Consider the following 130762-nt stretch of genomic DNA (forward strand, 5'->3'; position numbering starts at 1 on the left):
TGGGAAGTGGAGCTGCCAGAATTAGAACCGGCACCCATATGGGATCCTGGCACTTAAGGCGAGGACTTAAGCTGCTAGGCCACGCCGCCGGGCCCGGGAGGATCTAGTTTCTTACGTCTGTGATAATGTCCATGAGGATAGCAATGGTGCTTAGTACTAAAGAACGTTTTGCTAGGTTGCTCCGTAATGGGTTCCCGCTCAAGGTGTTCCTTCTTCCAGTCTGGTTTTCAGCACTTGATCAAGTGTTTCTTCATTATTAAGCACAGGATCTGGTTGAGAGATAGGTTTTGTATGTTCACATGGAATATCCACGGAAGGGTGCTTAACATGCTATTGTCCTGCCATCCGATGTCAAAGCAAGTTCTACTTTGCAATTATAGTCCCCCGGAAGAGGAGAATATGTAGATTTATGGCAAACACAATACCAAGCTCCATTTTGGGTTGGAGATATGTGCTCCCAAACAGCTGTTTTTGATATCACCCTTTTCACTGTTGCCATGGCATATCAAGATGCTACATATCAACTGGGATGAAAGATGGTTGGAAGAAAGCCACTCTCAACATCTCCTTCCAGGCCTATCAATTTTTGTCCCGCGAGCATGCCATCTTGTCTCATCTGGGTCCTAGAGACTCCCAAGATTTGTTTATTTTTAAAGGCAGAGTTACAGAGACAAAGGTCTTCCTCTTGCTGGTTCACTCCCCAAATGGGCAGAGCTGAACTGATTTGAATCCAGGAACCAGGAGCTTCTTCGGGGTCTCCCACGTGGGTGCATGGTCACAAGCACTTGAGCCGTTCTCTGCTGTTTTCCCAGGCTCTAAGAAAGGAACTGGATGGGAAATGGAGCAGCCGGGACATGAAGCAGTGCCTATATGGTATGCCAATGCTAACAGCAGAAAGATTACCATGCTATGCCACCATGTTGGCCCCCACCTGCCTCTTAGGCTCTCCGAGATTCCAACTGGGCCCATTGCTCCCACCTCTCTCCCCTCCCTCTCCTTGGGTGACTGACAATATGAAGCACCATGCACGTGCAGAGGCCCCGAAGTCTCTCTCTCAGTTGCCTCCCCTGAGCTTACATAAATCGCATCCCACTAGTCCCAAAACACCTGCAAGTCAACAGGGGGAAAGGAACCTTCTGCCACCCTTCTGCCACCTTCTGCCAGAAGCCACAAGGAATCCCAGCTGGCCTCCTCCATACACCAGAGACCCAGGTGTCCATGTTCCTTCTCCCACGGACCAGATCCTGTTTGCTCCACCTGTGGGGGTGTCTAACAACTGGGTGTACTGTGGGACTAAGATTCCACAGGCAAGATTGAAGGAATGAGCTTCACATCATGGTTACGGCCCAGAGGAGGGCAGCCTGGGTGTGAGGGCAGACAGAGGAGCAGCAGGTGAGCAAGGCCCCACACACAGTGTGGGCAGACTGTCCCAGGCCAAGGGCAGTCTGCTCTTGATGCCCTGGAGATGCCAGAAGTTCATCCTACCCCTGCCCCTCCAGGCTTGAACTGGCCAGGCTCCTCCTCAGCCACAGCCCGCAGCTCGCCTTACACCTAGCATCTCCTCTCTCCATCGGGTCTCCTTGACTATGAAGTTATTCTAAAGACAAAGCTCACTCTTCCAACAAGCTGCCTGAATCATTTGGCTTTTCTGGGCTGAGCACTGGGCACAGCAGTGAAGACACTGCTTTGGATGCCCACATCCCACATCAAATGCCTGGCTCAAGGCCCCACCCTGCCCTGATTCCAGCTTTCCTGCTTACATGGACCCTCAGAGGTGGCAGGTACCAGGTACCTGGCTCCTTATCACCCCACATAGAAGATCCAGATTGAGGGGCCTGGCATGGTAGCCTAGTGGCTGAAGTCCTTACCTTGCACGCGCCAGGATTCCAGATGGGTGCTGGCTCATGTCATAGCTGCTCCACTTTCCATCCAGCTCCCTGCTTGTGGCCTGGGAAAGCAGTAGAGGATGGCTCAAAGCCTTGGGAAACCCAAAGGAAGCTCCTGGCTTCAGATCAGCTCAGGTCCAGCCGCTGTGACCACTTGGGGAGTGAATCAATGGGTAGAAGATCCTTCTCCCTGTCTCTCCTTTTCTCTGTAAATCTCATTTTCTAATAAAAATAAAGAAATCTTCACCAAAAAGGAGGAGGAGGAAAAGAAGAAGAGGAGGAGGAGGAGAAAGAAGACGCAGATTGAACACCTGCCTCCTGCCTTCAGCTGGCCAGGAAATCACGGGTATTTGAAGAAATGAAATCAGTAAATTGCAGAGCTCCTTCTACTCTGTCTCTCTGCCTTTAAATAAATAAAATACTTTTTAAAAAAAGTCATTTGGTTGGGGGATGACATCACATGGTGGTGGGTAAACCCTGCACCTGCAACGCTAGCGTCTCATATGGGCACTGGTTCAATTCTTGTCTGTTCTACTTCAGTTTGGATCCAGCTCCCTACTGACGGGCTCGAGAAAGCAGAAGACAGCCCAAGTGCAAGAAGCTCCTGAGCCCTGGCTCCAGCTCAGCCCAGAGCTGGGCTATTGCAGCCATCTGGGGAGTGAACCAGCGGATGGAAGACCTCTGTCTGTCTGTGTGTGTGTGACTCCCTCTCTCTGTGCAACTCTTCAAAACACAGAACTAAATCTTTTTAATAAAAGATTCTTTTTAAAGACTTCTTTTTATTAGGAAGGCAGAGAGTTCCAGAGAGAGAAGAGATGTCTTCCATCTACCTGTTCACTCCCCGGATGGCTGCGACAGCTGGAGCTGGGCTTGTCTCAAGCCAGGAGCTGATTTTGGATCTCCCTCACAGGGACAGGAGCCCAAGGACTTGAACTATCTTCAGCTGCTTTCCCAGATACATTAGCATGGACTTAGATTGGAAATGGAATAGCCAGAACTCAAACCAGCACCCATATGGGATGTTGAAAGCAGAGGTTTAACTTGCTATGCCATGATGCTGGTCCCTAGAACTTTTTTTTTTCCCATGATGTAGCTCCACAGGCTCAGGGTCTAGAACTAAACCTTAAGAACAATCACCTGGGGCCCGGCGCGGTGGCGCAGTGGTTAAGGTCCTCGCCTTGCACTCCCGGGATCCCATATGGGCGCCGGTTCTAATCCCAGCAGCCCCGCTTCCCTTCCAGCTCCCTGCCTGTGGCCCGGGGAAGCAGTCGAGGACAGCCCAAAGCTTTGGGACCCTGCACCCACGTGGGAGACCCGGAAGAGGCTCCTGGCTTCGGATCGGCATAGCATCGGCCATTGCGCTCACTTGGGGAGTGAATCATCAGACGGAAGATCTTCCTCTGTCTCTCCTCTCTGTATATCCGCCTTTCCAATAAAAAAATAATAAAAATAAATCTTTAAAAAAAAAACAATCACCTGGCTTGCTCACCTGATCTTCTAGACGTATGTCCTGTTTCCCAGCAGGACTCCTCCAGGCTAAGCTCCTTCCAGCTGCTTTCCCACAACCCTGTCAGCACCTCCACCCCTGCCCCACCCTCCACAGGCCGGTCAGCTTCCTGTAAGCTCGAGTTGAATCCCTGCCTCCTTCTGGGCCCCTCAGAGGAGCACTGTCCACAGTGGCTGGTAGACTTGACCAGTGCACCCCTAAAATGGGGCTCCTAGCCCTGGTGCTACCCACACCCTGGCCTGGCCTGACAACTCCTCGCCGCCCCAGCCTCACTGCCAATGCCCAGAGAACTCAAACTGCAGCATGTCCTTGTACAACATTACCCCTTTGCCTTTGGCTGGGGTGAAAGCGCACACCCACGTGAGCAGTCACCTGACTGAGCCCCACTCCCCTCCAGCCCCCAGGTGCTGGCTGTCTCAGCAAGCCACAGCTGCATCATCCACACCCCCACAGGAGAACTCACCTATGCCTGGCTCCGCAGCCCTACCAGGAGCTTCTCCAGGGCTGCAAAAACCCATGGTGATCCCCCAGATGCACACAGAGGAACCCCAAAGGTGTGAGTCCAGGCCAGGAGTGTGGAGAGCTGTTGAGGGACAGGCAGCTGAGGGGCATGGCTGGTCCTGCAGAGAGGCAACGAATACCCCAAATCCCTCTCTCCTCCTCGGGTGTCTGTAAGGTCCCTCAGGTGCTTCCCACTGGTCAAACCCATGAGAAGTGAAGAGCAGCCACAGAAGCCCCCGAGGCAGACCCCACAGCTCAGATTCAAGGGCCCCTGGACATCAGGTGAGAAAGACTTGGCTGAGATGTCCCAGCAGGGCCAAGGGACAGCTGACCACCTCTGGGGTTGGGGAGAGGAATGGGGGGGATGAGGATGTTTCTGGTCTAAGATTCAGAAAAATGCCCCCAGGCCTAGATGCAGCTGCGGGGCCTGGAGGCAGCAGGTGCATGGACAGGCCAGGATGAGGCCTAAATGAGTAGCATCAGAGGGACAAAGCCCCGTCTGGGAAAAAAGGCCAAATAGATAGCCCTCTGAGGGATTTACCAGGAGGGTGAGGATGTGGGGTGGGGTGAGTGATAGGGAAAGCCCCAACCTCTTCTTGTGGCCACTGCTTCCACAGATACCGCAAAGCCACTCCTTGTGAGTGGGATGGCGCAGGGGGGAGCAGGCAGAGGCCAAGGTCCCAGGTCCTTGACCTGAGGCGGTGGCCAAGCTATTGAGTGACAGGCAACAGTGCTGTTACATAAGCCAGTGAGCTGGCCTTGGCAGGAAGCGGTGCCCTTGGCTTGGTTGGGCTGGGAGGAGCTGACCTGAGGGTCGACTGGAAGCAAGTGCAAAGCATCCGCAGTGGCCACCCGACGTGTGCTTCCGGAAAACAGCTTTAATAGCTGGGAGAGGGCAGGCTACCAAGAAATATTTCTGCCACCAGTGAGTGCAGCAGAGTGCCTGGGAGCTCCGAGGTTGGATGATCCCAAGGCTCCGTGGCCTGGGTTACCCTTGCTCAGGAGTTCAGACACACAGAGGACTGTGTGGCACCACCATGAGGACCAGTAGAAAAGAACAGGAAGTGTCCAGCAGGTGCACATCAAGCCCTCACAGGACAGTGGTCTCTCTCCCAGCTGCTCCTACCACGTGCTCCAGACCCACATACTGTCCCCTCCTCCCCAAGGGGAGCAGATTGTTGCAGGGACCATGTGGGGTCCTGAGGTGCTGGTGGAAATGGGGTGTCTGTGAAGTTTAAATGGAAAAAAGAGCCCTTTTCTATGTAGGGGAACAGGCAGTAATTCAGAAAACCCAAACTGGGAGGAGAAGAGCAAGACAAACCCACTAGTGACTTCAACAGGGAACCCTGGGCTTTTGGCTACCCAGACTCCTGGCTTCAGCCTGACTCAGCCCAGCCCCTGCAGCCTTATGGGACATGAACCAGCAGAGAAGATGGAAACTCTCTCTTTCTCTCTCTTCTTTCTTCTCTGTCACTCTGCCTTTCCCATAAATACAACACATATTTTTATTTAAAAAAAATAATTGTGGGGTTAGCACTGTGGCACAGCAAGTTAAGCCACCACCTACAACAATACATCCCATAGGAACACTAATTAGAATCCCAGCTGCTCTTGCTTTTTTTTTTTTTTAAGATTTACTTATTTATTTTTATTGACAGGCAGATTTACAGAGAGGAGAAACAGAGAGAAAAATCTTCTGCCCAATGGTTCACTTCACAAATAGCAGCAACACTACAGCTAAGCCAATCCAAAGCCAGGAACCAGGAGCTTCTTTCAGGCCTCCCACATGGGTACAGGGTCCCAAGGCTTTGGCCCATCCCCTACTGCTTTCCCAGGCCACAAGCCGAGTGGATGGAAAGTGAAACAGCCGAGACATGAATTGGCGCCCATTTGGGATCCCAGGGTTTGCAAGGTGAGGATTTAGTCATTGAGCTATATCATTCCAGGCCCTGCTCTTGCTTCTGATCCTGCTCCCTGCTAATGCATCTGGAAAGGCAGTGGACTTGGGCCCCTGCCACCCACATGGGAACCTCAGAGTCCCTAGGTCCTGGCTTCAGCGTGGCTCAGCTCCGACCACTGTGGCCACTTGGGGAGTGAACCAGTGGCTGGAAGATCTCAATCTATCTGTCTCTTTTTTTTGTATATGTAACTCTGCCTTTCAAATAAGTATTTTTTAAAAAGGAGAACTGTAAGATAGGATACTTGCTGCTGATGCTGCTAAAACAATCATAGAGGAAGGCTGAGCTCAGGACACAAAGAAAGTTTTGAGAAGATGCAACACAGACTGACACATGAGGAGGTAGTGGAGTTCAAGAAAGTGCTCCTCCTGGACATAAAAAGTAGAAAACTCAACTTCGGTCCACCAGTAAATGGGCTTATTCCACACCGTTCCAGGTGGAGAAGCTGTACCAAGTAAGAAGACACCAATAAGGGTCAGTGTTGCATATCCCTTATGGGTATAAGTTCGAGTCCTGGCTGTTCCACTTTCCAGCCAGCTCCCTGCTAATGTGCCTAAGAGAGCAACAGAAGATGGCTCAAATCCCCAGGATTCTTTGCCCATGAAGCAGACCTGCAATGAGATTCTAGTTCCTAGCTTCAGCCTAGCTCAACCCTGGCTATTGCAGATATTTGGGGAGTGAACCAGTGGATGAAAGATTTGTCTCTTTCTCTCTGTAATTCTAACTAAAAAAAAAAAAAATAGCTAAAAAAATAAAGCAGCAGTAGCCAACAGCTAAGGTACTGATGTACACAGGAGCCAACTTGTGGTGTCGTTGCCACTCACCCACATACGCCTCTCAGTCCTTTGTCGTGTTCCGCACACTCCCTTCAGTCCTGCCCCCTGCCTAGGCCTGAGGACTGCCATTTGCTTTCAGAGATCCCATCTCCAACCTAGGAGAGGCGAGCATGGAACTGTTGCCTCTTACTGCTTCCTTCCTTCCATCCATCCAACAGCGTGGGCCCTGTCTGCAGGGATGGCTCCTAGGGGAATCCGTGAGTGCATGCCCAGGCCTTGTCCTGGACTGGTGTCTTGTCCAGTTGGCGAAATATCTGAACAGTTGAGTGCTGTGTGACTGAAGGCAAGCTTAGCAGAGCCCATATTCTTGAATTTGGCAGAGATTTGCCAAGGCTGCAATCAAGGGCTCTTTCTTCCTGTCCAACCGGTCCTGGGATGACAGCAAAGGTGAGGCCAAACGGTTACACTGTACCAACAATGCACACAGTGGCTCTTTAAACGTGAACATGAACTCCAGCCAAGATTGAGTAGGGGAAGATGACTGATGAGTAGGTGATATGAGGCCTGGGCTTGTGTGGATGAAGCCTGGTGGAGTCAGGGCCCTGTATGCACTTGGTACATAGACCTGAATTTACATCCTCGGTTTTGAATACTTCCTGTGCATCTATTGGTAGAGCTGAGAACCAACCAGAGCTCAGTTCCCAGGTCAGGGTCTTCGGGATTCAAGCTGGAGAGGTGTCACCTCTGTGCCCAGAGTTGTCACAGGGGCCTGGAGTCACGAACATCCAGGAGTGAAGACGGGCAGTAAAGTTGAAGATGCTTCCAGTGAGCAGCACCTGTGCATCAGGGAAGGCTGTTACACAGCAAGGCAGGCTCTGGAGCCATCAGGTGGATGCAGCAGGGAAGAAAGGGCTGGGACAGAGAATTCAGACAGCAACATAACTATCAACTCACACCCATCCCACCCTCACTGCACACCTGAGCAGGTACCCTGCCTTGGAAGCCAGGATGGCTAGGTAGCTGAGACCCTGCCAGGTCCTCATGAGCTGTGCTGGTTCCTGCCCACGAGGGAAGTACGGTCCCCTTCAAAAGCATGTTTCAGGAAGCTCACCAGATCTTTTTAAAATATTTACTTTTATTTAAAAGATTTACAGAGAGGAGAGACAGATCTTCCACTTGCTGGTTCACTCCCCAAATGATCACAACCGCCAGAGTTGAGATGATCTGAAGCCAGGAGCGAGGGGCTTCTTCACAGGTGTTGGGTGTCCAACACAGGTGCAGGGTCCCTAGGCTTTGGGCCATCCTTGACTGCTTTTCCAGGCCATTAGCAGGGAGCTTAATACTAAGTGGAGAAGCCAGGACACAAACCAGTAACCATATGGGATGCCAACAACACAGGGTTGAAGGAATTAGCCTGCTGCACCACTGTACCAGCCCAGTTCATCACATTGTTAAGCAGAGCGATGCTGAGAGACACAGTGGTAAGAGCCAGTGTGGGACCCAACAAACATGAGATCTTGCCTGCACCTGTATCTGTATACAGGAGATGTGGGGAACTGCGTGATTGTGTGCACGGTGCAAACGGTTGTGGTGAGCAAACACTGCTCCAGAAGTTCCATGATTAACTCAGACAGAACCCCACCCTTTGTGGTAGGCACCCCAGGCTTTCCCCACACTAATCTCCAGGGGAAGACTCAAGGGCTGCAGTAGCCTGCCAGGAGCTACTAAGGAAGAACCAACATCCTTTCTTCAGAACCACGGCAGACCAGAGCAGAATTTGCTAGTCTGATATTTACTGCACACATACTGTGTGACAGTCACTAGCTTACACTTGAGCCCAGACCCCGAGGATGGGGATACAGGCAAGGCAGCACTGTAGCAGACACACAGCCAATGGGAAGACGGGCAAGGTGGTGTTGGAGCGGGTATGCAGTCAGTGTGAGGGGAAGCAGGTGGCTCTGGCTCCTACACTTTGAACAGTGCAATCCATCAGGGAATGGACAGCTGGCTGGGACACACTTCTAACACTGATTTTTTAAAAAATATATTTATTTAATTGCAAATTCAGATATATATAGAAAGGAAGAGAGACAGAGAGAAACATCTTCCATCCAATGATTCAATCCCCAAATGACTACAATGGCCGGTGCTGCGCCAATCCAAAGCCAGGAACCCAGATCCTCTTCCGGGACTCCCAAGCGGGTGCAGGGTCCCAAGGTTTTGGGCCGTCCTTGACTGCCTTCCAGGTCACAAGCTGGATGGAAAGCAGGGCTGCTGGGATTGGAACTGGCGCCCATATGGGATCCTGGCGCGTTCAAGGCGAGGACTTTAGCTGCTAGGCCCTGGCATCAGGCCCCTAACACTGATTTTGTTGTTCTTGTTAAAGCTTTATTGGAATGACAGAGATACAGAGGGAAGAACAGACAGACTTCCCATCCACTGGTTCACTCCCCAAATGGCTGCAGTGGCTAGGGTTGAATTGATCCGACGCCAGGAACGTCTGCCTGGTCTCCCATGTGGGTGCAGGGTTCCAAGGTTTTGGGCCATCCTCTACTGCTTCCCTAGGCCATAAACAGGGAGCCAGATGGGAAGTGGAGCAGCTAGGACACAAACCAGTGCTCTTACGGGATCCTGGTGCTTGAAGGCAGAGGATTAGCCAATTGAGCCATTACACCAGCCCACACTTCAAAATCAATTTGGTTTTTAACATCAGGATTTCTCTTAAGATTTATCTATTTTTATTGGAAATTTAGATATAGAGAGGAGAGACAGAAATGAAGATCTTCCATCCATTGATTCACTCTCCAACTGGCTGTAATGGCTGGAGCTGAGCCGATCCAAAGCCAGGAGCCAGGAGCCTCCTCCAGGTCTCCCATGCGGGTACAGAGTCCCAATACTTTGGACCATCCTCAACTGCTTTCCCAGGCCACAACAGGGAGCTGGATGGGAAGTGGGGCTGCCAGGACATGAACTGGCATCCATATGGAATCCTGGGATGTGCAGGCAAGGACTTCAGTCACTAGGCTACCGTGCCAGGCCCTAACATCAGAATTTTTAAAAAATAGCTTTTTAAAGGCAGCAATTCTTTATTTCTTTTCATTCCTAGCATTATTTTGATTTTTTTTTTAATTGCAAAAGCAGATTTACAGAGAGAAGGAAAGATCTTCTGTGTGCTGATTCACTCCTCAAGTAGCCCCAATGGCCAGAGTTCAGCCAATCTGAAGCCAGGAGCTTCTTCTGGGTCTCCAATACAAGTGCAGGATCCCAAGCCTTTCAGCCATCCTCCAGTGCTTTCCCAGGCCACAGGCAGGGAGCTGGATGGAAGGTAGAGCAGCTGGGACATGAACCGACGGCCATCTGGGATCCCAGTGCATGAGAGGCAAGGACTTTAGCCACTAGTTACTGTGCCAAGCCCGAAAATTATTTTTTAAATTGTTTTGTTTAAAGATGTACTTATGGGCCCAGCAGCGTGGCCTAGCGGTTAAAGTCCTTGCCTTGAATGCCCCGGGATCCCATATGGTCACGGGTTCTAATCCTGGCAGCTCCACCTCCCATCCAGCTCCCTTCTTGTGGCCTGGGTAAGCAGTTGAGGATGGCCCAATACTTTGGGACCCTGCACCCGCGTGGGAGACGTGGAGGAGGTTCCTGGCTCCTGGCTCCGGATCAGCACAGTGCTGGCCATTGCCCTCACTTGGGGAGTGAATCATCGGATGGAGGATCTTCCTCTCTATCTCTCCTCCTCTCTCTATATATCTGACTTTGTAATAAAAATAAATAAATCTTAAAAAAAAATAAAGATGTACTTACTTGAAAGATAGAAAATCTTCGAACCACCAATTCACTCCCCAAATGGCTACAAGAGCTGGGTCTAGGCCAGGATTCTTTCCAGTTTCCCCTATTGGTGCAGGGAGCTGGATGGGAAGTGAAGCTACGGGGATATGAACCAGTGCTTACACATGATACCAGTGTTTCAGGAATACTTTACGCACTACACCACAGCATCAGCCCTTAAAGATTATTTTTAAATTATTTTGAAAGTTGTAAGAATAAAATCATCCCCCTCCTTTAGAGACATAACTTGGCATTTTAGACACCATGACAGTACACCCATAAATACTTCAGCACTAAACTTTGTGTGTGTGGCTTTTTTTTTTTTAAAGATTTACTTTGTTATTTCAAAGTCAGATATACAGAGAAGAAGATCTGCTGTCCAATGATTCACTCCCCAAGTGACCACAACAGCTGGAGCCAAGCCAATCCAAAGCCAGGAGCCAGGAACTTCCTCCAGGTCTCCCACATGGGTGCAGGATTACAAGGTTTTGAGCCGTGCTCGACTGCTTTCCCAGGTGACAAGCAGGAAGTTGGATGGGAAGCAGAGCTGCTGGGATTAGAACCAGCGCCCATATGGGATCCCAGCACTTTCAAGGTGAGAACTTTAGCAGCTAGGCCACCTCACCAGGTACAACTTTGTGTTTATTTATCCTTATTTATTTGAAAGGCAACAAGGTGAGTGGGCATAGGAAAGGCTGGAAGAAGACAGAGCCAAAGATTGACAGATTTCTCACCCACTCATTGCCCCCCTAAATGCCAGGATGAGGCCAGGCCCCCTGAAGCTGGGAACTGGGAATTCAACCCAAGTCTCTCACATTGGTAATAGGGACTCAAGTACCTAAGCAATCACTTGCTGGGTGTGGAAGCAGCTAGCATTAGTGGGAAACTAGAGTCAGTAGAGCCTACACTTGAACCTGAGCAGAAACCAGGAGTGGTGTCTTAACCACTATGCCAAACACCTGCCCTGGCACCATATTCACTAAACACCCAAATACAGGAGCCGGCAGCACGGCATAGCAGATTAAACCTCCACCTGTAGTGCAGTATCCCATAGGGGTGCCAGTTCAAGTCCTGGCTGTACATTTCTGATCCAACTCCCTGCTTATGGCCTGGGAAGGCAATGGAGGATGGCCCAAGCACTTGGACCCCTGAACACACATAGGAGATCTGGGAAAAGTTCCTGGCTCCTAGTTGGACTGGCACTGCCCCAGTCTTTGCAGCCATTTGCGGAGTGAAGTAATAAATGGACGCTCTCTCCCTCTGATCTGCTTTTCAAATATTTTTTCACAAAAGTTTTTAAAAATGACAAATGCACAGTCTTATACAAGGAATGAATAGGACTACATATGTCACAAAATCCACACACACATACATACACGCACATACAGATTAGTTCAGCATGCGGTTCCTTACCAAAACTAAGTATGAAGGCACTCTTAGGGGGACAGCAATGAACATCGCTCCCATAAGCAGAAAACAACACAATCATTCTTAATGAGGGGGCAGGCCACAGAAAAGACCCAGAGACCCCAAAACCCTTACTTGAAGGAACAGTCCATTCTTCACCAACTGACCTTTGATCACAGCTGGCAGCAAACTGAGAATTTCAAGTTAGTTAAGCACACAGTGCAGTTGGCATTAAGGTCAAGTGAGAACTTGGATCCTTGGCCCATGTGTGCCCACTCCTGGTGGGCATCAGCCATGGCCAACCAGGAACCACAGGGCAACCAGGGACAGCACAGCCTCCTCCCAGCCAAGAAACAAGGGTTGGCTATGGCATCCTGGGAAAAGGCCAGCACCTGGGAGGCAAGACCCTGCTCTCATTCCTGTGTCAGGCAGCCCTTTGGAAGTTGGTACAAACAAGGACCCCAGAGTGGAGGACAGGGCAGGGGGCTGTGACCACATTCCAAGTTCTGTGCCTCAACTCACTTAGAACTGCCTCTAATTGTCATGAATCTCAATTGCACAACATCAAAGGGCATTCTGCTTATTCAGGAACTCCTGTGAGCCTCTCAAAAGGAAATGTTCAACTTTCATTTTGAAAATGCCCAGGAGGAGCCATGCTGCTGTGGATCAAACCGCTGCAATGATTCCAACATCCCACGTGAGCACCAGCTGCTCCACTTCTGATTCAGCTCCTTGCTAATGTGCCCAGGAGAGCAGCAGAGGATGGTCAGGTGCTTGGGCCCCAGCCATTCAAGGAGTCAGTAAATGAAAGAAATCTTGTTAACCTTAATAAAAAATAGATCATCTTTTTAACATGTCTGAGAATGGCCCCCTACCTTAGCTTTTGAGTTTGATATCTGGCTCCAGTCCATTGCTCATGCAGACACTGGGAGGCAGCAGTAACTAGGTTCCTGCCACCCACTTGGGAGATCTGGATTGAGTTCCTACCTCCTGGCTTTGGCCTCTAGCCTTGTCCCGGACATTTTAGACATTTGGAGAGTGTGTGAATGTGTGTGTCTCTTGCTTTCTGCACGTCTCTTTGCCTCTCAAGCTTCTGTAATTCCCCAAGGTGCATTTGATGCGATGCTGCAGCCAGTCCCATTATAAAGCAGACAGTACAGGTTATCGCTGTTCGCCAATCTGGGAACCACTAGCTTCAGGAAGGAAGTAGCAAACAAAATTCACCGCCATTTGCAGCCCAGGGAACCCAAAGATGTGGAAAATGACTAGTAATTGGCGAAAGCCATTCAACAAGAAAAGCGCCCAGAATGCCAGACCAGGATTCACAAGCTTCCTCCAGGAAGGCGAGAACGAAGCCAAGCCCACAACCCAGAGAGAGAGAATGACAGCATCAGAGTGAGCTCAGGAACGCAGATACAGGACAAAACACAGATTTCAGCCAAGCCCTTGGTTCCAAGAGCAGTCAATTTTCATGGAAAACAAGTGCTCTCGGCTTCTGGTGAAGATGGGAAGAGGCTGATTAACAGCCACAAGAGGACTGGGCAGGATGGCAGGCAAGGTCACACAGGGGTGAGGTGGGAGAGAGGAACCACCATATGGGTCTGCTGGCCCCTGTGGGACCTGGTCCAGGCTGTCCTCTTCACTCTCAGAAAGAAGCAGGCCACCAGCCAATGTCCTCCATGGTGCCCTCTCTCCTCCCTGCAGGGATGCTTGGGGACTCCAGGTGAGTGATGCCACCACCCAGGGAGTGGCTGGGTCCTGCTGGAGGCAGTGGCTTCAGAAGCATTTACGGTGGCAGGGTGCCCTCCACCTGCAGCATGGGACATGCCCTTCACAGAGGCTGCCTGAGGGCATATCTGGCTCAGGAGTCCCACCAGAGCCCGGCTTCCCACAGCAGCCTCACATCTAAGCTTGCAGCCTGCTGTCCCCAGAGCTGGATAGCTGTAGGGCCCAGTTGGCACCTAGGTCTCCTAGCCATAGCCACTGCACTGAGAGCTCTTTCCATCCTGCATTTCTGGTAGTGGCTTAGCAAGAGATGGAGCTGAACACGTGAGCAAAGACACTGCAGGCAAAGGCCACAAACCCAGAGAGATGGGGCCCCTTGACCTGCCAAAGGCAGCTTCTTAAGGATACAGAAGCGGGAAAACAAAACAAAAGCAAGTGTATCCTCTTGGGGAAACTAAATCCGTGAGTCTAAATATTTCATGGGCAAAGCAAGCTGCCCCTGGCTGAGAGCATGGGGCAGGGAGGGTGGCCAGCAAATTGGATTCCAGGCGGCAGAGTGATAGGGCAGCTGCGAGAGTGGCCAAGCCGAGGCTATTTTGGGCTGCATGCTGCGGGGGCCTGTCTGCGTCACAGGCCTTGCCACCCGGCTGTGTCGAAACCACAGCTTTCTAGCGGTCAGCACAAAACACCTTGGGAGGAATATCTGGGCCCACGCAAGAGCAGAGGGGACACTGGGGACAGAGAGGTGAGCAATACAGCACTTCCTGCACGACAAAAGGCAGAGCCATGAGCGAGGTGAGCCCAGGAGCAAGTGAGCTAGGGCCAAGCAATGCCAGGCAGGCACCACCGGTTCTTGTCCCTGAGGTGCAGCAGCTCCTCCTCTGAAAGCCCCTGGACGCATCGGGCAGAGCGGCCACATTCAGAGATGTAGAGAAATCCTCGCAGATCTGAGGTTCCTCCTCCTTGGCCATGCCCACTTGCCTCACCCAACCATGTCAAGCACAGATGCTGCTTCATCTGCCACACAGCAGGATGCTGGCTCCCCAGCTACCATAGCACTTGATTCCAGCTTAGGAGAGCCAGAGGTAACACACAGAGCCCCTGCCTTCTTGCAGTGTAGGCTGAGCCAGCCTCAGCTCTGAGGGGTGTCCATGGCAGTGGGCGGGGGTGAGGGGGAATGAGAACACCAGTCCTCAGGGTTATAGTCAGCAGGAATTATGTCAGGACTGGGAGGACTCATCACCCACCAGGAGGAGCTCACCCCAGGAGCTATGGGAAGACCCTGACATGGTGGGAAGGGAGAGGTCCAGGCTACAGTACTGTACTGAGGTTTCCTTGTACATGCATATATTTTAAAAAGTTACTTAGGGGGGTCCAATATGGTAGCCTAGCGGCTAAAGTCCTTGCCTTGCAGGTGCTAGGATCCCATGTTGGCACCGGTTCCTATCCCAGCTGCCCCACTTCCCATTCAGCTCCCTGCTTGTGGCCTGGGAAAGCAGTGGAGGATGGCCCAAGACCTTGGGACCCTGTACCCGCATGGGAGACTGGGAAGAAAGTCCTAGCTCCTGGTTTTGGATTGGCTCAGCTCTGGCCATTACAGCCACTTGGGGAATGAACCAGTGGATAGAAAATCTTTCTTTCCTTCTCTCTGGATATCTACCTTTCCAATAAAATAAATAACTAAATAAATGTTTTTTTAAAATGCTGTTTAAAAAAAAAAAAACCCAAAACTGTTACTTCAGTCTAAAATATTACTTAGACCCAGCTACTACGGAACACCTCTGCGTCCCCCCATGTGATCTACCCACTGCCTGTCCCCAGCCTCTCCCGACAGCACCCCTGCTAGTGGTCCATGTATAAACTGTGAGTTACCTCTACGGGTCCAAATTATGTCATCTGCAACATGTAAGGATGTGCCCACTTCCATGGCTGCCCAGGAGGGAGCTCCCTGCTCCTGGCACAGAGGTACACTCTGGCACTGACCCTGCAGTGTTTAGTTAGGAAGGCACTGTCGCAGGCCACCACAGACAAAAGGGAATGATTCACTGCTCTTATCCTGTGCTGGACCACTGATCTTCATAATCATGGTTTCAGCCCCTAATACACAAAGAATATCCCAGATTTGGGGCAGGGGATGAGGGGAACCCATGACCTTTAACAGAGGCAGGATTTTTGGCAACGATTAAGTTGCCACTTGGTGTACCTGCCACCTACAGGGATTGCAGAGAGCCTGGGTTGAAGACTCACCTCCACTCCGAAGGTCACCTGCCTCCGATGACACTACAGGAGGCAGCAGGTGATGGCCCAAGTCCTGGAGTCCCTGTCACATACTTGGGAAGCGCAGACAGAGCTCCCAGCTTCTGACCTCAGCCTGACTCAGTCACAGCTGCTGAGGCTGTTTGGGAAACGAATCAGCAGATGAGAAAATTTCTCTTCCTTTCAAATAAATACAATTAAGACTTTTAAAAAATCCTTTTGGTCAGAATGTGCTAGACCCCATGGTACTCATAAATTGGCCCTTGTGGGGCAGTCACTAGATGATGCAGCAGTCAAGACACTGCCTAAAGCACCTGCAGCCCCTTTGAAAGCAGGTGGTTGGGTCTGGACTTACCCATTTCCTATCCACTTCCTGCTAATGCACAGCCTGGGAGTCAGCAAGGGATGGCTTAAGCACTTGGACCCTTACCACTCATGTGGGAGACCTGGCTAGAGTTCCAGGCTCCTGGCTTTGTCCTGAACCACGCCAGCCTTAACTGCTGGGGCCCTCTGAGGGATGAACTAGTGGACAAAGTAAAAAAGGCTCTGAAAACAAACACAGAAATGTTTATTTTGTCACACGGCTGCTACCTGGCCCAAGGGGAACAGCCATGTAGCCCCAGACACCCTCTTGGCATGGCCCAGGCTCCAGTAACACCCACTGGTAAGTCCCCCTGCAGCCACAGACCCAGGCTCCAGTCACACGAAGCTCTGGGCAATGGCCAGGACCTTGGAGTACTCGCCCTCCCGCTGACGCAGGCTGGAGGGAATGGGTACTTTGATCCGGGTCCCCACAGGGTTCCCGTTGTCTTCAATGAGGACCACGTTGTTGGAGTCAAACCTGGGGGTCATCTGAGGGCCAGGCATGCGATGGCCCACAATGAGCGCCTTCTTCTTCTGTCCCTTGATGGCTAACAGTATCTGGTCACCCACCTTGCCCACCCCACTCTTGTTGTAGATATGGATGCAGCGAGGAGGGCGATGGTACGGTGTGTTCCCCAGGGCACTGTTGTCCACCACACGGACCCGCGTCATCTTCTGGATTGCACTGAGGCTGCCTGTGGTGCTGGGAGGGAGAGAAGAGCCTGTGATGGGTGCAGGACTTCCCAGAGGGCAAGGCTATTGCACAAGCAGGAGCCCAGATAGAAGGCAGAGCCGCAAATGCCACAGCCATACCCAGCAGTCCGCGTGTACCAACAGCTCCTACCAGTGTGTCAAGGTCTCCATTGGAAAGCGTTTTAATGAGGACACAGCCTTTACATTGTGACAGACCCCTCAGAAGCTTGGTCTGAAAGCTGCTACTTCCCAAATGAATCCCCTAGGGTCACACCTAGTCCCAACCTGGCCTGCAAAAGCTACTTCCCCACACATCCTCATTTACACATGTGCTGGTGAGACACAGAGACATGAATTTGCTAGAAGTCTCTCGATACAATGTGGCAGAAACTAGAAACACAGCATGGTCCTGATCTTCCTTTTAGGTAGTTCTCCCTATTATCTGGAAGGGCATCCATGGAGAACAGACGAGGTATGAATAAGCAAACCAGTAACCAACACTCCAGCGATCCTAGGAACCTATTCTCACTCTCTCTGGGCAATTTCACTTACTCGTGTTGCTACCAACTAATAAATTCCAGCTCAATTCTAGCCCTGCTTTTCTACTCTCCAAGCTCCTTACAACACAGACAACTGCAAGCTGAGGAGGTCCCAGGTGACCTTGCTGCCTCGTCTGCCAGCTTCTCTGGAACCTCCAGCATCTTATCCATGACCTCTGGCCCCTCAGCTCCCTGCAGCCACTGCATCCTATCCATGGAGCTGCCTATGCTCTGGCCCTTTCCCTCGGCACCCCCAAACACCCTCCTCCATTCCGTCTCCCTCTTCTACATCCACACCATGGTTTCAGCGTCCGAACTGGGTCTCATCACACCTCCCTCTGCTGACAAAGCACACACTACAATTGACACTACTACCGTGCTCACACTTGTTCCATATTTCCCCACCATCTACACTGCTAACCGATTTACCTACCTTTGGAAGTCCCCCACCTCAGCACTCACACAGGCACCCCCTGTGTGCCCCAGTAGCTAGCAGGTACCACTGGAGTTCTCCAAGTACTTCTTGGCTCCCTTTGGGGGCTGGGCAGGAGCTACTTCCCTGTCTGCCTGGAGAGGCATGCTTTCTCTCCTGCAGCAAGCAGCTCTGGCCCCAGCCTCACCAGCACCTGTAGGCCTCCAGCTAGAATTATTTGTTTCCAGGTTAGTACCTCTGGCCAAATGTTAGAACCTTTCAGTGCTGGAAGCAATGCTCCTCTCTGTGCAATCAGCCCAGGTATGGATGGGGCTCTGGAGACAGGAGGGATAGGGGCACAGATATGTGGCAGGGGGAAGGTGGAAGCCATGTCTGCCAAGGAGTATGCCCCCCACAATGGGGGTTCATATATGTCTACCAAGCTTAAATTTCTGGTAATATGCAGGTATATGAATTTTGTTTTGCAACTAAAAACTTTTTTTTTTTCCTGTTCTTAAGTGTATGTTCAGCACATGGAGGGGATGACTAGGTTGAGAGATCAGACTGCATCTTACAAGGAATGCAGAGCAGTAGCTTCCACCCTAGGCCATTTCCCTGGCCCGCCCCAACAGCAACACCACCTCCTCACCTCTCCCCCCCTGCCCTCCTCCTTCAGCATCCCCGCCCCTGTGCTCATCTCTGTGGGATGCCACTCCCAGCCCTGGTTGAGGCTGACTCAAAGACCCAGTTCTGGGGAGTCAGTGGGACAAGTTACCTGAAACAGCGCTGGCTCAGGGCTCGGTTGACACAGCCAAAGGGCCACAGCCCAAGGGAGAAAGCCATGGATCCCAAGGTGGCAAATCCTGCAGGAAAAAGGGAGGGACGGAATTGACTCCCAAGCCAGAGCCCTTACTCAGAGCTGGCTTTCCCCAGGGACTTGTGTGGGAGGTGGCACTTCCAGCACAAGATCATTAGTCACTCAATACAAATCTCAGCAGTTAAGTGACACAGAGGATGAGACGGAATTCAGTTCCGATTCTGCTGATTCATGTTCTGAGGCTGGGGTCAGGCAGCCAGAGTTGGCCCATGACAGTTCTTGCTGTTGGTGACACAACAGCACACAGAATGTCTTCCACAGAGTGTGACCCCTCAGCAGGCACACACCCAGCCAGCAACTCCTTCCCAAGTCCTCCTGGAGGTCCCACCAGTGTGCCTCCTGCAACCCCTAAAAGACAGCTGGTTACTAAAGCAGCCACCCAGGCTATCTTACTACATCCCCTCACCCCTAGGAGTGAAGGCTAGCAAAACAGAGCTGAAGGCTGCCCCTGCCTGGTCAGTGCCATAAGTTGTCCCAGGCCAGTCTCCCAAACAGCACTGCACCATAGAAAACTTCCTCCTTCACATTCCAGCTGCAGGTGGGCTTTGGGAAGCGAGATGGAGTTGGCAGGGCCGACAGCCCAACACTGGCTGCTCCAGCTGGCAGCAGCTCAACCCTGTCCTCCTGGGCACCGACAAATACAGAAGGTGCCAGGGCCCTGCCACTTGAGCCCCACTGCAAGGCATGGCTAGGAACTGCCCACAGCCATGGTTCCAGCCACCAAGCACCCTGTCCCGCCACCAGGAAGGCAGACTCCAAGAGCCCTGTCAAGAGAGGCCTCTACACTGTAGTATTGACACATGACTTTGCTTCATGCAAGTTCAAAGCACCGCAGGTACAATTTAACAGGGGTGAGGAGAAAGTCCACTATTTACTTGTACAGAAAGACCTAACACACCACTCCATAAATGCTTAATTAACTACAAGTTAGCTTCAAATCCCAAACTTACTCGCAAGTGTTTTCCATGAAGCACTGGCTAAAATATAGCTATGATCTGAAATATTAAACATAAAACAAGACGGCCACTTCTCAACTCCTCAGGTGAGGAAGCCAGCTTCACTTTCTTTGGCTAAGTGACCCTGGACCAAGGACAAAGCTGCTGAATTTGCAATAGTGTCTCTACAACCCGGGGATACTGAGGGCGCCTGCTGGCTGGGGCCGAGGCCAGCTACACAAAGCAATGAGCACAGTGCCTGGCTCTCCACACCTAGCTGTGATCCTTCCTCGTCTTCATGCCACGTCTCCTTTCACAGAGCAGGACACCGAGAGACAGACTGACCAGGTAACTCATGCAGCGCCCAGCAGGCAGTCAGGGACACAATCAGAGCTAGAAGAGGACCCAGCCTCAGTCCGAGCAGCCGTCACTTCATGCTGCAGCCTCACTCCGCTCCGTCAGGCTCACTGCACACAAAGGACTCCCTGGGGCGGGGTGGAGAGGGGGCAGCCAGCTTTCAGAATTATCTGGGCTCCTAATTTTTCTGGATCATTTGTCAAATGAATAACTACAGTATTTTCCACAACCATTGCATTAAAAGCTCACAAAAACCCTGAGGTGGATACTGTTGCTAGTGTCCCTGCTATACACAGGGCAACAAAACCCAGAGAGGTAACTGCCTTGGCTAAGTTCACACAGCCACGCTGAACTCTGAACCTCAACAGTTAGCTTCCGGAACCCATACTCTTATGCAACTGAGTACACACAGCCACCTGCCTTTCACTGTTAGCATATTCCAACTGTCATATTACTCTTGCTCTGTTGAGAATAGGGATACCTCACGTGCATTTTCCAAGACAAAACAGGACAAAACAGCACTGTAGCTCTGAACAAGTGCCAAGGATCACTTCCATGTAGCTCCTTCACAGCTCTGACTCTGCCCGCCAGCCCCAAATCCAAAGGACTCAGACATCAAATGGGTAATAGTGAGTCGTTCCATGAACTCAGAAGCACAGAACAGTCACTTCTCAGGTACAGCTGTCCCCGAGTTTCCACACAAGGTCCAGGTGACCTCTCAGATAGCTACACCTCAGATGTACACATCCCCCATAAAAAACAGCACATGATCTGCACCTTACCTAGATTCAAACCACATCGAGATCGCTTTGAACACCTAATGCAGCGTAAATGCTCTGTGGAATGGTTATTACACAGAATTCTTTAAGGAATGATGACAAGAGGGAAAAGGCTGTTCAGCACAGATCTTTAAAAAATATTTTCAGGGCCTGGCATGGTAGCCTAGCAGCTAAAGTCCTAGCCTTGCACACACCAGGATCCCATATGGGCACCAGTTCTAATCCCACCAGCTCCACTTCCCACTCAGCTCCCTGCCTGTGGCCTGGGAAAGCAGACGAGGACAGCCCAAGGCCTTGAGACACTGCACTCATGTGGAAGACCCCAAAGAAGCTCCTGGATTTGAATCAGCTCAGCTCAGGCTACTGCAGCCACTTGGGGAGTGAATCAGCAAGTGGAAGAACTTTCTGTCTCTCCTCCTCTCTGTATATCTAACTTTACAATAAAAAATAAATACAGGGCCCGGCGCGGTGGCGCAGTGGTTAAGGTCCTCGCCTTGCACACCCGGGATCCCATATGGGCACCGATTCTAATCCCGGCAGCCCCGCTTCCCTTCCAGCTCCCTGCCTGTGGCCTGGGAAAGCAGTCGAGGACAGCCCAAAGCTTTGGACCCTGCACCCGCGTGGGAGACCCTGAAGAGTCTCCTGGCTTCGGATCGGCATAGCATCGACCATTGCGCTCACTTGGGGAGTGAATCATCGGACGGAAGCTCTTCCTCTCTGTCTCTCCTCTCTGTATATCCGCCTTTCCAATGAAAAAAATAATAAAAATAAATCTTTAAATAAATAAATACAATAAAAAGTTCAAACTTTCCATGGGTTTCAGACCTGTGGGTTCAAGCAACGGTGGACTGAAACTATTTGAGAAGAGGGGCCAGCACTGTGGTACAGCAAGTTAAGTTACTGCCTGCGACACCAGCATCCCATTAAGATCACCAGTTGGAATCCTGGTTGCTCTGCTTCAGATCCAGTCCCCTGCTAATGCACCTCACAGGCAGAAAACAGGCCAAGTCTTTGGGCCGCTGACAGCCAAGTGGGAGACCCAGATGTGGTCCCTGGTTCCTGGCTTCAGCCTGGCCCAGCATTTCCCTCTCTAACTCTGCTCCTCAGATAAATACTTGGGAGCTGAGGGGAAATGCTCCCTCCATTTCCATCCCAGCAGGTCCTGGTAAAGAGGAGTGCAAATCAACATCTGTCAGATGAAATAAATGAGGGAAATACAAAATCCTGACCCTTACCCATGGTTCCACACAAGGGCTGCAGCCTGCAGGGTTGTCAGCACAGCGCAGGATGTGGGACACAGCCCAGTTAGGCCCAAGGTCACAGAAGAGCCCAGGCCTCCCTAACAGGCCCCTGGAATCTCAGCTCACCCTGAGAAAACAGCCATCCCAACACCAGGTAACTGCTTTGAGTCAGCAAAAGAGCCAGCGATTTCCTTCACAGCAATCGTGATGGACCCCACGGTCGGTCTGAGTAACACAGCCCCGCAGACCCAGGCCATGCCCCCCAGACCTACGATGCTTTGCCTTGGACACAGTCTCCTCTACAACCCCAGCCTTCAGACATGGCCAGGAAGCGCTACAGGCCCACGGTGGCTTTCAGTTTGTTCCCAATTGTTACCGAGTACCAACCTCCAATTTTATTTTACTTATTTTTAAAGATTTATTTATTTGAAAAAAGCAGAATTGTGGCCTAGTGGCTAAAGTTCTCACCTTGAACACGCCTCGGGATCCCATATGGGCGCCAGTTCTAATCCCGGCAACTCCACTTCCCATCCAGCTCCCTGCTTGTGGCCTGGGAAAGCAGTCAAGGACGGCCCAAAGCTTTGGGACCCTGCACCTGTGTGGGAGACCTGGAAGGAAGTTCCTGGATCCTGGCTTTGGACTAGCACAGCACCGGCTGTTGCGGTCACTTGGGGAGTGAATCAGCAGACAGAAGATCTTTCTCTCTGTCTCTCCTCCTCTCTGTATATCTGACTTTCCAATAAAAATAAAATACACCTTTTTTAAAAAATAAAAAATGAAAAAGCAGAATTAAGAGTTACAAGGAGAGCAAAAACAAGACAGAGCTACCATCTGCTTATTCACTACTCAAAGGCGACATAGCCAAAGTTGGGCCAGTCTAAAGTCAAGAGTCTGGGCCCGGCAGCGTGGCCTAGTGGCTAAAGTTCTCGCGTTGAATGCCCAGGGATCCCATATGGGTGCTGGTCCTAATCCCAGCAGCTCCACTTCCCTTCCAGCTCCCTGCCTGTGGCCTGGGAAAGCAGTCGAGGACAGCCCAAAGCTTTGGGACCCTGCACCCGCTTGGGAAACCCAGAAGAGGCTCCTGGCTTCAGATCGGCATAGCATCGACCGTTACGCTCACTTGGGGAGTGAATCATCGGACGGAAGCTCTTCCTCTCTGTCTCTCCTCTTCGTTGCATATCTGACTTTGTAATAATAAATAAATAAATCCTAAATAAATAAATAAACAAATACAGTCAAGAGTCTGAAGCTTTTTCTGGGTCTCCAATGTGGGTGCAGGGGTCCAAGGACTTGGGACATCTTTTGCTGCTTTCCCAAGCACATTAGCAGGGAACTGGATTGAAAATAGAGCAGCTGGGCCTGGTGCAGTAGCCTTGCAGCTAAAGTCCTCGCCTTGCATACACCCAGGATCCCATATGGCCACCAATTCTAATACTAGAGGCCCCACTTCCCATCCAGCTCCCTGCTTGTGGCCTGGGAAAGCAGTCAAGGATGGCTCAAAGCCTTGGGACCCTGCACCCATGTGGGAGACCCACAAGAGGCTCATGTCTCCTGATCAGCTCAGCTTTGGCTGTTGGGGACACTTGGGAAGTGAATCATCAGATGGAAGAACTTCCTCTCTGTCTCTCCTTTCTGTGCATCTGACTTTGTAATAAAAATAAATAAATCTGGGCCCGGCGCCATCACCTAGCAGCTAACGTCCTCACTTTGAACGTGCCAGGATCCCATATGGGCGCCGGTTCTAATCCATTTCCCATCCAGCTCCCTGCTTGTGACCTGGGAAAGCAGTCGAGGACAACCCAAAGGCTTGGAACTCTGCACCTGTGTGGGAGACCTGGAAGAAGTTCCTGGATCCTGGCTTTGGATTGGCACAGCACCAGCTGTTGTACTCACTTGGGGAGTGAATCAGCAGACAGAAGATCTTTCTCTCTGTCTCTCCTCCTCTCTGTATATCTGAGTTTCCAATAAAAATAAAATAAATATTTAATAAATAAATCTTGGGAGAAAGAGAAAAGAGAAGAAAAGAAAAGAAAAGAAAAGAAAAGAAAAGAAAAGAAAAGAAAAGAAAAGAAAAGAAAAGAAAAGAAAAGAAAAGAAAAGAGCGAGCAACTGGGACTCAAACCTGCACCCATATGGGATGACAACACTGCATGCAGTCCTCACCTGGAATGCCACGAAGCCTGTGCTCTCTGCTTCCTAAATCAGAGACTGAATCACAATGACAGGTGAGAGGAAGAGTAGGAGAGAGGAAAGGGAAGAGAATTAATTCCTGCAATCTACGAGCCTGCTCATTTTGCCGTCCTGATTTATTTAACTTTCCAGCCTTTCCCCCGGCTGCAGAGGTGGGGAGGATGGCGGGCTCTGGGAACACAGGGGCAAATGGCTGACTCGGCATCACACTGCAGGTCGCACTGGGATAAATCTTCAGGAGGGCAGGGGCCATACCCTCAGGGTGCAAGACAGCGCCTGGCACACAGCTGCAGCGGAGGGACTAGCTTATGAATAAACACACAGACTGGCTTTGTGACTAGCCCAGCTCCAGAAAAGCTCCAGGCTGGGGCTGGGGGTTTATCTGGTGCCCTTTACCCAGGCTCCCGAGGAGGACTTCGGGGACTTGGGCACTGGGCCTCATTTTTGCTTTCCACAGGGAGGTAGACTGAGCTTTGAGAGCCAGCAAATGTGATACTTACTATCAAAGGTCTAGAAACACGTATACATTGTTTCCAATGAGATCTAAACAGCAGCCACAAGGCCTCGCTGCTACCACACATGTAAAAATCATACTGGTTCACGCCAAGGCAAGCCACAGCCTAAACTCTACAGAGGAAAGCCTCGGGGACATGATGAGACACCCACAGGGCCACCCACTTCTCATATCAAAGTGCCTGCGTGGGCTTCCCACCTCTACTCCCAATTCCTTCCAACTGTCTTCTCAGGCACAGGATGGGATCCCACAGGTGATCATTCAAGTCGTGAGGTCCCTCCTTCCACCCAGGGGGATCTGGATTTAGTTCCCAACTATTGTGTGGCTATTGTGTGGGCATTCTAGGAATCAGCCAGCAGATGGAAGCGTGTTCTCTTTCTGCCTGGTTTATTTTTTGTTTGTTTTTGCTTTAAATGGATTTCAGGGAAGGATTTTAACCAAGTTCATACACACTCCCTGAAGACATACAGTGATTACAGCATGGCTGTCCTAAGTACAGGCAGAGGGCTGGCATTGTGGTGCAGGAGGTTAAGGCACAACAGGTTAAACTGTTACTTGCCTAGCTTTTTAAAACAACAACAAAACAACTGAGTTGAAAAAAAAATCAATGACATGTTCAGATTCATAACCATATTATTTTAAAAACAGATATAGGGCCCAGCGGCGTGGCCTAGTAGCTAAAGTCCTCGCCTTGAATGTGCCAGGATCCCATATGGCTGCCGGTTCTAATCCCAGCAGCTCCACTTCCCATCCAACTCCCTGCTTGTGGCCTGGGAAAGCAGTCGAGGATGGCCCAAAGCCTTGGGACGCTGCACCTGCGTGGGAGACCTGGAAGAAGTTCCTGGCTCCTGGCTTTGGATCAGCACAGCATCAGCCGTTGCACTCACTTGGGGAGTGAATCAGCAGACGGAAGATCTTTCTCACTGTCTCTCCTCCTCTCTGTATATCTGACTTTCCAATAAAAATACATCTAAAATTAAAAAAAAAAAAAAAACCAGCTATAGAACAGGCTTTTGGTGTAGCGATTTAAAAGGCTCCTTGGATGCCTGCCTGCTGCATCAGGTGCCTGGGTTTGAGTTCCGGCTCCCCTACCTGGGAGTCAGCAGGTTACTAGCTCAGGTAGGTGGGTCCCTGCTGCCCATGTGGGAGAACTGCAGTGAGTCCCCAGCTCCCAGCCCAGCAACCTCAGCAGCCACTATGCATGGGAGCTCTCAAGTTTGTGTGTCTATCTCTGCCTTTTAAATACAAAAAAAATAAAACATTTTCAGAGTAACAATATGGAAGAAATGACTTCTGGGACCAGTACTGTGACAGAGCAGTTAATTCCTCCCCTGCAGTGGTGGTATTCCATGTGCGCACTCGGTCAAGTCCCGGCTGTTCCACACTTCTGACTCAGGTCCCAGTTAATGGCCAGGTAAGATGGCAGAGGATGACCCAGGTCTTGGGAGAGAAACTCCTGTCACCCAGCTTCAGATCAGCCCAGCTGTAGCTGTTGCAGCCATTTGGGGAGTGAAGCAGCAGATGCAAGATCTCTAGATCTCTCCTCCTCTCTCAGCAACTCTGCCTTTCAAATAAAAATAAATAAATCTCTTAAAAATAATGTCTAGTCATCTCCAGCAGCCCAAAAACTAGGTAACTCTGGTCTGTCATTCAGCTATTCATTACAAGTGCTATTCTGCCTCAGAGTGAATCCTATTGTTTCAGAAAACAATGTATCACACGAGTTTCATAACCACGCAGAACACAACATGCAGAAAGCGCCACGGGAAGGACCAGTCTTGTGGCACAGAGGTTAAGGTGCCTTCTGGGATGCCAGCATCCCACACTGAAGGGCACCTGAGGAGTGAAACAGCAGACAGAAAATCTGACCCCTGTCTGTCTCTCTATTGCTCTGCCTCTCAAAACAAAAAAAATAAATCTTTAAAACTCCACAGAAACTATACACTCAAGAAACGAAGGATAAAATGGAGAATTTCTTCCAAGCCCCCCCCCCCCCGCTCAAATAAAAGAAAAAAGTTCTTTATAAACTGTAGCAGGGACAAACATTGCAAGCCTCTTATGACACCTGCATCCCATAGGAGAATACCCGATCCTGCCTATTCCAGGCTTCCAATCTAGCTTCCTGTTAATGAGCCTGTGAGGCAGCAATCCTACCATCCTTGGGATCCTACCATCCTCATAGGAGACCCAGCTGGGGTTCTTGACTGCTGGTCCTGGTCTGACCATGCTCCATGTTGCAGGCATTTAGAAACTATGCCAGCAGAGGCAAGATCTCTGTGCGTGTGTTAGACTCTTTCAAACAAATAAAATAAAACACGACAGCGATTCCTTCTCATCTAAACTGCTTACCAAACCAACCATGGGAATCCAAACCTACAAAACTCTGCCCACCAGGCAATTCACCAGACAGCTTGGCCCCCATCTTCCTGTTACAGCTGAAAAACTGCCCTAACAACAAAAAAAAGCCAACTCATTTCCTACCCCCAGCAAAGTTCTCATCGGTCAACTGCACCCATGTCCAGGGAATGAAGAATGAACTTTCTTCTTTCTGGGCAGCTCCTTTGCTGGAGAGACCGCTCTGTCTGTCCTGTACCGCACAGTCCTGGTGTGCAATGGTGTGCTCCTGGACAAGTTGAACAGTAACACAGGTTGAGAACAAGAGGCAAGGAGGAGCATACAGGACACCAATGCTTCTCAAACAAGGCCAACCTGGCACACAGAAATGCCTTCGAAGACCTTGTACCTCAAGCAGGTGTCAAGAACCAATATCCACGGGCTGGTACGTTGACTTAGCACATTAAGCCATATCCAACTCCCCATTAATGCTCCTGGGAAAGCAGCAAAAGACAGCCCAAGTGCTTGGGTCCCTGCCACCCATCATGTGCCAGGCATGGATGCAGTTCCAGGCTCCTGGCCATGACCGCCATTTGGGAAGTGAACCAGAAGATGGAAAACCTTTCTCTGTCACTCTTTTTCAATAATATATTATATGGGCTTGGCACGATAGCCTAGTGGCTAGTCCTTGCCTTGAACGTGCCAGGATCCCATTATGGGCACCAATTCCTGTCCCAGCTACTCCACTTCCCATCCAGCTCCCTGTTTGTGTGCCTGGGAAAGCAGTCGAGGACGGCTCAAAGCCTTGGGACCCTGAAACCATGTGGGAAATCAGGAAGAAGCTCCAGGTTCCTGGCTTCAGATCGGGTAAGCAACGGCCATTGCGGCCACTTGGGGAGTGAATCAATGGAAGGAAGATCTTCCTCTCTGCCTCTCCTCCTCTCTGCCTATCTCATTTTCCAATTAAAGACAAATAAATAAATTTTGGGCCCAGCACAGTGGCCTAGCAGCCAAAGTCCTCACCTTGCACACACCAGGATCCCATATCAGTACCGGTTCTAATCCTAGCAGCCCCGCTTCCCATCCAGCTCCCTGTTTATGGCCTGAGAAAGCAATTGAGGACAGTCCGAAGCCTTGGGACCCTGCAACCAGGTGGAAGACCTGTCTCCTGGCTTCAGATCGGTGCAGTTCTGCTTGGGGAATGAATCATTGAACAGAAGATCTTCCTCTCTGTCTTCTGACTTTCCAAAAAAATTAATAAATCTTTAAAAACAATAAACAAATCTTTAAAAACAAATAAAACACAGTAAAAAGACTAAAACATATCTCTACTCAGTCAGCATCCTCTGATGCTAACTCCATTTTCAAAATTTGTAGAGAAAATGAATGAACCACCTGCTGGCCTATTCTTGAACTAACCCAACGGCCAGGCCAAAACGCAGCAAATGAATACAGGGCCTTTAATGGGTTACAGGGACCCAAACACTTGAGCCATCACTGTCACCTCCCAGGGCAGGAAGCTGGAATCCAAGAACAGGAGCTGGGAATTGAACCCAGGTAGTAACGTGTTTCCACCACTAGGCAAAACACCTGCCCCATTCTTTACATGACAACTCTCATCGAGTATACTAATTTCCAATTCTCCAACGGGACTCAGCTTGGAGCACATTCAACCTAGGGCAACTCAAAACCTTGCAGGTGCATTCCACAGATAACTAATGAACCCTGGAAAGCCAGCAGGCCACAGAACTAAAGATCACTGCCTCTACAAGAACCGCATACTCCTGGTAGGAAAGCCTTTTTGTCCAGCAGGAGCTTTGAGGCCCAGCTTTAAGCCTGCCCCAAACTATTAAGTAAGCCTCGGTGAATATATTTCTTCCCTGAAAACCCTCGTTAGAAATTTTGCCCATTCTGTCTCCAGCGGTGGCTAGGTGCACTGGCCGCCCACCGTGGGAGGCAACTTGCCTGTGCACCGCACCATCCCCGTTTCCAGGAACCCGGACGGCGATTCCCGCCCCCCCTCCAATCTTAATCACTGCAGGTCGCAGTCTCCTGTGAAATGAGAAACCAGGGAAGCCCCTAGACTGGGAGCTGCGCGCTCTCGAGCGCCACACACACAAACACACACACGCCTGACAGACACCGCGGAGCGGCAGGGCAAACTCCCCTCTCGTCCCGGCAGGGCAGGAGCAGGAGCAGGACGCAAGACCCAGCAGCAGAGGACACGCGCCGGGGGACCGACCGCACCCCCAACTTCCCCAAGGCAAGAAAGCGCACGCCGGGACACCGACCCAGGGAGGGAGACGCAGAGCCGTGGGGACTCCGGGAGAGGAGGTCGGGACCCTCCCGCCGGTCCCTCAGCCCGCAAAGGGCCCACGGTGCTCCCACTCCCACCTCTCTCACCCACCGAGCGGCGGGGAATGCGGGGGAGCGGGGAGGAAGGTGCGTCCCCTTCTGCCGGGAAGAAAGGGACCGGGCGCAGAGGAGGTGGGTAGTGCGAGAAGACAGCAAATAGCCCGGCGCGCTCCCCGCACCGTACCGCTCTTGCAGCCCCGGAATCTCCCGCCGCAGGCCCCGCCGGCCGAGCGCCGCCTCCCCACTACAACCCCAAGCACGCGGCCTTCTCCGGGCGCCTGCGCGGCCAGGTCCTGGGCCAGCCGGGCTGCGGGGAGCCAGTGCGCGCGCGCGCGCGCCTTGCGTGTGTGCGGCGTGAGGGGTGGGCCCTGCGCGGCCCCGCCCCGGCCCTCCCTCCTCCGCTCCCCCTCCCCCACCGGCTGCCGCGGCCGCCGCAGGAGCCCGGAGCTCGAGCCGCCCCGCGATCCCCCTCCCCCTCCCCCGCCCCGCCCCGCCCCAACCCGGGGCTCGGAGCCGGAGCCGCGTCTGCGCCTGGGGGTGAGTACGCGACCCCCTCCCCAACCCCCCTGTCCCTTGGCTTTGTAGAGGATTCCACCGCCAGCACCAGCAACCAGCACCAGCACCACCCAAAGGAAAAACCCGGGCTCTGCTGCGCGTCCCCTCCCTTCTAGCAGCTCCTGCGGGACCCAGAGGTGCTCGGGCCCGCGGGGACCCTGCTGCCCCCAACCCCGCACCATCCCTAGCCAAATGTGAGTTCTCCATCCACACCACCACCCCCCCGACCCCTGTCGCGGGACCAGATGTGCACCGTCCTGGGTCTCCAGCTCCCCCCACCCTTCGGGAGATCCCAAAGGGGCGGAGACCCCCCCACCTCGCCTCAGTCCTCCTGGCACCTGCCACTCTTCTGTCCCACCTGGCCGGGCTCAGGTGCGCGCCCGCCCCGCGCCCCTCTGGTGACCCCATCGCTGCGCCCCGTCTTCCCGCGGAGGTGGAAAGCAGCCGCCCCCGCCCCCGAGTTTTGGAGCTTGGGGTCGCCAAGTCTGATGCCCTGGATCTCATTTTTCTTTTTCGCGTCTCTAGTGCAGGGGCCTGGCGCACCCTAAGCTGGCCGGGAGCGGGAGGGGGTATTGCTTAGGCTCGGACAAGGGCAGGGTTCTCTGGTCGCTGGTGTTGCTGGCTGGAGGCCGGCCGCTGATGCCCCCGGGCTGGCCGGGGTGGAGACCGGTCAGCCGGCGGGCCTGGCGGGCTAGAGAGGCTGCTGGCTTGAGCGACAGGGAGTGTGTTCTCTCCTTGCGCCCCACACAGTGCAGTTCATTCATGAGCCGCCCGGGCCTGCGTCGGAGGGTGCGGTGGGGAACGCATTGGGGAGCGGAACTACCGGCCCAGGAGGGTGCAAAGGCCTTGCTGGGAGGAGGGGTCGCGCTTTGTCCCTTCTGCCCGTGTTGACCACCTAGGACAGACAGTCCTAAAGCTGGTCATCTTACTCCCCAGCAAGGGGAGGGACGCTTGGGAAGGGGGCAGGAGAGGTCAGAGGGGCTGACTGTCCTTGGGGCTCTGGGCTGCCACCTGCTTGGGTCCCTGAGCAGAGAGGTTCTGGCCACTGGGAGTTAGCTTGCGTCCTCTGCCACCCTCAGGAGCTGGATCTTCCTCACCAATGTGGCACTCTCTCTGGGTTTGCTGCAAGCCCCTATCCAGTGAGGCTGTGCACAGCTCTCCTGGGGGAGGCTTGGGGAGTGGGAGGGTGGCCCCAGGTCCTGCCTCACCAGGGGAACAGCAGTCTCTGCCAGGCTCTAGGTGGGAGTGTGCTGGCACCGTGGTGACCCTCCAGGGCACCAGAAGGCCTGGCCCTGGCATGCCCCATGAGGCACATGCTGGAACCTGCTGTTGGCTGACCCAGTGTAGTCTTAACCTGTGGGTGGGTGGTGGATCGGGGAACTAAGAACCCCTGTTTGGCTAGCCTACAAGTTCTCTCCGGGTTTATTGGCCTCATAGAGGCCTGAGTTTAAATCCTGCCTCTGCTGTGCTTTCAGCTGTGTGACCTTGACAAGTTCCCTAACCTGTCTGAACCCTTGGTTTCCTTGCCAAAGTGTGGTTACTACACAGTTTATCCTGGAATGAAGCAGGGTAGTACAGGTGGAAAGATTTTCCCCTTGCTTGGTAGCATCCAATAGCAGCTTTTCTGCTCTGAGCTTCTGACCCAGCCTAGCATCACCCACCAGCTCCCACGCCCCTAGCTGAGGATACAGATGGATGGGATGGAATATGCCAGAGAGTCTAGGGATATCTCCTGCCATTTCAGCAGACGTCCCCACAGCAGCGTAAGTCCCAGACCTCACTGAGGCAAGCTCTGTGATATTTCTGTTCTATTATATTGCAAGTTTTCTTCTCTTTTTACCAGTTTTCTTCCACTAAACCAAATGCTTGTGTATCCACCTCTATAGGAGTAGGGGAGGGGTTATTATATGCCTTAAACCACAAAAGAACTTGATATGCACAATCTTGTTTAATCCTGAAAACAACCAGACAACTGGATTGTTGACCCCTTGTCACAGGCAGTAGAACTGAGGCTGAGAGTGATAAAGCCATTGCCCAGCTTGGCAGTCAGATCTTCTGTGTCCTGGGGACTGCTCTTTTAACCCCTCTCCACCCCAACTATGTTGCCTGTCCTTTGCACCTGTCTCCGGACTTGAAGTCACCAACCCACGGCCCCAGTGGAGGGTCTGGAGCAAGGGGAGAGAAGTATGCGAGTAGAACCTGGGCATGGCGTGTCTCCAGAGTGGTAGCTGGAAGTACTCTCCCTGCTCTCGCCCCTGACCCACAGCTCCCTGGCAGCTGACCCCCCGCCCCAGCCCCTGCTCTCCGGTGGCTGAACCCCAGCCCCAGCTTCCTGTTGGAAGTGGCCTTGTGTTTGTAGAGGCAGCCAAGTGCAGTAGTTATGGACAGACTCCAGCCCAACTGCTGGATCCATAGCAGGATCCCCCACAGACTGGCTGGGGAGCCAGTAAAGTTTGGTATCCTCTCTGTGCCTCAGTATTCCCCTGGAGTCATGATGAGGAACAGAGTTAAGTTGTCCTCAGTGCCTCGGACAAATAGGGAGCACTTCAAAAAGATCATGGAAAATGGAATAAAAAGATAAGTTTACTTGGCTGTAAAATAATTTTTTAAATCTACACATTTTTCCCATAAATACACATGTTCATTGGACTTTTTGAGTCCCCTTTCCCCTCTCCCAAGAGTTTGATAAGCATTTGTAAATCTGTTCCTCCACTACTGCTTCTAGCCTTACTTGTAGATACATTTTAACTTGTCCCTCTAAGTCCTTACTTATAAGACAAGGATGTTAATATCTCTTTGTTACAGATTGGAAGACTGGGGCCCGATCACATAGTAACAAAGCTAGCCGCCACCTTTTTTTAAAAAAAAAAAGATTTATTTATTTTTATTACAAAGTCAGATATACAGAGAGGAGGAAAGACAGAGAGGAAGATCTTCCATCTGATGATTCACTCCCCAAGAGAGCAAACGGCCAGTGCTATGCCGATCTGAAGGCAGGAACCAGGAAGCTCCTCCAGATCTCCGACGTGGGTTCAGGGTCCCAAGGCTTTGGGCCATCCTCAACTGCTTTCCCAGGCCACAAGCAGGGAGCTGGATGAGAAGTGGGGCTGCTGGTCCCATATGGTGTCCCGGTGCGTTCAAGGCAAGGACTTTAGCCTCTAGGCCATGGTGCTGACCTCCATCTTTACCTCTTCCCATCAGATTACACTGCCTTCCTTATGATCCCAAGCCCAAAATTAAGCCTTTTCCCTAGTAACTTCATTAAAAAAAAATAAAACTTTCATGTTGCCCAAGCGCCTACCATGCACATTCCGAAATGATGAAATGATGTTAGCTCAAAATCAAATCCTCTGTCACCCTTCTTCACACATTCCCAGCTAAAGCTTTGGTTTTAAACCCCAGAATCAGGCTAGCTTAGGCTCCTCTGCACCCTGCAAAAAGTGCTCCAGGCCCTTCCCTCCCAATATTCTGTCTGGGGCTGTTCCCTGCTCTCTGCCTCCTGGAGTGGCTTCCTTGGATGAAACCCCACCCCTGACCATTAAGAGCTTGGCCTAACCCTGTGGACTGGCAGAGACACAAGCCCTGCCCCACCCCTCACCTGCCCTGTGACCATTTCCCCTCCCTGGGTCCCTGCTTCCTCCTTCCTTCCTGAAGTGGGAAATACTGATCTGAGTGTGTCTGCCTTCTTGCTGTACTGGTGGGAGAATCAATCCCACCACTCTTATTTTGGAGAAGAGCTAAGCACATGGGGAGAGGGGAGGATCGCACTTTTTGGGCCCTGTTGTAAAGGGCAAAGGGTTGGAGTGGGCTGGGGAGATTTTGAGGGTACACTGGAGTTGGGAGTTGAGAAAGGGGTGTGTGTTAGAGTCTTCCCACCCCACTGCCAATTCAAGATCTCTATATTCACCTTTAGCCTTCCTTGGTGCCCCAGGTTCAATATACTCTGTGCCTACATACCAGGCTCCCAGACACACCCATGTAGACATTCCCACTTAGAGGCGGGCAACTCATTTTCACCTCTGCCAACTGCCCGTCACCTGCACCATAGCCGCACACATCGACACACCTCTCCATTGTGCCCGCACATCATTTCATGGGCATAGATGAAGCTTCCACTGTCTGTGGAGTCCCACTCAGAGCCTGTCAGAAAAACATCATGGAGCCCTAGAGAGTGTTCTAGCTTTACAAGGTTGACTTGGGTTTGAATCCCTCGTCCATCATTTGATTAGCACGGTGACCTTGGGAATGTTCCTGAACCTCTCTGAGCATCCTTGTGCTGCAGGCAGTGATACTCAGGATTGTCTAGGAGGAAATAAAATCATCGGGCATATTATTCTTCGAACTAGGCACTAGGGAAGTGACACCTGCCACAATAACTAAATGGGTGTTGTGGCTTGGGCTGGAAAAGAGGGCAATGTAACACAGGCACAGGGCTGTTGCTCCCTAGGCCTTCCGCACCCAGGCTTTGTGGTTTACCCAGGATCAGGTGAACCCCATAAGCAACCCCAGCTTCCCCTCCATCTAATAGCCCCTTGCCTTGAGGCACTGGGGATCCTCCTGGTACCTCCAGGTTTCAGGGACAGTTATTCCTAAAGTTGCAGTCCATGATGCTGGTTTTGTTGTTCTGTCTCTTTGTCTGGTTTCTTTTCTTCCCTGGGGAGCCCCCTCCCCTGACAGAGCTCCAGTGATGTCAGCAGGAGTCTCCAGGGGCTCTCTGGTGCGATGGGGTGGGGCAGCCGTTGCCTCTGCAGCAGCAGCCACACTTCACCCAGCTTCGCTCACTTCCCAAGCACTTCCAGAACCCAGACATGCATGCAACCTGGCCAGTCCTCTCTTCCTCATCCTGCCCAACCCAACCACCCAGTGTCCTGTGCTGAACAGCCTTGCTGGGATTGGGGCAGGAGGGCAGGATCCAGGCTGCAGGAGCTTAGGCATGCTAAGAGGTCCCCACCCACTCTGAATAGGAAAGCTCCACCCCACCCCCAATAGCATTCCCAGAGTGCCCTGCTCTGGAGGCAGGAGCGTGACATTCTGGGAGTTGTAGTCCTTACACCACACAAGTAACCCTGTGCAGATGGTTGAGAGGTGAAAAAGCAGGAGGAAAGAACAGGTGTGTGGGAAGAGCAAAAATGGCTGGAGCCAGGCAGGTAACAAACCCAGGTGTCCAACTTCTTACTTGACTTTTTCCCCTCGGACCCTTCCCCGGAGGACAAAGGGGTAGCTCGGAAGTTGAACATCTTGTTTTGAAGCCAGTTACACTGCAGTGATTAACCAGGTTGCGATTTCTAAACACATGAAGTCATACCACCTACTAATGGGGCAGAAGGAGAAGATCCTTCCAAGGCAGCTGGTTTCTGGCCTGGAGCCCACTTCTTAGGTTGGGACCCTTAGGACCAAGACCCACCTCCCTGTCTTGGCTCATGCTGAGCTCTGAACCCTGCATGAGAAGGGGGGCAGAAAAAGGGAGGTGGCTGTGGTGTGTGCCCTGGGGGCAGAGGTAGGTGTTACTGAATCAGAGACACCTTCCAGTTCCTGGGAACCAGTCTCCCCAGTCCAGGCTGGTGTCTATCTAAGGCTGAGTTCCCCAGGGGCCCAGGGTGGGGGGTCACAGCTCCAGAGCCAATGAAAGTAAAATCCACATGGCTCACCCCTCCCCCACTCCCAGGCCCTTATCTCCTGAGGCCAGAGCTTTCCACCCACCCAGGCGGCCCCCTCCCCATGCCCACCAGGCTGTGAGTCTGTGAGGGTAATGTGGGGGCGAGCCCAGCTAACTGCTCTGCCTTCTACCCAGGAGGACCATGCGGCAATAGCAGCCATGTTGCCCTTCCTGCTGGCCACACTGGGCACCACGGCCCTCAACAACAGCAATCCCAAGGACTACTGCTACAGTGCCCGCATCCGCAGCACGGTCCTACAGGGCCTGCCCTTTGGGGGTGTCCCCACCGTGCTGGCCCTCGACTTCATGTGCTTTCTTGTGAGTGCCCTCAACACGGCTCCCTACCTCTGGTATCCAACCCGTGCCCTGTACCCACCTGGCAGACGCCTCCAAGCTCTGGCCACTCTCTTCCCCCCGCCCCACTGCCCCGAGCTTGGCTGCAGGTGCAACCCCTAGCCTGCAACCCAAGCCTTACCTCCAAACCCAGGGCCCTCCTCTAAGATATCAGTCTAGCCCCTCTGTCCTCCTATGCCAGATTGTGACAGCCACTGCATCTGCCAACCACCTGCTCTTCCCCCAGGCACTGTTGTTCTTATTCTCCATCCTCCGGAAGGTGGCCTGGGACTATGGGCGGCTGGCCTTGGTGACAGATGCTGACAGGTAAACCCTCTCTCCAGCTCTACAAGCAGACAGCTTGTTCCACACTGCCAGGAACAAGAAGGCACCCACCCACCCTTGCTCGTCCCCTCTGGGGGGCAGGCGGGCAGAGAGAGGGTCTGGTTCCAGAGTGGGCATGGAGTACATGAGGACCCTTCACTGGGCCTCTGCTCCTAGCCGGTGCCCAAAGCCGGCCTTCCCTCCCAACCCCAGTCCCCTGCTAATGCTGCCATTCTCTGTCCCCAGGCACCGGCGGCAGGAGAGAGACCGAGTGGAACAGGAATAGTATGTGGGGCACTGGTCCCCTCGCCCCCACTAAACTAGCTCTCCCTTTTCTTCTCTCACGCCTCTCCTTCTCTTTCTGCTCAGTTGCTGGTTTCTCTTTGCAGTTTTCTCCTCTGAAGGCTCATGTTTCAGATTAATGCAGGCGGTGTGCTTTGCAGAGCCCGGGGGGCTCCCCAGCTTGTCTCTGCCTCCCAACTTCCCAATCCCTCCCCCTGGCTCTCTGCCTGGGAGAGGTGCTTCCCCCTCAATCCTCACTCCTCACCACAGGCCCCTTGCTTTCTTGGGCCCCCAGGAACCCCAGGGCACAACTCTCAGCAGAGACAAGATTGGATACCCCCCCCGCCCCGCTGCTTCCCATCTCTTAACAGCCAGTTCTTCACATTCCAGGGGTCCCTGCTGCTAACTCCTTCTGGAGGAGGTCTGGGACAGGGGCGCTGCCCAAGGAGCCCTCCAAGTCTGGCCCTCCTGTATGTTAACATACAATGTGGTCTCTGTCTATAGGACTGGAGTTGCGGCAGCTGCTGGGATCAGGGAACAGGGAGAGTAGGGCCCCGCCCAGGAGACATGGCCCAGCCAGCCCCCTCCACATCCTCCACCCTCAGCCCTTCCTGGGAAACCTCTCTAGGTCCCTGGGTCCTTCACTTTCTTGTGGCTCTTTGCATCACTTTTCATGTCCCCCCTCACACACATATACCCTGCTGGTGGTCAGTGGAACTGCATGGTACTGTCTTCCACCTCCTGGGCCCAAGGATGACAGTTGCCTGGTCCTCAGGGCCCATGCTACCCGGTGGCAGGGAAAAGGTATATCAGGGGCAGTCATTCTCTCGCTTCAGCCTCTGCGCTTTCTGTGCCTTCTGGAGCCCTATCTTGTCAGCTGCACCCCAGGGGACCCAAGCTCACCGGGCTCTCTGTGTCTCATCTCCCCCTTCCCCCAGCGTGGCCTCAGCTATGCACGGGGACAGTCATGACCGGTACGAGCGTCTCACTTCTGTCTCCAGCTCTGTTGACTTTGACCAGAGGGACAATGTAAGTACTCTTCCTACAAATGTCCTGCCCCTCCCCCTGGAGTGTTGGGGCTGCTCCTCCAGGGCTGTGCAGTCGAGGTGATTTGTCTAGGATGCACAGGTACCTCCTACCCTCTCTGCCGTTCTCCCTGTCATCGGCACAGCCCTAGCACCTGCAGATCCCAAGCTGTGGCACCGCAGTGGGACTCTGTGTTCACCTCTGCCTGCTAGTCCTCAGGCCACCATCTGCTTAGAAAGAGTTGTGAGCCTTCCAGGCCTGCCTGGCCATGATCCCATCCAGAGGTGGCAGCCTGGCAGTCCTGGCCCTTTGTGGGGCCATATGGTGACCTGCTTGGGAGGTAGAGCTGGGCGACAGTGGATCCTCTTAAATTAGGCACACGTGTGACGGTTCACACAGACCTCAGCTGCCTTCCATGTCAGGTCTGATACACCGGGGCTGCTACCCACTGCTGTGTCTTTCTGAGGGTAGGGGGCATGAGCCGAGTGGCTAAGTCTTCAATAGCAGTGGGTGGGGAGGGGTCTGGTTGGTGCCGCTCAGACCCAGGGTCCCACAGCAGCCCCAGCAGAAGAGACCATCAGCTTGCTGAGTTGGACTCACAGGTAAGCGGTGAAGCCGAGAGAACTCCTCTCCTCCCCCACTGCACCTTGCTAGCGAGAGGCCTGCAGGTGGTCCCCGGCACAGATGACCCTAGCAGCAGGTGCAGGTCATCTTTCTCCCCCATCCTGGGGCTTTTCCCGGTAAGATACAGGGCTGGTTCTCTCTCCCTGGCCCTCCTCCTGCCAACCTCACCTTCTGCAGGGAGTTGAAGGGAACGGAAACTTCTCCATGGCCAGGTGACCGTGGCTTTTGCCACTCCAGGGTGAATAAGACACCCCTGACACTTAAGCAGTGGAATCTACCCCCCTGAGCTGTTGGCAGCCATGTGGCAGGCTTTTGTTTATTATCTAGGGGTCCTGGGGACCCCCTACTCCCTCTCCAAGACCTCCCAGCTACACCTGTGTCCACCCTGGGCTCCCCAGTTATGCAGTCTGGGACCATTGTTTGGCCTCTCTGGGGCTGAACTTAGCCACAGGGGTGCAGGGATTTGCTTTAGCAGGTGTGTGTGTGTGTGTGTGTGTGTGTGTGTGTGTGTGTGTGTGTGTGTGTGAACTTAGCTACAGGGGTGCAGGGATTTGCTTTAGCAGGTGTGTGTGTGTGTGTGTGTGTGTGTGTGAACTTAGCTACAGGGGTGCAGGGATTTGCTTTAGCAGGTGTGTGTGTGTGTGTGTGTGTGTGTGTGTGTGCGTGTGTGTGTGTGTGTGTGTGTGTGTGTGTGTGTGTGTGTGTGTGTGTGTGTGTGTGTGTGTGTGTGTGTGTAGATGAGCCAACAAGTCATCCAAAGAATGGGTGGGTGGAACTTGAAGGGACTGGGAGGGAGCATGGGTAGGGGGAGGCACTGCAGCTGACCATCCTTTGTCCCCCCAGGGTTTCTGCTCCTGGCTCACAGCCATCTTCAGGATAAAGTAAGTGAAGCTTCTTAGAACCTTAGAGCAAGAGATCTGGTATGCCTTGCCAGCTCCCTCCCACATTCAGAGGCCTTAGAACTCCCAGCAGGACCTGTACCCTGCTTGCCACTCCAAGGCTGCTGCTGGCATCTCCCCGCCCTGCCCCCACCACTCGAGAGCAGGGACTGGAACCCGCCTCAGCCTCCTGTGCAGCAGCCAGTGGGTAGGGGGCACAGTCAGGCTGGAGGGAGCCAGCAGACTAAGCCAAGAGGCAAGCAGGCAGGTAGTGAGCACTGGGAGAGGCAGAAGCTCACTGGGTCAGAGAAGTCACCACCCATGCCTCCTTCCCCCACCGCCCAAACTCATCCAGTACCAGAAGAGCCACTGTTCTTCCTCCCATCCCCCTCTGCCTTGCCCTTCCAGCTTTCTCACCATCCCTCTCCCTATATAGTCTCCCTCCTCCCTCTAGCCCCCTCTCCTCCTGTACCTCTCCCAAGTCCCCCTTCTCCTTTTTCTTCCCCAAAACCTTCCTCCTTTCCAGAGTTCCAATGTCTCCACCCCTTAACTGGTGCCAGCTCAGCAGGGGCCAGGGAGGCAGGCGTGGTAGGGCAGCCCCCACCCCCTAACCCTGGCCCTGACCCAGCTCCTCTGCCCATCGCATGGACCCACAGGGACGACGAGATCCGGGACAAGTGTGGGGGCGATGCCGTGCACTACCTGTCCTTCCAGCGGCACATCATCGGGCTGCTGGTCGTCGTGGGTGTGCTCTCCGTGGGCATCGTGCTGCCTGTCAACTTCTCAGGGGACCTGCTGGGTGAGTGAGGGCCAGAGCAGCTGGGACACTGAGAGGAGGGCTCTAGAGGGGGCCGCACCCTGACTTTACCATCCTCCCTCCCCCTCCTTCCAGAGAACAATGCCTACAGCTTTGGGAGAACCACCATCGCCAATTTGAAGTCTGGGTAAGGCTGGGAAGCCAGGCGGTGGGATCCCAGTGTGGCCAGCATCTCGGCAATAATTTCATATGGGGTGCAGGGGGACAGGCAGCTAGGATCATGGAGCAGAGTGGGTCCCATCTGAGGAGCCCCAACACAACCAGATGGAGAAGCAGAGGGTACAGTCTTGGACTAGGGCAGGGCACTGCAGCCAGTGGGTGCAGGACGGAGAGGTGATATTGTGGAGACATTGCCACTGGCAGGGAACAATCTCAGGGCTTTGGGGCAGGGAAGGGATGGTGATGAGGGGCCCCCGTCCATGCACATCTGCAGCGTCTGAGGCTTCTCTCGGCCCCCAGGAACAACCTGCTGTGGCTGCACACCTCTTTCGCCTTCCTGTACCTGCTGCTCACTGTCTACAGCATGCGCCGACACACCTCCAAGATGCGCTACAAGGAGGACGACCTGGTGAGTGTGGCTGGGCCCAGGGCTGTGCACCCCAGCTCTGAAGCTCCCATCCTGCCATCTGCATAACTGCCCGCCACCGCCCACCCAGCCTCTGTTTCCACACCTTTATGATGGGGTGACAATGGCGCCTGTGCCCAGGAGAAGTTCCTGGGCTGTGCCTGGCACTTGGGCAGTTGCTGTCACAGCAGTAGCTCCCCTCCCCGTGCTTGCTCATTCACTGAGCCCACACCAAGCACCTTGTCTGTGCCAGCCACTGCACTGAGGTTCAGGGTCCAGCACCCCGTCACTCCTCTCTGTAATACTCTCAGAGCCCAGGACCATGGGGCTCTTTCACTGGGCTCACAGCCTAGTTGCCTCATACTTCCTCCGGGACCTGGCGTTGCCCCAAGGCCTCTTCCCACTGCCACTGTCCCTCCTCAAAACAAGCACCCTGCTCCAACCCCTCCCTGCAACTTCTGGCACCTTTGGGCTTGAGCTCCCAGAAGGAAAACCCACCACCCCTCCTTCCCTGACCCCCACCCCCAGGTCAAACGGACCCTCTTCATCAATGGCATCTCCAAGTATGCAGAATCGGAGAAGATCAAGAAGCACTTTGAGTGAGTGAGCTGCCCTGCCCCCCACAGGCCCAGGCCCTGCCCTGCCTGTTTGCCTTGGTCCTTGAATGCCCCCGTCCTCAAGCTCACAGGTCTGCAGCAGGCAGGCAGGGAGGTTAGATCAGGGAAGGAATCCCCAACTTGGCAGTGCTCTCACCCTTGGGTCAGGAGAGAGCCCCTCTGAGAGCAGGAATGTCAAGTCATTTACTCCCTCCTCTCACATTGGTGGCTTGGGTCACATGTCGTTGACTCAGGGTCCATAGCAGGTGCGTCGCTTCCCTAATATTTCAGTGCCTTCTGGAGACAGTGTATGGATGTGGCCAGGAGGAGTCAGTTGGCATCCAGGAGGGCCCAGGCTGCTGTGCCCCTCTCTTAGAGGACTTCTCAGCTCTGGAATTCTGTCTTGTGATGGCAGGAGAGACCTCCAGGACTGTGAGGTGGGCAGAAGGCGGAGGCAGGGCAGGAAGCAGAGAGGTGAACTCCCCTGGTCAGTGGCCAGCTGGGGCAGAGCCCATGGTGGACAGTCGGAGCAAATGCCACCCTCTAGTGGGGAAGCGTAGGGAGCTCTGTGTGTAGGATTAAGCCGTGCTGTATCACTCAGTGCAGTCAGCCATTAATTGCATAGTGCATTCTGGGCCTAAAATGTGAGTATGTTCAGGGCACTCTCGGGGTTCACAGTGTGCAGATCCATTTGGGGAGGTGGTCAGCAGTCATGATTGGGCACCAGGGCTCAGGGTGGCCAGAAGAGCCCCATGTGCAGGGTGGGCTGTGTCAGTTCCACCATCAGGCCAGCTGAGGCCTGGTCGGGAAGAAGAATGCTTGAGTAGGACTGGCAGTAAGATCTGGTCAGTCTCCGATTCCAGAGCCCCATGGTGCAGGCTTTAGAGCTGGTTTATGACCAGCACAAATGGAAGGAGAAAATTAAGGTACAATAAAAACAACTCCGTGAACCACAGCAGCCATCAGAATTAGATTGCCCAAGACAGGTGTTTGGCCTAGCAGTTAAGCCGCCAGTTGAGATGCTCGTGTCCCATTGCAAATGCCTGTTCTGCCTCTGATTCCAGCTCCCACTGGAGGCAGCAAGTGAAGGCTCAAGTCGCTGGGTCCCTGCCACCCATGTGGGAGACCTGGGTTGAGTTTGCAGCTCCTGGCTCTGGCCCTGGCTCTGTCCTGGTTGTTGTAAATCCTTGAGGTATACACTAGTTGCATAAGAGATACATAGCTTTCTCTCTTCTCCCTCCCCTTTCTCTGTCCCTCTCTGTCTTGCTGCCATCTCTCTGCCTCCTCAGATTAAAAAGAAAAAACATTAGTGATAATAGGGCTTGCACTGTGGTATAGTGGGTTAAGCCACCACCTGTGACATTGGCTTCTGATAGGAGCATTGGTACAAGTCCAGCTGCCTAATTTCCAATCCAGCTCCCTGCTAATGGCCTAGGAAAGTGGCAGAAAGATAGCACAAGTCACTGGGCCTCTGCCACCTACCTGGGAGACCTGGATGAAATTCCAGACTCCTGGCTTCAGCCTGGCCCAGCCCTGACCTTTGCAGCCAAATGGGGATGGAACCAGTGGGCAGAAGAACTTTCTATCTGTGTCTTTCTAAGTCTGCCTTTCAGATGAATAGTTACAGCTTTAAAATGATTAGTACTAGACATTTGACACTAAGGTAAAAACCACTTAGGATGGCTACATCCGCTATCAGAATGCTTGGGTGCAAACCTCAGCTCCCTCTCCAGCCAACTTCTTGCCTAGTCCCACTCTGAGAACAGCAGGTGATGGCTCAAGTACTTGGGTCCACCAAGGAAACACAATCAGAACTCCCGGCTTTGGCTTGGCATCATTCTGCCTGTTTGAGCATCTGAGAAGTGAAGCAATAAATGTAAGACTTTTCCCTGTACCTCCCTGTCCTTTGTTTGTTTGTTTGTTTGTTTGTTTTTAAAGAGTTACACAGAGAGAGGGAAGACAGACACACAGAACGAGTGAGATCCTCTATCCACTGGCTTACTCCCCAGGTGGCTGCAATGGCCAGGACTAACCCAGACCAGAGCTAGGAGTCTCATCCAGGTCTCCCATGTGGATGCAGAGGCCGAAGCAAAAGGGCCATCCTCTGCTGCTCTCCCAGACACAATAGCAGAGAACCGGATCAGAGGTGGGCAGCCAGGACTTGAGTCAGCACCCATGTGGGATACTGATGTTGAGGGGGTAGCTTTATGTGCTATGCCACAACACCAGGCTTCCCTCTGCCTTTTAATTTAAAAAAAAAAAAAAAAAAAAAGCTGACATTGTAGCATGTCAGATTAAGCTGCTGTTTGTAACACCTGCATTTTATACTGGTGTCCAGCTCCTCCACTTTCAGTCCAGCTTCCTGTTAGTGTGCCTGGGAAAGCAGCAGAAGATGGCTCAAGTACCTGGGCGCTGGCACCCATGTGGGAGACCAGAATAGAGTTCCTGGCTCCTGGCTTTAGCCTGGCCCAGCACAGGTTGATGCAGCCATTTGGGAGTGATTCATCAGGTAAAGGATCTGCCCCTCAGTTGCTGTGACTTTCAAATAAATAATAAATCACTTTTAAGAAATAGATAAACAGGGCCCAGTGCGGTAGCTTAGTGGCTGTAGTCCTCGCCTTGCACATGGCAGGATCTCGCATGGCCACCAGTTCTAATCTCAGTGGCTCTGCTTCCCATCCAGCTCCCTGTTTGTGGCCTTGGAAAGCAGTTGAGGACAATCCACGGCCTTGGAACTCTGCTCCCACATGGGAGACTGGAGGAGGCTCCTGGCTCCTGGCTTCTGATTGGCTCAGCACCGGCTGTTGTGGCCACTTGGGGACTCAATCAGTGGACAGTAGATCTTTCTCTCTTTCTCTCCTCTGTGTATATCTGCCTTTCCAATAAAAATAAATCAATAAATATTTAAATAAATAAGTAATTTTAAGTTGTAAACATTCTTAAAATTCCCATTTAAAGCAAAATTTTTTAAAAAGATTTATAGGGCCCGGCGCGGTGGCGCAAGTGGTTAAGTCCTCGCCTTGCACGCCCGGGATCCCATATGGGCGCCGGTTCTAATCCCAGCAGCCCCGCTTCCCTTCCAGCTCCCTGCCTGTGGCCCGGAAAAGCAGTCGAGGACGGCCCAAGGCTTTGGGACCCTGCACCCGCGTGGGAGACCCGGAAGAGGCTCCTGGCTTCGGATCGGCATAGTATCGGCCCGTTGCGGCTCACTTGGGGAGTGAATCATCGGACGGAAGATCTTCCTCTCTGTATCTCCTCTCTGTATATCCGCCTTTCCAATAAAAAATAATAAAAATAAATCTTTAAAAAAAAAATAAATAAAAAGATTTATATTTTTATTGCAAAGTCAGATATATAGAGAGAGGAGGAGAGACAGAGAGGAAGATCTTCTGTCTGATGATTCATTCCCCAATTGACTGCAACGGCCGGTGCTGATATATATATATATATATATATATATATATGAAAGGCAAATTTACAGAGACTGAAAGACAGAGAAAGATCCACAGAATCATTTGCCAAATGGTCACTATGGCTGGAGCTGAGCTGATCCGAAGCCAGGAGCCAGAAGCCCCTCTGGGTCTTCCATGTGGGTGCAGGGTCCCAAGGCTTTGAGCCATCCTTGACTGCTTTCCCAGGCCATAAGCAGGGAGCTGGATGGGAAGTGGAGTACCCAAGACACAAATCAGTGCCCATCAGGAATCCCAGTGCTATAAGGGGGAGGATTAGACATTTGAGCTATTGCACTAGGACCTTAAATAGAAATATTTTAAAGACTATCTGAAAAGTAGAGTTACAGAGAGAGGAAAGGAAGAGACAGAGAGAAATCTATCAGCTGTTTCCTTCCCAAAATGACCAACAAAAGCCAGGACTGGGCCAGACCGAAACCAGGAGCCCAGAGCTTCATCCAGGTCTCTCCCTGAGGTACAGGAGCCTGAGGAACTGACCCATCTGCTGCTGCTTTCCCAGGCACATTAGCAGGGATCAGAAATAGAGCAGTGCCTGGCGTGGTGGCCTAGTGGCTAAAGTCCTCACCTTGCACACACCAGGATCCCGTTATGGGCGCCGGTTCTAATCCCAGCAGCTTTACTTCCCATCCAGCTCCCTGCTTGTGGCCTGGGGAAGCAGTCAAGGACGGCCCAAAGCCTTGGGATCCTGCACCCATGTGGGAGACCTGGAGGAAGTTCCTGGCTCCTGGCTTCAGATTGACGCCGCACTGGCCATTGCAGTCACTTGGGGAATGAATCATTGGACAGAAGACCTTCCTCTCTGTCTCTCCTCCTCGCTCTATATATCTGACTTTGTGATAAAAATAAAATAAATCTTAAAAAAGAAAAACGAGGACCCGGCACAATAGTGTAGCAGCTAAAGACCTTGCCTTGAATACGCTGGAATCCCATATGGGTGCTGGTTCTAATCTCGGCAGCCGCACTTCCCATCCAGCTCCCTGCCTGTGGCCTGGGAAAGCAGTCACAGCCCAAAGCATTGGGATCCTGCACCCGTGTGGGAGACCTGAAGGAGGCTCCGGACTCCTGGCTTCATCATTGCAGCTCTGGCCGTTGTAGTCACTTGGGGAGTGAATCATCAGATGGAAGATCTTCCTCTGTCTCTCCTCCTCTCTGTACATCCGACTTTGTAATAAAAATAAATACATCTTTTTTAAAAAATATGTATTTATTATTTCCCATAAAATAAATATATATTATTTTTATTACAAAGTTGGATTACAGAGAGGAGGAGAGACAGAGAGGAAGATCTTCCGTCCTCTGATTCACTCCCTAAGAGGTCGCCATAGCTGGAGCTGAGCCGATCCAAAGCCAGGAGCTTCTTCCAGGTTTCCCATGTGGATGCAGGGTCCCAAGGCCTTAGGCTGTCCTCTACTATTTTTCCAGGTCACAAGCAGGGAGCTGGATGGGAAGTAGAGCAACCAGGACAGGAAATGGTGCCCATATGGGATCCTGGTGCATGTGAGGCGAGGACTTTAGCCATAGCCTATCACGCTGGACCCCCAACAAATTTTGAAAATAAAATAAGCAAAGTTTTGATGATCCGGTTCCAGCACTGAGAGAGCAGGTTAAGCTGCTGCATCGGGGTATTAGTGTGAGCCCCCAATGCTGCACTTCTCATCTCATTTCCTACTAATGAACCTGGGAAAGCAGCACAAGATGACCCAAATGTTTGAGTCCCTGCCACCTGTGTAGGAGACCAAGATGAAACTCCTGGCTCCTGTCTTCAGCCTGGCCTAACCCACGCTGTTGTAACCTTTTGAGGATGAAAGATCTTTCTGTCTCTTTGTGTCTTTTCCTCTCTCCATCACTCTTCCTTTTTTTTTTTTTTTTATTGGAAAGTCAGATGTACAGATAGGAGGAGAGACAGAGAGGAAGATCTTCCATCCAATGATTCACTCCCCAAGCAGCCGCAATAGCCAGAGCTGAGCTGATCTGAAGCCAGGAGCCAAGAGCTTCTTCCAGGCTGTCCTCAACTGCTTTCCCAGGCCACAGGCAGGGAGCTGGATGGGAAGCAGGGCTGCTGGAATTAGAACCTGCTCCCATGTGATATCCTGGTGCTTGCAAGGCAAGGAATTCAGCCATTAAGCTACCATGCCAGGTCCCACTCTGCTTTTCTAGCAAATAAATAAAACTTTTTGTAAAAAATTAAGTTACCCTTGTGGTCAGTATTAGAGAACTTTTTGGTCCTGTTTGAGGTTAAGGCTATGCCTTGCCCTGGGTCAAGATTTGCATCCTGTGCTCAGTATTAATATTACTGTCTGGGGCAGGTATTTGGCACAGCAGGTAAGGCACCATTGGGATCTCTGCATCCCATATCAGTGTCTGGGTTCCTGTCCTGGAAGCTCCCCTTGCCGGCTCCCTGCAGTGGTCCTCGCTGCTGTGCGCTTGAAGAGGGTACCAACAAATGGAACCTTGATATCTCTCTCAGATAGGTTAAAAAACAAAATTATGATCCAATTGGAATCAGCTGCCAGCTTGCACCAAGCTCTGTTCTTTTGAACACAAATACCTCCTGAGCAGCTGTCATGGCTAACAAAGAAGCTGCTGGTAGACCTGAGAGACACCATGTCATGGGGGGCTGGGAGGGGGGTGCTAGGAAGAAAACAGTTCTGGGACCGAGAGAACTGAGTGCAGGCAGGCTGGCTGAGCCACCTTCCATTTGTTCAGCATACATCTCTTGTATGCCTACTGTGTACCAGGGTGACTGAGGACCTGAGCCTGAGCCAGATCCATGTGGAACTCCTCGTTTTAGCTTTGTCCATCAGGGCTTGGTCTCCAGTCTTGTTCAGGAAAGAGTTAATGGTTACCATCAACAGTGAGCTTCCAAACAGGTGTGAGGGGGCTCTGATCCTAGTTGCAGCTTGGGGGCCAGTGGGGTGGGGTAAGCATTATGGAAGCCCCATTTGGTTGCTTCATTCATTGAGCAAATGCTTCTTTTTTAGAGATTGACTGGGTGCATTTGAAAGGCAGAGTTACATGGAGAGAGAGAGAGAGACAGAAAAACAGAAGGAGAGAAATTCCACATTCTGGTTCGCTCCCCAGATGGCTACGATCGTCAGGACTGGTCTAGGCCAAAGCAAGGATCCTGGGACCTCATTGGGGTCTGCCCCGTGGGCAATAGGGGCCCCCACACCTGGACCATTTCTGCTGCTTTTCCAGGAAGTTTAGCCAGGAGCTGGCTGAGAAGGGGTGCAGCCAGGACTCAAACCTATGCTCATTCAAGGTGCCTGCATCCCAGGCCACGGCTTCAGGTGCTGAGCTCCAGGGCCAGCCCCGCATTGTTTCTGGAGCACATCATGGCAGGCTGCTGGGCCAGGCCCGGGGGTGCAGTGACCAGCAGGAGGCAGCTTGTCCTCCATGCGTTCCCGGGCCTGCCACTACCATGGTCTGGGCTTGGGATCCATCTGAACTCATGGAGCACCCCACATGCGTGCTCAGGGGGCTGTGTGGTGCAGTGTAGCAGATTAGAGGCTAGTCGGCTGCCAGGACAGGCTCCTCCTCCTGAAGAGGAACCCTCAAGTGGGTTGAGCAGCAGTGGTGATGGAGAAAGTTCTGGAGGCTCCAAGGGAAGAGGTTTTCAAGGCTCCCATCCTTGTGATTTTTAAGTTTTAGGTCCGTGAGTCCATCTTCTGCTTCAGAACACATCCCAGACATATTTTAGGCTCGGTAGTCCTTTATTTAAAATTTTTAACCAAACATGAGAAGGTGGGGACTCGGTCTAGATTTCGGATTAAGATCAATAATATGTGGTCAAATGGAACAAGTCCCTGCCAGGTGCTGGATCACCCCTGGTCAGTCTCAGGTCAAGGCTGGGGTCAATCTTAGCTCAGGGGTAAGGGGTAGGAGACAGCCTTGTGTCTGAGGTCTAAGTGCCAGTCTGGCCAGGGCTGGAGGCCAGTCCCAGGTCAGGGATTAGCATCTGTATCTGATCTGCCTTGGGCTAGGGTTAGACAGAGCTCATCCTACAGGCAGAGCTGCGGGTTGCTTGGAGTTACTCAGTGGTCCAGGTGAAATACTGGACCAGGACCAGGTCTTCTGGGAGCAGTGTTCTGTCTGCGGTTCACAGTCCCGACAAGCATCAGCCCACAGCTCTGCATGGCCTGCCTGCACCAGACAAAAGTGTCCTATGCAGCCAAGTTTATCAACTCACACATCACCCTTACGGTCCCCTGATACCCATGCACCCACTCCCCTGCTTGGAGGAGCAGAAGGCAGGATTACAGAGTCTTCAGGACACTCTCGTTTTTTGGCAAACTAAGAGGAAGTGTGATGTGGGCCAGGGGGAGGAGGGTTCTTGGAGGGAGCGGCACCCAGGGCAGGGGGTGGGTCCCCCTGGGAGCTGACAACTGGGCTGTGTTTCAGGGAGGCCTACCCCAACTGCACAGTGCTGGAAGCCCGCCCATGTTACAACGTGGCTCGCCTTATGTTCCTCGATGCGGAGAGGTAACAGGGTTGGGGGGCAGCCATTGCTGATCCTGAAGGCCCCCTGACCCCGAAGGTCGTCCCTTCTAGAGTGTTCCCAGGGCATTTGGTTTTCAGTTTCACTCTACAGAACCTGTTGTCCATTCAGCCTTGGACAAAGCAAAGCCTGGACATTAGCATTGGTTGCCACAGTCCCTACCTCATCTGAAGACATACTCTGCCTTGGCTGCAGTATGAGAAACTCAGGGCAGACTTTAGTAGGACTTCCAAGCCATGGGGGAGGTGGCCCTGGGATGGGGGCTTACCTGAACTGGGACAAGACAGTCCCTGTGCTTTGGGGAATAGGCTAGATGACCACCAGGCTGGGCTCCCTGTGTTCCTCCTGGCCAGGGTTGGCGGGTAACACGGCTTCCGGCTCTCACAGGAAGAAGGCAGAGCGGGGGAAACTCTACTTCACCAACTTGCAGAGCAAGGAGAACGTACCCACCATGATCAACCCCAAACCTTGCGGCCACCTCTGCTGCTGTGTGGTGCGGGGCTGCGAACAGGTAGGATGAGAACCAGCTGCTGGGCTCCTGCGGCCCTAACCAGGATGAGGGGGCGTCAGCCAGGACCTGGGCAGGGATTGGATGGCCCCATGGGACAGTTGCCCTGCAATGCTAGGAACAGGTACACAGGCACACAGGCACACACAGACACAGAGGCGTAGTGCAAGGTCCAGGCCAAAGGCACGCCAACTCTCAGGGGAGGTAAGGCTGGGCTCCCTGGTCCCCAAGGCTCCACCTTGCACTGTTGAGTTTGTCCTGGTCCCCATGGTGACCAGGCTTTCAAACCCTGAATTGGAAAAGGTCAGCTCTGGGCACAGCAGGTTTCCCCACTGTTGCAAGCCTCAGTTGACTGGTCTGTGAGATGGGTACCTGCCTCGTGCGGGTGTGAGCCTTCCGTGAGCTAGGACACAGGTGGACAACCTCAGGAACAGGGGCTGGTTGGGCCTGCCTGGGGACTGTGGTGCCAGCACCTGTGCCCTGGACCCCCACCCCTGGCAGGTGGAGGCCATTGAGTACTACACAAAGCTGGAGCAGAGGCTAAAGGAGGACTACAAGCGGGAGAAGGAGAAGGTGAACGAGAAGCCTCTGGGCATGGCCTTTGTCACCTTCCACAATGAGACCATCACCGCCATGTGAGCCCCCACCCATCCCGGGGTCTATGCTCGTGGCCTGTGTTTGGCAGTGGTGGTGGGATGTCCCAGGGGCCTGTGCTCATAGCCCGTGGTTGGCTATGGGGATGGGGGGGTTCCCTGGCTGTGTCGCCATGTATACCACTCACGATCAGCAGTGAGGGGGAGTCCCTGGCTGTGCTGTGGTAACTGTACCTCCACCTGCCAGCATTCTCAAGGACTTCAACGTGTGCAAGTGCCAGGGCTGCGCATGTCGCGGGGAGCCGCGTGCCTCGTCCTGCAGCGAGTCCCTGCACATCTCCAACTGGACCGTGTCCTATGCCCCTGACCCCCAGAACATCTACTGGTGGGTGCCCTGGGGGTGGGGCATGGGGAGGAACCCCCAAGTTCTGGATCCCCTACCCTACCTCCGGTGACCCCTTCCCCTGCCTTCCCAGGGAGCACCTCTCTATTCGTGGCTTCATCTGGTGGCTGCGCTGCCTCGTCATCAATGTCGTCCTCTTCATCCTCCTCTTCTTCCTCACCACCCCAGCCATCATCATCACCACCATGGACAAGTTCAATGTCACCAAGCCTGTGGAGTACCTCAACGTGAGGCCCATAGCCACCCTGGCTCCCTGTACCCCCGTGCCCCCATGTCATAACACACAGACATAGAGGCCCATATGAGCAGCAGCTCCCATAGTCCCCCTGTGCACCTGTGCTGGAGACTGCCCCCCACCCCTCACCAGGGTTAACCATTCCTGGAGAAATACCCAGAGAAGAAGAGGGCCTGGGTCCAGTCCTAACTGATTGAGGGAGCTAGAGTAACTGCTTTTTCCTCATCCCTGTGGCTCCCCAGCCAGAAAATGCAGGGGTTGACCAGTTCCTTGGCTTTTGGATGTACAGAATGTTCATCCTTACATTAATACAGAAGCCTAAGTAGGAAAGCAGGACCACTTGGCCAAAAGAGGCTGGAAACCCTGACACCCGGGGCAGCTTGGCAGTCACTAAGTGCAGCAGCATCATAGATAAGACCTGGCTGGCCTGCTTGGGGTCAGTTCCCCCGGCATGCCAGCTGAGTATGTCCTCTTCACATCGCTCTTCTCATGTGCCCAATGGGGAAGGAAGTATGTCATCACTTCCTGGCACATAGGAAATGTACCAGTGCCTGCTAGTGCTGGGCTGTGCTCATGACCCAAGCATCCAGCCTCACCCTAACCCTTCAGATAATCTGGACTGTTTTTTTTTCTTCTTCTTTAAAAATGTATTTATCGTGCTCACTTCGGCAGCACATATACTAAAAATGTATTTATCAGAAAGGCAGTGGGGACTGCGCTGTGTCAGAACAGGCTAATCCTCTACCTGTCATGCTGGCATCCCATATGGGTGCTGGTTTGAGTCCCAACTGCTTCACTGTTTGATTCCCTGGAAGAGTTTGAGTCCTGGCTGCTCCATTTCCAGTCCAGCTTCCTACTGATGTGCCTGGGAAAATAATGGAGGATGGCTCAAGTGCTTGGGCCCCAGCACTCATGTGGGAGACCAAGAAGAAGCTCCTAGCTCTAGCCATTGTGACCATTTGGGGAGTGAACCAGTGGATGGAAGATTCTCTCTCTCTCTTTGTAATTATGACTTTCAAATAAAATGAATAAATCTTGGGCCTGGCTTGGTGGCCTAGTGGCTAAAGTCCTCGCCTTGAACACACCAGGATCCCATTATGGACGCCGGTTCTAATCCCGGCAGCTCCACTTCCCATCCAGCTCCCTGCTTGTGGCCTGGGAAAGCAGTCGAGGACGGCCCAAAGCCTTGGGACCCTGCATCCACATGGGAGACCTGGAGGAGGTTCCTGGCTCCTGGCTTTGGATTGGTTTAGCTCCAGCCATTGTGGTCACTTGGGAAGTGAATAATCAGAAGATCTTCCTCTCTGTCTCTCCTCCTCTCTGTATATCTGACTGTCCAATAAAAATAAAAATCTTTAAGAAAATGAATAAATCTTAAGGAAGGAAGGAAGGAGAAAGAAGAGTAAAGAAAAGCAGCAACAGAGAGAAGCAGAGATGGAAAGATCCTCCATCATCTGCTTCACTCCTCAAAAGGCCAAAATAGTCAGGCCTGGGCCAGTCTGAAGTCAGGAGCCAGGGGCTCTAGCTGTGTCTCTCACACAGGTGATAGGTGCCCAAGCCCTTGGGCCTTCTTCTTCTGCCTTTTGAGGCACATTCACAGAGAGCTGGATCAAAAACGGAGCAGCCAAGAGTCAGACTCCACTAGGCAGTCCAACACTGGCTTAACCCACTGCACCACCCAGGCTGGCCCCTGACCTGGATTTCTGGCGTGGGGTCCAGGGCTCAGTTTGAGAGTCCAGATTAGCAAAGCAAGCCGGGGCCCAGGAGACTCGCCCCTGCTGACCTGTGCCTCTGGGCACCCCCCATGCCCCTGCAGAACCCGATCATCACCCAGTTCTTCCCCACCCTGCTGCTCTGGTGCTTCTCGGCCCTGCTGCCCACCATCGTCTACTACTCTGCCTTCTTCGAAGCCCACTGGACACGGTGAGATTCCTCCACAGCCAGGGAGGAGCCCACCCTCTCCCGGGGCACATCCCTGCCTTGATCGGGGGCTTGGGGGCTGGGCTCACCAGACCGCCCCCCACTCCCACTCTGCACGCCCAGCTCCGGGGAGAACAGGACCACCATGCATAAGTGCTACACCTTCCTCATCTTCATGGTGCTGCTCCTGCCCTCACTGGGACTGAGCAGGTGAGTTGCTGAGCTTGGCTCAGGGGTAGAGCAGGAAGGAGGGGTTGCCTACCTGGGAGTGGGAAACAGGCCAGGCTGACCACCTCCTGCCAGGATGGGAAGCCTGTCCAGGGGAGCACCCCTGCCCTGGACAGGGTGCTGTGCCGACCCCCTCCTTGTCTTCCTCTCCCCTCCCCCTACAGCCTGGACCTCTTTTTCCGCTGGCTCTTTGACAAGAAGTTCTTGGCTGAGGCAGCGATTCGGTTTGAGTGAGTGACCTGGGGAACAAGACACTGCCAGCCCCCCACTGGAGAGCAGAACAAAGCTCCCTCCCCCCAACCAAGTGGGGTTTGGGGGGGCACTGGTGGCATCAGCCCCAGGAAGGCATCCATGGGTGGCTTGGGCGTGCATGTGGGCACAGTCCTTGGGGTCTGAGTGCATGCTGAGGCCCTCCTCACAGGGTGGACTGGGGGCCTCGGCCCTGCACCCAGGCTTGTGTGGGCATCTCCTGTGCTTACATCCTGAGACTAATCATGGGGGGACAGACCTGGGGGACGGGACAGGAGGGTGGGAGGGGTTTCTGGAGTCTCCCTGGAGAGAGTGGGGGTTGGAGAGGATGTGCAGTGGGGGTTCCTAGGAGTACCCCGAAGGGCTTTATTAGTGGGGGCTCAGGGCTGGCACTGTCGGGAGTCAGTAGGTACCAGTTCTGGGGGCATCTCTGAAGCACTGGATTCATATTCATGGGTGTAGCTGTAGAGTTCTTCCTGGCTGTCTTCCCCCAAGGGGACCCCTGTGCTGGGGCACCTACCAGGGCTGTATAAGAGATCTTGCTCCAGGCCATCCACTGGCACCTTGAGTTGCACTTGGGTTATTATGGCATTGGCAGGGGCTCTGGGGTTCTCCGGCAAAGATGTCTGGGCGCGGCTGAAGCTGGGTTGTGCAGGTGACTAAGGCGCATCCTCTGGGGGTCGCTCTGAGTTTAGGTCTGGGAAAGGGCCTCCCGCACCCGAGGGTCCTCAGATTCTCTGGATATTCTAGGGTACTGTGTCTGCGGGTCTTCTGGGCACACGCTCTCAGCCACATCTGTACCCACCTTGGGTCTCGCAGGGGGCTTCCTTTGGAGGTGGCGGCTGACGCTTGGGAGGGGGCTGGCACACAAGCGCTTAGGAGCTAAATTAGGCGTCTTGCACACGGAGGAGGCAGCCTGGGTCCAGGGCGCTGGCCGGCGGCACCACAGGCTGCAGTGCTGGAGCGCACGGTGCCCGCAGGTGCGTGTTCCTTCCCGACAACGGCGCCTTCTTCGTGAACTACGTCATTGCCTCCGCCTTTATCGGCAACGCCATGGATCTGCTGCGCATCCCAGGCCTGCTCATGTACATGATCCGACTCTGCCTGGCGCGCTCGGCCGCCGAGAGGCGCAACGTGAAGCGGGTACGGCCGCCCGGGGGCAGCAGCGGCCCGCACACAGCGCCCCCTGGTGGCCAGGCCAGACAACGCAGCACTTAGACTAGGATTGGGGGTGGGGGACCGCTGAGGCTGCTGGGCTTCGTTCCCTTCTCATTCAGGAACGTGCCCTCCATTTTCCTAGATGGACAAGCAGGTGTCAACACAGATAACTCTGAGGTTCCCTGCCAGTTCTGACAGCCCAGTGTTAAATCCTATTGGGGAAGATCCATCCTAACTCCCCACAAACCTGGGCACCCCATTCCCCAGGCCTCCCAGCTCCTGTCCCTGCACCTGTGAGCTCCTGGCTCCTCCAAGGCCCCCAACACACCCTGCCCTCTCCTGAACATCTTTTCCACTGCATCCCCTGCCTTCCTCTGTCCTCCCACCCCCATCCCTTCCCCAGAGCTTCTGACCCCCTCTCCCTGAGCCACCCTCCTGCCCATCTCCCCCCCAGCATCAGGCCTACGAGTTCCAGTTTGGCGCAGCCTACGCGTGGATGATGTGCGTCTTCACGGTGGTCATGACCTACAGTATCACCTGCCCCATCATCGTGCCCTTCGGTAGGCACCGCCGCGCCGGGACCTGGGCCCTGCTCGGGGGGACCCAGGACCTCACCCGCTCCACTCTAGGGAAGCAGGCCACCCTGAGTGCACGGGGCCCTGGCTGGGAGACCGGCCCCTCGGTTCTCCCACCTGGTCCCCGGCTCACTCTGGGGCCCAGCCTGGGATTGGGGGGATGGCAGGGAGAGGGAGAGAACCACCCCAGCTCCAGCTGAACCCCACTGATATGCTGTCTTTTGGTACAGTCACCCCGACATGGCCATCCCCACCCACCCTAATGCCTGCCCCCCACTAGATGTGCTTGAGTGTACCTCCCACCCCTGCCGATGCGGGCAGACACACGGCACACTCCTCCCCTGGGCACACCTGTACACAGACATGCAGCAAAGGGCTATAGCTGAGGTCCGTGACCTAGCCGAGTCTCTCCCCTTCTGATCGAGTTTAGCAAACTCTCTCCTTCACCATCACTGCTCCCTTCCCAAACCTTTACCTCCCCTTCCAATAACATCCTCACCCTTTCACCAGCCTCCCTGGCCAGCTGAAAACAGAGTCCCAGGCTTAACACTCTCCTGAACCTGAACCTCTGTCCCCTCAACCTGTGAGGGAACAGAATTAGCTCTTTGACACCCACGCGTGTAGGGGATGGGAGAACAGCAACAGAATCTGCACCAATGCTTGTTGAACCAAACGAGGGTTGTGGGGTGCACAAGTTCTGTGCTCTTACTAGAAGCGTGGTAGGGATAGAGGGAGAGGGGCACGGCAGGGGGGGTACGCCGCTCCAGCCATCTCCCCAAGGACCAGAAGACACACAGACGTCCCCACTGGCACTGGTGCCGAGGTCAGGGCCCATGTGGCTTCCCCCAGGACTCATGTACATGCTGCTGAAGCACCTGGTAGACAGGTACAATCTCTACTACGCCTACCTGCCGGCCAAGCTGGACAAGAAGATCCACTCAGGGGCCGTGAACCAGGTGGTGGCCGCGCCCATCCTCTGCCTCTTCTGGCTGCTCTTCTTCTCCACCATGCGCACTGGTGAGGAGCCGGCTGGCCCCGAGGTGGGCGGGAAGCCAAGGGCGTACATCCAAGGCTACAGTAAAGGAGAGGCCAGGATGACACCATAGCAGGTGGGGGTGTGGGAACTACATCCAGAAGGCAGCCGACACCTGCCCCCCTACTCCTGGCTAGGCCATTGCCCCTTGGGGTAGGGCTCCAGGGACAGGTTCCAGCCCCGCTTTCAAATGTGCCCCCAACACCAGGGTTCCTGGCCCCCACATCCATGTTCACCTTTGTCGTCCTGGTCATCACCATCGTCATCTGTCTCTGCCACGTCTGCTTTGGACACTTCAAATACCTCAGTGCCCACAACTACAAGGTGCGAGGGGCGGGAGGTGAGGGTGGCCGTAGGGCGACCCTCAAGGGGGTGGCTGAGGGCTGAAGGCAAGGATGCGCCATCCCCCCTACACACGCATACTCCCTGACTGCCTCTGGACCTTTCTAAGATTGAACACACGGAGACAGATACTGTGGGCACCAGGAGCAACGGAAGGCCCCCCACTACTGCTGCCGTTCCCAAATCTGCGGTGAGTGTTCCATGCCCAGGCCAAGGGCAGCCCCAGGGGTGGGGGGCGGAAAGAGCAGGGAGATACCCCAGCCCATCACCCTCCTCCCCTTCCTCTCGGCCTTCAGAAATACATCGCTCAGGTGCTGCAGGACTCGGAGGTGGATGGGGAAGGGGAGGGGGCTCCTGGCAGCTCAGGGGATGAGCCCCCCTCGTCCTCGTCCCAAGACGAGGAGCTGATGCCGCCCGAGGGCCTGACGGACACAGACTTCCAGTCCTGCGAGGACAGCCTCCTGGACAATGAGATTCACCAGTAAGGGGAGGCGGGGCCCTGGAGGCTGCGCCCTGCCCCGCCCCACACCCACACCCCATGGACACTAAAACGCTAATAATTTATTAGATCAAAAGGCTTCCCCAGCCCCTGCTTTCATGACGGTATTTAAACCTGGGGACTTTGCCACTCTCCCCCCCCCCAACCCCACCATTGAGGGAGGGAAGGAGGGAGGGAGCCCCCCTCAAACCTCAGTGAGGAGCAGCCCCGAGCTGGCCCCGGGGCAAGGAGGGGTGCACAGGGAGTTCCCCCAGACTGGTACCCCATCACCCCTGCTAGGAGCGAGGCCAGGAAAGAGTTAATGAGAGCCTATAGTGGGGTGCCTAATGCCACAGCTAGAGACCTGGGTGGGAGGAGGTCCTCCCCCAGTTCTTTCCTTTCCCCCTAAATCCCCCTGGGATCTGGCTCTCCAGCCTCCCCGGGGGATGCATGAGGGGGTGGGGTGCTGCGCAAGAAGTGGGGTCGCCCGAGCTAGGGGGGACTGGGGTGGGGGGTGGGCATGGCTGACACTGGAAAATGGGTTTTTGCACTGTTTTTTTTGTTGTTGTTGTTTTTTGTTTGTTTTTTTTTTTTCCTTTAAAATAAAAACAAAAAGAGGCAAGTGTGTGATTTGCACCTCTGGCCAGGACACAGAGCTGGCTGGGCTCCCTTCTGTGGGTCCAGAGGGCCCAGTTACAGTTCCCACAGTGGGCAATGGGCAGTGGGGGCTGGACAAGGACCTCTTGCCCTGGGTCTATATGAGCCAGAGAACTTGGGGGTTGGCCACTCAGGTAGGATGGGCCCCATGCCTGAGTGGCAAGGACACTAACCTCCAGTCCCTGCCTTGCAAGGCTTCCCTTCCCTGAGGCATTTCCTGTGACTGCTCCAGCCAACCCCTCACCCCCAGCCGCTGGGTTCACCCCCAGGCGGTGTGCACTACAAGGCCCTCCCAGTGCAGCCTTGAGAAAGCCACCCCTCCCTCCGGAACTGGGAGGATGACAGGTGTCCCTTCTGGCCCCTTGGAGCATCCTCCTGTCTGACCTTGCTCACCACAAGCACCCAGAAAATGGGGAAGTGAGTCCAGGAGCTCCCAGAGGGGAGACTGAAGAGGAGGAAGGGGTAGGGGAACAAGGAGGCAGCTCCCCACAAAGGCTGCAGATGGGCAACAAGACAGAGCAAACACAGGAGCCTCATAAAGGTTTCCAGATGCCAGCAGCGGCCAGGCACAAGCCATGTCTAGGTGCACCCCCAGGCTATAGAAGATGCCACTTGGATGATAGGTGTAGCCAACAGGGCCAGGTTTATGCACTGCGTGTGGGCACAGGGGTACCGGAAGTGGAGGTCTCTGCCTTAGTGCTGCTGGCCCCAGCTGTCAGTCATGTTCATATATCCACATTTGGAGTCTGGAGGGACAGGACCACCCAGGTGGGATCCCAAAGTGCTGGGTTAGGGGATCCACCAGAGTGGGAAAGCACAGTGTCAGCTGATGGGCAGGTAGAAATCTTAAAATCTATTTGCTCTAAGTGTGAGTAGACACGTCACAGCCATTTACCTGGCAAGCCCCCAGGGTCTACACAGTGGCCTAGATGAACTTGAGTTCCAGACTGTGATCACACTAAACCTCTGGATCCCTCACATGACCGTCAGGAAGGCTGTCTCTCCTAACCCTACCTAAAGTTCAACAGCAAGTTCAAGGGGGCAGGTGTTGGGGTGTAGAGGATTAGACTGCCACCCGGAACATGCACATCTCCTATTGGAGTCTGCCTCCGCATCTGGTTCAGCTCCCTAGTAATGCACAGCCTGGGAGGCAGCACGGGATGGCTCAGGTACTTCAGTCCTGCTCCCTTTGTGGGAGACCAGACAGCTCCTGGCTTCAGACTGGGCCTGTTGCAGGCATTGAAGGAATGAACCAGCAGATGGAAGATTGACTCTCTTTCTCTTTGCCTCTTACTCTCTCTTTCAGATAAATAAAAAATAAAAAACTTTGAAAAAATATTTAAAATCAAACCTAGCTGTTTTGTTTCATTTTTTTTTTTTTCTCTTTTAACCACCAAGTTCTAGTGTTGACAACTGTGAAACTGCAGGCACTGGCCAGAGAGCAGAGAGCCCTGGCCAGGGAGGGAGGCTGTGATGGAGGAGCTGGACTCTGCCTGCCTTCTGCCCTGGCACCCTGCCCCTGGTCAGGTCAGGAGTTTACAGCCACATCACTTCACAAATATTTGCTGAGAAGACACTGAGGGATGCCAGAGGCGATGGAGCCCTAAGTCCACTGCACTTCCTCTTCTTACAGCTAGGGGCAGCAGAAGCAAAAGAGATCAAGGTTCATCCCCAGCTCTGTGACCTGAGGAAAGCTACCCAATCCCTACCTTTGGACCTCACTTTGCTTATCTATTAACTGGGACTAATGGCAGCAGGACCTTGGCTACATTGAGAATTATGTCAATAGAAAGTTGTTAGCTCCCTGTGAGAACTTCAGAAAGGAACTCACATTCTCTTCCAGGAGAAGGTTGAGATCAGGAGTGGAAGGGGGTGGGACCGACTCAACATGGTGGGAATGTCCTGCCCTGCATCTGCTGTGGCACTGCTGGACACCAGACGGGGATGAGGGGCACTGGAGTGACCTCAGCAGCGCCTGTCCACAGCAGCTGTGGAGTCCCAGCTGTTGGCTGCAGCCTCTCCTAAGGACAGTTTGTGCCAGACTGTGGGAGCCTTGGCACTGATTTCCATTCCCCAAGAGATAGGGTGAAGTCAGCCAAGCCCCCAGTGCATACCAATGTGGCCTTGTTTGGAAATGGGGTCACCATTACAGGTGTAATTCACTAAGAGGAAGTCACCCAAATGGGATCAAGGACCAAGGTCTTTTTTTCTTTCATTGTAAAAGCAGATTTACAGAGAGAAGGAGAGACACAGACAGCTATTCACTGGTTCACTTGCCAGATGGCCACAACAGCTGGAGCTGAGCTGAACTGAAGCCAGAAGCCTTCTTAGGTTCTCCCACATGGATGCTGGGGCCTAAGGACTTAAGCCATCCTCTGCTGCTTTTCCAAGTGTTAAAGAGAAGCTGAATTGCAAACAGAGCAGCCAGGACATGAACCTTCACCCATAAGGAATGCCAGGACTGCGTGTGGAAGAGTAGTGCGCTAGGCCACAGCACCAAACCCCTAGGGACCACGGTCTTTACAAGGAGGGCAGACAGAGGCCAGCATTACAGCACCAGCATCCAATATCCCAACTGCTCCCCTTCCAACCACGTCCCCTGTTAACGCACCAGGGAAAAGAGCAGAAAATGGCCCAAATGCTTGTGGCCCTGCACCCACCAGAGAGACGTGACTTGTGTTTCCGACTCCTGGCTTTGGACCAGCCCAGGTCCAGATGTTGAGACCATTTTGGAAGATCTCCTCCTACCTCTCTGTAATTCTGCCTTTCAAATAAGTAAAAACAAATCTTAAAAAAAAAAAAAGTGGAGGACACAAGCACAAGGATTAGAAGGATAGTGCATGCTGTGTGGGGTGGAAAAGCAGCTTCTGGAAATGATGGCATCAGGAGATAAAGGTCAGCTAGCAGGGATCACCCCTTCCTGGAAGGCATGCACTGCACTTGCCCTGATGGGTAAATGAGCCTGACTGCAACCAGCCCTCCTGAGTCCCCACAATGGGGGCACCTCAGCTGGGCAGGGGGAGGGTCAGGCCTGGCAGGTTGGAAAGGGATGGGTTGCTGACAGCCAGTGTGGGTGCGAAGGGAGGAAGGGATCAAAATGTGGGCCTGACCTCGGAATCCCACTGCAACTGCAGAGTTCTGGCGGGGGAGGGCTTCCCTGCCCCGCCCCCAGATCCTTCAACTGCCAAGCACTGCACTGGCCGCCACCATGCTCTCATCCCTAGGTAGGTGCTAATAGAGCTTGTCCTGTTCCCATGGGGAAGGCACTGTATTCTCCCATCTGATGGCATGTCCTTTGAGTATGGGGGCTGTGCTTCCTCTATCAGGATGGACACTCCTGACAGACAGCAGAGGCCTCGTTCTCGGGCTGCTTGGGAAGAAACAGGTGGCCACCGGTTTGACCTGCTGGCAGGACACAGGGCAGGAAACCCTGAGCCTGGGAGGATCTGGACAGGGGATGGGCCAACTACCACAGAAGGGAGTCAACCTCGGGGAACAGAGAAAACCTCCCACAAGGCCCTCAGTCCAGGGCAGGCCTGACGCTGGACTCAAAAGGATGCTAGGGGAGAGAGCTGGTGTCTAGGCTGGTCAAGTGGAGTTAGCTCCAATGAGGAGAGTTGGCAGGGGGTGGGCCAGGTTGGAGGGAAGCAACCTTGACCAGCAAAAGGGCTCAGCCCTGCCCTTCACTGTCAGTCGGGGTGGTTGGAGCTGGCTCCCTAAAAAGGGCCGCCGGGGCCGTCAACCTGCAGTCCCTGCCTCCCAGCCCCAGGCCCTCACTGTGCACCTGATCCCCCAAAGCTTATGCCTGGCAGGGAGGCCCCATGCCCACTCCTGGTTCTTTATCCATTTCCTGAGACAATCCCAGTTCCCTCCTGGCTCTGGAAATCAGACTGTCCACACAGACATGGGGCTCCTGAGAGCCATGTATTGAATTTGGAAAATCACTGACTGTAGACCCATAAGTGCTCTTGCCACAAAAATAAACAAAAGGTAAGTATGTGAGGTAAGGCATGTGTGAGTCAGGAGCCAGCGGGTACAAGTTTCAAAGCACCATGAAGCACGTGACACATATCTACAGTTTTTGTCAATACAAAGCAGAAAATAGGGCCTGGCACAATAGCTCAATGGCTAAATTCTCACTTTGCACACACCAGGACCCCATGTGGGTACTGGTTCATGTCCCAGTTGCTCTACTTCACATCCAGCTCCCTGCTTATGACCTAGGGAAAGCAGCAGAGAACCCAAGTGGGAGATCTAGAAGAAGCTCCTGGCTCCTGGCTTCAGGTCAATTCATCTCCAACCATTTGGAGAATGAAACAATGGATGGAACTTTTCTCTACTCTCCTCTCTAAATCTGATCTGAATTTTCAAAAAATACAATTCAATAAAACACCCACACATACACACACACACCATAGGTCTAGTGGGGCAAACAAGATCCTTGCAGATCCCTAACCTGAGAGAACGCTGTAGCCCCCACCCTCAGGGCGACTCCCAGTCTGATGGGGGACATAGGATATGCCCCCAGAACAGAAAACTTCCTGTTCAGCCATCTTACTTTAACAGGCTCCTTGCCTGTCTTTCTGATCCTGCCTCAGGCAGCCCCAGGGCCAGGCCCACATTGCTGGGCTTAGGACTACTGCCCAGTGCAAGGTTGTGCTCTGTGGTGCCTGCAGTGGCCTGCATGGCCCTGGAGGTCCTTGGGACTGAGCCACAAGCTCAGATAGATCCTAGTGATGGAATGTACAGGCTTTGTGTATGTGTTGCTGTTGTTTTGAAGACATTATTTTTGTTGGAAAGGTAGACCTTAAAGAGAGAAGGAGAAACAAGAGAAAGATCTTCCATCCTCTAGTTCACTCCCCAGATGGCCTGAGATGAGCTTTCTTCCACATACATGCAAGGTTTCAAGGACTTAAGCCATCCTCTTCTGCTTTCCCAGACCATAAACAGAAAGCTGGATGGGAAGTAAACCAGCCAGGATACGAACCAGCACCTATGTGGGATGCTGGCACACAGGGTGGAGGATTAGGCTGTTGAGCCACAGCACAAGTCCCATGTGTTATTTTAAGCTTTTTATCTGTGTGAAAAGCAGAGTTAGAAAGAGGGGTGGGGGTTAGGGAGAGAGACATCTAGTCACTGGTTCACTCCCCAGATAATCAGAGTGAAGCAAGGAATCAGGAACTCCATCGTGGTCTCCCACATGGGCTTCAGCCCATCACTGGCTTCATTCCCTGCTGAGTGCTGGGAGCACCCACCTGCTGGCCTTGGGATCCTGCACCTATGTGGGAGATACAGAGGATCCTGGCTCCTGGATTCAAATTGGCTTGTCCCTAGTCATTTCAGCCATTTGGGGAGTGAACCAGTGGATGGAAAATCTCTCTGCATCTCCTCCTGTCTGTGTAAATCTACCATTCCAATAAAATAAATAAATCTTAAACAACAGCAAAAACCAAGATCGCCTTGGGATGATCCCAATGGACTGAGTCAAATCACCATCACTAGCAAGAAGGGCACACATGGAGCACTTGGGAGGGAGCTAGGAGCCCAGGGGTGCTCAGGACAAGCAGCTGACCTCCTCTGAGCTTTATCTAAAAGCCAGCCTTTCTCCCAGATGATGTGCTAACTAATCCCAAACTACACACATAAAGCTTATGGCATATAGCATACAGCATGTAGACTACAATACAGCAGCGCCTTTCTATAAGCCAGGAACCCAGGCAAGGGCAACAAAGAAATGCACCTGAGGCCCCAGGCCCCAGTGCAGCCCAAGGCACCAGCTACCTCCCCCTTCTCTTCTCTATCTCTCCATCCTTCCGTCCCTCCTCACCCCCTCTCTCTTCACCCCATAGTTGGGATGGGACATCATGAAGGCCAGCAGCAGGCTGCAGCAGACTGGGTGAGGGTCTGTTGACCTATACTCAACCTTAAGACCAGCCTCCTCCACCCAGCAGGGGGGTAAGGACACAGATCTACCCACTTAGGGGTGAGCCCTCCCTCTGCTGCCCACCATGGGTTATGATGCAAGGCAGTCCAACCTCCCTGTGCCTCAGTTTTCCCACCTGCTGCAGGGACATGGTGGCAGTAGACACAGCCAAAAAGGTAATTGTGAGGTGCAGGGGAAGTGTTGGGGATAGTTGTCACGTTTGTGACTGCTGCAGGAGGCTGGAGGAGACCCAAGGTCAGCCACAGGCTCAATGGAAGAAGCAGAGGGCAGTTTCCAAGTCTTTCCTCCATCTGTTCCTTAAAGCCAATGGGACTGTCTGAGTGGGTAGCAAGAGAACCTAGATCCATCCCCGCAACAACCCTGTAATTTCCGAATGAACCTTGGAAAGGTCATTGTGCTATGACCCAGGCCTTTATTCAAGCACACCCCAACTCCTGGCTTTCCAGGACCCAGTTCCCTTAGGTGCCCAGCCTGGGCAGAAATGCCCCACGAGTTACTGTGGTTACCCCCCGACACATTTACCAGGTTCTTCCCAACAAAAGGAGCAGTGCAGAGGCCAGCCATGTGGCACCTGCCCCTTCACGGGGCTGTGAATGGGCCCCCTTCCTGTAGGAGAAGCTTAGAAGCTCTAACTTCTGTGCTTCCACAGCTGCCAGGAAATAACTTAAAACTTTGTAAGCAGGTTGGAGCTCAGTCCAGTAGAGAAGGCCTCCATGTGGGACACCCATATCTTATGTGCGAGTGCCTGGATCTGAATCCCAATTTCACTCTCCATTCCAGCTGCCTGTTAAGGCACACTCTAAGAGAGGCAACAGGTGATGGCTCAAATAGCTGGGCTCCTGTCACTCACATGGCAGAGTTGGCTGGAATTCCAGGCTCCAAGCTTTGGCCATTGCAAGTAGCTGGGGAGAGAATCACAGGATGGAAGCTCTATCTGTGTGTATGCCTCTCTCTCTTTCTCCCAGCTGTCAAAAAAATAAGTAAGTAAACAACACTTACTGAGCTTCCACTATGTGCCAAATACAGCAGCAGATGAAACACAAATTCCTGTCCTAGTTAGGGAGGAAAAGAATAAACAAAATGGATAGCACAGCAGGATGTGAAGGTCACCACAAAAGGGCACGGCAGCAGAAGAGAACACAGCCGGAAAACATGGAGAACACAGCTTGGAATTGACCAAAATGCAGAGCCAGATGCTCATTCATTCGCTAAAAGCATTTCTGAAGCTCTGGTGGGGTCCCTAGCACCTTATGAGGCCGAGGAGAGTGATGAGTAGACAAGGAGGCCCTGACCTCCACCCTTGAGAGTCCACAGCCTCCCAGGTCAGCAGAAAAGTGACCGTAAGGGGCAGCAGGGCCATTGCCATTACAAAGGAAGGTGCTAAAGGCCGGCATTGTGGCCATAAGCAACAAAAGCTGCCTCTTTCAACACTGCCTGGCTTCCCATATCAGAGCACTGGTTCAAGCCCAGATGCTCTGCTTCAATCCACTCCTAGCTAATGCACTTCGGAAGGCAGGGGGCACTTTTCCACCCACATGGACCCTCCAGATGAAGCTCTGGGCTCCCAACTTTGGCCTGGTCTAGCCTGAGCTGTTGCAATCATCTGAGGAATGAACCAGGAGATGAAAGGTCCATCTCTTTATCCACTCGCTCCCCCCCACCTCCAGTTCTTCAGTGTTGACTGAGGTCAAAACACACCCATCCCTTCAACACCTTACAAGGTTCTTTCCTCTCCTGCCAACTCAGGTGGAAGATGGGGTGCCCTAGTGCCCAGCATTTTTTTTTTCTTTCTGTTTTTAGAGGTTTGTCTATTTAATCTGAAAGGAGAGAGGGAGCGAAAAAGATGGAGAAACTGTTCTTTCAGCCTAAGAGATATCAAATGACTTTTGATATGTAAATTCAACTTTTTCTTAATTTCAAAAACTTTTCATTGATTTTAGAATCAGAGACACCCAGGCAGACAGAGATTTCCTGTCTGTTGGCTTACTCTCCAAACACTTGCCACATCCAGGGGTAGGTCAAGCTGACACCAAGAACTAGAAACTCAGTCTGGGTCTCGCATGTGGGTAGCAGTAACCCATGACCAAAGCCATCACAAGCTGCCTTCCAGAAAGTGTATCAGCAGAGACTGGGAGCAGGAGCAGAGCTGGGGCTCAACACCAGGCCCCCGCAAGAGGTCACTCACCCACTCTGCCCAAAGGTTCATCTCAAAAGTTAACCTCTTGGAGCTGGCGCTGTGGCTCAACAGCCTAATCCCCCACTTTCTTTTTGGGTTTTTTTTGGGGGGGGTACATTTTTTAAAGATTTATTCTTTATTTTTCTTGGACAGGCAAATTTACAGAGAGAAGGAGAGCCAGAAAGAAAGGTTTTCTGCCTACTCGTTCACTCCCCACTTGGCCACAATGACCAGAGCTGAATTGATCTGAAGCCAGGAGCTTCCTCCAGGTCTCCCACATGGGTGCAGAGTCCCAAGGCATTGGGCCATCCACCACTGCTTTCCCGGGCCACAAGCAGGGAGCTGGATGGGAAGTGAAGCAGCCTGGACACGAACCAGTGCCAATATGGGATCCTGGCACATGCAAAACAAGGATTTTAGCTTTGAGGCTACAGCACTAGGCCCTAATCCTCCACTCTCAAGTGCTGGCATCCCATATGGGCACCAGTTCATGTCCCAGCTGTTCCACTTCCTGTCCAGAGGCAGCATCATGGCAGGCAACATGGAAGAGGATGAGGACAGCAAAATACTGAAGAGTGCAACTGACCATGAAAATAATATGGGGAGTGCATTGGGTAGGTCCAAAAGAGACACCAGTGTCCCACCTAGAGAAAAGAGGGAACAGGCAGTCCCATCTCAGTGCAGGTGCCATCTGAACCGCTGGGAAGGGATTGTTCCTCCTGGTTGGTGCATCTGAGTGAGGCTGACACACACACCTGGTGGGGACAGATTTCCTCTTCCCTTGGACATACGTACCTAGAGAAGGAATTGCTGCACGGTATGGTTAACTCTAAGCTAGCAGATTTTAAAAATTACTTATTTGAGAGACACAGCAGAGTGAGGGGAAACAGAGTGAACAGGCACATCCATCTGCTGGCTTACTTCCCAAATACCCACAACAGCCAGGAAGTGCCTGGGTCAGGCTGAAGCCAGGAGCCGAGAAACTCAACCCACGTCTCCCCCTTGGGTGGCAGAGGCCCAAGTACTTGAGTTCATCACCACTGCTTCCCAGGGTCTGTGTTGGCAGGAGGCAGAGCCAGAACTTGAATCTGGACCCTCCAACGTGGGGAGCAGGCTCATGCCATCTTGACCCCTACTCCAGGCATCCCTCTCAGCAACCCCGTGTGCAACTACTGGGGGAGCTGCCTGGTTGCTTTCCAAAGTGGCTGTTCCATCAGTAGCATTTGAAGCTTCTGGGTCCTCCACATCCTCACCCACACTTAGGATCTGTCTTGTGTGTGTATGCAGTTTTTTTTTTTAAGATCTATTTATTTATTGCAAAGTCAGATACACAGAGAGGAGGAGAGACAGAGAGGACGATCTTTAGTCCGATGATTTACTCCCAATGCGGCCACAATGGCTGGAGCTGAGCCAATCCAAAGCCAGGAGCCAGGAGCTTCTTCCAGGTCTCTCATGCGGGTGCAGGGTCCCAAGGTTTTTGGGTCATCCCCAACTGCTTTCCCAGGCCATAAGCAGGGAAATGGATGGGAAACAGAGCTGCCGGGATTAGAACCGGTGTCCATATGGGATCCCAGGCATGCAAGGCGAGGACTTTAACCACTATGCTATCGTGCCAGGCCCTATCTTGTGTTTTTAATGTGCTTGTGTTTTAAAGATGTATTTATTTGAAAGGCAGAGTTACAGAGAAAAGAGTTCTGTTCGTTCACTGCACCTGCAACAGTTAGGGCTGGACCAGGTAGAAGCCAGAAGCCAGAAGCTCCATCCTGGTAGCCTGTATGGTGGGCCAACATTTGGGCCATCTTCTACTGCTCTCCCAAGTGCATTAGCAGGGAGCTGGATCAGAAGCAGAGTTGCTATAACTCGAGTCTGCACCCTCCATGGTAAGCAGTGGATGGTTTAGCCTACTGCCCCAGGATCTTTTTTTATTATTGCTGTCCTAATGGGTGTGAAACAGAATCTTAACAGGTTACTTTTTTAAGATTTATTCATTTTTATTGCAAAATCAGACCTACAGAGAGGAGGAGAGACAGAGAGGAAGACCTTCCATCCAACAATTCACTCCTCAAGTGACCGCAACAGATGGAGCTGAGCCGATCCAGAGCCAGGGACTTCTAGGTCTCCCATGCAAATGCAGGAACCCAAGGCTTTGGGCCATCCTCTGCTGCTTTCCCAGGCCACAAGCAGGGAGCTGGATGGGAAGTGGAGCTGCTGGGATTAGAAACCAGTGCCCATATGGGATCCCAGCATATTCAAGGCAAGGACTTTAGCCCCCGGGCATTTAATAGGTTATTAACGTGCATTTCCCTGGTGACTAACCATGTTGAGCATCTACCCATGTGATTACTGGTCATTTGGATATTCTCTTTGGTAAAACATCTGACTCTGGTTTTTAACTGGCTTGTTTTTCTTATTTTTGAGCAGAGGACATTTTTCCCGACAAGGGAATGGTGGCTTACATAAACCACAGCCGACTCAAGGCCAAGGGTGTGGGCCAGCACAACAACGCCCACAGCTATGGGAACCAGAACTTTGAGGAGCTGCGGGCTACCTGCCTGAGAAGAGGGGAGCTGTTTGAAGACCCCTTATTCCCTGCGGAACCCTGCTCCCTCGGCTTCAAGGAGCTGGGCCCCAACTCCAAATATGTGCAAAGCATCGTCTGGCAGCGGCCCAAGGTGGGCACTGGGAGGGGCGGCACCGACCTATGGGGCTGGGAACTTGCAGCAACTCCTCAGTCGCCCTCCATTGCCCCACCAGACCCTCACTCTTCTCCATTTCCATCAGAGCTGGGACAGTTCTGAACATGTTTACGCCTAAGTTCCCAGGCAACCCTAGGGATGGAAATCGGGGAAGGGGTTGGGGGTCCCCCATAAACCTTTGCCGTGACTGCAACTGTGACAGTGTCAAGCTGGTCGTCCCCAGCCGCTGCCCTAGAACACTGAGAGGGACATCTGTTCTGAATTAGCGAGGAAGAGGGGGGAGGTCCTGTGCTCCCTGAAACCCTGCTTCCTTTACTGCAGGACATCTCAAGCAACCCTCAGTTCATCATGAACGGCATCTCGCCAACAGACATCTGCCAGGGCATCCTTGGTGAGTGGGGACTGGGGGAAGCTGGGCACTGCTGGGGGTGGAAAACAGGAGCATCCTAGGTTCAGACCACCTGCTCTGCTTCCATACGCTTCAGCTTCTGAAACGGCAAGCCTGGTGCACAGTGCCCAGTTCCTCCACCTGCTGCACTCAGAACCTGGAAACTATTTTGAGGAGCAGTACTGATCATCAATTGCCACATGAGTTACCCAGGACTTTTTTTTTTTTAAGATCTATTTATTTTTATTGGAAATATAGATTTACAGAGAGAAGAGGAGACAGAGATCTTTCACTCTCTGGCTCACAACTCAAACAGCCAGAGTGGCTGAAGCAGAGTCAATCTGAAGCCAGGAGCCTCCTCTGGATCTCCCACATGGGTGCAGGGTCCCAAGGCTTTGGGCCATCCTCAATTGCTTTCCCAGGCCACAAGCAGGAAGCTGGAAGGGAAGTGGAACAGCCAGGACACAAACCAGTGCCCATATGGGATCCTGGCACTTGCAAGGGGGGATGAGCCAATTGAGCCATTGTGCCAGGTCTCTCTTCTCCCACCCCTGAACCTAAGACTTTAGTGACCTAAAAACAAAAAACCACAAGCAAACATTTCTTGCTGGGTTTTTCCATGAGTCAGGCACTGAGGCATGGGTTGGTCTGGCCTGGTGTCTTGGGAAGAACACAGCTGCTGAGGCCTGGCCTGGAGCTGGCCGTCCTGCTTCCCCAGTGGTGCCCTCACACGCAGGAGGCCTCAGCCCCGAGCCCAGAGGCAGCTGCTCGGGTGTCCACACTGTGTGCCACAAAGCCAGGGGCCCTGAAGAGAGAGGCCCAGGAGGAGACCAGGAGTCTTAAAGGAGCCACGCAGGGGCACCCCCACCTAGTGCCACCTGTGGGCAGCACCCTGACTGAGAGAGACAGAGAATGATCTCTCACCCACTTGTTCACTCCCTAAGTGGCCACAACAATCCCAGGCAGAACCAGACCACAGCCAGGAGCCAGGGGGCTTGTTCCAAGTCTAATGTATGGGTGACAGGAGACCAAGAACTGGTGCCTTCCTTCACTGCTTTCTTTAGCACATTAACAAGGAAATGGATCAGAAGTGGAGCAGCTGAGACTCAAGCCAGTGCCCATTTTGCATGCTAGCTCCGCAGGCGGAAGCTTTATTCACTATGCCACACCACTGACCCTTCTATAGACATATTAAACCAGTGAAGGGGCAGGAGCCACTCCAGTCCCTGGCAGCCAATAAGGGGGGGCATTTGCAGAGTATTCATGCCTGCCTCCTTTGGCTGTGTGGACAACCCCTGGACAGGGCCTCCTCTCCAGATCCCAGGCTTAGGTCAGAAAGAAGGACCAAGTGTGGGCAGAGCGAGGCCTAGGAAACCTCTGTGGGGAGAGGGCTTAGATTGCCGGAGGGGAGAATGGCTCCCACCCTTACCCCCACTCCCACTCTGGAAGCACCTTGGCACCCAGTCCTCCTTTCCCCACCCCCATCTGCCTCCCATCTCCCCATCCATCATTGTGTCCACACAGCCACCATCCTGCTGCCCAGCCCCCCAGTGAAGGCTGACCCCAGGGGCAGAGGTGGCAGTAAGCGACTCGTGTCCTCCTCTGGCTCAGGTGGTCCCTGTAACTAAACCTCAGCCCAGGTACACTGCCCCATTTCCCCAAGCCCCAAGAAGCAGCAACCCAGTGCCTCCCCAGGTCCTCCCCCTTAACACACCAGAAACTTGAGAGAGAGATGTCTTAGGGTTCTCACAGCCGTGCTACACAGTGGGAGGTGAGGGGATTTGTTGGAGCAATACCCTGAAGCCCAGGACACCTCATCCCAGGGCAGGCATTTGGCACAGTCATTAAGAAACCACTCAGAATCCCACACAGGAATCCCTGGCACTGCTCCTCCTTGCAATCTCCTGCTAATGCAGTAGGTGCTGGCTCCTGCAAACCACAGGGGAAACCCGTGTAGAGGCCCAGCCTCCTGGCCTCAGCCTGGCCTGGACCTGGTAGCTGTGGGCATTTGACGAAGTCAATCAGCAGATGGGCTCTCTCTGCTTGCCTTTCAATGGAGTTTAATTCATTAATTAAAAATGTAAAAGAAGACAAGCATTGTGAAATATAGCAGTGCGAGCCACTTTTTTTTAAGATTTATTTATTTTTATTGCAAAGTCAGATATATATACAGAGAGGAGAAGAGACAGAGAGAAAGATCTTCCATCCGATGATTCACTCCCTAAGTGACCGCAACAGATGGAGCTGAGCCGATCCGGAGCTAGGAACTTCTTCTTGGTCTCCCGTGTGGATGCAGGGTCCCAAAGCTTTGGGCCATCCTCTGCTGCTTTCCCAGGCCACAAGCAGGGAGCTGGATGGGAAGTGGAGCTGCCGAGATTAGAACCGGCACCCATGTGGGATCCTGGCATGTTCAAGGCGAAGAATTTAGCCACTAGTCCACCGCGCCAGGCCCAAGCCATGTTTTCTATTAGCATGCCTGGGATTGAATCCTACATCAGCTTCCTGCCAATGTGCATCCTGGGGAGCAGCTGATGCTGAGTCAAGTCCCTGAGTCCTTGCCCCCCCATGTGGGAGACCCAGTGGACTTTCAGATCCAGCTTCAGGTGCAATAGATACTTGGAGAATAAATCAGAAGATGGAAGATCTAGATGCTTCCAATCTCTCTCACTCTCCGTCTGCCTTTCCCATAAATAAAAATAAATGACGTTGAAAACCATTTAAAACCCGCATTCCCAAACTCCAAAAACCAGAAGCATGTGGTTCCCATCTATGAGCCTCTCACCTAACATAGTGTCCCCAGACCCTGCCCTGCCTCAGTCTCTTGGGTTGCTTCCTTCCTGAACACAATCTACAAGGGGGAGGATTGGGGGAGGTGCCCTGGGCAGGTGCTGCTCCTAGGGGCTCTGCCTCCTCCAGTACCCACTGCCCCACAGAGGCTGCTGGAAGGGGCTACCCTCTCCCTCCTGCTTTCAGGGGACTGCTGGCTGCTGGCTGCCATTGCGGCCCTCACCACGTGCCCCAAACTGATATACCGCGTGGTGCCCCGGGGGCAGAGCTTCCGGAAAAACTATGCCGGCATCTTCCACTTCCAGGTAAAGGGTGAGGTGCAGGAGGGCCGTGTGAGCCAGGGCAGGGTGTTTGAGAAGCTGCCAGCAGTGGCGTTTACCCTTCTTTTCAGTTCAAATCTACTGGGGGTGGATTTGGGCCTCAGGATGACAGAAATTTGCTCAAGGGAAAAAAACCCTTGGAAGCTGGTGTGTAAATACCCTGTCCTCCCAGCCCCCATTATTGTTGCCACTTTGTGGTTCTCATCTTCCCTTCTCTTTATTCACATCTCTGTGTGTGCATGTGTCTGTGTATTTGTGAGTTTTGTGTGTCTGCACATCTGTGTATGCCCATATGTGCATCTGCTTGTGTGTGTCTGTGTCTACCTATGTGTGCATCTGTGTGTATGTATGTAGCTGTGTCTGTACACATGTGTCTGTGTTTATGCTTGTGTGAGCATGTGCATGTGTGTGTCTGCCTGTCTGCCTGTATAGGTCCCTGTGTGTGCATCTGTGTATGTGTGTTGCATTGTGACATTGTTATTTGCTCCATTCCTCTTGTAACCTGCCCCTTTAACTTGGCAACAATGTGGGCCACTCCCCAGGCCACAAAATATTGCTGGGATCTGTTCTAGGCTTTCCTTTGCCTTTCTGGGGAGTGAGACAGCAGCTGGGCCTGCATAGACCCGGCCACCATGAGGCGCTGGGTTGCCAGGATAGAGGGATACACACCTATGTGCCAGGCTGAGACCCTCCCTGCCTGCCGCCCGCAGTTCTGGCAGTTCGGGCAGTGGATAGACGTGGTGGTAGATGACCGGCTGCCCACCAAACACGACAAGCTGGTGTTCGTGCACTCGGCCCAGAACACGGAGTTCTGGAGCGCCCTGCTGGAGAAAGCCTACGCCAAGTGAGCCTACGCCAACCCTCTGCCCCAGCATGGGATGGATCAGGGTTTGCCAGGTCTCAGGCAGTGGTGGGGCAGGGCATCCGCTCCTTCCCTCACAGTGGCCTCTCTGCGCCCACCACCCAGGCTGAATGGCTCCTATGAGGCGCTGGCCGGGGGCAGCACCATGGAGGGCTTTGAGGACTTCACGGGGGGCGTGGCCCAGAGCATCCAGCTGCAGAACCCCCCTCCAGACCTGCTGAGGCAGATGCGGAAAGCAGTGGAGCGGTCCTCCCTCGTGGGCTGCTCCATCGAGGTAAGCGGGAAGGACCTTTGCTTCTCCGCTCCCCCAGGGAGCTGCGGGACTTCAGCCCAGCCTTCAGGATGTGTCTCCACTCCTCCTAACTTGCCAGAGGGGGCCATCAATTTTTCTCCCTAACGTTGCTGTGACCTAAAGTAGCCTGCTGGGCTGTGTGCTTCTCCTGGAGGCAGGGAATCTGTCTCCTTCAAGGCCAGTCCCGGGGACATCAGACAGACTCTTGCAGCTTAGAGGTGCCCAACAATTGTTTGAATAAACAAACCCAGGATACTTCCCTGGAACCCTGCAGTTATATTCCTTGGCATTTATCACAAAGCAGTGAAGATTTAGGTTCACACAAAACCTGTTTCCAAAAGCCTGCAGCAATTTTACTCTTTAAAATGTTTATTTATGTATTTATTTGTTTAGTTAGTTAGTTATCTGAGAGGCAGATAGCCAGAGAGAGCCTCTATCCTCTAGTTCACTCCCCAGATATCCAGCACAGCCAAGAGTAGGACTAGGGCTGGGACTCCAGCCTGAAGAACAACACATCCAAGTCTCCCACATGGGTGGCAGCAGGAACCCAGTTCCTTGAGGCATCGTCACCGTCTCCCAGGATCTGCGTTGGCCAGGAGCTGGAGTCAGGAGCCAGAGCCTGGTATCAAACTCGGCCACCCTGGAGGGGGATGTGGGCATCTTCAGAATCTCAGACAGTCTTCAACAGGTGAACGGCCTAACTAACCCAGGGTGATCATGCACCACAGGAGTACCAGGGCAGCAGCGTGAAGGAACCATCTGTTGGGACATGCGCCCTGCAGGACGTAGCTCAGGGGGGTCAGCCACATTTAAAACACCTGTCTCCAAGGGTTCACAACTGCACAATTCTGCTCTGAGGACATTCCGGAAGAGCCAGAATCATCCAAAAGAACAGATTCATGGTTAGTGGCAGGCTGGGGAAGGGAGTAGTGACAAAAGGCTGGTGTGGCTAGGAAAGCGCAGCACAATGTAGGGATGGTGTTGGTAGTGTCAGAGCTGACCCATGTCTTGGTTAAACATGTGTTCAAATCACACCAGTCAAACTGGGGGGGTGGGGAGATCTGTGTCAGGTTGAGAGGCCATGTCAACATCACCAGCCTGCTACCTGTGGAATACTACTCAGTCATTAAAAAGGATAAAATTCTGCCGTTTGTAACCAAATGGCCCCAACTAGAGACCATATGCTCAGTAAAACTAGTCAACCCCAAAAGGACAAATATCGTATGTTCTCTTTGATATAAGGCAACTTTCATGCTAAATACAAGACCAATAGTCCTTTAAAAAAAATTTATGTATTTTTATTGGAGAGGAGCAGAGATAGAGAGGAAGGTTTTCCATCCGATGGTTCACTCCCCAAGTGGCCACAATGGCTGGAGCTGAGCTAATCTGAAGCCAGAAGCCAGGAGCCTCTTCCAGGTCTCCCATGCGGGTGTTGGGTCCCAAAGCTTTGGGCCATCCTCGACTGCTTTCCCAGGCCACAGGCAGGGAGCTGGATGGGAAGCGGGGCTGCCGGGATTAGAACCAGCGCCCATGTGGGATCCCGGCGCGTGCAAGGCAAGGACTTAACCACTACGCTATTGTGCCGGGCCCCAATAGCCCTTTTAAAGATTTATTTTTATTATTTTTTCATTGGAAAGGCGGATATACAGAGAGAAGAGACAGAGAGGAAGAGCTTCCGTCCGATGATTCACTCCCCAAGTGAGCGCAACAGGCCGATACTATGCTGATCCGAAGCCAGGAGCCTCTTCCGGGTCTCCCACGCAGGTGCAGGGTCCCAAAGCTTTGGGCCGTCCTCAACTGCTTTCCCAGGCCACAGGCAGGGAGCTGGAAGGGAAGCGGGGCTGCCGGGATTAGAACCGGCACCCATATGGGATCCCAGGCGTGCAAGGCGAGGACCTTTAACCACTTGCGCCACCGCGCCGGGCCTGCCAATAGCCCTTTTAATACTGTTTTTGATACATCTCAGGAGGTTTGATTTTTTTTATTTTTATTTTAATTCATTCAAAAAGCCAAGTTTTTGTTTTTCTTACTAATTTCCTCACTGACTTATAGGTCACACGATAGCATTGTTTGTCTCAGGAAGATCTTTGATTCTCTTTTTCATTTCTTCAGCGACACATCGGTCACTCAGTAGCATGCTACTTCATGCTATTATAAATTTTCTATTTTTCTCTCTGCTGTTGATTTTGTTTTATGGCTTTTCGTTTAAGGGGATGTGTAGTAACTGTAGCAGAGATGATCACATACAAATGTGAAGATACGTGCAGTTTGCATCTCTACTTACAAATCAAAGATGGAATCGCGATGAACCTGTTGAATGTATCTTGACAATAGGATGCTGGACTCTGCCATTGTCCATGCGGACAATGTTAGGATACACTTAAATAGCAGAATGGTGGACTTGGGACTAATTGTGAAGGACTATACTATCATAATAATATAGGAGAAATCAGTGGGGAGAGGGAGGGGATTTGAGAAAGGGAGAAAGAAAACCCCAGAGCCTATTGAACTGTATCATGGAATAATAAAATCAATTACTTAATTAAAAATTGTATTTGAAAGGCAAAGTTACAGCAAGAGAAGGGCAGAAAGAAAACCCTTCCATCCACTTGTTGTTCGCTCCCTAAATGGCCACAAAGGCTAGAACTGAGCCAATCCAAAACTGAGGGCCAGGAGCTTCTTCTGGGTCTCCCACATGGGTGCAGTGGCCTGAGAACTTGCAGGCAATTCTCTTCTGCTTTTCCAGGCAGTTTACAGGGAAGTGGATCAGAAGTGGAGCCCATAGGACATGAACTAGTACCCCTATGGAATGCCTTCACTACAGGAGAGGTCTAATCTACTACACCACAGTGCCCATCCTCCCTGCCCCTGGTCTTATTTGTTACAACTACTTGTGAACCTACAGAAATAGAAAGCTTCATGAAAATTAAACCACACAGAGTGCTCGTCATTCTTCAGGTGCCCCGTCCGTTTGACCAGACCCTTCCTGCCTTCTGTCTGTCTCTGCTCTGTAGGTCACCAGTGACAGAGACCTGGAATCTGTGACCCACAGGATGCTAGTGAGAGGCCACGCCTACTCAGTGACTGGCCTCCAGGATGTGAGTCCCCACCACCGTGGCCTGCCTTGAGAAGGACTGCAACATCCTACAGTCCCCATGTCCCTGACATCCAACCCTCTGCCCACAGGTTCTCTACAGAGGCAGGATAGAAACTCTGATTCGGGTGCAGAATCCCTGGGGCCGGATTGAGTGGAATGGAGCCTGGAGTGACAAGTAAGTGCCCCCTCCTGAGCTGGGCCAGGAATGGGTGCCAGCGCTGTGGCACATCCCAGGGCCAAGGCAGAGTCAGCAGGGGAGCACCTGGGGTCTCATCTGGGATCACAAGCCAAGCACCAGGGTCAGTCGTCCCTTCAAGCTTCTGTTTCGAACTTGGGAGCCCCGGAAGAGCTGCATTCTGGGATGGGATTGCCCCTAGCAGGAGCAAGCAAACACTACCCGTCCCCCATCTCTCTCCTTCCACTTGGCTGTGTCCACACCAGTGCCAGGGAGTGGGAAGAAGTCTCGCCTGACCTCCAGGTTGAACTGCTGCACAAGAAGGAGGACGGGGAGTTCTGGTCAGTGTGGCTGGGACTGGGAGGCTGCAGGGCGCCCTAGGGGACAGGGTCTATGTGTGCAAGTGTGTACTGTGTATGTATGCTTATATTGCATGTGTGTGTGCACATGTGTCGTGTGGCACTGTTTTTGCTGTGTGTACATGTACGTGTATGTGTGTCGTATTATACGTGCATATGTATGCGCTGTGTGCTTTATTGCATGTCCATGTATGTTATGTGTTGTGTGTGTTTGCAGTGTGTGCTGTGTGTGCATGTTGTATGTTTGCATGTGTGTGTGCACATAGCTGACGGCTTCCTCCCCCACCCCTGCCAGGATGTCCTACCAAGATTTCCTAAAGAACTTCACCCTCCTGGAGATTTGTAGTCTGACACCCGATGCGCTGTCTGGAGAATACAAGAGCTACTGGCACACCACTCTATACGAGGGCAGCTGGCGCAGGGGCAGCACCGCAGGGGGCTGTAGGAATAACCCCGGTGGGTGAGGACAGTCAACCAGGGCACGAAGGGAGAGGTGGGCTACAAGCTCACTGCCAAAGCACTCCCCCGACCCACACACACAGTGGGGGTCACAAAGTCCATAGGGGTCAGGGTGGCTGAGGTCAAGGTTCAAGCCTGTTCTATGGACCCTCTTGTGGGAGAGGTGGGAGCGTAGCTGGCGGCAGCTCCGGATCTACCCTAGGAAGGGTGTAGTCAAGGATCCGATACGCTTTCTCCACAGACACATTCTGGACCAACCCCCAGTTCAGGATTTCTCTCCCAGAGGAGGATGACCCTGACGCAGACTCAGTGGACAACTTGGTCGTGTGCACCTGCCTGGTGGCCCTGATGCAGAAGAATTGGCGGCACGGGCGGCCGCAGGGCTCCCAGCTACATACCATTGGCTTTGTCATCTTCTCGGTGGGTACCCCAGCTCTCTCCCAAGCCTGCCCCTAGCCTGGCCTCTGCCCCTTTGGAGACCTCTCCTCCCCTGGGCCACTGCCCCCACCACAGTAGTCTGACGCACTCCAGCTGGCTTCACACCATTGGTCCTTGAGACAAAGCCTGGGAGGCCCAAACTGGCCAAGCTTCTTCTCACTGAAACTGACTTAACCTTGACAATGGTGACCTGGCACCTTATTTGTGTCGGATGGACATTGCTCCTAAGGCCTGAGGGACACTGGGTGTCTCCAGAGAGGTGAGGTCACCTGTCCAGGCTTACCAATCCTGGGGTGATTTCTAAGCAGAGACTTGACTACCATCTCCTGCCCCAGGTGTCCCATCAGTCACCCCACCCATGACACACACACCTGGTAGGTACATCCCAGGACAAGTCACACTTTGCAAAATCCCTTTATTTGTCCATTCATGGAGTCAGTAAAGATTTAGGGAGTACCTACTTTACACCAGGACCCCCATCGCCCTGTCCAGCCTTCAGGGGTTCGACAGGAAGCAATATCAGACACAACCTCACCCTGTATCAGGTCATCGGCCATGTCTGTAAATAGCACATCATGCAAGGTTCATAAATAAGACCAGGTTAGATTCTGTGGTAGCCCCATCAGAGGAGCATAATAAAGGGCACTGGCGGTCCTGGCCCCGGGGCACCAGCACCCATCTGTTTTCTGTCGCTGGAACAGTGCAATGTCTAAAGAAAAGATATTTATTTAGCTCATGCTGCTGGAAGTTCAGGAATACACCTCCTAGTGAGGGTCTTCCTGCTGGGTCGTGACCTGGGGGAAGGCATCCTCCCCATGCCAACTCAGGCCTCTCTTTCCACTTTTCTGAAGCTGCAAATGCCAGCACGAAGGACCCTGCCTTTGTGACCTCATCTAATCCTAAGACCCACCAAAGGCTCCACCTCCAGATGCCATTAGCAAACAGCCTCGGAGACCAATAGGGGTTCTGGAGGGAACACCGTCCCAGCTACCCTGCTCACCTTAACTTCTTCACTCAGCTTGTCCTCAGTCCTCAAGTTCACGCTTCACCAGTCAGCTTCCTCCAGGATACAGGTGTTCCTGGGAATGACATTTGGGTCACATATCCTCAGGTTTCCCTACAGGTCTGCCGCTTTTAACAGGATGAATCTAGGCAAGTCACCCCACCTTTTGGGACTCTGTTTCCTGCCCTTAGCTTAGGCTTTGGCAGCCCAAAGTGTGAACTGCACATTGCAGGCTGAAGCATTCTTCATACCAGGACCTGTTAGCTGTCAAGAGACTCCATGCCACCACCAGGGCCCCCCACACTCTTAACATACCCCCAACACACAGACACCAACATACACACGCTTCCACAGGACTGAGCCCTTTGCCCACCCTGGAGACCTGATATTTCTTTTTTTTTTTTAAGATTTTTTTTAATTGCAAAGTCAGATATATAGAGAGAGGAAGAAATATCTTCCATCCAATGATTCACTCCACAAGTGACCACAACGGATGCAGCTGAGCCAATCCGAAGCCAGGAGCCAGGAGCTCTTCTGGATCTCCCACACGGGTGCAGGGTCCCAAAGCTTTGGGCCATCATCGACTGCTTTCCCAGGCCACAAGCAGGGAGCTGGATGGGAAGCGGGGCTACAGGATTAGAACTGGTGCCCATATGGGATCCTGGTGCGTTCAAAGCAAGGACTTTTAGCCACTAGGTCATGGTGCCAGGACTGAGACCTGATATTTCTCTCTCCTCGTTTTCCAGGTCCCAAAGGAGGTACAGAAAATGAAGACTGGGGGTCAGATCCTGGGCAGGCTCTCACCCTAATCCCAGCTGCATGTGGATGAACAAGGGGTGGGATTTAGAGGGGGAAGGCCCAGAGGGAGGGGGGACTGGATTAGGATTCCAAGCCCCCTCTGACCCCAGTGGCAGCTGGGGAGGACAGAGAGCCTCCAGGCATTCCTGCCACTCGACTGCTGTCCAGGACTCCATTGGGAGTGACCCCTTACCCTAAATGCTGCTCAGCCTGTCTCCCATCCCCCCTGTGCTGGTCCAATAGCCCACCTGCAGGGCACGTGTAGTTTCAGAATATCCACGATGTGCACTTGAAGAAGGACTTTTTCACCAAGTACCAGGACCACGGTTTTTCTGAAATCTTCATCAACACCCGGGAGGTGAGCAGCCAGCTCCGGCTGGCCCCCGGGGAGTACATCATCGTCCCCTCCACCTTTGAGCCGCACAGAGATGCTGACTTCCTGCTGCGGGTCTTCACAGAGAAGCACAGCGAGTCCTGGTGAGAGCTGGTGTGGGGGTGGAAGGATGGGAGTGAGAGGCGGTGGGAGGAGCTGTGTCTCCAAGCTGTGTCTCCAGGAGCTATAGGATGTCAAGTTCAGGGTGCCTTCACTTGCTCCTCCCCCTACTTTAGTGCCCTGGGGGAAACTGAGGCAGGAGGAGGTGGGAGAAGCACAACCATGCTTAGGTAGATCCCAGATTCCACAGGTAGTTCCTAGCTGCTTCAGGAGTCGTTCCAGGGATACACCCTTCCCCCCAGCCCCAATAACCTCTGGGACTTTGGATTCCTTTTCCAGGGAGCTGGATGAAGTCAACTACGCAGAGCAGCTTCAGGAGGTGATGTGGCGGCTCGGAGCCTGGGGGCGGGGCAGAGCACCCAGAAGGCATAGAGCAAGTGTTTGGACTAGGTCCCTGTGCTGCTCCTATCCTCCCCAGGAGAACGTCTCTGGGGATGACATGGACCCAAACTTCATCCATTTGTTTGAGGTCGTAGCAGGAGAGGTGAGGGTGGGGAGGGTCAGGGTGGGCATTGGCTCAGGGCAGAGGGAGGTGATTGTGGGGCGAGGAGCTCACAGTCTCACTTCCTAGGACCGTGAGATCGATGTGTATGAACTACAGAGGTTACTCAACAAGATGTCCACGAAATGTGAGTGCCCTCTGCCCTGCCACCCCAGCCATGTGCCCCAGTGCAACCACTCCTGGCTCCTGTCATGGGGCTCCATCCATTCCGTCTCTTCTATGGTCACTCACCCCACCTCTGCCTTTCCACACAGTCAAAAACTTCAAGAGCAAGGAGTTTGGCCTGGATGCTTGCCGCTGTATGATCAACCTCATGGATGTATCTTCCTGCTCAGTGGATCATCCTGCCCCCCAGTTTCCTGGCCCCTCCAACCCTGAGCCTGGCCCCTGTCCGGCCAGCCACCCCCCCAGTTTCCTGATGGGGACTGGGCTTTGGGATAGCAAATAGATGTCAAGCTTGCCTGGGAGGATAGTAGCAGAGGGTGATCCAAATGCTTAGGCCCCTGCCATCCATATGGGATACCAGCATGGAATTCCAGGATCCTGGCTTCATCTTGAAAATCTTTAAAAATTTGATTTGAGGGCCCAGTGCCATGGGCTAACGGCTTAAGTCCTCACCTTGAATATGCTGGGATCCCATATGAGCACTGGTTTCTAATTCTAGCAGCTCCACTTCCCATCCAGTTCCCTGCTTGTGGCCTGGGAAAACAGCCTAGGATGGCCCAAAGCCTTGGGTTCCTGCACCCTCGTGGGAGACCTGGAGGAAGTTCCTGGCTCTTGGCTTCTGATTGGCATAGCACTGTCCATTGCAGTCACCTGGGGTGATTCACATCTGGGGTGTGAATCATCGAACAGAAGATCTTCCTCTTTGTCTCTCCTACTCTGTATAGCTGACTTTGCAATAAAAATAAATAAATATTTTTAAAAGTTTGATTTGAAAGACAAAGTGACAGAGAAAGAGAGCAGGAGCTTCCCCCCATTGCTTTATTCCTCAGAAGGCTGCAATAACCAGGGATGGGTCAGACTGGAGCCAGGAGCCTAGAAATCCATGCAGATCTCCCATGTAGATGCAGGGGTCCAGGCACTTGAGCTGTCCTCTGCTGCCTTCCCTGGGTACAACAGCAAGGAGTTGGATGAGGGGCAGAGACGCTGGGGCTTGAACTGGGATGCTTGCATCACAGGCCCTGGCTTAACTGTGCCATCATGCTGGCCCCAGAGAGTAAATATTGTTCTAAAAAAAAATTTACAAGATGCAGTCCTTCCAGCTTCTGTCAAACAGGAAGCTGCATTTGTGTCCCCCACCCTGCTGTATGCCTCTGCTCCCTTACTTCCCACCAGACATGCTTTGTTCCCTTCTTGGCTATCCTTGACCATCCTGCTCCCCCAGAAAGACTACTCAGGCAAGCTGGGGATTCTGGAGTTCCAGATTCTGTGGAAAAAGATCAAGAAATGGACGGTAAAGGGCACTGGTGGGGAAGTCTGCAGGGAGGGCCAAGATCTTGGGGAGGGTGGGAACCAGTAAGGATAGAACCAGAACTGCAGCTCCCGACCAATCTCCTGCCACCAGTACCCAATACACACAAGGATGGCTGAAGTACAAGTATACCAGTTGGCCAAAATGCTAACTAGCCACTATAGCCCAGGGATTTGGCAGAAAATGTCCAGAACCCCCCAGCTGTGCTTTCAGTTAGCACTCACTTAGTCACAGGGTAGGAAGGGCACAGGCAGCTGGGGTGGGTGTCCAGGGTCCAAGTAGCTGTCATAAGCCAGCTGTACTGAAGAATTTATGATTTGTACCACACGGCCCTATACGTGGCTATCCTATCCAACCTGTCTGCCCCTTCAGGACATCTTCCAAGAGTGTGACCAGGACCACTCAGGGACCTTGAACTCCTATGAGATGCGCTTGGCAATTGAGAAAGCAGGTGGCCAAGGGTCAAGAGTGGGGCTTTGGGGCTGGGGAGGGTGGTGGGGCCAGCGGCTAGAAGCCTAGCCTCTCCCTATCCTTGGTCCTGTGTGTGTCAGGCATCAAGCTGAACAACAAGGTGATGCAGGTGCTGGTGGCGAGGTATGCGGATGACAACATGATTGTGGATTTTAACAGTTTCATCAGCTGTTTCCTGAAGCTGAAGGCCATGTTCAGTGAGTCAGTCATCTGCCAGCTGCCCTGGCCAGGCCAGGATTCCGGCCCTCTCCCATCCCTCCCCTCTTTCTGCCGTGGACCGGTGCTGCTCCAGTATCACACCCCTAAGAGGGTACAGAGGTGCAGGACTCCTCTCCCAGCCAGTGTTTGCTCAGAGCTGGGGCCTGACATACCACAGAGCTGTTGAGAGTTGTGGTTGTCATTTCCTGGAAACCAGGGGTGCTTGAGCTGCCTCGGGGAGCAGCAAGATGCTGCTTCTACCCTCTGTGACATTCTCCCTAGTTGTGGGGCGGGTGGGGAGGGAAGGTCTCTTGGCTCACTGACTCAGCTCTCAGCACCCAGCCCCTTGCTCCTGCAGCGTTCTTCCTCACTATGGATCCCCAGAACACTGGCCACATTCGCGTGAACCTGCAGCAGGTGCGTTGGGCTGGGGAGCAGCTGGTTGGGCACTCCTGGCTTCTCCCAGCCGCACTCCTCCGCTGACATTCCTCTTCCTCTGTCCCTGCCACCTCTTCACTTCCTGCAATCTGCTTCTCTCTATGCAGTGGCTGCAGACCATCATGTGGGGATAGTGACACAGCCAGAACCTAACTCCCTGCATGCCCGCCACTGCCTCCCCCAACAAAAGGGGCTGGCTGAGCAGGGGGGCACTGCTGCTCTCCCACTCTCAGCTCTACATTCTCTGCCAATGAAAAAGGCCTAGAACACCGCCCACCCCACCCACGTCTACCTCTCTCATCCTCCCAGTTTGCCCAGCCAAGCTTTTGAGTGGCTAGACCAACTTCACAGTCTCCATTCCTCTCTAGATACATATAATGTAAAATAATAAAATGTGCAAACTAAAAATAAACTGATGCTTTCCTGGTGTCTCCATGGCCAGGGATGCTAAGAATGGGGGAAGGGAGCTCGCCACCCACTTCCTGTTCCTCAAACACTTTCTGATCCTCCCACACCTGCCATCCCCTACCCCACGGACACTGTCAAAATAAACACGTGTGCTGGCTTCCGTGTTTCTGTGTATCTAGGACAGGAAGACGTGGGCCAGGGGTAGAAGGTCCCTGCCCCCCGCTGCCATCCCTGGCCACCATCAAGGAGGGGATCCCACCGCTGTGGGCCTAGGTTTAGAGCCCCACTTCTGGACAGCATTTACAGATGTGTGGCTGTCACTATAACTCAGGCATGCTGCTGGCACTCACTGGCTGTGGCAGGGTGCCATGGGCACAGCAGGAGGTGTGGACACAGTAGGTCGCGAGGAACTAGTGTGTGCCCTGGATAGGGTTGCAGCTGCATGTGAATACTGTGGTCAGGGCTGGCACAGTTAGGAGCCTGCGGGAGAGTCCTAAGCTTCTTCCTCTTTCATCTGCTCCCTCAGACATCCCCTCTCCCTCCAGAGGTTGAAAGTACAGGTGTCAAAGGTTGTGTTTCCCACAGTTGCAACCACCAGCAGGCTGCAGCTGGGGAGGCCCCACGGCAGCAGATGAGCCTAGTCCCGCCTCAAAGATGCACAAAATCAAATCATTGGTGGTGTTTGACAAGTGCCTCCTGGGGGCCATGTAGTATGCTAAGCCTCAACCTGTGACACCAGCACCCCATATGGGCACCAGTTTGAATCCCAGCTGCTCCTCTTCCCATCCATTTTCCTGCTAATGGCCTGGAAGAGCAATGGAGGATGGAGGATGGCTTAAAGCCTTGGGACCTTGCACCCATGTGAGAGACCTGGAAGAAACTCCTGGCTTCAGATGGGCTCAGCTCTAGCTATTGCGGCCATCTGGGGAGTGAACCAATGAATGGAAAATCTATCCCTGCTTCTTATTCTCTCTTGGTAAATCTGCCTTGCAAATAAAATACAACAAATCTTTTATATTAAAAAAAATAGTGCAGGTCCTGTATTATGGCTCAATGGCTAAATCCTTACCTTATATGTGCCAGATTCCCATATGGATGCCAATTCATGACCCAGTGGCTCCCATCTAGCTCCCTGCTGGTGGCCTGGGAAGGTAGTAAGTGAGAGAAGTTTCTCCTTCACTCTGTAAATCTGATCTGCCTTTGCAATAAATAAATAAATAAATCTTTAAAAAAAAAAAAAACTTCTAGGGACCTGGCACAGTAGCCTAGCAGTTAAGGTCCTTGCCTGGAACGCACCAGGGTTCAAGGCATATGGGTTCTAGTTCTAATCTGGCATCCCTGCTTCCCATCTAGCTCCCTGCTTGTGGCCTGGAAAAGCAATCAAAGATGGCCCAAAGCTTTTGTAACCTGCATCCACATGGGAGGCCCAGAAGAGGCTCCTGACTCTTGGCTTCAGATCAGCACAGCTCTGACCATTATGTGGTCACTTGGGGAGTGAATAAACCGATGGCAGATTTTCCTCTCTGTCTCTCCTCCTCACTGTATATCTGACTTTGCAATAAAAAATAAAATAAATCTTAAAAAAAAAAAAAGTGAGGAGCTCACAGGTGCACGTGGGGGAATGGACCGGTTTGGGAGGGGAAAGGTGTGTGTGGCAAGGGGAATGTTCCTTCCTTCCATTCCGTGGCAGTGGGAAGGGAAATGTTCCCTTCACATGGTCAGTTTTGCGATAATCTTGGGAAGGGAAGTGATTTCATTATATCATTCCAGGTCTCCAGAGAGGGGAGTAGGTCCTGGGGGGTTGAATCATTGATTGATTTATAAGTGGGTGGGATTTACAAAAAGCGGGGCAGTATGGCTTCCAGATTGTGTCCCTAATGTAGCTACCTACCTGTCCCACTTCAATCGAACCCCCTCTGAGATGTTTGAGTCTCTAAGAGTTGCTGAAGTATTCAGATCCATAACATCTTCTATAGTTACTTCCTGATGATTGGGGGTGTAGGGTTCATAATTCTCCTCTAACGGATTCTTCTCACGAGCCAGAGAACTCGGTGCCAGTGGTTATGTCCCCCACTGATTCATCAGTACTCTGAGAGGTCATTGGCTTCTTTGTACAGGAACGTGGGAGGTCTCATGGTGTAATGTGTGCTCCAAGGCCAGACCACACATCCATGGATTCTGATCTCCAAGCCAGGAGATCCTGACATGGCTGAGGCCAAAATGAGATGAAAGGACAGGTTTCTTTCTCTCTCTTTTTTTTTAAAAAAAATTTTAAGGATTTATTTATTTTCACTAGAAAGGTGGATATACAGAGAGGAGGAAGGACAGAGACAAAGATCTTCCATCCGATGGTTCACTCCCCAAGCGGCCACAATGGCTGGAGCTGAGCCAATCCGAAGCCAGGAGCCTCTTCCCGGTCTCTCACATTGGTGCAGGGTCCCAAAGCCTTGGGCCATCCTCGACTGCATTCCCAGGCCACAGGCAGGGAGCTGGATGGGAAGCGGGCCTGCCAGGATTCGAACTGGCGCCCATGAGATTCTAGCACGTTCAAGGCGAGGACTTTAACCGCTACGCTGTCGCGCTGGGCCCGAAAGGACAGGTTTCTTGCCAAAGCCAAAAATCCTGGGGAGACCTGTGACTTCAGCTCTGCCCACGTCAGAGCCCTAGCACAGCCCATGAACCCCAGCAAGGAGGGGCAGCAGTCCACTTACTCCATCTCTCTTGCTGATTTGATGTTGAAGAATTGGTTTAGCAACACTGTTTTTGCCAACCCAGAGTTGGCATGACCAGGTCTAGCATACCAGAAAGTTATTGCCTGCTTTTCTCCCAGCAGTGTGACACTTGCTTAAAGACATGGCCGCCTCAGCAGTTGCCTATAGATAAGGGTTCCTGCTGGTTGACCTTGATGGAAGCCACTTGAAAATCTGAGTTTCATCCCTGCTGGGTTCCTCTCTGCTGCTGCCATACTCCTAGCTCACTCAGAATCCTCTCTCAGATTCCACCTGGATGGTCTAAGACCACAGCAGCCCCAACCATGCCCCGTCACTCCTTCAGAAAATCTCCACAGCCTCCTCCTCTTGACCCTGCAAAGGTGGGGTCTCAGGTGTGCTGGCAAACCATGGACCAGCCAATGATTTGGAGCAACAGGCCAGACCCCACATAGCAGCTGGCAGCTCCAAACATACTAAGTGAAAAATCAACACAGAATGGGCCCACTGGCTTTTTGAAAGCATTGATTTTTAATAAAACCATCTTGATTATGAAACTGGCCATCTTAACCATACTTAATTCATTGATATTTATTTGAAAGGCAGAGAGACAGGTGGAAAGAAAGCGCTTCACCTGCTGGTTCACTCACCTGCAATAGCTGAGGCTGAGCCAGGCCAAAGCCAGGATCCTGGGACTCAGTCTGGGTCTCTCATATGCATGGCTGGGATCCAAGTGCTGGAGCCAACTCCTGCTGCCCCTCAGGGTGTGCATTAGCAGGAAGCTGGAATCAGAAGTGGAGCTATGACTAAAACCAGGCATCCTAAGCAGCTTCTTAACTGCTGTGCCAAATGCCTACTCCTTAATCATTTTCTTATTAATTTATTTGAGACACACACCTCTCTCAGTCCCCAAATGCCTGGGATGACCAAGGCTAACTCAGGTATCCACTGCCAAGTGGGTGACGGGAACCCAACCAGTTGGGCTGTCACTTCTGCCTCCTAGGGTTCCCACTAACATGAAGCTGGGTTGGGGACAAAGCTGGGAATGAACCCAGGCTCTCAGACATGGTATGTGGGTATCCCAGGCTCCAAAGTGAAGGCCAGTCCCTGTCTGCTAACCTGCCACATGGACTCTCCAGGATTCCAGGAACTGCTCGTCCAGGATGTCTGTCCCCTCCCACAGCTATATCCCAAAGTCCTTGGAGTTCCTTATTCTCTTTTTCTTTCTTTCTTCCTTTCTTTCTTCCTTCCTTTCTTTCTTTCTTTCCTTTCTTTCTTTCTTCCTTCCTTCCTTTCTTTTCCTTTCTTTCTTTCTTTCTCTCTTTCTTTCTTCCTTCCTTCCTCTTTCTTCCTTCTTCCTTCCTTTCTTTCTTTCTTTCTTTCTTTCTTTCTTTCTTTCTTTCTTTTCTTTCTTCCTTCCTTCCTTCCTTCCTTCCTTTTTCTTTCTTTCTTTTCCTGCTTTAATGACAGAAGAGGGCTCCAAGGGAGGAAAAACCCCAGACCTCCTCTCGTAGTGGCAGAAGGAAAGAAAAAGAAAACCCCCCGAGCTCCTTATTCTTATTACTGACTCTAGAAAAGACTTCCCCAGTGTGTAAACATCACTGATTGCATCCTTGTAATTTCAGGGGTTAAATATTAAAAAAGGAGAAAATGTCCATAAAATATGCATATAATGAAACACTTGCACATGGATTTCCAATTTTTTTTCACCAAAAAGACATATTTTAAAATAGAAATATTTAGGACCCAGCATGGTGGCCTAGTGGCTAAAGTCCTCGCCTTGAATGTGCCAGGATTCCATATGGGCGCCAGTTCTAATCCCAACTGCTCCACTTCCCATCCAGTTCCCTGCTTGTGGACTGTGAAAGCAGTGAGGACGGCCCAAAGCCATGGGACCCTGCGCCTGCATGGGAGACCTGGAGGAGGTTCCTGGCTCCTGGCTTCAGATTGGCATAGCACCGGCCATTGTGGTCACTTTGGGAGTGAATCATCGGATGGAAGATCTTCCTCTCTGTATATCTGACTTTCCAATAAAAAATAAGTAAATCTTTTAAAATAGGGATATTTATTTATCTATTTTATGGAGAGGGGAGCGAGAGACACACACACAGATCCTCTATCTACTGTCCTATTCTCCAAATGGTTACAAAGGTCAGGGTTGGGATGGAAAGAGACAAAGACAGTAATTAGGAACTTTTCTTGGTCTCTCATGTGGGTGACCAGGACCCAAGTCCCCAGGCCAACTTTTGCTACTTTCCCAGGTGCATTAGCAGGAAGCTGGACTGGAGTTAGAGCAGCTGGGAGTCAACACAGAACTCTGATGTGCGATGCTGGTGTGGTAAGCAGAGGCTTAACCCACAGTGCATGATCCTTTGCCTCCTTTCCATGAATTTTCTGAAGTCCTCTTGCACTGACAAACACACCGAAAGTACCCAGAACTGGCCTCTATTTCCACCTCCCAAGATCACTGCTCCCTGTTCTTTGCCAATGCCTCTGTGTGTGCTGACTCACCAGCTGTCCAGCCACAGGGCCCTCAGGGCTGCCTGCTCTGGCCTCTCTCTTGAGTGGCCCTTGTACTTGCTTTACCTCCCAGAGCAGGTGAGTGCAAGGTGCTGTGCTTGGCCTTCGCAGCATGACCTGGCTGGACATTGGCGCTCATCAGCCCATATCCTCAAAGCATCCCGGTCCCCCAGCTTCAGTAACTGCCACTTGGCTGTTCTCCATTGCTTGCCCAGGTGCGTTAACAGGGAGCTGGATAGGCATTGTGGCAGTCGGGATTTGAACCGGCTCTCATATAGGATGCAGCCATTGCAGACAGAGATTTAACTTGCTGTGCCACAATAATGTCAGCCCCAATAAACGTGTCCTTTAAAATTTTTTTTTTATTATTTGAAAGGAAGACACAGAGAGAAAAGATAGAGTTCTTTAATCCACTGCTTCACTCTCCAAATGGCAGCAACAGCCAGAGCTGAGCTTCTCTGACACCAGGAGTCGAGAGCCTCTTCTGGGTTTTCCATGTGGGTGCAGGATCTCAAGGACTTGAGCCATCTCCACTAAGTGTGTAGGATCCTGCACCCATGTGGGAGATCTGGAAGAGGCTCCCAGCTCCTGGCTCTGGACTGGCCGAATTCTGGCAACTGTAGTCATTTGGGGAGTTAATCAGTAGATGGAAGATCTGTGTGTGTGTGTGTGTGTGTGTTCTTTCTGTAACTCTGTCTTTGAAATAAAATGAATAAATATTTTTTTAAATGGAAGGAGTATGTATACATTTTCTGTTTGTGAACACTCACAAGACCAGATTCAGACAGTAGATACTTAACCAGAGGAATCAGCACAGAGACGCTTAAGGTTGCTTCTATGGATCTATGGATCTATCGCCAAGAATACCTACAATCCCACCAAGTATCCCAAGTCCTTGTCTCTCTGAGGATGGAAGTTTCCAGAAGGTCACATTATCAGCATTCTCCCACCACGAGAAATGAGAGTGAAAGGAGGGATGATGCAGCCTGACGGTTTCCACTGGACCCTCAGGGCAGAAGGTTACAGCAGGAAGTCAGATGGCCCTAGTGCTTCAGGGTCCTGACTTGAGGAGCAGGCTGTACTCCCTCGGACTGCCAAGGGGTGGCACAGTGAGGTCACCGCAGAGGCCGGTCCCCCGGCTTCCCCTCTGTCTGTCCTGTCCCTGCTTCCCAGAGGCAGGCCACCGCTCCCTGGCACAAAGAGCAGGATCCTGGCTAGCGACGGGTAGAGAAGAGAAGCAGAGGAAGAGGGGTCGAGGACAGCAGGGAGCAAGCAAGAGGCCTGCTCCCCGCACACATCCCCCAATGCCAGCCCACACAGCTGTCTCCAGCTGGGCCAACACACTTGGAGGGAGCAGGAAAGGAAAGGGAGAGAGTATGGGCAATCCAGGAGGCCAAGGTTAGGAAGAACAATCCATGGCTCACTGTTGAAGATAGAATACGCAGAAGAGCAGAGAAATACGGAGGGAGACAGCCAACAACACATCAGAATCCATCCTTGCCTTTACAACCAGATGTTGTCCCTGCCTTAGAAGAGCCGCTGGGCTCAAAGTCCTGCCCACACTCCTGTTTTCATTGTGTAGGTTGATAGGCGTGGCCTTCTTATTTGATACTTGTATGAGCTTCACTCCCCATTCCCTGATCAGTTCAGCACACTTTCTTTTCCAATCACAGGACATTTTCTTTTTAAAAGATTTATCTATTTTTAGCTGAAAGGCAGATATTTACAGAGAGAAAAGGAGAGAATTCTTTCAACCATTTGTTTGCCCCCTAAATGGCTATAGCTGACCCAAAGCTGGGAGCTGGGATCTTCTTCCAGGTCTCCCATGCCATTCTTCACTGCTTCGCCAAGCCATCAGCAAAGAGCTAGATCAGAAATGGAGAAGCTGGGTCAAGAATGGCACCCCATATGGGATGCTGGCACTTGCAGATGGAGAATTAGTCTATACTCCACTGCACAGGAACCTTGTTCATGGACTTTTAAATTGTTTCCAGGTTTTGTTGTTGTCACAAAACAGGCGACTGGGCATCCCTTGTGGTTTGGCTGCTCTGAGTCTCTCCAGGGTCACATCTAGGACTAGTGTCTCTGACCCCTGGGGAAATGACCAGAAATTGTCCAGGCTGATCAGCAATGGACAAACTGTCCTAGCTCTCCCTTGGGGCCACCCCTCCTAGGTCCCCACCTCTCTCTGGGTGGAGTCTATGGCTCCCTGCTCTCCGGGAATGGAAAGGTAGCTTTCCCCATTTGCAGATCAGGCGTGCATCCCCTGTGGGAAATGGCCTTCTGGAGCCTTTGTTCTTTTGCCTAATTTTCTGTTGTTTTTCCATTGATTTTGAAAGCAGTTCACTTATGACTAACACTAAAGCTCCTTCAGTTACATGGATTGCAAATCCATTCTCCTCCAGCCAGGGTACAGGGTATCTTTTCTTTCTAGGGTTTCTCTCTTTTTTTTTTTTTTAAGATTTATTTTATTTTTATTAGAAAGGCGGATAGACAGAGAAGAAGATCTTTCGTCCGATGATTCACTCCCCAAGTGAGCGCAACGGCCGGTGCTGTGCCGATCCGAAGCCAGGATCCAGGAACTTCTTCTGGGTCTCCCACACGGGTGCAGGGTTCCAACGCTTTGGGCCATCCTCGACTGCTTTCCTAGGCCACAAGCAGGGAGCTAGATGGGAAGCGGGGCTGCCGGGATTAGAACTGGCACCCATATGGGATCCCGGGCATGCAAGGCAAGGACCTTAACCATAGGGTTTCTCTTGAATGTGACATTTTGTCCCTCCTGTTGACACCTGGCCGACTCTTCCGTGGGGGTCCACTGAACTAGTTTCACAGTGGTGTGAAGGGTCCCACAGCACAATGTTGGTCAGAACAGCCAAAGAATCCTTTACTATCCCAGATTCCTGAAGAGCAACCACAGCGTTTTGTAGTTCCCACTCTGTCACATTCAGGGCTCCAGTGCCAAAGACCCAAATGGCATATTCCTCTGCACACAGTTGGGGAGGGGGTTCCCAGTCCCACATCCCACCTATAGGTTCCTTCCTGCTTCACCCCCACACAACAAGGATGTTCTTAGCTCAGTTCTTTATCTCTCTACTTCTTTCTTTAGTCACCATGTCTATTCTTGATAGACTTTTTTTGCATGTGATATTGTTTGCAATTTTTTTTTAAAGGCAGAGTAACAAAGAAGGGGAAAGTGCCAATCAATGGCAGCAGCAGTCAGAGCTGAGCCGGGACTGTGGCAGGGACCCCAAACACTTGAGCCATCTTTTATTGCTTTCCCAGGTCATTGGCACAGAGCTGGATCAGAAGTGGAGCAGGAGCAGCCAGAACATGAACTGGTGCCCCTATGGGATGCCAGCACCACAGGCAGCAGCAATATCCATTACACCACAGCGCCAGTCCCTTCTCCTTATACATTTTATAATTAACTTACTTAGTCCCAGAAAACCAACAAAGCCTAAGTCTTAAACAGATACTGCATTGAAGATCTAGCTGCATGGACTATGGTAAAACTTGATGCGCTGCTCTCCTGGCCATGACCTTGGCACTTCCACTGAGCCCTCTGTAACAAATGTATTTGTTTTCTCCACTCAGGTCTTGTGCAGTCTTGGTGGGATTTTTTGCTCCCTGGGACCTTGTGGGTTTTTGCTGCTTCCTCTCCCCATAGGGAATGTCAGGTGCTGGTCCTTCCTTCCGTATCTGTGGCAGCCTCCTGTCACTGTCATGTGGGCAGTTGTCTGCGGCCCCAACAGCTGATTGTCCCCTGGTTTGCATAGCCTTTGTGGTGGGGTTCATGCTCACCCCTCCAGGGATCCACCAGCTGAATCTGGGGAGAGTGACAGCTGTCTGAGTAGGGACAAAAGGCTGCATTCTGGGCAGGCTCCGTTCCTGAGCCTTCTCCTCCCCCTGCCCCCACCAGAACAACTGTTCTTAGGGCTAAGCCTGGGCCCCACCTGTCAGCTCTGGTTACCTTTTTTTTCTTTTCTTTCTTTCTTTTTTTTTTTTTTTTAGGAAATTTGCAAGTGCCAGCCCTATTTTATTCAAGTCTTGCCTGGCACGGCTAGAGTGTGTGCCAGGGCCCCACAGCCTGCTTGTTTACACACTGGCCACTGCCTGAGTTTCATTGCCAGTAAGGAGCACAGAGACTGTGGGGCCAGGATCTCCCTTCTGAGGCCAATGGAAGAGCTTCCAAAGGGTCCCCTGGGTTGTCACATTCAAGCCTCTGCTCCTTACAGTAGCTTCATTCACTGTCTTGGATCTATTGTCCCAGGGACAAAGGTTAAGTGTGCTATGATCCCACTTCCTGGCTGGGACCCAGCTCCTTCCCCCACTTTCCCCTGCCACCGCTACAACTCTGCCTTTCCCTGTGGCTCAGGTTCCCTGGGGCTCCAGGCCAACTCCTCTGCAAGTGCCCCTGCCCTTGACGAGCCCCCCCAAGCTCCTTTGCCTGGCTCCTGGTCTGAGGTTAGTACTGTCCTCAATCTCCCACAAGCAAGAAGGACAACAGCACAGCAAATAGTACAGGGCCAGGGCCAAGGTCCTTGGGCTCTCAGTGGCCCAGCCACAAGCTGCAGGATGCCAGGCATCAGACCTGCAGGCAGCCATCAGCTGTGCTGGCCTTGAACGTGGGAATATGGATGTACTGGGAGGCAAAACCGGAAAAAATGGAAGGAAGGAGATTCATGTTTGTCGGCCACACAGGAAGCAAGCTCTGAGCCTGGTGCTCACCACACCCTTAGTCACATCAGAGGCAGATTGGGTTAGAATCCCCTACCTCAGGTCCTGGTGCTGTGGCCTAGCAGCTCAAGTCCTTGCCCTGCACGCTCAGGATACCATATGGACGCAGGTTCTAATCCCATCCAGTCCCCAGTCCCTCTTCCCATCCAGCTCCCTGCTTGTGGATTTGGAAAACAGTCTAGGACGGCCCAAAGCCTTGGGTTCCTGCACCCTCATGGGAGACCTGGAGGAAGTTCCTGGCTCCTGACTTTGGATCAGCACAGGACCAGCCATTGTGATCACTTGGGGAGTGAGTCATTGGACAGAAGATCTTCCTCTCTGTCTCTCCTCCTCTCTGTATATCTGACTATGCAATAAAAATAAATAAATCTAAAAAAAAAAAAAAAAAAGGATCGCCCCCCCCTTTTTTTTGCTTTTTAGAAGTCAGAATTGCTGAGAGAGACAGACAGATCTTCCATTCACTGGTTCACTTCCTAAATGGCTGCAATGGCCAGAGCTGGGCCAGTCTAGAGCCAGGAGCCAGGGGTTTCCTTGGGGTCTCCCATATGAGTACCGTCAGCAGGGAGCTGGATCAGAAATGAAGCAGCCAGGACATGTACCAGTACCCATAGAGGGTGCTAGCACCACAGACAGCAGATTAACTTACTATTACACTGTGCCAGCCCGTATAATCCCACTTTCGGGAGGAGGGCCACCACACAGGAGGGCCTCCATTCTGCCCCCAGCTGCATTGGATACAGCTGTTGGGCATCCTGCGTGGCCTTGACACAGGGTCCCTCAGCCTAAAGGTGAACCTAGGGCTGAGAGACTAAGGCAGAAGCACTTTAATCAGCTTCATAAGTGAGTGTGGGAGTCACAGTACACTAATCTTCCACCTGCAATACCAGCATCCCATGTGGCTGCTGGTTCATATCCCAACTGCTGCACTTCCAGTCCAGCTCCCTGCTGATGCACTTGGGAAAACAATGGAGGACAGCTCATGTGCTTGGGCTCCTGTACCTACATGGGAGCCCTGGGACACCCAAAAGAAGCTCCTGGCTCCTGGCTTCTGACTGATCCAGTTCTAGTTGTTATAGCCACTTACAGAGTAAACCAATGGATGGAAGATCTCTCTGTATGTGGTACTCCTTCTTTCTAACTTTGCCTTTCAAATAAAAATAAAAAGAAATCTTTATTTATTTTTTTAAATGCAGGTTATAGAAGCTGGGGCCATATTGTAGAAGTTTCCAGAGCCCCAGGGTGCAGACATGCAGAAAGGGTTAAGACGAGCTGGAGGGCCAGCGCTCAGAGGTCTGGTGAGAATTCCCTGTCTCTGTCACTGCTTCTATTCCTACTGCCTGTCTCCCTGTGGCGTGTCTCTCTACCGCTGTCCCAGCACTTTGCACAGACTTGGCACATGACAATATGCAGTGCTTATTGTTCACAAGAATGGCTGGGCACATGGAGCTGGCTGGGGCTCTAGGACTGCTCCTGGGTGATCCCAAGGGCCTGGGCATGGACCAAGATTACAGGTTCCAAGGATCCTCAGTGCCCAGTCTAAAGTGCTCAATAGTTTGTGCTCTAAGAGTTTTTTTTTTCTTTTTTCTTTTTTTAAGATTTATTTATTTTTATTGCATAGTCAGATATACAGAGAGGAGGAGAGACAGAGAGGAAGATCTTCTGTCCAATGACTCACTCCCCAAGTGATCACAATGGCTGGTGCTACGCCAATCCGAAGCCAGGAGCCAGGAACTTTCTCCAGGTCTCCCACGAGGGTGCAGGAACCCAAGGCTTTGGGCCATCCTAGACTGCTTTCCCAGTCCACAAGCAGGGAACTGGATGGGAAGTGGGGCTGCCAGGATTAGAACCTGCGTCCATATGGTATCCTGAGCGTGCAGGGCAAGGACTTGAGCTGCTAGGCCACGGCGCCGGGCCCTTCTTTCTTTTTTGTTAATTTTTTTTAATTTAAAAAAAATTTATTTGTTTTTATTGCAAAGGCAGATATACAGAGAGGAGGATGGACAGAGAGAAAGATCTTCCATCCGATGACTCACACCCCTAGTCACTGCAATGGCCAGAGCTGCACCAATCCAAAGCCAGGAGCCAGGAGTTTCTTCTTCCAGGTCTCTCATGCAGGTGCAGAGTCCCAAGGTTTTAGGTCATCCTCTATTGCTTTCCCAGGCCACAAGCAGGGAACTGGATGGGAAGTGGGGCTGCCGGAATTAGAAACCTGCGCCCATATGGTATCCTGGAACATTCAAAGCAAGGACTTTAGCCAATAGGACACTGCACTGAGCCCTTAATTTTTTTTTTAAGATGTATTTACTTATTTTTTTCAAGGCATATTTACAGACAGGAGGAGAGACAGAGAGAAAGCTTTTCCATCCCCTGGTTCACTCCCAACATGGTTGCAATGGATGGAACCCAGCCCATTCGAAGCCGGAAACCAGGAGCTTCTTCTCGGTCTTTCATATGGGTGTAGAGTCCCAAGGCTTTGGCCCATCCTCTGCAGCTCTCCCAGGCCTTAAGCAGAGTGCTGAATAGGAAGTGGAGCAGCTGGGACATGAACCAGCGCCCATTTGGGATGCTGGTCTTTGAATGTTGATGAATAGTCTACTGATCCATGGCGTTGGTCCCAACTCTTTCCTACTAAGTGACCTTCAGGGAACCACTGGAAATTAGTCAGTTTTCCCAGCCGACTATGGGAGATGGAAGCGGGTGGGGTGGGAGGCAGCAGGTCAGGGGGAGGAGGTGGTCGGAATACTGGTAAGCCCATTTCATGGACTGTACTAAGAAATAGAAGCAGCTGTCCCTGGCAGCTGATGTTGCCAGCCAAGACAGTTTTGTCTCCAGGAAAAACAGGAAATTCTCAGCAGGGCCCTGAGGTTTCCTGCCTTGGAGGAAATGTGGTGTGTGGGTCAGCATGAGCAGAGTGGGGTTAATCCTAGGTGACAATGGGGAGGTGGCTGGAGAGGCCAAACCAGCATGGGGTGGGGATCCTGGGTCAGGGAAGACCAGTCCCATCCCCCAGTCACTGGGCAGGCCCCCTCTTCTCTGCAGTCCCGTCCTCACCCTGACCCTCAGGAGACCCATTGTTGTCTGAGACAATAACTGCTTCCTCGACTGGCAGCCTCAGCCCAGGACCCTGGACTGGAGGCTGGGGGAAGGAAGCAGGATATCTGGCCCCAGGCCCAGGGTCCCAGGATATCACAGCCGCGACAACTGAGGCTGGGAGAGGTGGATGGACTTGCCCAAGGTCACGGCAAACAGGCCTGGGCCAGTGCTAAGTGAGGCCCCCCGAGTTGGATCCTGATCACACACTTTGGAGGTCTCCAGAGGCAGTCAGGGAGGATCTGTTGTGCCCAGATTTTGTGATCCCCAGAAATCACCAGGAGTCTGAAGTCAATCCAAGTGCACAAGGATGGTTTATTCAAGCTCAGCACATCCAAACCTGGGCTCTTGGTTGAGAGCAGACAGCTGATTGACCGGCCAGGCGGCAACCAGGACCAACACCCCATACCAGAGTGTGGCCCCGAACTGCACATTCATGGGGTTTTTGTAGGGGCAGTCTACAATAGCTTGAGAAGGGAAATTCACAACAGCCTGCAAGGTGTGGGGGAGGGGGTGGAAAGCACATATTCCCTACCTATCTTGGCTGCACAGCTCATGCCTCCAGCAACTAAGGTAAGCACCCACCTAATTACCTGGAGCCACCTGTGAGATAACCAGACTTAGGTAGGCCTTGATTCATAAGAACTGGGATCCATCAGTGTTAAAGGTCACATAAGCCATTTAGTCTGCAAGCTCACACAGTTTCTTTCTTTCTTAAGATTTATTTTATTTTTATTGCAAAGTCAGATATACAGAGAGGAGGAGAGACAGAGAGGAAGATCTTCCGTCCAATGAGTCACTCCCCAAGTGACCGCAACAGCTGGTGCTGCACTGATCCCAAGCCAGGAGTCAGGAACCTCCTCCAGGTCTTCCACGAGGGTGCAGGAACCTGAGGCTTTGGCCTGTTCTCGACTGCTTTCCCAGGCCACAAGCAGGGAGCTGGATGGGAAACAGGGCCACTGGGATTAGAACTTGCTCCCATATGGGATCCCGGTGCATTCAAGCAGAGAGCTGTAGCCGCTAGGCCACAGCACCAGGCCCGCTCACGCAGTTTCTTAGTAGCAATGAGCCATGAACAAATGGTTGGGATTTTGATGCTGAGGTTCTTCAGATCAGAGTGTACCACAGAGCCCCTGTTGATTTACTCTATTTTTCAGATTTACTTATTTGCTGGGCAGTTACAGAAAGAGAGAGACAAAGAGAGGTCTTCCAACTGCTTGTTCACTCCCCAGATAGCAGCAACAGAAAGCTGAGCTGATCCAAAGCCAGGTTCTTGGAGCTTCTTCATGATCTCTCCCATGGGTGCCGTGGCCCAACAGCTTGAATCACTTATCATCGCTTTCCCAGGTGCATTAGCAGGCAGCTGGACTGGAAGTAGAACAGCCAGGACTCTAACCATTACCCAGATGGGAATCTGGCACTATAAGCTACAGCTTAATTTGCTTTACTACGGTGCTGGTCCTGGACTCGGTCTTGAGTTCCAGTTTCTGATTATGTTTGGCCAGGCCTGTCCAAACTAATATCTCTGATTTCTCCTACCTTTCAACTTGGAATCACTAATAACAAAAATGGCCCTTCGCACTGCCAGTTTGTGTCCCAACTGCTCCACTTTCCATCCAGCTTCCTGCTTGTGGCCTGGGAAAACAGTAGAGGACGGCCCAAAGCCTTGGGACCTGCACCCACATGGGAGACCCAGAAGTAGTTCCTGGCTTCAGATCAGCTCAGCTCTGGCAATTGTGGCCATTTGGAAGTAAACCAACAAATGGTATATTTCTCTCTATATGTCTCTCCCTCTCTCTGTAAATCTGCCTTTCAACAATTAAAAACATAAGAATAAATCTTAAAACGGGCCTTTCCTGAAGGCCCCAAAGGCCCGCGGCACAGTCCGACATCACAGCTCATATATGAGCACTCTGCCTGTTGCCATGTGGTCCATCCAACCTCCTCTGAGACATCAGATTATAAAAGGTGCTTTGAATCCAACATCCAAAAATCAACTGGCTGCCCTCCAGACTCTGCTTAATGGTCTGCTCCAACCATTAACATTTGTTTTTCTTCTGTCTCCACTCCTGAATGGGTTATGGGACAAGCTCCCAAGCCAGCTTCTGGAGCATAAAACTTCCAGGAGAAGTTACGGAGCAGGAGTGCTAGGGCTCAGGACACCCCAAGATATCCCTCTTTGGCATGTTGATTACTTCCAGCTAGTTAGTCTGAGAGGCTGTAGAGATTGGCCCAAAGGACATTCTCCTGAATGAATGTATCTGCATTGGAAGAAAGCTGTTCTAGGTCCCCCAGTCTCCATCCATCATTCCAGACACATTTACTCATCACACGTGGCATAATCCCCCAAAGGCAGAGAGATTTCTATCCACTGGTTCACTCCCCAAATGGCTGCAAAAGCCTGAGCTGAACTGATCTAAAGCCAGAAGCCAGGAGCTGCTTCCAAGTCTCCCACATGACTGCAGGATCCTAAGGCTTTGAGACATCCTCTATTGCTCTCCCAGGCCACAAGCAGGGAGCTGAAAGAGAAGTGGAGCAGCCATGACACAAACTGGCATCTATATGGGATCCCAAGTGTGCAAGATGAGGATTTATTTATCCACTAAGCCATCGCACCAGACCCTTCAATAATTTGTTTTTCAACAATTACTTGGAGGAACAGAGCGCTAGACACATAGAGACGCTTCTTTCCCAAATGCTCACAGCAGCAGAGGCTAGGCCCAGCTGGGATCCAGCAGCCCAATGCTCATATATGATGATGAGGGTGGCAGGAACACAAGGACTTGGCCATCAACATTTTTTGCCCTCCAGGGTGTGCATTAGCAAGAGGCTGGAATCACGAGGGGGATTGTGACTTGAATCCTGGAGCTTGAATGTGGGATGCATGGCATCTTACCCATTACACCAAACACCTGCCCCAGGACACATTTTTTTTTAACCAGAAGAATGAGATGTTCAAAAAAATAAAAATAAAACTTAAGCTTGGGCAGGTATTGTGGTGTACTAGGTGAAGCTGCCAGCTGCAGTGCGACACTTCATACCGGTGCCAGTTCAAATCCCAGCTGTTCTGTTTCTAATACCAGCTCTCAGCTAACATGGTGGGGAAAGATCAGAGACTGGGCCGTGGTCTTGGGTCCCTGCATGCATGCTGTTGCAGCCATTTAGGGAATGAATCAGTAGGTGGGAAATAACTATCCCCAACTTTGCCTTTCAAATAAAGTAAATCTTTAAAATAAATAAATAAGGGCCTGGCACATTGGCTCAATTGGTTGAATCCTCTGTCTGCCAGCACCAGCATCCCACATGGGTTGGGATGCCATGGCCCAACTGCTCCACTTCCTATGCAGTTCCCTGTTTGTGGCCTGGGAAAGCAGTGGAGGATGGCCCAAAGCCTTGGAACCCTGTACCTGTAGGCAAGACCCAGAGGAGGCTTCTGGCTCCTGTTTTGGGATGACTCAGCTCTGACTGTTGCAGCTATTTAGGGAATGAACCATTGGATGGAAGATCTTTCCTTCTGTCTCTGTAAATATGTCTTTCCAATATCTTTACTAAATAAATAAAAGTCAGGCTTATAACTCTCCTGCCCAAGATATATGTAGCCATCTTGTGGATATTGAAGAACCTCAGTATCAAAATCCCAACCATTTGTTCATGGCTCATTGCTACTAAGAAACTATGAGCTTGCAGGCCAAATGGCCTATGTGACCTCTAGTCACCTATGTGACCTTTAACACTGATGGATCCCAATTCTTATGAATCAAGACCCATCTAAGTCTGGTTATCTCACAGGTGGCTCCAAGTAATTAAGTAGGTACTTAACCTTAGTTGCTGGAGGCATGAGCTGTGCAGCCAAGATAGGTAGGGAATGTGTGCTTCCCCCTCCCCCACACACCTTGCAGGCTATTGTGAATTTCCCTCTCAAGCTATTGTAGACTGTCCCTACAAAAACCCCATGAATGTGCAGTTCGGGGCCACACTCTGGTATGGGGTGTTGGTCCTGGCTGCCGCCTGGCCGGTCAATCAGCTGTCTGCTCTCAACCAAGAGCCCAGGTTTGGATGTGCTGAGCTTGAATAAACCATCCTTGTGCACTTGGATTGACTTCAGACTCCTGGTGATTTCTGGGGATCACAAAATCTGGGCACAACAGTATGTCTCATAGAAACTCATTTAATTTTAAAGTGCACTGGAGAGTGGGGATGGAAGTCACTCAGTTCTGTCCAACTGTGGCCGGCTATGAGCTAGTTTGTGCCTGTTCTCCTCTGCCACGTGTACCCACCTAGGATTCCCAGCTCCTTGCTGATGTCACTCGGAGCACACCTGGACTGTGGCCTGGCTGTTCTGAGGTCTGGGTAAACAGGGTCTTCTCCAATTCCCATTTCAGTTCTTGACAGGGACCTGGAGCCCATAAGAGTCCACAGGCTCCAAGCCGTACAGTGAGAAAGCGCAGCCTGGAATCCAGCTCTGAGGTCCAGACCCAGCCAGGGGAATTCCTGCATGGGCTCCCTCCTCCCCCACGACAGGTGGTCCAGTCAGCCCCTCCCTTCATACCAGGTGCCAGGGGACAGCTGTCTCTTCCCTGCACCTCCCCCTTGGGGCAAGCTGAGCTGGGTGGGGCAACAGTGCTGCTTCCAGTGAGGCTGCCTCCACTGCAGGCAAATTCAGCCCAGGAGTGTCTGAGCAGCAAGTCGTTCTGACTGGTGAGAGCTGCCACTGATCAGTGAGCACAGGGGACTAGGAGGGAGGGGGCCATCGGTTCGGGGTGGGTCAGGAATCCCCAAAAGAAAAACTAGAGGTGCGGGGGGAGGGGGGAAGGACCATAGGATTGGGCAAGAAGGGGAAAATGAGGGGGATGAGGACATGCAAAAGCAGGGGGTGATTAGAGAAAAGCAAAGGTGTGGGGGAGGGGCTAGAAGGAGCCCTGGGAGGCCAAGTCCGGCATGGCAGGATGTGCGCTATGGGTCCCAGCTCCAGCGGGGTTACTGCCTTGGCACCATCACCTCTACCTGAGCTATGATGAGAATTCTCCCGGCCAAAGTATCTCCCCAAGAGAAAGAGCTCCTGCAAAGCAGAAAAACAATCCCAGAAGCAAGGTCTGGGGAGCTCCAGAGAATGTGAGGCAAAGGGCAGGGGAACTTGTGGTCACCCCATGTCTTCACAGATCAAGGCAAGAGCCAGAAGTCCAAGTCCACTGAATCTGCCATGCCAGCTCCTCTGCTTCCGCTACTGCTGCGAACACTGCTGTCCCGCCTGCTGCTGCCTGCTGCCCGTCTGGCCCGCCAGTACCTCCTGCCCCTGCTGCGCCGACTGGCTCAACGCCTGGGCTCCCAGGGCACACGCGAGGCTTTGCTGGGCTGCCTGCTGTTTGTCCTCAGCCAGCGACAGCCGCCAGAAGCCAGCGGGGAGGCCTCCCGAGTGGCTGACCGATCAGAGAGGAGGAATGAATTAGGCCACCAAAAGTGAGGGGCTGTGAGTCTTGTGGCAGCAGGTGTATTCCTCAAAAAGTTTTCTTTTAGATTAAGAGAGTCGTGGCACCAGCACTGATTGTAGCCTGTCTAGAGGGCAGAAGAGACAGAATTACATGAAGAAGGGATCTGCCTTAGACATGCCCCTAGCTTCCATAAGTATCTCTGGGGACCAGCATTGAGGCCTGGCAGAGAAGCTGCTAGCTGCAACACCTCACAGCTTCTCATATCGGTGCTGCTCCAGTTCTGATCCAGCTCCCTGCAAATGACCCAGGAAAGCAGTGGTGGACAGCCCAACCTTGGGCTCCTGCATCCATGAGAGAACCCAGAAGTTACTGGCTTCAGCCTGGCTGTTGCCCTCTTTGTGTAACTCAAATAAATAAAACTCTTTATGTAAAAATAAAATGTCCGGGAGGAGCAGTGGTTTCCAGGCAAATGGTGGGGGAGGGGAAGCATCAAGGTGACATTCAGCTAAGAAACGAGATCTGAACCCAGACTGACCTGACAACAGCAAGAACTTGGCTGCCCAGTGTACAGCAGGTCCTCAAGAAATCGCGGTTGCTGTCGGGCAACACTTTAATCTGGGGCCAGGTAGATGGGGTTAGAGGTAGCAGATGGGGGAAGACTTGGGTAAGGCTTCCCGTTACCGTCTGTGGCTGGGTCCATCTCGGTGGGTGCTCGCAGCCTGGAACCAACCTCACTTGGCAGGTGCACTGGTGACCAAGGCATAAGACTGATTGTCATTCATAGTTGCCAGGAAAGTCCTGGGCAGCCTTGGCAACCAGGAGTGGTGGGGTTAGGGAAATTTACTTGTTCAGGGGCCCAGTGGGCCCGCGGTCAAGGCAGACGCCCTCTAGGGTCGCCCCACTCGTGGGAGAGATGGGATGGGGACTGACCTCTGCACTTTCCCCTTTCTGGCGGGGCGGTCCTTGAAGCTCACGCAAGAGTCGTTATAATTGATCCACGTGCCCAGGACGTTTGCTTGCTCCCAGTGCTGAGCAAGTCCCGGGGTTCAGGATCCTAGGGTTAGGAAGTCAGGCCCCTGTCGCGGTTCGCAGTGGGTCACAAGCCTGGACCTGGGAGAAGTGAGACTTCAGCGGCGACTCCTCCCCGCACCCCAGCCCCGCCCACACCATCTGCTTCCTGCCGGGTCCGCAAAGCCGGAGCACGTGCATCCCTCTCTCAAAGGCCACCTGCAGTAAAGGGGTCCGAGCCTCCTCTCCCTCACCCCGCGTGCCCGCGCAGACCCAGGCGGACCTCAGTTCTCTCCGGCTCCACGGAACGCTACACGCCCCCGAGCGGCGAGCGGCGGGCCCGGGGCGCGCGCGCCACGACCGCGGGTTGCAGTCTCCCGGCCGGCGGCAAAGACGCATCAGACCTGGTGCTGGCGACAGCGCTTTCCCGCCATGGCCACGGGCAGAGCCCCGAGATGAGGCGGCCGAAAGAGGGGCAGCACCGGGAGTCTGCCTGGAAATTTCCGCCCTCTCCCCCACCCCCTCCCAACACGTCCTCAAGTCCGGACGCCCCCTCTTGAGTCTCAGCAGGTGCGCGGAGGAGGGCCCGGCCGGGCGGGGTTGCACGGGCTTGATAGGAGGACTTCCTGTGGGTCTGAGAAGTAGCGGTCTGCGATTTCTGGAGAAAGGGATACATTTGGGGGACAGCGAAGACCCCAGTCGGCTCCTTCTCCTCCCAGCGCTTAGATGCCCGGAGGCCGGAGCACAGGGCCTGACATGATGAACCCTGATGAGTTAGCCACCCTGTGTGCACACCTGCCTCTATTTATAGCTTTGCTGCCTTATCCAGCTTTGTTTTCTAAACATTGCATTTAACAGGATCTTGATTTCCTCTGTGTTTGGGGACCCCCTTTTTAACTTTGGCACTTCCAGGTCAACGGTTCACTGGCCTCACCTTGCCCCCAGCCTTACGACCCAAGGCCATGGAGATAACATCACATACTCAGCTGAGAACGTGTTTGTGTGTGTGTGTGTGTGTGCACTTGCGCTGGCGCTACTGACTCTGTACCAACTGGAGCAAAACATACCTGCAGGACCCGGGAAAGATAAGGAGACTGTGTGCTAAGGGTGGAAAGGCCGTGTTTGGGGCTTGCAAGGGGGACCAGTTTGCAGGTGAACCAGCTGGTTCCTAACACTCCCCTCCATCCTGTGCTCAGGAGCTGAAGCTGAGGAGGTGGAGAGAACTCTTCACCCTCAGTGAAGAGGGCTGCCCAGCTGGACATAAGGCAGGCCTGTTTGTGCTGGGACTTCCTGTACTGTCCAGCAGAGGGCCCAGACACCCAGCAGCCGACGCTGCCTGGGGAGGTGTATCCACAGCGGTGTGGGTGCTGGCTGGGGGCCCAGGTGTGGTGTGTGTGCCAGATGGGCTCTTTGCCAACAACAACAGCCCTAGCTATTACCATCTGCCTGGCAGGCCAGGCCCCAAGGGGGTAGCAAACGGATGCCACACCCCCCACTGGCCAGCAGTGCTGACCACTTCCCTCCAATTTCCTTCTACTTCTGGCCCCCTCTGCACATAACTGCAGCCAGTGCCGGAGGTGCTGGGCATGCTTAGCCAAGGGCTCTCTGACCACCAAGCCTGCCACCCCCTCATGCCAGGGCAGGGAGAGGAAGGTGGGAGGGAGACATGTCGGGGGAGGTGTGGTGCCCAGGGGAGCAGGAGACCCGGCTGAGAGAGGAAGAGAGAGAGACTGGACAAATACGGGGGTGGGCTGTACAGACATGAAGCCACCGTGAGCCACGGGGCAGTGCTTGGAAAAACAGCATGCTAGCCCTCCTTCCTGACCTCTGTTTGCTTAGGGCCGGGACTGGGAGCTGGAGTATGGATGGAGATGTGTGTCATTTCCGTGGGACAACCAGCCTTAGGGTTGGGGGTGACCTGTTTCCTCTGGTGCGGCCTGGAAGGGGTACCCATTTATGCTCTGCTCTGTTTCTCTCTGGGCCCATTCTTGCCCCAGTGGGCTGGGGCGGGTATCTGTCTGTGCATCAGCCCTATGATGTTATTACAGACGGCTAATTGTTAATTAGCGTCTGTGGCTTCTCCCAGGGACAGGCCCCTAGGGTGGCTAGGGGTGGCCTGCATTGGATCTGCTGCCCTCATCCCCTCTCCAGCTGCTGGACTGAGTGCAAGTGTGGGGGCTGCAAATGACACCCCCCCATCCCAACCCCAGTTACACAGAGGCAATCACTGCCCAGTGAAAGAGGAGGGGGTCTTCATGCCTTCTTGAGGGGGTGCCCAGGGACCACCAGCGACCACTGACCATCCCTCCCTGTCCAGATGGGAGCCAGGGAATATGTATCTCCCAGGGTGGCTTCCAGTTAGACCCTAACTAATGGGACAGTGGGATTCGCTCAGGACAGAAGGCTGTGCCTGGCTTTCTCTCTTCTCCTTCCCCAACCGTGTCTCAGTTTCCCCAAGTGGTGCATTTAGAAAGGGCAAATCCTGACGGGATTACCTCTGCTACTCCACCCTCCTTCCTCCCCTTTCTTCAGCATGTCTCAGCATCTCCTGCATCAGAGACAACGCAGTGGGCTTTGTTGTGTTGGTGGTTCCGGCTCAGGTCTGCCCCAGCAACCACGGGAGTGGGAAAACTTAGAGCAAGTCCCTCCCTCCTCTTGGGGGGATGGAGGAGTCTGGAACACCAATGGTGGCCTAGAGGAGGCTGCCGTGAGAAGTGAAGGGGGCCACTGGAGGCCACATTTGAGGTGAAGAGCTGTCGTGAATGACGTGAGCGACTGGGCCCCTTTGAGCTCACGGTCTGTGAGGTGGAAGAGACCCGAGGTGGAATCTGTGGGGAGGGGGCTAGACCCCACCCCACCCCACCTCCCGCCCAGGGGAACCTAGTGCGGGGCTGCACCCTCCGACCCCCCTGTGCCCCTGTGTTGGCCAGGGCAGGACCCAAAGAGGTCCCATCCACAGAAAAAGAGCCGGCGGCACGGCGCTGGTCCCGGGTGGGGGCGGCGGGCGGCCCGGGGCGGGGCGGGCGGCAGGAGGCGGGGGCCGGGAGGCCGGGGCGGGCCCAGCGCAGGCGGGTTTCAAAGTGCTTGGGCGGGCGCGGGAAGCCGCTCAGAGAGCACGCGGACCCCAACGCCGGAGGGCTGCTTCTCCGCCAGGTACTCCCGAGGGCCCCAGGGTGTAGGGTGCTGGGGACTGCCCAGGGGCGCACGGCGCCGCTTCCCGCCTGCCACGAGGACAGGGAGGCCGGGCCTGACAGCTCCGCGCCGCCCGAGGACGGGGACGCCGGGCGGGGGCTCCCCTCTTCCCGGTGCAGAGTCGCGCGCAGCACGTGGCGCCCGCGGGCCGGGGAAGGGAGAACCCTAGGGGGACCCGGGCTCACCACCCATGGGTGGCCTGGCTCCCGGGGCCCCAAGCCGTCTGTTGCTACGCTGACCTCCGCCAGGGGCCGGCGAGTGGACGGTTAATCCCGATCGATTTTGTTGTTGGTCCAGGGGAGGGGCCACGCCGCCAACTGCGATGGAGGGGGTGGGGATGCCGGAGAGAGACTTGGGGCTATGGGAGCCGTCCCTTTACCCCGTCCTTTTTACCAGGCCAACTCTTGTCTGTGGTCCTTTCTTCCTGGGCGCGTCCTTATTTACTCTTACCGAGTAAATGTGTGAAAGGACAAGGACACCCCCTCCCACCACCAAGAGGATTTCTTCCCTAGGGAGAACAATGATGGGAATGAAGGCAGTCCTTTCCCCTGTCCATAACTTAATTTGGGGCCTCTCCCAACCGTCCTGACCACTCTCTTTGCCCAGTAATAACCCCCAGCCCCTGCCAGGGTGTGTGTGTGTGTGTGTTTGCGTGTGTGTGTGTTTGCGTGTGTGTGTGTGTTTGCGTGTGTGTGTGTGTGGAGAGAGAGAGAGAGAATGTGGTTGGTTCTAGGATGCCTTCCATCTGAGCTAACACTGAACTTGGCCTCAACCTTATTTTTTTTCCCTTGAGCTGAGGCCGAGTGCCTCCTTCGGAAGGGCTGGGAAGCAGCCTTCAACAACCCTCCCTACCCTGACCAAGAACCTAGATTAAGCTGTCTCTTTGAGATTGAAACTCGGCACCTGCACTCTCAATTTCTTGATAGAACCTCAGCTGGCCCCATGTGCAGAGTGGGAAGGATCTAGTCCTTGTGGTTGTAAGCAAGAGGGGGAGCCTACAGACAGTGAATGACCCCGTGTGGGATGGGGGGTGAGTCCCCCGTGTGATACTCACCCCAGTGTGTGTTTAGAGAGAAGAAAGCGAGAGTAGGGCTCCAGAGCCTAGGGTCAGGAAAGTGCTCCTGTGGCTGGCTGCTTCAAGGGCTGCACTGTGCAGGCCAAGGCATGGCTGGAGAGACACCAGATGCCCCAGGCTGTCAGATCCCTGGTGGCTGCTGGCCAGAGGCAGAACAGAAACAAGAACGTCAAGTTTGGCTTGCTGAATGTCGGGATGAGGCAGCAGGTGGTGGTGGTAAGGTGTTGTCGGTGGATGCAGGAGTGGGGGCTGCTAAGGATGGCTGGAGTGGGGATGGAGCTAAGTGGAGGCAGGAATATACCATCTCTGTGTTCCCAAGGGAATGGGATGCTGTGGTCCCTACCCCATTGTCTGGTTTGAGGCTGCACCTGCTTGGGACTGCCTGAAACTTTGCATGTGAGAGGTGCAGGGTGGAGCAGAGCGTGTCCTGAGAGGAGAGCTTGGCAGGGGTGAGGGTGCCAACCTATGTTCTCATTCCTCTAGGAAACGGCAGTGCTCTTGTTCATGAGTCTGGCTCTTTTTAAAGATTTATTTATTTTATTGGAAAGGCAGATGTACAGAGAGATGGAGAGACAGAGAGGAAGATCTTCCGTCCGATGATTCACTCCCCAAGTGAGCGCAACAACCGATACTATGCCGATACGAAGCCAGGAGCCTCTTCCGGGTCTCCCACGCAGGTGCAGGGTCCCAAAGCTTTGGGCCGTCCTCGACTGCTTTCCCGGGCCACCGGCAGGGAGCTGGAAGGGAAGCGGGGCTGCCGGGATTAGAACCGGCGCCCATATGGGATCCCGGGCGTGCAAGGCATGGACCTTAACTACTTGCGCTACCGCACCGGGCCCCCTCCCTGGCATTTTTAATGACACTTTGTGCACAAGGATTTTAAAATGTGTAGCAGAGGGCCCAGCATGATAGTGCAATGGTTAAGGTTCTCGCCTTGAACATCCGGGATGCCATATGGGCGCACGTTCTAATCCCGGCAGCTCCACTTCCCATCCAGCTCCCTGCTTGTAGACTGGGAAAGCAATCAAGGACAGCCCAAAGTCTTGGATCCCTGAATCCGTGTGGGAAACCCGGACGGAAGTTCCTGGCTCCTGGCTCCGGATCGGCACAGCACTGGCCGTTGCAGTCACTTGGGGAGTGACTCATCGGACGGAAGATCTTTCTCTGTCTCTGCTCCTCTCTGTACGTCTGCCTTTCCAATAAAATAATTTTATGTTTGCATTTTACTGGAAGAGCTGAAAGAGATTTTCCATCTGCTGATTCACTCCCCAAATGCCCATAAGTGGTTCCAATCAGGAGCCTGGAACTCGGTTCAGGTCTCCCACATGGGTAGCAGGGTCCTTGGACCGGTTACCTTCCTGGGTGCACCTTGGCAGGAAGCTGGATGAAAGGGAAGGCTCTGGGGCTTAAACCCAGCACTCTGATATGGGATGTCAGCATAATGAACCGTGTGGGCTTAACCACTGCGCCAAATTCCCATCAGCTGGTCCACTCCACAGTTGGCTACAACCATTGTGGCTGGGCCAGGTTAGACCTGGAGCCAGGAACTCCATCTGAATCATTCCCCTGCAATTCAGATGTGGACTAAGGTTCTGAGAAGCCCTTTGATGAGGCTGGACTTTGCCCCTCGGGAGGGTGGGGAAGCCCCCTGAGAGTTCCTCCAGACCAGCGGATGTGCGCATTTGGTTTGACTCAGCTGGGAGCATTACACCTGCTAGGCGGCCTGCCCCTGCCCCCTGCTCTCTTATCTCCTTAGCAGCAGGGTGGCTGGATATCTCCCTGGAGGCTTCTGAGAATGGGGCCTGGCAAACCACCGGCTGCTCTCCCGATAAGCTCAGTGCCACCATTCTCATTCTAGACCCTCACCCAGGAACCTGTGGACAAGTTCTGTCACCTGTGCCAGGGCTGGGACTGCCTCCTAGGAACTGCCCAGGCCCCATCTGCCTCCGCCCTTTTGCTGACCAGTCTGAGCACCTGGTGAGTACCAGGTGGAAAATATTCTGGCTGGTGGGCCTAGTCCCTTTAGGCCTCGGTGTGGGGAGGGAGGCGGGGTGGAGAGGGCGGCTGTGCCTGTGGGTGATTGCCTGCTGCCCAGGCCAGCTGATGCTACAAGCATCCTCCTCCACAAGGGGCCAATAAGGGCAGCACTTCACAGATGACCTGGCATCTTGGGAACTGCGCCTTCCCAGGCCTCTGTGCACTGTCCCTGCTTTCCCCGGCCCCCATCTTCCCTTCCAGGCTACTCTCAGAAAGGGGAAGAGGATAGGGACCTGAGTCTAAGTTAGAGAGGAACTGAGGGGGGATGGGGTGACCCTAGGGTCAGGACTGGGGGTCGAGGGTGAAGGTGGGGGTGGGGGACCAAGCCATGTTGTGGGAAGGACTGTATTGTGTCCCAGTTCCCATTGTGAAATCTTTTCTTGGGAAACTGTCCAAGATCTAGAAAGTCCCTGGACAGTAGCTGGAAAGAAAAGGTTGAGGTGTCACCAACAGAGGCTGGGAGGGTCTGGGGAGCCACCATGAGGAGACAGGCTTCTTGGCACTTACCCTTGCCAGGAAGGCAGGGGGTGGGGGGCTCCGGCTGGCAGAGGGAGGTGCCTTTGACTCCCCCTGCCCCCCGCCCCTCCTCCTGTCCTTCCTTCCATTGTCCCCATGCTCCCTGACCCTCTCCCGTCTTCCCTTGCCTTCTCTGGCTGTCTCTCCCTCCCTTTCCACCGAGCTTCCTCCTCCTTCCCTCCACTCTCCACCCTCCTGTTCCCCAGCTTCTAAACTGCTTCGGCTGCTGGATAAAAATAGCGGTGGCAGCGGCCAGGCGGGGAGCCAGGTAGAGCCTGAGCTGGCAGGGGGCCCCCACCCAGGACAGGACTGGGCTGCTGGGTCAGGGGGCCTGGTCGGGGGGAGGGGAGAAGTCCTGAGGGCCAGGGACCCTGGGGACTTTTAGGCTTGTGGGCTCCGTCTGCTCTGCCTCCTCCTTTTCCTCCTCCCCACAAGAGTGTGAAGGAAGGCTGTGGGGAAACAGGGCCAAAACCAGGGCCTCACAAGCTGCTGCGTGTAACCCCCAGCAAGCGCCGGAGGCAGGGAGCTGCGAGCCAGGCACCACCAAGAACACCACCACCGTCACCATGACAACCAGTCACCAGCCTCAGGACAGGTACAAGGGAGGAGACCTGCAGGCCTGGGAGGTCCAGGGGCTGGGTGGTATGTCCTTTGGAATCCCAAGGCCAGTGCCGACTGGCCTAGCAGCCAGGTGGCTATGAGTCAAGTCTGCATGGGGGGTGGGGTCCATGCATGCCTCTGCTGGGTGCTGGCTGCTAGCTGGGCTGTGTGTGAGGCTGGAGTGGGCGAGTGAATGGGACAGTAGTCCTTCCCCGGGTCATCGTCAATGTTTCCACGGCTGCTGTACAGCCAGCCAGCAGCGCGTGGCTTCTGCTGCCACCTCTGTGGGGAGAGAACAGACAACTCCCCTCATCACAGGGCACATCTGGTAGACCTGCCCCCTTGCTCCAAGGGCTCTGGCCCACCTCCACTCCTCCATCTGACCTTGCTCTCCTCTGTGCCTTTGGAGCCTGCCTCTGATGGAGGACATGCGTGGAGGAAAACGAGGCTGTGATTAAATCTGGTTCTCCTCGGGGACCAGGCCTGAGAAAGTGAACGGAGCCGTGGAACCGGGCCCGAGATCCTGAGCTCTCTTCCCTTTTCCACCTTGGGCTCCTGAATCCTGCCTGTCTCTCCTGCCTAAGGCTGCCAAGCTAGGCCACTGCCGCCTGGTGGATTGGGACTGGCAGGGGGTGGGTGGATCCTGCAGCACTTAGCTGGATCTCACAGCCCATTCTCCCACACCCTGGAGAATGAAGGTCACTTCACAGGGGTCTCTGGGAGGAGAGGGGTTTAAGGAGATGTGTAGGAAGTGTAGGCCCTAGTGGCTCCCACACTTTCTGGTTCCTCAGCCTAGCCTCCCCTCTCCTGCAGCCTGACTCTGAGCCCTCCCCGTCTCCATGTACCCAGATGCCCTAGGCCCTCATCTCCCGAGCTTCCATCCTGTGTGTTCTTGGCTGGGCATTCTCCCTTTCATTCTGGGCCTCTGAACCCAGCCTTTAGCTTCTTCCCAGGGTGCAGAGGAGGGAAATGGGGGCTGCTTGTTCCCTTGGTGGGTACTCCTCCAGGCCTCCCCTTGTAGCCCAGGCCACACACCTGTCTCCCCAATGACTTGGCCAAGCCTTGTCCCTGTCCCCTGCATGCAGAGAGCAGCCTTCAGCCTTCAGGAGGGTGTGGAAGACATCTGGACCTCACGGGGCCGGTGGGGGGTGGGGACAGGATCACTGAGCTGGCAGGCAAGCCTTCCCTGGAGCAGATGGCTACATGGGTAAGCTTTGCATGACTATAATGAAATCCCTGAGGCCGGCTGATGGTCTAAGGAAAGAGGTTTATTCTTGTCACAGTCCTGAAGGCTCACAGTACAAGATGGCATGGGTTCTTTCTGTCTGGTAATGATGGCTCTTGCTGGTCAGAGTCCCTATGTGACACAACAGAAGACAGGCAGTGTCTGTCTTTACAAAACTACCAAGATTTGAGGAAAGAGGTTGGATCATCATGTCCTAATCCAGTCTGATCACCCCCCAGAAGCCCTGCCACAAGGCGAGCCCTTGCACTTTCCGCGTACCATTAGCCCGTGACTCTGAGGACCAAACTGTGCAAGCCATAGCGGCAGCCTTTCTTCAGGCCCAGATGACGTCTGGTGGCCCCATACCTCCTGCCCTGCCTTAGGTGGTGTGACTAACAAAGCTGGTTCTGTCTGGCTGGAAAAAACAGCTCTAGCTCCTCCACACCCAGGCACTCCAGACTGCCCGCCTGTTCCACCCGGTCCAGAATGGTCTGGGAGTTTCTTGACCTCAGAGTGCTCTCCAGGGAACCACACGGTCCCTGCTCAGCCTGCCTGCTGGGGATGGAGGACACTTGCTGTTCCTTCCTGCTCCCTCTCGCTCTCCCCCACCCCAGGCCTTCTGCATGCAGCCCTCTCCGGATGTGTGTGTCACGCTGGTTCCCAGCCTGCAGGGTCCCCTGAGTCCTCCGGGACTGTAAACCATGTTCCTCTGTGTCCCTGGCCCCCTCTTGCTCCCCACATCCAGTGCCCTTTCCCCTACCCCAGTACACACACCATCCTGGAAGGACACGTGCCCTTGGATACAAACCCTGATGCCCTGTGCTCTGGGGACAGCCAGAGGGACTGAAGGGCAGTGAGGGAGGGAGGGGGATGGTCTCTGCCTCCCCACTTCCCTGGGTAGATCTCCCCCAGACCTCCCTTCCCTTCCCATTGCAGATACAAGGCTGTCTGGCTTATCTTCTTCATGCTGGGGCTGGGGACACTGCTCCCCTGGAATTTCTTCATGACGGCCACTCAGGTGAGGCTGGGAGGTAGGGGAGGAGCGCTGGGCTCCAGGGAGCACTTCCTCTGGGCACACACGGCCAGAGAAAGGCGTTTTCAGCACCCGTCTGTACAACTCCTGCAGTATTTCACAAACCGCCTGGACATGGCCCAGAACATGTCCTTGGGCACTGCCGAGCTGAGCGAGGACATCCAGCCCTCAGCTGCCCCCACAGTGCCGTCGCTGGAGCACAGGCCCCTCAGCGCCATCTTCAACAACGTCATGACCTTGTGCGCCATGCTGCCTCTGCTGCTCTTCACCTGCCTCAACTCCTTCCTGCATCAGAGGTGGGTACCCACCCCGCCCCCCGACTCCCTCCTACACCCATGGTTCCAGGCCAGCCCCACCATTCTCGGCTTCCCCTACCACCCTGGCAGGATCCCACAATCAGTACGGATCCTGGGTAGCCTGGTGGCCATCCTGATGGTGTTCCTGGTCACGGCTATCCTGGTGAAAGTGCACATGGATGCTCTGCCCTTCTTTGTCCTCACCATGATCAAGATCATGCTCATCAACTGTAAGCCAGGGCTGGGGTAGAGGGGCCCTTATGCTGAACCAGACCCACTGGAGTCAGAGCAGAGGCCCCTTCTGCCACCTGATGTGGGCACTGGGGACCAGGCCTGGGGTGGAGAATGGGGGACCTGAAACCTCCTGGCCCCAGCGCCCCCTGCTGACGTCTACCTTGTCTGCAGCGTTTGGCGCCATCCTGCAGGGCAGCATCTTTGGTGTGGCTGGCCTCCTGCCTGCCAGCTATACAGCCCCCATCATGAGTGGCCAGGGCCTGGCAGGCTTCTTCGCCTCGGTGGCCATGATCTGTGCCATTGCCAGTGAGTCCTGTCTACCTGCCGTTGCCCCCTGGGGGTGTGGGGGCAGAGGGAATGATGGTTCAGTCTCTGACCCCTGGCACCATCCACCCCAGCCGGCTCGGAGTTGTCAGAAAGTGCCTTCGGCTACTTTATCACGGCCTGTGTGGTTGTCGTTCTGACCATCATCTGTTACCTGGGCCTGCCCCGGCTGGTGAGCATGACGGGGGGAGGTGGTGAGCCTATGGGGGTGTGGAGGTGCTGGTGTCCAGGCTCCAGACCAAGGGAGGTCTGAGGCCAAACCTTGGGGGATCTGACCACACCACTTCCATCTCTGTTGTCGGATAGGAGTTCTACCGCTACTACCAGCAGCTCAAGCTCGAAGGGCCTGGGGAGCAAGAGACCAAACTGGACCTCATTAGTAAAGGTCTGTGTAGCTGGAGAAAATTTGCTGCGTTAGCTTGCAGCCAGGAGCCAGGGCAGACGGGGAGCAAACCAGGGTTGGGATAGAGAAGACAGGGTGCTGGACAAGCTTGAATGCCCGAGGCATGTGGACTAGAGGCAGTGAAGGAAGTTTTTAAGTGAAAGTATCTGGCAGCAACAGGGGTTGGGAGGTGGGGCTGAGCTAAGCATCAGGGACTGGGAGCTGGGGTGTCAGGCTGGAGTCAGGGACTGAGGAAAGGGGTGTATCTACCTTTGACCAAGCCCGTCGGGAAGCAGCCACGTCAAACCTGTAGCTCTGTCTTCCCCACAAACTGAAGCTCCTTCCACCATTGTTGCCCCGCAGGAGAGGAGTCAAAAGCAGGGAAGGAGGAGGCTGGAACTGCAGCCCCTAACTCTGAGGCCACAAACAAAAGCCCCTCCATCCGAGCCATCCTCAAGAACGTATGTTGGGGCGGGTGCCCTGCCCTCTGCCACCCCTTCCTCCCTTGCTGCCCTGAGACGGGTCCCTCTTTCCCAGCTTGTCTCCCGAGCAGTGGGATGGGGCAAGTCTTTGGTTCTTTACTGCATAGCCATCATGAAGGTGGGGGTACCTGGTGAACCCCTTGGCCCTCTCTGCAGATCTCGGTCCTGGCTCTGTCCATCTGCTTCATCTTCACTGTTACCATTGGGATGTTTCCTGCTGTGACCGCCGAGGTCAAGTCCAGCATCGCAGGCACCAGCGCCTGGGGTAAGGAGCAGAGAGGGCCTCAAGCAGGGTTGGGAGTGGGACAGAAGGGACCCTGGCCACCTTCCCCCTCACACCATACACCGGGTATACTCTGTTCTGTCCATTTTGCCCCTGTGCTGGTCCGGAAGCATCTTCTGCATTGGACAGTCAGGGAAGCTGGGGGTCCAGGAGGGTTGGCGTTGCTGTAACTGACTCATGACACACGGTTATCCCCTGTCGTCGCCTCTGGCAGGGAAGTATTTCATTCCTGTGTCCTGCTTCTTGATTTTCAACATCTTTGACTGGCTAGGCCGAAGCCTTACGGCTGTCTTCATGTGGGTAAGTTGGGGAGGGAGTGGGAGGATCAACTGGAAACTCGAAAGGGGAGTCCCAAGAAAGTGTGGTGGTAATGTTGGCAAGGGGGGCTTTTTTCATTGTGAGTCAAGGCTGTGTGGACAGCTGAGCGTGGGATTGTAAGTGTGCAGCTTTCAGTACTGTGTGTGTGTGTGTGACACACCTGGATCAGGATGTGACCCCACCTGCAGGGCTCCACAAAGCTCCATTGGGTGTCTCCCAGGATAGCCAGGCTGGGGGATGGGATAGGGGTGCTGAGGCTGCTCTCCACCACCCCCACTCTCCCTCCCTGTCCCGCAGCCCGGGAAGGACAGCCGCTGGCTTCCAAGCCTGGTACTGGCCCGGCTGGTATTCGTGCCGCTGCTGCTCTTGTGCAACGTGCAGCCCCGCCGCTACCTGGCCGTGGTGTTTGAACATGATGCCTGGTACATCCTCTTCATGGCCGCTTTCGCCTTCTCCAACGGCTACCTCGCCAGCCTCTGCATGTGCTTTGGGCCCAAGTGAGTGGCTACCTGCCAGGGAACCCGGTGCAGATGGGTGGAGCATGAGGTGGAGGGCGGGTGTTGTGTGCTAAGCTGGCCTCATCCTTGTCCTCCAGGAAAGTCAAGCCTGCAGAGGCAGAGACGGCAGGCGCCATCATGGCCTTCTTCCTGAGTCTGGGACTGGCGCTGGGAGCTGTCTTCTCCTTCCTGTTCCGGGCGATTGTGTGACCCCAGATGGACAGAAACGGAACTGCACAGCCTGCCCGCCTCCCGCCCCTTCTCTTGACCCAGCCAGGGCTGGGCGCCAGTGACCTGGAGGTTTTCTTTTTGAGCTCATTCTCCTGCTTGCTGTGCTGGACCCGGCTGCCTGGCAGCCTTGAAGCGGGGCAGCTTCCATGAGATGCACACTAGGAAATGCTGTGGGCTTTGGGGGGTCATGGGCAGGGATGGGCACAGTCTCTGCACCTGGATGAGCACCCCTACACTTAGCCATGAGCCATCCCTGCAGTAGGGCCTCCTGGGCTCCAAGCGGACGTGTATACGTGTGTTGTCTGCCTGTATGAAGGCGGGGAGCCCCTGGGGGCACAGGACTGACCGTTGTATGGTCTGGTCTGCTATTTCCTCTTCTTCCCTTCTCCCCGGGCATCCCCTGCCCAGCCTCCCACACTCCTTTCCTACCCACCACACCCCCTGTACAGTTGCTATTTTACTGCCTTTTTTATACTCAACAGAAGCCAGGTGCCTTCAGAGGCCCTCTGATTAAATAAACTGTTTTTGTTTGGTTTGGTTTTTCTCTATGGTTCCCTGTGTCCTCCAGCCTGGAGCTGGGAGGGAGGGGGAGGATGAGCCCGCTGCAGCCAGGAGGGCCGGCCCTGTGAGGAGGAAGCCCTCACGGCCTTTAGGGACTGCAGTGCCCCCTTCTGGGCCAACAGGGAGGGACGGGCCGAGGCCAGAACACCCTGGTTAGTCTGCCCAGACTGAGAAAGGCCAAGTTCTCGGCGGCTTCCATCTCTAATGGGATTGGGGACAGACAGCTCCATGCCTCTTCTTTGTCTCACCGTCACCCCCCCTCCCCGTTTGCCCTGTCCTGGGCCCCAGGAATGAACCAGGCAACCCTAGCCAGCTACTGGCTGCATGCCGACACCACTGGCAGGCAGGATGAGGCTGGCACCTTGCCGCAGTGCCAAAGCTTGGCCTGCCATACTTCCTGGGGAACAAGGGGCCTACGTGGCTGCACGTGTGAGAGTTGGCCCTGGGGAGGGCTGCGTTGGGACAGTATGAGCCCCTCAGGGAAGAGGTCCCCTCCCCACTCCACCCCTTCCCCAAAATGACTTCCTGGTTGGAAGTAGGAGCAGAGCTGTGGTCATGGTCCCCTTCCCCCACCCCCAGTCCTTCAGCACAGGTCTTGGAATCCCCCAGAATAGAATGAGTCAGCCCAGAGCCATGGGTCCCTTGGCAGCAGCTGGCAAGATCTCTGTTCTCCCAGAGGTGGACTTGTGGGCTGCAGGCTTCTCTGAGGGCACCTTTGTAAGGTCTTCTGATGGGCCTAGAGGCTCAGCTGGAGCAACTCAGCATGTATTGTATGAAAAAGGAAAGGCCAGCTTTTCCAATCCCGTGTGATGGCGAGAAGCCAGGTGGCAGGTTACTCTCCTCACAGGTTTGTCCACTTTGCCCTATGGGCTCTTCGCTGGAATTTTCTCTCCACCCTCAGCCCTTGCTGCTTACCCTGTGGCACCCAAAACCCCCTGGAGCATGTCTCCATTAGCGAGCACAGGTGCAGGATCTTCCTCTTCTGCCCCTCCTACTTCTGTAATGTAGAAAGTTGCTTCACACTCTTGATCTTTGCTCTAGCTGCCCCCCACCCCCGGCACTGTGAGATTAGGATCTATATTGCACTAATGGCAGCTCTGCCAGCTGTAAGAGCTGTCCCACAGCGGGGTGGTCCCTTCACTGCTTTCCAGTCTGTTGACCTCTCGGGGGTTTCACCTATAAATTGGGTGGGGGGAAACGAGATAAAATAGCAGTTCTCTGAATTTGTGATAAAAATAAATCTTGAAAACAAAAAAAGCGGTTCTGAAGTCTGCTGCTGTCAGACTACAGTGATGGCTGCCGGCCACGAGGGGGCGCTCTGCGGGCAAAGTCCCATTTTGGGGGGGCAGGGAAGTTCTCTCCTGGTCCCCAACACTCCGCCTAGCGCTCTACGCCTGTGCGGCTTCGGGCAACTGCCGGAGACCCGGGCTGCCCCTGCTTGGGGCAGGTCCTCACCTTCCCCTGGCGCACAAAGCGGGCTGTGTTCAGCTCCGCCCTCCCCGGGGCTTTGGCCTTGCAGAACCGTCCCTCTGGTGCAATGTTGGGGGGTGGGGTGAGTGCCCAAGGCAAGCCCGCTACGCTGGGAAATGGCGGACGAACAGAAGCCAGAAGTGGGCTCTGTGTAATCTTTGGTTGTGAATATGGACAGAGCTTAAGGAGCCGGGTGTGGGGCTGGAGGAGAAGGTGACCTGTTCTCAGAGTTACAGCTGCGAGGGCTCAAAATGGATGTGAGGAGAGAAATGCGGAGTCACTATGAAGGGCCGGCTTGAAACCCAAGTCCATGGCACCCCTCCCCCCGCCTAGGGCCGAGTGGCCGTCCCCGAGGGAGGTCAGCCAGCACACGGTCAGCAATGGCCCCTGTGCACTCCCGGCTCCTTCGGCCTGGGTGGGACGCGGCCCCCGTCGCCAGATTGCTGGGTGAGGGACAAAGGCGAGTTAGTGGAACCCACGCCCAGGGCTGAAGGCGGGCACCTGTTGGGATTCGGAGTCGAGGATCCCATCCCAAGCCTGTCGTGTGATGGCCCTGGCTCCACCTCCCTAAGCACCTTTGAAACAGAATGGCTGTTCACTGAAGAAGCAAAAAGGACCGCCCCCAGGGAAGGCGACTTTGGGACAAAGACCTGTGGCCGCCGCCATTCGGGAGAGCCCAGATGCCGAGGTCCCCAGCACGCGGGGCGGGGGGCGCAGCGGTCACTAGGTGTGTCTCCCACCCCCACCCCGCGAACGGCGTCTCCCCGCACCCCCTCCTGCCTCCAGAAGCAAGCCTGGTCAACTCCACCCCGGCCTTTTCCAGAGAGAACTGCCACTGGAGTCCACACCCTTGAACGGCCGTGAACCTGAGGCCGGGGTGGGCGATCCGGCTCTGGCTGGATGTGGGGGAGGCGCAGGGACCCCCTCAGGCGCCCGGTCCAGCTGGGAGGAGGTGGACATCATCCGCCCAGGGCGCCCCCTGGCGGCAGCGCCTCCCCACGTCCCTGGCACGTGGTGACCAAGGGCTGCCCTGGTGTCCAGGTGACCCTGAACCATGCACTAAACGCTTTCCTGCCCACCTGCCGGTTGTGACACTGCACTGGAACACTAAGTGGCAACACGGTCTTTTATAGATGATGGGCTCTTCAGTCAGCTTGTGAAGTGACAGCCATTGAACACTTAGAAAGGGATGCAAAGATTATGCAAATTACAAAGCTCCAGATAAATCCATCTCCCTCTCTACATGCCCTCCCCTCACCCCTCCTCTTCTGGACACTGAGTCCCCTCTTTCCATATTCTGTCAGATTCCAGATCTTCGTGTTATCCTGCCCAGGCCTCCTTGGTGTCTAACCTCAGCCCTTGCCGTGTGCCATTTCCTCTTTGCCCAGCTGCACCTGATCTGATTGGAGGTGAGCCAGCCTAAGGCTTCAACATCTACCTGGCAGAGACCTGCACCCTGAAGATGAGTGACTTGTACCTGGGCTGGGACAGGTGGCAAGTCAAACAGGTTGGTAAGGGCCCGGCATGGTGGCCTAGTGGCTAACATCCTCACCTTGAAAGCGCTGGGATCCCATATGGGCACCGGTTCTAATCCCAGCAGCCCCACTTCTCATCCAGCTCCCTGCTTGTGGCCTGGGAAAGCAGTCAAGGACGGTCCAGAGCTTTGGGACCCTGCACCTGTGTGGGAGACCTGGAGGAGGTTCCAGGTTCCCGGCTTTGGATCGGTGCAGCACCAGCTGTTGCGGTCACTTAGGGAGTAGATCATCGGACAGAAGATCTTCCTCTCTATCTCTCCTCCTTCCTGTATATCTGTATATAAATCTAAAAAAAAAAAAAACAGGTAGGTAGGGCAGGATTGTTTGTGGTGCCACCTGCTCCCACACCTTCCCCTGGGCTGAACCTGTGTAGGGTTCAGGTTTGCCTTTTTAGGCAAAAAAGGGCCTGGAATCCCAAAGAACTCTGCCCCAGACACAAAGGGATGCTTGAAACAGAAGGACAGACATTTGGGGCTGGACCAGCAGTGACAAAGAAAGACTGAGTCACGTCCTTGGTCTGTGATGCCATGCCTTGGCCAGCAAGACACGGTCATCTGTGTATTAATAGAGCAAGTTACTGACAACACCAGTCCACACTTGGGGACCAACTCTAGCCCTGTGTCTCCCTGGAGCCATGGTGATCCTGGCCTAGCCCATGGCTTCAGCCACTAGTCTAATGGTAGTTGGATCTACACAACTCCAGCCTGGCCTCCCACAAACCCCTCTGCCTGCTGGACACACTGCTCCTTCTTGGTGCCCCCACTCATGTCTAGAACAGAACATCCTCAGCCCCCCAGCCCCAGGCAGGCCTCTGTCCCACTCCTCCCCCAGCCCCATTCTATGAATCATCCTCTGAAAAAGGCTCCTCCTTCCCGTCTGCTCCTCCCAGACCTCCCTGCCTTTGGCCTCTCCCTTCTCCCAGCTACGGCCGGTGTAGCTGGCACCTGGGTGTGTTTGCTCTGAACAGCACAGTTAATGGGGCTTGATGTGATTTCACAGCTAGATACCACATGCTTTTGCTCAGGCACTCATGAAGTATTCTGTGATTCTTAACCACAACCTCAATTACAAATTGATTTTCGAGTGCAAAAGGGCCAGGCACACATACACCCATCATATGTCTACCACCTCCTGAACAGATAATATGAACAAAAAAGAACAAGTAGGGGTTGCTGTTATCACAGAACAGCCTGAGTCTGCCATGCTGGCATCCCATATCAGACTGCTTCCTCCGATCCAGCTCCTTTCTAATGTGCCTGGGAACGCAGCACAAGTGGCCAAGTACTTGGGCCCCTGCCCCCACATAGGAGATCCACATGGAGTGCCAAGATCTTGCTTTCAATCTGGCCTAACCTTGGCTTTTGAAATCATTTACTTTTTCTTCTTCTTCTTTTTTTTTAATTTATTTATTAGAAAGGCTGATTTACAGGGAAGGAAAGATAGAAGAAACACCTCCCATCTGCTAGTTTACTCCCTAAGTGGCCACAATGGCCAGAGCTGAGCTGATCCTAAGCCAGGAGCTTGTTCCAGGTCTCCCATGCAGGTAAAGGGTGCCAAGGCTTTGGGCCCTCCTCAACTGTTTTCCCAGGCCACAAGGAAGGAGCTGAATGGGAAGTGGAGCAGCTGGGATGCCAACTGGCATCCATATGGGATCCCGGCATATGCAAGGCAAAGATTTAGCCACTGAGCTATTGCACCAGGTTCTGAAGCCATTTAGAATGAATCAGGAGGTGGAAGATCTCTTTTTCTGTCTCTCCCTATCACTTGGTCTTTCAAACAAATAAACAATTTTTAAATTTTTATTTTATTTTTGATGTTGTTACATAGTTGACAAGGATGCAGACCCATGAGAACTACTAAATAGGGTGGGGAGGGTTGAGATATAGGGAAAGGTGAGTGGGATAAATGCTTCCAGTTTTTCTTTTCTTCCCTCTTCTCCTGTATCTGGGAGAATGGGGAAGTGAGAGAGGGAGAGGACGCTGCTCCCAACTGCCAAACTACACCATTACCCAGGGATGGGGCGGTCCACTTGTCATCTTAGAAACCCCGATGTGGAGAAGAATGTTTTGAGGGTATTTTTTGAATGGTTTTGATAGTTCTGAGATACTGTTGGCTTAACTGCTCCAAGGTTGAGAAAATCCTTCCAAGGTCCTTTGGATGATTAAGTCCCCCCAAGGTATCCACTCACCCAGACACTTGCTGTCAAAGCTTGACCAGGAGAGTGGTCCAACTCGTTCTGCTCTCCATCTTCTTACATGGCACTCGATGTCCTCTGCAGCCCAAATGAGCTGGCCATCACGTTCCCCTTTTGCATCAGAGTCTGCCATCCACTGCACAGGTATCAGTAAACCAGGACACCCAGTCTTGACACATACATTCCAAGGTCAAACCACAAAGCCTATGATTCTCCTTGTGGCTGCAGTTTCAACTTTAGTGGTCTGGTTAGGGAGTGCCCCAAGAAACCTCACCTGGAAAGACCCCAAACCTAACTCTTGTATGTGCCAGTCAGTACAGGGTCCAGTTCAGTCTGTCACCCACATCAGCGTATGCACACACTGGTGACCGGAGTTGTGTGACCAGTTCTGTCTCCAGCCCCACGATCCATGCAAATTGATGAATGCTGAAGCCCAGCCCAGTGTGCCACAGCTGACCCTTGCTTAACACCAGGCAAGAACTGTAGCCTAGTTGGGGCAGCCCCTAATAACCTCCACCAGACCTACCCCCAGCCCTGATTCCTTTGTCTGCCAATATGTACAGCAGACTAATCTAGTCCGTGCCAAATCTCGATCAGGTTCTTGTATACACCTATGGGTATTGCAGCTTAGTTCACGAACCAGTCCACATGTATGCATGCGGGTGCTGCTGCTTTATCCAGGCCCACTCCCAGCTCTGGCTCTCATGCGCACCATCAGGAGGTAAAGCCCAGCAGAGAAGTGCCCACAGTTTTCCTAATAGGCCTGGTCCCTGTCTCTGATCTTACACTTTCCAGGGACAACTGTGGTCCAGTCTGACAGAACCTGCACCCTGTCCCAGCACGTGTTAGTGGATACTGCTGCAAATCCCAATCAGTTGACACTTATCCTGGCTCTTGCATGTGCCAGTGGATGCAGTGGCATGGCCTAGCCAGCCCTCCCCAAACCCAGTCACATGCAGGCAGGCAGTTTTACAACCCTGCCCAGCCTAGTCTGCCCCCAGTCCCAGCTCTCGCATTGACCAGTGGGAGCAGTGACCCAGCAGAGGTGTTCCTGCAGTCCTCCCACCAGGTGTCCTACATGTGCCGGAGGGTGCTGTGGCACAGTCTGGCATGGTCTGTTTTACTTTGGCATTTGCCAGCAGGTGTTGCAGCCTGGTTCTGCCCAGCCCATCCCCACAGTTCATACTGGAGAGTGCTGAAGCCTAGCCCAGTCCAGTCAGCCCCCAGTCCCAACTCTAATGCAAGACCTGATGGATATTGCATCTCGCCTGGGCCAGACTCTCCCTAGCCTCAGTTCTTGCACTTAGCAGTGGGTTTGCATCTTAATGGGGGAGTTCCCCAAGCTCCTCTATCAGAACAGCTCCCAATCACGGATCTTTCACACACTGGCAGGTCCTGTGGTCTTGTAAGACTAGTTCATTCTGGTCCCTAGTGAGTGCTACAGCCCAATCCTGCCTGGCCCACCCCCAGACCCAACCCACATACATGCTGAGTGGTATTGCAGCCTTATTCAGCCTGGTTTGCCCCCATTCCTAGCCTTTGTCCTCGCCAGTGAGAACTATGGCCCAGCAGGAACATTCCCTTAGCTCCTCTACGATGCCCACTCCCAGCCACAGATCTTGAACATGGTGGTGGCTTGATCTGACCTAGCCTAGTATGGCCTATACCCCATCTTGGTCCTTGACATTGGATATGGCAGACTGGTCTGGCCCGACCCACCCCAAGCCTCAAATCTTGCCAGTGAGTGGGATGTAACCCAGACCAGCCCAGTTTGTTCCCAACCCCAGTTCCCATAGTATCATTGAGTCCTGTGGTCATGCCTGGCTTGGCCTGTCATCAAACCCGAGCAGACCACAATGTTTGCAGTCTCACAGAGCAAGCCCACAAATCCCCCACAGAATCTGCCTTCAGACCTGGTACTCTCCCGTGCAGGTTAGTGTCCTGGCCCAGCTTAATGTGGCCTAGCTCCTACCCTGACACTCACTGGTGGGTACTGGGGTCAAGCCCTGCCAGGCAGGCCCCCCAGCCTTAGCTTTTGTGTGCGCCAGCAGGTGATGGTCGATACCAACAGGCCCAGCTCAGGTCTTCCACATGGGTGGGGACATTGGTCTGACCCAGACAGTTCCTCTGGTTTCCCTCCTCCAAACCACCAGGTCTCAGTTTTCTCATTTACCTGCAAGTGCAGTGGTCTGCTTGGTGAAAGTCCCCCAGAAAGCATTCCTCACCATAGTGATCTTCCTCAGCAGTCCTCCCTCCCACATCCGCAGCCCCCATGCCTGTGAGCACGCAGGTTCCTGAGCCTGGTCTTCCGGAAGGGTGCTTTGCTGGCCTGGAGCACTGCTCACCCACCTAGGATCCAAGCACATGTACTAGTCCTCTAACCCAATCTGCCACCAGCGCAGTGTTCACCCAATATTTTTTATTGGAAAGTGAGATATACAGAGAGGAGAAGAGACAGAGAGGAAGATCTTCCGTCAGATGATTCACTCCCCAAGTGAGCGCAACGGGCCGATACTATGCCAATCCAAAGCCAGGAGCTTCTTCCTGGTCTCCCACACGGGTGCAGGGTCCCAAAGCTTTGGGCTGTCCTCCACTGCTTTCCCAGGCCACAAGCAGGGAGCTGCATGGGAAGAGGGGCTGCCGGAATTAAAACTGGCGGCCATATGGGATCCTGGCACAATCAAGCAAGGACTTTAACCGCTAGGTCATTGCGTTGGGCCCCAAATAAATCTTTTAAAATGCATTTTTAAAGTACCATTTCTGCTGAAAACATAATTTTTTTTTTTACCTCACTGTAGTTTTAATAAATAATAATAATAAAGGTGACACTAAGCCATCACAGTCAGGGACCGTGATTGGCTGTTCTTGAGGAGAAATTTGTAGCCTGAAATCCTTATATTGGCAAGGGGCAAAGGCTGAAATGTAATATGGCAAGTGTTGAAGTTAAAGTAGTTGATCAGCTGCTTCTCTCTGAGAACACAAAATGGCAAATGTAGCAGGTGCAACAGAAGGACCCTGTTATAGGAGGCCACGTGACTTCCAAGGCAGCTTCCACAGAGGCTTCTGCAGTGGCATCCGGGCCACCATGGCAGCCAGGGCAAAGGCTGTGGAGCTCTTGCAGGCCAGGCCAAAGACAAGGAGTGGCTCCCTGTCCCCACGCTGGGCCGCCTGGTAGAGGACATGGAGATCAAGTCCCTGCAGGAAATCTTGCATCCTTGCCCGTCAAGGACTCTGAGGCCACTGACCCTCCCCTGAGGGATTCCCCAAGGATGAGTTTTTTTGTTTTGTTTTAAGATTTGTTTATTTTCATTGGAAAGTCAGTTATAGAGAGAGGAGGAGAGACAGATAGGAAAATCTTCCATCTGCTGGTTCACTCCCCAAGTGACCACAACAGCCAGAGCTGAGCCAATCTGAAGCCAGGAGCCAGCAGCTCTCATAGGTCTCCCATGTGGGTGCAGAGTCCCAAGGTTTTGGGCCGTCCTCGACTAAATGGGAAGTGGGGCGGCCAGGACACAAACTGGTGCCCATATGTAATCCTGGTACGTGCAAGGTGAGGACTTTAGCTATGCCGGGCCCATGGATGAGGTTTTGAAGATCCTGTCCGGGCAGAAGCAGCTGCAGGCTGACTAGCGGACCAGGCTCAAGGCATTTGTCGCATTCAGAGATTGACGGTGGCCTTATTGGCCTGGGTGTGGGTTACTCCAAGGAGATCACCATTGCCATGTGACAGGAGGGGCCAAGATCCTGGCCAAACTTTCCATTGGGCCTGAGCAGAGAGCAATGGGGGTACAAGATCTGTAAACGTCACACTGGGCCTTGCAAAATGGCCAGATGCTATGGCTCCATGCTCGTGTCCTCCCTGCTCCTGAGGCATGGCCATTGTCTCGGCTGCTGTGCCTAAAAGGTGCTGGCATTGATGGCTACCACACCTTAGCTGGGGGCTGCACTGCCACCCTGGGCAACTCTGCCAAGGCTGCCTTAGATGCCAACTCCAGGTCTGGCAGCTGGCTGACCCCCAACCTCTGGAAAGAGACTATGTTTAGCAAGCCTCCCTCTCGGCCACTCCAGGACCATCTGGGAAAGGCACAAACCAGAGGGTGAGTTGAGTGCAGAAGGCAGTCTCCTGCTATGCCGACAACATAGGGTCTTACACAAGAAAAAGAAGTAGGGCCCGGCACAATAGCGTAGTGCCTAAAGTCCTTGCCTTGCACATGCCAGGATCCCATATGGGTGCCGGTTCTAGTGCCGGTGGCCCTGCTTCCCACCCAGCTTCCTGCTTGTGGCCTGAGAAAGCAGTGGAGGATGGCCCAAAGCCTTGGGACCCTGCACCCGTGTGGGAGACCAGGAAGAGCTGCTGGCTTCGGATTGGTTCAGCTCTAGCTGTTGCAGCCATTTGGGGAGTAAACCAGCGAATGGAAGATCTTCCTCTCTGTTTCTCCTCCTCTGTATATCTGCCTTTCCAATAAAAATAAATAAATCTTAAAAAAAAAAAAAGAAAAGAAAAAGAAGTAAATTAAGCCTGTTAAGGAAAACAAAAGCAAAGTGATAAAGAACATAAACAATGTTAAAAGTAGGGGAATTGAAGTAAACTACAGACGTTTAACAGAAAATTACAAAATTGAATTAAGCTGAAAACTTAACATATGAAGACTCATATAAATAAAAAAGATGTTTGGTGAAATTGAGTAAGAAGACCTGGTGTGATAGTGTAGTGGTTAAAGTCCTCGCCTTGTACAGGCCAGGATCCCATATGGTCGCAGGTTCTAATCCCAGCAGCTCCACTTGCCACCCAGCTCCCTGCTTGTGGCCTGGGAAAGCAGCTGAGGACGGTCCAGAGCTTTGGGACCCTGCACCTGCGTGAGAGACCTGGAGGAGGCTCCTGGCTCCTGGCTTCAGATTGGCTCAGCTCTATCTGTTGCAGCCATTTGAGGGAGTGAACCATCAGATGGAAGACCTTCCTCTTTGTGTCTTCTCCTCTCTGTATATCTATCTTTCCAAAAAAAAAATTAATAAACCTTTATAAAAAGAAAAAAGAAATTGGGTAAGAAAAAAACAAAAGAGAAAGAATGATGGGGCCAGTGTGGTGACACTGAGGGTTACGCCACTCACTGTAGTGCCACTATTTCAAATGAGCTCCGGTTAAATCCCCGGTAGCTCCATTTACCATCCAGCTCCCTGCTGATTTGCCTGGGGAAGCAGCAGAAAATGGGCTAAGTGCTTGGCGACCTGCCATCCACATAGATGCCTGGATGGAGGTGCAGGTTCCTGGTTTAGCCCTGGCCATTGCAGCCATTTGGGAAGTGATTCAATGGATACTCTTTCTATAAATCTGCTTTCAGATAAACATTGTTTCAAACATTAATTAATTGATTAATATTTTAGAAAGGCAGACTCAGACAAGGAGAGAGAGAAATCTTCCACCCTGGTTCACTCCCTAAATGGCCACAAAGGCCAGAGCTGGGCCAATCGGAAGCCAGGAGCTTCCTCTGGGTCTCCCACTTGGGTGCAGGGTCCCAAGGTTTTGGGCTGCTCTCCCAGGCCACAAGCAGGTAACTGGCTGGTCAGTGGTGCAGCTGGGATATGAACCAGTGCCCACATGGGATCTGGTACTTGCAGGCAGACGATCACCAAGTTGAGCCATTGTGCTGGCCCCCCATTAAATGAATGATATATAAGATCATTTTAGGAATGAAAAAGACGACACAGGTTCTAGAGATTGAAATGTACTCTCAGAGCTGGGCATTTGACATCAGCAGCCGGCTTCCCCGACTGCCCGAGTGCCAGTCCCTGCTGTTACCCCTCCCAGGTGCCTGCTGACGTACACCACGGGAGGCAGCAGGTGACGGCCCAAGTGGCTGAGGTCCTGCCACCTGGATGGGAGAACTGGATCAGTTCTCAACTTCTAGCTTCAGCTTGGTCTGTGTGAGCCTGTAAGAGCAAATATTCTCTACTTATTTGTCTCTTTGCCCCCTCAAATATATTAGTCATTTAAAAAATACACAGGGACTGACACTATGGTATAGTGGGTAAAGCAACAACTTGCAGGGTTGGCACCTCACATGGGCATAGGTTTGAGTTGCAGCTGCTCCACTTCTGATCCAGCCCCCTGCTGATATGCCTAGGAGAGCAGCAGAAAATGGTCCAAGTGCGTCAGCCCCTGCACCCACATGGGAGACCCACAAGTAGCTCTGGACTCCTGCCTTTGGCCTGTCCAGTCCTGAGCTATTACAGCCACTTGGTAAGTGAACCAGCAGATGGAATATTTTTCCTCTCTTTGTGTGTGTATGTGTGTGTGTGTGTGTGTGTCTGTGTGTGCGTCTGTGTCTGTGTGTGTAATAAATAGGGCCTGGTGCAGTAGCCTAGTGGCTAAATCCTTGCCTTGCATGTGCCGGAATCCCATCTGAGCACTGGTTTATATTCTGGCTGCTCCACTTCCCTTCTTGTTCCCTGCTTGTGGTCTGGGGAAGCAGTCAAGGATGGCCCAAAGCCTTGGGACCTGCACCTGTGTGGCAGACCACGAAGAAGCTCCTGCTTTGGATTGGCTCAGCTCCAGCTGTTGCAGCTGTTTGGGGAGTGAACCAGCAGATGGACAAAAGATCTCTCTGTTTCTTCTTCTCTCTGTAAATCTGCCTTTCCAATAAAAATAAATAAATCTTAAAACAAACAAATAAATAAATAAGCCTTTAAAAATTACAGGGGTGTAGGTTGGGGCACAGTGTGTTAAGCCATTGCTTGGATTCCTACAGCTCTTATTAGAAGTGCCTGCTTGGGCCCAGCGTGGTAGCCTAGAGGCTAAAGTCCTCGCCTCGAACGCACAGGGATCCCATATGGGCGCTGGTTCTAATCCCAGCTGCTCCACTTCCCATCCAGCTCCCTGCTTGTGGCCTAGGAAAGCAGTCAAGGATGGCCCAAAGCCTTGGGACCCTGCACCCGTGTGGGAGACCAGATGGATTTCCAGACACTTCTTCAGTCCAGCCCAACCCCAGCCACTGTGAGCATTTGGGAAATAAACAACCAGGTGCAAGATCTCTTTTTAAAGACTTGTTTGCTTAAAAGGCAGAGTTACAGAAAGCAATGGGTAGAGTTATCTTACTTCTATTGGCTCATTCCCCAAATGGCCACAGCAGCCAAGGTTGGACCAGGCTAGGGACAGGAACTTCACCCAGTTCTTCCACATGGATTCGGGAGCCCAAGGACTTAGACAACCTGCGTCCGCTTTTCCAGGCACATTTCCTAGCAGGGGCTCGGACCACAAGTGCAGCAGCTGGGCCTCACACCATCACACTGATACACGACACCTGTGTTGCAGACAGCAGTTTAACCTGCTGTCCTTTGATTTCTTAAGCGACTTATTTCACTCTAGTACTTTCTTTGAAAGTAGAAAGGGGCCTGTACACTGCGTTGTTGCTGGTTGCAGATTCTAGTCACAGCTGCTCCACTTCCGATCCAGCTCCCTGCTTATGGCCTGGCAAAGCAGTGGACAGCGGTCTGGGGGCTGGGGCTTCTGTATGCATGTGGGAAACCTGGAAGAAAGTTCTGGTTTTGGACTGCCACGTTCTAGTCCCCACCACTTTTTTTTTAGCCAATTGGGGGGTGAAGCAGCACATGGACCTCTCATTCAGCCTAGCTCTTTCAACTTAAATTAAAAAATAATAACAAAGTTTAAAAAGGTAGAGAGAGCAAGACAGACATTTTGCTTCCTCTGCTGGCTCACTTTCCAAACGCCTATAGCAGCTGGAATTGAGCGGGAAGTCTCATCCTGGGTCTCCTGGGGGTGCAGCGGAGACCCACCTGCAGCCTGCCAGGGTGTGCATCGGGTGGAAGCTGTTTTGGAAGCCAGGAATCCTAAGTAGCATCCTAACCACTGCAACAAGGCCTGGGAGCATCAGCGGCTGCAACCATTGCTGGAGATGGAGGGTTTGGCATCTGTTTAACAGCCTTGAGTGAGTCGCTCACCCTTAAGGACAGAGCTTCTTAGCGTGGCATTTGCAGTGCTTTGTGACTTGGCAGGCTGAGGGGGCTCCCTGGGCTGGCTGGCTGTGCCATGGCGGGGGGTAGGGGGGCAAGGTGAGCCTCAGTGAGTAGGGCAAGGATGAAGCTTCTGGACTCAGGCTGTCTCCTGCATGGCTTCCTGGGAGAGCAGGTGGACTTGGATGCTGCTGCAAGACTGAGATACAAAAAAAACAAACAAAAAAAACCCAAAAAACCGTCAGGAAGCCTTGGAGGTGTGTGTGGTCCTGGGCCCAGCTCAGGGCAGCCCACCCTGACGGAAACCAGCCCCCATTGCAGGGGTCTGAGCTGTGCTGGCACTCACCGTCTCTGAGGCCTTCACTTCCCTGCAGACTGGCTTTCCCAGGCTCCCAGGGTGGGGAGCTGTGTGGGTCACTCCTCTGACCCTGGGAGCAGCGTTCTTCCTAGCCAGACCACCTTGGCTCACAGGAAGGCTGGATGAGAAACGCACTGCGATTGGAACACAGCACCAAGACCTTCCTGGCAGCAGGGCCCAAGGATGCCCCCACTCCCAGCTTCTCACAGAGAAAGGGAGGAGGACACGCAAGAGATAACACTGGGCCGGCACAGTAGGGCAGGGCAAATACGTCCTCCTTTGTTCTTCAGAACTCAACACGTGGCTCAGGCTGGTCCAGCAAGGTGGACAGGGACCCACCCAGCGGGCTGGTGCCAAGGACGATGGGCTGGGGGCGGGGAGGCCCTTCCTCAGGCATTCCAGAGGCGCCGGAGTGGGGCCAGGTGCCGCCTCCTCTCCTGCACCCTCCAGGCTGAGGTTCTGGACAGGCAGTGGCTGGCCAGGCTGCAGAGAGGATCCACGCTAAGCCATGCGAGCTGTAAGCTCACCGCGCAGCCACACTGCCTTGGGGCCGCGAAGGTACTCCCTATTCAGAGAGCTCCCGTTCAGCGTTCCCATTTGGGCTCCAAGCGCCCTCGCTACGCAGCAGGGGTCTCTGGAGCCCCCTCCCCAATTCCAGACTGGAAAAGACATGAAATCGGGGTGCCCGGGCCAGGTTTAGGGACTGTGGGCCAGTGGCACAGCATGGCGACCCCCAGTGCGGCTGGCACGGCGGGCGTGGGGAGCGGGGCGGGGACCTCGAGCGGCCCGAGCTGCGGCACAGGTTCGGTCCAAGGCCGCAGCCCAAGGCCGCAGCGGCGGAGGAGGAGCCTCGCGGGGAGGCGGCGGGCGGGGGCGGCACCGCCGAGACTCGCCTGGAAACTGCTGGAAGTAACCGCAGCACCGCCGCCGTCGCTCCTTCCGCCACAGGCCGGCAAAGAGTCCCCCAGCCCCCGCCCCGAGCTCGGAGTCCGGGCGGGGGGCGGACGGAAGGGGCTGCAGAGGGCGCCCTGCTCGCCGCCGCCCCCCGCCCCGCTCGCCCCCCGCCCCGAGCGCCCCCGGCCCAGAGCGCCCCCCGCCCTGCTCGCCGCCGCCCCCCGCCCCGAGCGCCCCCCGCCCCGAGCGCCCCCCTCGCCCCCGCCCCCCCGCCCCGAGCGCCCCCCGCCCCGAGCGCCCCCCGCCCTGCTCGCCCCCCTCGCCCCCCGCCCCGCTCGCCCCCGCCCC

At 53.4% G+C, this 130762-nt stretch overlaps 5 protein-coding genes and 1 pseudogene across 9 annotated transcripts; 4 read left to right on the forward strand and 2 right to left on the reverse strand.

Moving 5' to 3' along the window:
• Window positions 1-74: 74 nt before the first annotated feature.
• Window positions 75-499, reverse strand: LOC121158385 (annotated as a pseudogene).
• Window positions 500-16394: 15895 nt separating this feature from the next.
• MRPL14 (mitochondrial ribosomal protein L14) lies at window positions 16395-29742 on the reverse strand. Of its 4 annotated transcripts, XM_040983456.1 has the most exons (4): window positions 29621-29742; window positions 18853-18953; window positions 18630-18720; window positions 16395-16913 (listed from the first exon to the last, which is right to left on the reverse strand). In XM_040983456.1, the coding sequence occupies exons 3-4, from the start codon at window positions 18695-18697 to the stop codon at window positions 16547-16549; spliced, it is 435 nt and encodes a 144-aa protein (XP_040839390.1). In that variant the 5' UTR covers window positions 18698-18720; window positions 18853-18953; window positions 29621-29742; the 3' UTR covers window positions 16395-16546. The 4 variants fall into 4 exon arrangements, with proteins under 4 accessions (XP_040839390.1, XP_040839388.1, XP_040839389.1 ...); XM_040983454.1 differs by lacking the exon at window positions 18853-18953 and having other exon boundaries at window positions 18630-18717; XM_040983455.1 differs by lacking the exons at window positions 18853-18953; window positions 29621-29742 and adding an exon at window positions 29485-29608 and having other exon boundaries at window positions 18630-18717.
• A 113-nt stretch (window positions 29743-29855) lies between these two features.
• Window positions 29856-57402, forward strand: TMEM63B (transmembrane protein 63B). Its single transcript, XM_040983458.1, has 24 exons — window positions 29856-29973; window positions 35783-35965; window positions 36228-36307; window positions 36551-36589; window positions 37525-37615; window positions 39080-39117; window positions 39771-39913; window positions 40007-40058; window positions 40391-40499; window positions 41025-41095; window positions 48964-49044; window positions 49448-49571; window positions 50070-50203; window positions 50409-50546; window positions 50638-50791; window positions 52616-52722; window positions 52843-52929; window positions 53112-53177; window positions 54177-54339; window positions 54809-54914; window positions 55779-55946; window positions 56171-56286; window positions 56414-56494; window positions 56601-57402. The coding sequence occupies exons 2-24, from the start codon at window positions 35807-35809 to the stop codon at window positions 56787-56789; spliced, it is 2496 nt and encodes an 831-aa protein (XP_040839392.1). The 5' UTR covers window positions 29856-29973; window positions 35783-35806; the 3' UTR covers window positions 56790-57402.
• A 10598-nt stretch (window positions 57403-68000) lies between these two features.
• On the forward strand, window positions 68001-83205 carry CAPN11 (calpain 11). The gene is made up of 21 exons (XM_040982984.1): window positions 68001-68231; window positions 68577-68646; window positions 71617-71735; window positions 72461-72594; window positions 72718-72886; window positions 75919-76002; window positions 76091-76176; window positions 76443-76517; window positions 76831-76991; window positions 77236-77414; window positions 79182-79193; window positions 79499-79710; window positions 80006-80045; window positions 80145-80210; window positions 80298-80355; window positions 80483-80547; window positions 81616-81684; window positions 82075-82153; window positions 82254-82370; window positions 82730-82788; window positions 82917-83205. The coding sequence occupies exons 1-21, from the start codon at window positions 68004-68006 to the stop codon at window positions 82941-82943; spliced, it is 2109 nt and encodes a 702-aa protein (XP_040838918.1). The 5' UTR covers window positions 68001-68003; the 3' UTR covers window positions 82944-83205.
• Window positions 83206-101472: 18267 nt separating this feature from the next.
• MYMX (myomixer, myoblast fusion factor) lies at window positions 101473-101733 on the forward strand. The gene has a single exon (XM_040982985.1). It carries the CDS (start codon window positions 101473-101475, stop codon window positions 101731-101733), a length of 261 nt encoding a protein of 86 aa, XP_040838919.1.
• Window positions 101734-102914: 1181 nt separating this feature from the next.
• On the forward strand, window positions 102915-115970 carry SLC29A1 (solute carrier family 29 member 1 (Augustine blood group)). Of its 2 annotated transcripts, none has more exons than XM_040983459.1 (14): window positions 102915-103279; window positions 108835-108953; window positions 110036-110124; window positions 112291-112372; window positions 112481-112683; window positions 112774-112913; window positions 113089-113223; window positions 113316-113413; window positions 113548-113626; window positions 113987-114084; window positions 114262-114370; window positions 114603-114688; window positions 115004-115203; window positions 115302-115970. In XM_040983459.1, the coding sequence occupies exons 3-14, from the start codon at window positions 110096-110098 to the stop codon at window positions 115411-115413; spliced, it is 1371 nt and encodes a 456-aa protein (XP_040839393.1). In that variant the 5' UTR covers window positions 102915-103279; window positions 108835-108953; window positions 110036-110095; the 3' UTR covers window positions 115414-115970. The 2 variants fall into 2 exon arrangements, with proteins under 2 accessions (XP_040839393.1, XP_040839394.1); XM_040983460.1 differs by lacking the exon at window positions 102915-103279 and adding an exon at window positions 105811-105862.
• The last annotated feature ends 14792 nt before the right edge of the window (window positions 115971-130762 follow it).

The sequence above is a fragment of the Ochotona curzoniae genome, unplaced genomic scaffold (assembly GCF_017591425.1).
Source record: "Ochotona curzoniae isolate NIBS_2020 unplaced genomic scaffold, NIBS_Ocur_1.0 contig_3819, whole genome shotgun sequence".
NCBI lineage: Eukaryota > Metazoa > Chordata > Mammalia > Lagomorpha > Ochotonidae > Ochotona > Ochotona curzoniae.

What these genes read in the sequence shown, in the direction of transcription:
- TMEM63B (XM_040983458.1), top strand. Translation starts at nt 35,807, where the DNA reads ATGTTGCCCTTCCTGCTGGCCACACTGGGCACCACGGCCCTCAACAAC. An exon ending in TTGGTGACAGATGCTGACAG is followed by an intron (nt 36,308 to 36,550) that starts GTAAACCCTCTC and finishes CTCTGTCCCCAG; the next exon opens with GCACCGGCGGCAGGAGAGAG. An exon ending in AAGATCAAGAAGCACTTTGA is followed by an intron (nt 41,096 to 48,963) that starts GTGAGTGAGCTG and finishes GCTGTGTTTCAG; the next exon opens with GGAGGCCTACCCCAACTGCA.
- MYMX (XM_040982985.1), top strand. Translation starts at nt 101,473, where the DNA reads ATGCCAGCTCCTCTGCTTCCGCTACTGCTGCGAACACTGCTGTCCCGC.
- MRPL14 (XM_040983454.1), bottom strand. Translation starts at nt 18,697, where the DNA reads ATGGCTTTCTCCCTTGGGCTGTGGCCCTTTGGCTGTGTCAACCGAGCC. An exon ending in CTGAGCCAGCGCTGTTTCAG is followed by an intron (nt 16,914 to 18,629) that starts GTAACTTGTCCC and finishes TCTCCCTCCCAG; the next exon opens with CACCACAGGCAGCCTCAGTG.
- SLC29A1 (XM_040983459.1), top strand. Translation starts at nt 110,096, where the DNA reads ATGACAACCAGTCACCAGCCTCAGGACAG. An exon ending in ACTGGACCTCATTAGTAAAG is followed by an intron (nt 113,627 to 113,986) that starts GTCTGTGTAGCT and finishes GTTGCCCCGCAG; the next exon opens with GAGAGGAGTCAAAAGCAGGG. An exon ending in TGCATGTGCTTTGGGCCCAA is followed by an intron (nt 115,204 to 115,301) that starts GTGAGTGGCTAC and finishes CTTGTCCTCCAG; the next exon opens with GAAAGTCAAGCCTGCAGAGG.
- CAPN11 (XM_040982984.1), top strand. Translation starts at nt 68,004, where the DNA reads ATGGTGGCTTACATAAACCACAGCCGACTCAAGGCCAAGGGTGTGGGC. An exon ending in CCGGCATCTTCCACTTCCAG is followed by an intron (nt 71,736 to 72,460) that starts GTAAAGGGTGAG and finishes TGCCGCCCGCAG; the next exon opens with TTCTGGCAGTTCGGGCAGTG. An exon ending in CTTGGCAATTGAGAAAGCAG is followed by an intron (nt 82,154 to 82,253) that starts GTGGCCAAGGGT and finishes TGTGTGTGTCAG; the next exon opens with GCATCAAGCTGAACAACAAG.